This window comes from Triticum aestivum, chromosome 7A, assembly GCF_018294505.1.
Source record: "Triticum aestivum cultivar Chinese Spring chromosome 7A, IWGSC CS RefSeq v2.1, whole genome shotgun sequence".
NCBI lineage: Eukaryota > Viridiplantae > Streptophyta > Magnoliopsida > Poales > Poaceae > Triticum > Triticum aestivum.
Genome location: NC_057812.1, coordinates 350,713,593 through 350,857,771, shown reverse-complemented (window position 1 = coordinate 350,857,771; position 144,179 = coordinate 350,713,593).

The window sequence follows — 144,179 nt, the reverse complement described above, 5'->3', positions numbered from 1 at the left end:
TAGCTACTTTTGGAAGACCCTATCCGCCAAGCTCGAAATCAAGCTACTCTTCTCCATGGTGTACCATCCTCAAACCGATGGCCAAACGGAGGTGACAAACCGCACACTCTCCACTCTACTTCGAGTACTCATCAAGAAGAACATCAAGGAGTGGGAGGAGTGTCTACCCATCACCGAGTTCGCCTACAACCGAGCAAGACACTCAACAACCGGTAAGTCCCCTTTCGAGGTCGTCTACGGATTCAACCCTTTGTCACCATTGGATATTCTACCTCTACCACTCCAAGAGGGAATCAATTTGGACGCAAGTGCAAGAGCAACCCATATCAAGAAGGTGCATGAAGATACAAGAAACACCATCGAGCGCCAAGTACAACGCCTTGCGACCAAGCTCAACGTCAACAAGCACCCTATGATATTCAACATTGGAGACCTCGTGTGGCTACAGCTTCGCAAGGACCGTTTTCCCCAAGAACGCAAGTCCAAACTTCGACCACGCGCGGATGGACCATTCAAGGTTCTTGAACGCCACAACAACAATGCTTACAAGATCGACATTCCTCGTGACAAGTACTCCGTGAGCGACATCTTCAACATCAAAGATCTCTCGCCCTACCATGGTGATGAGGATTTCGATCGGAGGACGGATCTTCCCCAAGGGAGGGGAGATGATGCGGAGCATCCCAAGATCATCCCCATGGACGCACCCACACCTCCAACAGCACAACTCGGACCAATGACACGAGCCCGAGCCAAAGCTATGAAAGATAAGGTGAACTCACTCCTCTCCGAACATCCACTTTCTATGCATGAGACATGGCTACTACCTAAGTCTGAGATGTTGTGCATGATTAGGTACCAAGAGGGTCCTCACGAAGATACGCATGAAGACGAACAGGTCCCCAAGTCCATGGATGAGGAGAACCAATGGAAGGAGCCAAGAACATCTCCTAGGCCCCGGACATCCGGCCCTTGGAACGCCTTCCTCTACAGCTGCTCAACCACCAAGTACCTACAGGCCCCGGACATCCGGCCCTGCAAGCTCGGACATCCATCACTTCCCGAGGTCCCGGATATCCGGCCCCCTGCCCGGAAATCCGGACCCCCCGAGCCCGAGAGCAACATGGCCAGCTTCACCAGCCCGAACATCCGTCCTCCATAGCCCGGACATTCGGCCCTCCGCGAACGCCCGGACATCCGGCCCTCCGTGAACGCCCGGACATCCAGCCCGACGCCCGGATGTCCGACCTCCCTGTCTGTGAACAGTAAAGGGCCGAGGCCCGTGTACCCCTTCTACCCCCTAGACTATATATACTCTATCCCGTACAACTTTCTAGGGTTAGCGTTGGTTTAGCTCATACTTAGAGATAGAGCTTCGCTCATCCTTCCGGATCTACTCCACGAGAAGATGCACTTGGATTCAAGACCTCCTTGCGGAGAAGACCCCTCGTGGATACAAGACCTCCTCACGGAGAAGAACCGGCTACCTTTTGTATCGTCCCTAGTTGATTCTGGATCATGTATCTTACTTTATGTACTCGAGGATCTAGCGCATGTGTAACTTGTTCTTGTTAGTTGAGTAATTCTCTTGTGTTTCCCCTTGTGTTTCCCTCGTCTTCCCCTCGTGTTCCTCGTGTTCTTCGCGGGATCAGCTCCTTTCGTGAAAGATCGGGCGATTAGGGTTCTACCCTACATCAAGGTCCATCTTAAAATTCTTGATGTAATACTCCAGATCCTGGTGATACACCAGCTAAGGTTAAAACTTCATCTTTTGCTGATAGGTGCTCCATTAGCCCTTTTGTCATCCAATCCTTCCAAAGACATGCATGCTTAACTCAACACGGTGACAATAGCATAAGCGGGCGATAAGATCATGGATAGTCGTGTTTATGCCCATGTCATTGCCATGGGCTATCATTCCATAGTTGATATCTCTTGCCTTAGGGTTTTCTTGACAAAGCTTTGAGTTTTAACGCTCCATGTTCCGGTCTTTCTCCGACACACCTTGATCTCGGGTATTGACAACTTCAATAGTCTGACGAGTTCCATAAGGGTAGCCTTCCTAGGTCATATGAATTTGGAAATTCTTCAGAACCTTGAATTTCTCCTAGTCTTCGGAGTCTTCAAACGCTGTAGTTTCCATTATTATAATTCAAGGTAAAATCCTCTTCATTCTGAAGTGGTCTTAGCTATCTGATATCTTGTACTTCTTGGAGTGATCTCATTAGGCGAATCTCCGTGTGGTCAAATGGGGAAAGGGGTATAGTCTAACTAAAAGGGAATATTTGATAAAGCTCAGAAAAGAAGAGAGGTAAATGATCTTTTTGAAAATAAAGTTTTAGAGAAAAACTTTCCTATGGGCTTGCTAGTTTCTAGGGGTCACGTCCTACAGTCAACATGTGCTCTGATACCATCTTGTAGCGACCCAACCCGAATAGGTCGAAGTCTCTATGCTTAAGTGTCATCCCTTGATCCGTATGCTAACACACACAATACTCGAGGATTTATAACAGAGTGCAATCACATGTAAGAATAACATAAATACCATTACCTCAATCAATATAGCGGAAGTATCAACAAGGTTGTGGAGTTCCAAACAACACCAACAGCAAAGTTGAGTGTAGACATCATAACCCTAACGTATCACTTACTTGTTGTAAGAATCCTACAACATGAGACGTTGCAGCCATGTAGGTCGGTACATTCAATATACTCGAAATTTCACACCGTAGAATAATAATGAAAATGTCTATCTCTATATGCATATTTGGCTGGTGGAGGCTCTAAGTTTAATTTTGCATAAAGCCAATTTTTCCCTACAACAAAGGAATAAATCTTATTTACTACCAAGTTAAATTACCCATATTGAGAAGGTAACCCCAACTCAATCCCAAAATTCACCAAATCATTAATAACCCAACAATTTCATTAAATAGAGTGATGAGATCAACCAATAATTGAAATACCCGATACTCAAGATGTCCACAACCGGAGACACGACAAATCATGATTTGTTTGTACACTCTGTAGAGGTTTGCGCACTTTTAGCCCACAAAACTTGATCTCCTCCGTTGAATTTCTCGTGCTGCCTGATGTTTGAGAAAGGAATGATCGAGACACCGTCTTTCTGAAGAGGTCCCCTAAACCGATAGATAGGCCGGTACACCTACAATCCCCTACACCTGCTAGCCTATCATGGAAAGGTTTCCCACAACTTACTTAATTATGGCAGAGCCCATAATGGCTTGTGGCTGCACACGTAAGTTTCTAGGCATGAATAATCCTATGATCCCTTTGAGCTTGGATGGCATTCCATAGGATGATCACACAGATACCCCGGGACCTCCTAGGACAACACTGGATTCCCCAAGTGCCCGCAACCAATCCACCTAGATGTGTATTAAAGTAGCCACCTTAAGTTTCCCTTAGTTATTATCTCTCACAACTTGCATGATTCTCATAGACAAATCCCCGTCTACGAGCATGGCTAAGCAATATGAGCATAGCGTATATTCCCGGGGTGATCAAAGGTATTAGGTACCTACCTTATGAACTACATAGCAAATCCCAATTCCCAATCCTACTCATGCAAATTTGTAAGGGTGCACTAATGCATAGTAAAAACTGGGTATAGAAAAGTATGATCACGGTGTGAACTTTACTTGTGATGTTGATGAAGATTCTTCGCACTCATAATTTCTGATAGTTCTACACGTCAGACTCCGATCAATCTATCATGAGCAAGCAAGTATAACCAGACTTAAGAAATCACTCAAAGTTCCGAAAGAACGAAGAAAACACTTTGCAAAACTTCAAAAACCATCAAATAAAGCTTCTAGACAGAAACATATTTTTTACAGTAGCAAAATTATGTGATTTTGATCTTAACAGAAGGTACATGTCAAGAGCTTTGATTTGCAAAAAGAATCAATTATATCGGAGTTATAAAACTCAAGTTATAGCAGAAACAAGTTTAAATTCAAATCTGATCTAATTCAAAATTTAAAACTTTCAACAATATATTTAAGTTGGTTTACTGGATAGATCAGATCGCACTGAAGAATTTGGCGTTGGTTTAGATGAATTTGGACAAATGGTTTAAAAGTTGTGTTAGTTTGAAAAACAGGGACTGATTTATAAGAAACTTATTTGCAACTGGGGCCCTAGCTACGAGACAGAAAAGCTAACGAACGAACATTCGCTACAGAAGTAGAAGCGACGAATACGCTCACTACCAACGCTAAACTAATGAACGTTCACCAACTAAACAAAACGGTTCAGGAGAAAAAACGAGACGATCTGGATCGTCAGATCCAGATCGGACGGGCGAGAGGAGACGTCGTTACTGCGGCGGCGGCAGCGGTCGATGTCGAGGTGGGACGGCGGCGGCGGCTGCGAGCGGGGAGGAAGCTCCGGTCGTCAGGGAAGACAGCGAAAAGCACAGGGAGAGGCGACGCGGTGCGGCAGAGTCGATGGCGGGGTCAGCGGCGGCCGGCGGCAAGGCGAGCGACAGCTGCGGCGGTGGTGATGTGCGGCGACAGCGTTTGCGGCTTGGAGGAGAAGGAAGAGAGGGGCCGGGGCCGGCTTTTAAAGGTGAGAGGGGGCGGGGTGGCGTGGAGGAGGGGCAAGGCAAAGGCGGCAGCGGTGTCGGGCACGCTCGGGACTTCGTCCCAAGCTTGGAGACGAACGGGCGGGCTTGCCGGGCCAGCTAGGCTAGGCGCGGCCCAGTTCGGTCGGTCCAATCATTTTTTAAACACAACAACATTAAAATAAATAGCAAAATAATAAAAAATTATATATAGCAAGTTATATACCAAAATTTTCGGAAAATGATTTTCTAAAACATGAATTATTTTTCAAGGGCAAATAAATTCCACAAAAAATTAAATAAAGCAAATAGTACTACGTGTTCAATTAAAAACCAAATAAAAATATTTTAAAATATCAAAATAATTTCGAATTTATTTCTCTCCATTTTTCTATTGTAGGGAATCATTTTACCCTATTTTCCATATATTTTATTTTTGGAGAAAAAATTAACTTGACTAAGAACCAAATAACTCCAAATTGAAAGTGGGTTCCAAGATAACTTCAAAGGGACTTTCGATTTAATTCTTTGAAACTTCCAACTCATATTTCATAGCATTTGAAGAAGTCATTTTTATCTTCTCTCATAAAAATCATTGAGTTGCATAAAGTTTCCGAGTTTGAAATATTTTCAAATGGAATTCAAACCTTTTCCAAAAACCCCTTTCATTTATTTAAATGGAAGAAGTCATGTCATCTTCTCTCCAGTGTTTTGTATTTGAAATGAATTTAAATTCATGGAGAGCAGAATGCAAAGTGAAAGTTTGGGGAAGTCATTTCATTCCCTCTCATTCAACTTTCAAAAAGTTTGAAATTTCACTCAATTTCACACAACAAATCACAGAAGCAATCATTATAACTTAATTAATATAACATTCCAAAATTTAGAATTTTGGGATGTTAGAGTTTCAATGGTCTTTTCTTTAAGAAATATTGGCATATCATTTCCAAATACTTTTATGACTTAGCTTAGGCTTTTTATGATGGTACTGCTGCTCTGGAAAACATGATTGGTTCCTACATTACCCTAGTACCCAAAAAGCTTTCACCAAAGGAAGTGGGAGATTTCAGACCTATTTCTTTGACTAGGATGGGCCTGAAGTTTCTTTCAAAAATGGCAGCCAACATGTTCCAATATGTGATTATGCAATGTATCCACAAGAACCAGTATGGTTTTATCAAAAGCAGAACAATTCAGGATTGCATTGGTTGGACCTTTGAGTATTTTCATCAGTGTCACCAATCCAAGAGGCCCATTGTTATTCTCAAGCTTTATTTTGAGAAGGCCTTTTGATGTAGGGTGGAACCCTAATCGGCTGATCTTTCACGAAAGGAGCGGATCCCGCGATGAACACAAAGAACACGAGGAGGGAAACGGGGGAAAACACAAGGGGAAAGACAAGAGGAAACACTAAACCAAAATGAATAAGTCACACATGTGCTAGATCCTTGAGTACATAAGGAAAGATACACGATCCACGGACAACTAAGGACGATACAAGGGTAGCCGGTCTTCTCCGTGAGGAGGTCTTGAGTTCTTCCCAAAAAGGGATCTTGAATCCGCTTGGGGGTTCTTCTCCGGTGGAGGCTTGAATCTCCGAGGAGAAGGTGTCCAAGTGGATGAGCAAAGCTCTCACACAAAATATGAGCTAATCATTTGCTAACCCTAGAATATTGGGTGAGGTGGAGTATATATAGTCTAGGGGGGAGATGGGATACACGGGCGTCGACCCTTCACTGTGCGCTGACAAGCGAGGCCGGATGTCCGGGCTGGTCGGGCCGGATGTCCGGGCTTTTAGGGGACGTCGGATGTTCGGGCTGTGGAGGCCGGATGTCCCGGCTGGAGTGGTGGCATTTGTTGATCTCGGGTTCGGAGGGGCCGGATTTTAGGGCTGGTGGCCGGATGTCCGGGGGCTCAGGAGAGGCCGGATGTCCGGGATGTCGTGGCCGGCTGTCCGGGACTTGTAGCTTCTGGCGGCTGTGCTGCTGTAGTGGACGACGCTCCAAGGGCCGGATGTCCGGGGTCATGGTCGGATGTCCGGGGCCTGGGATATGTTCTTGGCTCCTTCCGTTGGTTCTCCTCATCCGTGGACTTGGGGACTTGTACATCTTCATGCGCATCTTCCGGAGGGCCCTCTTGGTGCCTAATCATGCACAACACCTCGGACTTAGGTAGTAGCCATGTTTCATGCATAGAAAGTGGAAGTTCGGAGAGGAGTGAGTTCACCTTATCTTCGATAGCCTTGGTTCGGGCTCATGTCATTGGTCCAAGTGGTGTTGTTGGAGGTGTAGGTGCGTCCATGGGGATGATCTTGGTATGCTCCGCATCATCTCCCCTCCCTTGGGGAAGATCCTTCCTCGGATCGAAATCCTCATCACCATGCTAGGGCGAGAGATCTTTGATGTTGAAGATGTCGCTCACGGAGTACTTGTCACGAGGGATATCGATCCTGTATGCTTTGTTGTTGTAGCGTGCAAGCACCTTGAATGGTCCATCCGCGCGTAGTCGAAGTTTGGACTTGCGTCCTTGGGGAAAGCGGTCCTTGCGAAGGTGTAGCCACACGAGGTCTCCAATGTTGAATATCATAGGGTGCTTGTTGACGTTGATCTTGGTCGCAAGGCGTTGTCCTTGGCACTCGATGGTGTTTCTTGTATCTTCATGCACCTTCTTGAGATGGGTCGCTCGTGCACTTACGTCCAAATTGATGCGCTCTTGGAGTGGTAGAGGGAGAATATCCAATGGTGACAAAGGGTTGAATCTGTAGACGACCTCGAATGGGGACTTGCTGGTTATTGAGTGTCTTGCGCAGTTGTAGGCGAACTTGGCGATAGGTAGGCACTCCTCCCACTCTTTAATGTTCTTCTTGATGAGTACTCGAAGTAGAGTGGAGAGTGTGCGGTTGGTAACTTCCATTTGGCCATCGGTTTGAGGATGGTAAGCCAGGGAGAAGAGTAGCTTGATTCCGAGCTTGGCGCATATGGTCTTCCAAAAGTAGCTAAGGAAGTTGACGTCGCGGTCCGAGACGATAGTCTTTGGCACTCCATGTAGACGCAATATTTCCCTACAAAAGAGATTAGCAACACGTGAAGCATTGTCTATCTTGTTGCAAGGAATAAAATGTGCCATTTTTGAGAAACGGTCCACAATGAAAAATATTGAATCTTTCCCATTTCGAGTCCTAGGCAAACCAAGTACAAAGTCCATGCTAATGTCTTCCCATGGTTGGTATGGAATTGGTAGAGGCATATAGAGGCCATGAGATTGAGCTTTGGACTTAGCTTTGCGACATGTAGAGCATCGGTTGGTGAAACGATTGACGTCCCAAAACATCTTGGGCCAAAAGTAGTTCTTCGAGAGTGTGGCCAACGTCTTGTCATGTCCGAAATGGCCCATTAAGCCTCCTCCATGAGATTCCTGCAAAAGAAACAAACGAAGAGAAGACTCGGGGATGCAAAGTTTGTTAGCTCGCATAAGATATCCATCCTTGATGTAATAGCGTTCCCAAGATGTATGTGACAAACACTTGGCATAAGGAGTAGCAAAAGTTGCATCATGATCATACAAGTCTTTGATATGCCCGAAGCCAATGACATCTAACTCAAGTTGTGCAACAAGCATGCATATGCGGGAAAGAGCATCTGCTACGATGTTTTCTTTACCCTTGATGTACTTGATGACATAAAGAAAAGACTCAATAAATTCACTCCATTTAGCATGACGCTTGTTCAACTTGGTTTGACCCTTAAGATACTTGAGAGTCTCATGATCGGTATGAATGATAAACTCATGGGGACGAAGGTAATGTTCCCATTTATACAAAACGCGGACTACATCATATAGCTATTTGTCATAGATGGGGTAATTGAGTTGCGCTCCGGAAAGTTTCTCACTTAAGAAAGCTATGGGGCGCTTCTCTTGCGTTAGCACACCTCCTATGCCATTACCACGAGCATCGCAACGAATCTCAAAAGGCTTGTCGAAGTTGGGTAAAGCAAGCACGGGAGCATGACTAAGCAAATTCTTAAGCTCATTGAATGTGGTATCTTGGGATGGTCCCCAAATAAAAGGCGCATTCTTCTTTCTCAAAGCATGAAAAGGCGAAGCAATGGTGCTAAAATCATTCACAAAGCGATGATAGAAACCTGCAAGGCCAAGAAAACTACGCACTTGATGCAAGTTGGTTGGTTGCTGCCAAGTCTTAATAGCATTGATCTTGGATTCATCAACATGAACACCCTTAGAAGAAACAACAAAACCCAAGAAAACGAGCTTCTCAACACCAAAAAGGCATTTCTCCATATTAGCATAGAGGCGCTCTTTTCTAAGAGTTTGCAAAACAATGCAGACATGGGTGACATGATCTCTAAGAGATTTGCTATAAACAAGGATATCATCAAAGTAGACCACAACAAGTATACCAATGTAAGGGCGAAAGACATGATTCATAAGGCGCATAAAAGTACACGGTGCCTTCGAGAGACCCATAGGCATGACTAACCATTCATACAAACCAAACTTGGTTTTGAAGGAGGTTTTTCATTCATCACCCTCTTGTATGCGGATTTGATAGTAACCACTCTTAAGATCAATTTTGGAAAAGAGTGGCACCACTAAGCTCATCAAGCATATCATCTAGGCGTGGAATGGGATTGATAGAGGCGAGGGGCCCGATCTTTCGATGAGATGGTGGCTATCATTTTGGTGGAAGTCGACTTTGACGATTCGACTACAAACGTGCGAAGGCGGCGCGCCTTAGCAATCGCTAAACCAACTCCGAGAGGTTATTGACCATGCCGAAGCACGATCAACCTGACCACGAGGGTCTATTTCCTGCAAGCAATGAAGAACAAGCAAGAAATTGAAATTGCAATCTGGATATTGCGAATATAAGAGGAAAGCTTTATTGTTCAAGGTGGGGTTCTATGACGTCTTGGTCTGGTCATTGGACACAAACGAAGTACGCGAAGTTGCAGCTATGGCGAACTTTTAGTCTAAACAAAACCCAAAGTCTAAATGACGCCCTAAGGGTTGTATATATGGAGGAAGAAGGGGGAATTTCGTGGCCCTTGGAGGAGGGGTCCGAAACCAACCCTAACTCTTGTTTCCCCACACATATGGACTCTAAAAACAGCCTATAATTAAGTATTCCGAAAATACATGGGCCTGGCCCAATAATAAGGTGATGCAACACCTAGAATAGCCTCCGGACGAAATTTATGAAGTGGCATCTTGTATATTTCGTCCAAGGCTTGATGCACTCCTTATGGTGGCTTAAAAGTCCTGAAACCATCACATGTAACTCCGTTCTGGATCCCCTTGCGCAAGCCATCATCTCCATGGTTGGTCTTGCTCTAGTGTTCATCCCTCTTATCCATGCCAGGCCCTACATTAGTAAGCAAAACAAATGTATCCAATTTAGGCAGCATCATATTCTCATGAACATTAGAATCATTACCAAGAAACAAAAGTACCTGATAATTTAATTGGTGTGCGCGAGCTCTAGTAATTGGTCCGGTATGTATAGCAGCAGGGGTTGTGGGTGTAACAATGGTATTGATGTCCTGATCATCCTCCCGTTCATGAAATGAAGTCGTCCTCGATGAAAGATCATCTTCCTCACCCAAATAAGGCTTCAAATCTGCAATGTTAAAAGTGAGACTAACCCCAAAATCTGCATGCATCTCAAGTTTATATGCATTATCATTTATTTTCTCTAACACCTTAAAAGGACCATCAACACGTGGAATTAGCTTTGATTTGCGCAAATTAGGAAATCTATCCTTACGCAAATGTAACCAAACAAGATCTCCAGGTGCAAACACAACATGTTTTCTACCCTTATCTCCAGCAAGTTTATATTTAGCATTCATACGCTCAATGTTTTACTTAGTTAACTCATGCGTTTTTAAAATCAATTCAGCACGTTCTTTAGCATCAAAATTAACCTTCTCTGAAGATGGAAGAGGAAACAAATCAATAGGTGCACGAGGTAGGAAACCATACACAATTCAATAGGGCACATCTTAGTAGTAGAATGCAATGAACGATTATAAGCAAATTCAATATGAGGCAAGCATTCTTCCCACATTTTCTTATTATTCGTCAAAACAGCCCTAAGCATAGTAGACAATGTCCTATTGACTACTTCAGTTTGTCCATCAGTTTGGGGGTGACAAGTAGTACTGAAAACCAGTTTAGTCCCCAATTTAGCCCATAAACATCTCCAAAGGTGGCTAAGAAATTTAGTATCACGATCTGAAACAATAGTATTTGGCACACCATGCAAGCAAATAATTTCATGAAAGAACAAATCAGCAACATTAACAACATCATCGCTTTTATGACATGGTATAAAGTGTGCCATTTTCGAGAATCTATCCATGACAACAAATATGCTATCCCTCCACTTCTTTGTTCGAGGTAAACCTAAAACAAAGTCCATAGATATATCCTCCCAAGGAACACTAGGTACAGGCGAAGGCATATATAAACCATGAGGATTGAGTCATGACTTAGCTTTTTGACAAGTAGTGCAACGAGCAACAAAACGCTCAACATCCCGTCTCATCTTTGGCCAAAATAAATGTGTAGCAAGTATATCCTTCGTCTTCTTGACGCCAAAGTGTCCTATTAATCCCCTTCCATGCGCCTCCTACAACAACAAAAGACGAGCAGAGCTAGCTGGAACGCATAGCTTGTTAGGATGAAACACAAATCCATCATTAAGGACGAACTTGTTCCAAGTTCTCCCTTCCTTACAACTCTGCAATACATCTTTAAATTCAGCATCATGCATATATTGATCTTTGATGGTCTCCAAACCAAAAATTTTAAAGTCAAGTTGTGAAAGCATAGTATAATGATGAGACAAAGCATCAACAATAACATTTTCTTTACCCTTCTTGTGTTCAATGACATAAGGGAAAGTCTCAATGAATTCAACCCATTTAGCATGTCTACGGTTCAGTTTTGCTTGACTTTTAATGTGTTTCAAAGATTCATGATCAGAATGTACAACAAATTCCTTGGGCCATAAATAATGTTGCCATGTTTCTAAGGTCCGAACAAGAGCATATAATTCTTTATCATAAGTAGAATAGTTCAGACTAGGCCCACTTAATTTTTCAGAAAAGTATGCAACAGGTTTGCCATCTTGTAATAACGCACCTCCTAATCCAATTCCACTAGCATCACATTCAATCTCAAAAGTCTTATTAAAATTAGGAAGTTGGAGTAAAGGAGAATGTGTCAACTTATCTTTCAATACCATGAAGGCTTCTTCCTGTGCGGTACCCCAAACAAAAGGCACATCCTTCTTTGTAAGCTCGTTGAGAGGTGCAACAATGGTGCTAAAATCTCTCACAAAATGCCTATAGAAACTAGCGAGGCCAAGGAAACTCCTCACTTGTGTGACCGTTTTGGGCTGCGGCCAACTCTCAATAACTTCAATCTTGGCTTTATCAACTTCAATTCCCTGTGGAGTAACAACATAGCCAAGAAAAGATAGTCGATCGGTGCAAAAGGTGCACTTTCCAAGGTTACCAAACAAATGTGCATCACGTACAGCAATAAAAACAACACGTAAATCAGTATATCATCAAAATAGACTACCACAAATCGTCCAATGAAAGCACGTAAAACTTCGTTCATTAACCTCATGAAAGTACTAGGTGCATTAGTTAACCCAAAAGGCATGACTAACCACTCATATAATCCAAACATAGTTTTAAATGTTGTTTTCCATTCATCTCCCAATTTCATACGAATTTGATGGTATCCACTACGCAAATCAACTTTGTATAATATTGTAGAGCCACTCAATTCATCAAGCATGTCGTCTAGTCTAGGAATAGGATGACGATAACGAATAGTAATATTCTTAATGCCTCTACAATCAACACACATACACGATGCACCATCATTTTTCGGCACTAAAATGATAGGAACAGCACAAGGACTAAGGGATTCGCGTATGTAACCTTTGTCGAGCAGCTCCTGTACTTGACGCACAATCTCCTTCGTCTCCTCTGGATTGGTACGGTATGGTGCACGGTTGGTTAATGATGCACCGGGAATTAAGTCAATTTGATGCGCAATCCCTCGAATAGGTGGTAATCCCGGTGGCAAGTCTTGTGGAAAGACGTCAGCGGACTCCTGCAAAAATTAGTGACAGCAAGAGGAAAAGAAGAAGGCACGTCCTCAAATGAAAATAATGCCTATTTGCACACAAAAGCGTAGCTAACAGATGTGCCAAAATCTAGATCTTCAATATCAGATTTGGTGGCAAGTAAACATGCACTATTCAATTTAATTTCAGAAGCAACACTAGATGGTCTATTATTAGGCTTCATGCTCAAATTATTTTGCCACAATCTCATTTTCACTCTTACTTTGCTCCTGTTTTGCTCTATTAGCTCTATTAATATCATCTTTCAAAATGGAATCAGGAGTCATAGGAAGCAAAGTAATATTTTTATCCTTATGAACAAGAGTGTACTGATTGTTTCTACCATGGTGTACATAATTTTTATCAAATTGCCATGGTCTACCAAGTAATAAGGAACATGCTTGCATAGGTACCACATCACAATCCACATAATCAGCATATGTAGAGATACTAAAATGCACACGAACAGTACGTGTTACCTTAACCTTGCCAATGTTGTTGAACCATTGGATGTAGTAAGGATGTGGATGTGGTCTTCTGGTGAGAGATAGCTTCTCCACCATCTCCATGCTAGCCAAGTTATTGCAGCTCCCTCCATCTATGATGATGCAAACAGAACGTTCCTTCACAACTCCCTTTGTATGGAACAAATTATGCCTCTGGTTTTGCTCAGCTTGTGTAACCTACACACTCAAAACACGTTGAGCAACTAAACATTCATACCTGTCAGCATCTTCAGGAGCCATGTATTGCGTCTCATGATCAGAATCATCTCCACCGTGTTCTTCACGTGTAATAAGAGCCAAAGTCTCCTCATCATAGTCACTAGCAGACTCATACCCACCATCCTCAGTAGCAATCATCACACGCTGAGATTTGCATTCTCTTGCAAAATGTCCTCTTCCCTTACAATGACGTCAAATAATATCACTTGTGTGCCCTGTTGATGCCATGGAAGAAGAGCTCTGCACAGGCCCGGTAGGTGTGCTCTTGGCAGATAGTGGTGGTTGTGCCTGCTTTCTTGTATCACGGCTAGAGGTGGCACCTGATGGAGATGCTGGTGCAGTGGTAGCATAGGATGCACGTGGTGTCCATGATGAAGATCGGCCTACAGAAAAGTTAGTTCGCGCCAATGCGTGTTGATCCTGCACTTCACGTTCAGCTTTACAAGCAAGATGGAATAAACGAGTGATATTAGTATACTCCTTATACTCTAGAATGGTCTGAATCTCTCTATTTAATCCACCCATAAAACATGCAAGCATAGCTTCATTCTCCTCAACAATACCACATCTAATCATGCCAGTTTGTAATTCCTGATAATATTCTTCTACAGATTTTTTTCCTAGTCTTAAATGCTGCAATTTTTGAAGTAATTCACATTGATAATATGGTGGAACCCAACGAGTACGCATAGCAGTTTTCAAAGCAGCCCAAGTAGCTAGAATAGGATATAATCTACAATGCTCAGACCACCAAACACATGGAAAACTAGTGAAAGCACAAACAGCAGCAGGAACACGTCTCTCCTCGGGATATTGTAAACATGTAAATCGTTGTTCAGTTTCTAACTCCCAAGTAAGATATACATCAGGAACATATCTACCCTCAAATGGTGGAATATTCAATTTCAGTTTAGGGAGATGGTCATGATCTCGTACCTGAGGGGGAGCCCTACCATTGCCATTATTTGCATGTGGACGAGCTGGTGGTTGCGGTGCTGGTGGTTGTACGTAGTTCTGATTTTGATCAACCTCATCCTCGTAATCGCCCGCAAAATCATCCTCCTCTGCATCAGCAGCAGGAGCCACAAAAGTATCAATAGCAGCACCAACATTTTGGCCTGGTACAAGAGGGAGACGGCTCGCTCGGCGGAGAGCTGTTTCGCGGCGTGGAGGTAGTCGTTGTTGTTGTTGTAGAGGTGCGTTAGGTGCAGCCGGTGGTGGTGGTGGAAGATGCGCGAGCAATTCATTAAACTTGTTATCGAGCTTTGTTTTGAACGTCTTCTCCATGCCATCTATCTTCTCCATGGCCTCTTCAAATCTGTTTAGCACATCTTGCAACTGTCCACTCATCATTTGCTGAAATCATCATGCAACTCCTTATTCGTCATGTTCTCCCAGTCAGTCTCGTCCGCTTGTGATCCTGCCATGGTTAGCAGCAATAGAAACACACAAGAATATGATCCTATAGACTACTAACAAGAGGTGGTGGTGGGTGTCACAAATCCGTCAAGCAAATCTCAAATTCTTACCAGTTCTTACCCAGCAGCAGGCGGTGATCGGCAACCGTCGTAGTCAAAATTCTCAAAGCTTGGATAGAGCGATTACCAGGGAGAGTCAAACACATGACGTAGATGTATGTGGAGCTAGGAAGGCTTATAATATGGTCGAAAAAAGGGTCAGCAATAGTCAATTTAGAGATGCAAAGTTGAATAAACGCTCAACGATGGTACTGTGCTGGTCCTAGGCTAGACCGTGCTAGAGACGCGAGCCTAGAACACTAACAAAATCATGACGCTGCACGTAAACAAGGGAGGAGCACGCTCTGATTTTTTTATCTTTTTTTTCACTTTTTTTTGCACTTTTTCCTCTTTTTTTTGCTCCGCAACAATTTTTTTTCGAAAAAGTCTACAAATGGTCCAAAAACTGCCTAGCCAGAATTTTCCAGACTTAGTTATTTTTATTTGGAACTATTTTTCTTTTGCGGGTAGCACGAAAGTTCGGGAGTCCTACTTTATCACGACTCAGAGTATCGCGTGATTTGGAAATCCAAAACAGAGTAACCAAATACTGGACTCAGACTAGGACAGGTGGCGGAGATGAACCTGGTGGAACTCGGACTGGCGGCGGCGATAATCGGGTGGAACTCGGACTGGTGGCGGATATATGTTGCAGGTGGACTCGGATTGGCGTGATGGCGGTGGATATGTGGTATATGGCAGCGGCGATGACGATGGTGGTATATGGCAGCGGTGATGAGGATGTTGGTATATGGCAGCGGTGACGATGATGGTGGTATATGGCAGCGGTGATGATGATGATGCGGCGGCGGCGTGACTACTTGTGAACATAACTCAAAACTCTAAAGGACTAGACACTAAGACCAGCAACTAGACACGATGATGCAACCGCAAACTCAACAATGCAAAACCATAAAAAGATAATGCAACGGCTCAGATTGGTTCGGATATGATGAACTAACCCTAATTTTTTGTGGCTTTTTCATGGACTGTAGGTATGAAGAACATACTCGATCTAAACTACGAAAAACTGGTAGAAATCTCACCGAGCAACCTGAAACTCTGACACTACAAGAAATATGTCAACTTATGACCTTCTGTCAGTGACCCTCGAAGAATTGGTCATAAATTTATGACCATTTTAGACCAATTGGTCAAAAGCTGTTCAGGGGGCTCCAAACCCTAAACCATTGCGACCATTTTGGTCAGAAAGGTCGTAATTTCCTTACACGAAATGGTCACAAAGCAAACAGTGCTATTCCGCTGCCTTATTTCTAGTTGTTATTGACCAATATAGATGGTCATAGCCTTGTAGATTGTGGTGGGTTGTGATGACTAGGCGCCATCTCATCAGTTTTGCCTATGTGTCATGTCCATGTGGCAGTTTTTGCCCTAGGTTGTGAAGCAACCTATATTTCTATCATTCCCAAAATTCCCAAAAAAATCTCATAAATTCTTTGGGGCATATCTTCATCAAATATGTAAAAATCCTTCCTTGCCTAGTTCAAAACTAATTCAACAATATTCATTTTCCTATTCTGTTCACAACAACACTTTATGAAGGAAGTGCTATTTATATATTCTTGATTGCCCTCGGAATTTTTGGGCACTCTTTCCTATCCAAATCATTACCGCATGACAAAATTCAGCTCCATTTGCCTAGCAAATCTTCCTCGGCAAATTTCCAAAGTTTTTGTCCACCTAGAAGCATTGTGAAGGAAGTACCTTTTTTATATCTCTAAATGACATGAAATTTATACAGTTCCTTCATATGGCCAAATTATCACCCTCCTCCAAATTGCAGCTCAGTCAAATCATCTATGTGAGCCCAGGTTCAATTTATATTTTATGGCCAAATTGGCACGTTGCAAAGCAAGTGTTATATAGACCCCTCCTATTACCCTCAAACTTTTCGGGCACTCTTCCATACCCAAATCATTGCCACATGATAATATTCAGCTCAATTTTCCTAGTAAATCTTTCTCGGGAAATTTCCAAAGTTTCTACCTCGAGAGAAGCTTTGTGAAGTAAGTACTAACTAGGCTTACCCAAATGATCTGAAAATTTACCAGCGCATGACCATACCTAAGAAACTTACCTACACCAATTTTGAGCTCATTTCATTCATCCAATCTCTCTCACTAGTTTTCCCAAGTTTCTGTCCATAGAAGAGCATTGTGGAGGAAGTACTACTTTGGCATGTCCAAATGGTATCAATTTTCTACAATGCTTTCCTATGCCCAAATAACCATCCTCCACAAAATTTCAGCTCACTCCATTCTATTTTGAGCCCAACTTCAACATTCATATTTTTGTCCAACGTGGTACTTTGCAAAGAAAATACCACCTAGGATCCTACTTTTGAGCTAAAAATTTGTGAAGACATTCTCCTTAGTAGATGATCATCCTCAGCCAAAACTCACGCCCATTGGCCATGTGCATTTCCCGTACCGCTAATCAAACACTTGGCTGCTAATTCATGTTTGAGCATCGATCGGTCTCCTCGTGAGAATCTTATGTTGTAATTTTCTTCCTAGCACCAACCTCGGGAGTGCCCAACCCACTAGACATGCCTAGGCCGCCCAGAACACATGGCAACATTACGGTCACGCGGTGACCACACGACGGGCATGCGAGTTTACGCGCTCTAGAGTTGGGGCCCTCGGCCACCGCCCAAACCTCGATGTATCGCCACCAAACCATATATTTATGATTAAATAGGTCCTTATGTAACTAGAAATGATTTTTGGAAAAAATAAATAGCAAACTATGAGGCAACTGCAGTTCAAATTTGACCCGCTTCCAACTGAATCGGCGGAAATTTGTCTTTTTCACGAGAGGTGGATCAAATTTTTTTACACCCAACCATTTTGTCAATTGTGAATTAAATATGGCCTAGTATTTTATAAAAATGATTTGGTCCAATTTTGCAACAATTATTTGGTAGTTCCTTCACAAAAAAACCTCCTTTCGGGCACTCGAAAAATGGAAAATGGTTTTTTCGTCCAACGAAAATGAAAACTTCCTTAGGCAACATTGTTTGCCACTCCAATATGCACGCTTGTGCACAATATGAGATCATTTGAACAAACTATGCCATGAATGTGGCCATAAGATTGATCATTTGGCTTCAAAGCCATTGATCTCCACACGTGATAGCTCATTTCTGAGAACACTTTTTTAAAATAATTGCCGTATTACAAGTTTGTTATTTTTCCTGGGAACTTGGCCACATATAATGACACAATGCGAAGGTTTCCCAATTTTTTGATTTTTTTTTGAATTTTTTATGCCCGTTTCAAAATGCGGTCAAAACGGCGGGAATGACTGTTCCTAGCTAGTGGTTGAATCTTGGATTTTTTTGGTGTTTCTCTGATTAAATAGGTACTTATGTACCTAGAAATGATTTTTGTAAAAAATAAATAGCAAACTATGATGGAGCTGCAGTTCAAATTTGACCCGCTTCCTGCTGAATCGGCGGAAATTTGTCTTTTTCACGAGAGGTGGATCAAAACTTTGTACACCCAACCATTTTGTCAATTGTGCATTAAATATGGCCTAGTATTTTAGAAAAATGATTTGGTCCAATTTTGCAACAATTATTTGGGAGGTCCTTCACAAAAAAACATCCTTTTGGGCACTCAAAAAATGGAAAATGGTTTTTTCATCCAAAGAAAATGAAAACTTCCTTAGGCAACATTGTTTGCCATTCCAATATGCACCCTTCTGCACAATATGAGATCATTTGAACAAACTATGCCATGAATGTGGCCATAAGATTGATCATTTGGCTTGAAAGCCATTGATCTTCACACGTGATAGCTCGTTTCTGAGAACACTTTTTTAAAATAATTGCCGTATTACAAGTTTGTTATTTTTCCTGGGAACTTGGCCACATATAATGACACAATGCGAAGGTTTCCCAATTTTTTGAATTCTTTTGAATTTTTTATGCCCGTTTCAAAATGCGGTCAAAATGGCGGGAATGACCGTTCCTAGCTAGTGGTTGAATCTTGGAATTTTATTGGTGTTTCTCTAATTAAATAGGTACTTATGTACCTAGAAATGATTTTTGTAAAAAATAAATAGCAAACTATGATGCAGATGCAGTTCAAATTTGACCCGCTTCCTACTGAATCGACGGAAATTTGTCTTTTTCACGAGAGGAGGATCAAAACTTTTTACACCCAACCATTTGGTCAATTGTGCATTAAATATGTCCTAATATTTTAGAAAAATGATTTGGTCCAATTTTGCAACAATTATTTGGGAGGTCATTCACAAAAAAAAACCCTTTTGGGCACTCGAAAAATTGAAAATGGTTTTTCCGTCCAAGGAAAATGAAAACTTCCTTAGGCAATATTGTTATTCATTCCAATATGCACCCTTGTGCACAATATGAGATCATTTGAACAAACTATGCCATGAATGTGGCCATAAGATTGATCATTTGGCTTGAAAGCCATTGATCTCCACACGTGATAGCTCGTTTCTGAGAACACTTTTTTAAAATAATTGCCGTATTACAAGTTTGTTATTTTTCCTAGGAACTTGGCCACATATAATGACACAATGCGAAGGTTTCCCAATTTTTTGATTTTTCGTTGAATTTTTTATGCCCGTTTCAAAATGCGGTCAAAACGGCGGGAATGACCGTTCCTAGCTAGTGGTTGAATCTTGGATTTTTTTGGTGTTTCTTTGATTAAATAGATACTTATGTACCTAGAAATGAGTTTTGGAAAAAATAAAGAGCAAACTATAAGGCAGCTACAGTTCAAATTTGACCCGCTTCCAGCTGAATCGGCGAAAATTTGTCTTTTTCACGAGAGGAGGATCAAAACTAATAAGATATTTGTCTTATTACTAGTTTGTTATTTCTTCTTCTTAATACCAGGTCACATTTGATGACATAACAAGAAGGATTTTCATTTTTTTCAATTTGTTCGAATTTCTCAGGTCAAGAAAATAGCTAGATTTAACAAATATCTACTATCTAAAAGAAACGTAGTGTTCCATTTCCCCTCTTACGTTCCTTGCAATCCATACAAATCATCTAGGTAGGCCGTAGTGTTCAATTTGTTTATCTACATGTTTGCTAAGAGTGAAAACATAAAATACAACCATTCAGTAGACTATCCTTGCAATCCATACAAATCATCTAGGTAGGCCGTAGGCACGACATGATTGTTTGTTTGCCATATTATGTTTACTTCAGTATAAGAAAATAAATGCTTATCAAATAAAATATTTATTTTACAGAGTCATATCATTTTTACCCATGATGAGTCATATAATTTTTTCTTAACCTACATGGCTAAGAGTGAAAACATAAAATATTTTATATCTCCGGTGCAACGCACGGGCAATTACCTAGTTATTTTTAAATCTACTGCGACCAATTTAAATGGTCATGATATTGTATGGTGTATTGTGTTCTGATTGGTCCAAAGACAAGACACGCGGATCATGCATGAACACCGTTGGATCCTTCCGGATCCAACGGCAGCCCTCGCCCCTCGCCCGCCCCATCAACCCCACGTCAGCCGAAACCCTAGAATTGTCCTTTGGACATCTTCCATCCACCCCCCGCCTCCTTTCTTTCTTTCTCGTGACCCCGATCACGATACCCTTGTTCTCTCCCTCTCCTCTCGCGACCCCGATCCCAACCCCGCCACCGGCGATCTCCTCCCCCTGCATCCCCCACCTTCTCTTCCTCTCGTTCAAGCCAAGATCATGCTAAGGAGGTCGTTCGAGCACCTATCCCTCGTTGTCGCCAGCGGCGACCCCCTCCTCCCCTCGCGCTGCACTTGTCGCCGCACCTCCCACGCCCGATCCTGGCGAGGACATAGCAGCCGGCGCCCTCGTGGAGCGGCACACGGTGCTGGCGGCGGGGTCTGGCCAGCGATGCTGAGATCTTCTGCGGCGCGACGCCGACGCGATCCGCCACGACTACCTGCAGCTTAAGCACGCCCATCGACAGCTACACGGTCACCGTGCCTAGGTCCACCCTCTACTCCCGATCCCAGTCCCCCTCCCCTGACCTCCGCCGGATCGCCTCTCCCGTGAGCATAACGTTGGTCATCTTCCCCGCAAGTCGGTGGTGCATCGGGATGGGGAAGCAGCAGCTGCCAATGTAAGCATCCCGCGCTCACAATTTCCCCTTTAATATTGTCTCTGGGTGCCAGGCCTTCATGTCTTAGCTAGTTCTTATGTATGGCTGTCTAACTAATGACTGAGATGGTTCTGTTTGCGGCGGCAGGTGAAGAAGGAGGAGGAGGAGTTCAGCACCGGGCCCCTATCCTTGCTCCTGATGAACATCAAGAATAATACTCAGGTTAGCCAAGTTCCTGGGTGTATCGTCACCCAGCTTTGCCAAGGGCTGGGATTTCATTTTCTCCTGTATATATGTCTGTCTGCACCTATTTGAAATTGAACACTCGCTTGTGTCCTAGTTGTGCGATACAGTGCCTGAAAATCCAATTGGCATAGTTGCTTGTGATGAATCCTGCTGTGGACGTTAACATTGGTTTCGTCAATTGTTTTTGCTAAATGCCCTGGTGCGTAATATGCGAGTAATTAATTTAGTTCCTGTGCAGCGCATAGTCCTAGTGTTATTGTGGCATATAATGGGTCCTCTTATTAACTGAAACTAATGCAACTTTGTAATCTGAAAGTTAATTCTATTCAGTTTGGGTTAATCATATTATCTGTAACCCAAAACTTGCCACAACTCTGTACAATGATGTGCTCTTTGCTCTTCAAAATTAAATGATGTGCCTTTGCTAACAATGATGTGCTCTTTGCCCTGCAAAATCAAATGCCCTGGTTCATAATGTGTGAGTAATCAACATTGTTTCCATTGCAACATGTTTCTCTGCAGCATTTGTCCTAGTACTATTGATGCATATAGGATACACTATTTTTATGAAGTGAAACAAATTCAACTAACCTGAAAGCTATCCCCCTTCCCCCTACTTTTATCTCTTGGTCTTGGGAGCCAGGCCTTCACATCTGAACTAGTGACTGACATGGTTCTATTTGTGGCGGCAGGTGAAGAAGGAGGAGGAGGAGGAGTTCGGCACTGGGCCCCTGTCCCTGCTCCCGATGAGAGTTAAGAACAATACTCAGTGGGTAGTCCTCTTGTTTCTGTCGAGATCCCAACTTCTTACATGTAGTGAAACTGGAATCAAAGATATACTATGGGCTGAATTTCCTTTTTACTGTCTGCCTGCCTGTTTTCCGTGTCACTATTTGAATTGAACAGCAGGTGGTGTTCTAGCTGTGCGACACACTTGCTGGAAATCCAATCGACTTAGTTGCTTGTGATCAATCCTTCTGTGCAGGAGAAAGCGGTTTTTGTCAATTGTTTTTGCTAATAGTGCTGCCCTCGTAGTGCTGTGAAGTTAAATTCGCCTCGTGCATAATATGCGAGTAATCGGCATAGTTGATGCACGGCATTTGTCCTAGTGTTAGTGGTGCATATAATAGGTCCTATTATTAATTGAAAGAAATGCAGCCCTGTAATCTGAAAGTTGATTCCATTTAGTTTGAGTGAATCGTATTTTTGTAACCTGACACTTAGCACAACTCTCTGCATTTTGTTGCAAATGAACTGTATCCTAAATTCAGGACTGCCTCGAGGTAATATGTTAACTAATATTGCCACCTAGGAAGAGATTAGAATTAAAACCCAACAGATATATTGGAGATGGAGACCAACTCTTACTGACCTTTCTTTGTTATAATTATTGAGAATCACCTACAGAGATAAGAATTTGCATGTGTCATCTTCTAAAATAACCTACACACTGCACCACAACTACTGTAACTTAGTGAGTATATATACAATAATATATAGGATTCATCTACAACAATAACAATTTCCACACAATATTCTGTAGATACAAATCTTCAAATAACATTTGCTATCATTACTTGAGAGTAAAGGATGGCATTGTATCCTAAATTCAGTTTGTTTATCACCTCTTCTAAGTATATGTTGTTACCTACTTAGCTCTATAATAGAATCATCCCCCGTTTCAACTATTTTATTATAGGAACCTCCCTTATGAATCATGCACAGTGCATGTTACTACGGCAATGAATTTTTATCTATGTGAGATTAGAATTTGAGTGCCATCATTCATCTCTTGGTATCTTGTTCTCTGTGATAACTGTTCATTGTTGAGTGCTATATATACTCTAGTTGTCATGCAGTGCTTGTTCCATATTTTGTTGATGCACCGATAGTTGTTTAGAACTGTAGTAGTGTAGTTAGTTTTTTGAATGATTTGGCGTGCATGGAACACTGATTTTTCTTCAAGTCATGATTTTTCTCAACTCGTGCATGTATATATATTTGGGTGCTAGTCAATTAGAGAATGTCTGTGATACCATGTCTGTACTATGTGCCAGTGTAGCTGTACTGATGCTTTGGGTTTAATCCGTGCAGCAGAGGACAAGGGCTTCATGGCCAATCAAGGCGCATGGTGCACGCAAGCGATGAAAGGAGGTTGTTCGACATAGGCATGGAGGACGAGGATGGGCACGAACGGAGGAGGACAGAGCACCTCTCTTCTTCCAGGTTCTTCTCCTTACCTTCACTTCTTGTATGTGCATGTGTTGCAGCTCACCCATGGTCTTGTTTGTCCTGCAGGTTAGTGAGCAGCATCAGGAGGAGGAGCTCAAGCACGACCACCAAGAGGCACCACCGCAGTAGCAGGTAGCACGTCCATCTCCACCTCCCTCTCCCTCTGCTCCCAAACCTTCTTATTAGAATATATTGAGTACATTCTGTCAACTTGTGTGTCAGTAAGAACAAAAACTAATTTTCTAAGGTCCTATTATTATTACCTATATATGACATTGCTACTGGATTGCCTAGTGCCCCTGTTCATGGTGGACTAAACTTGTATTTGCTCCTGCTGCTGCGTTTTGATGATCATGAGTGCGATGCATTTTGATGATCTCCTTGTACCAGATGAGTCCGTCGACGAAGCAGCATCGTCTCCTCTAGAGGGTGACGGTGGTGGCGGCGCCTGTGTGCGTCTTCGACTACAACCTCCTCTCCGGTGAGTCCTTCTCCTACCTCTGGCTCCATCTCTGAGCTGCTGTAATACCATGCTCTGTTTCATGGTCATGGTTTATTTAGTCTGTGCTTGTTATGCCTTGTGTATTGGATCCTAATTAGCTTCTATTAGGGGATAATCTACTGGTTATACCAAGATTTTACATGACATTTTGTTTTGCTTATTCTGCTAAGGTTGTTTGCAATGGTTATACATATGTTACACAATTTTTGCTGCTGGCTAATGATCTTTAGAGATGGTAACATGGTTCCGCACTCTCAGGATCATCTTATGACACACAATCAATTTTTGGTGTGCTCAAATTTTTAATTTTAGTGATAAGGAAATATCCACCTAGTTTGCTGGCTCTCTCACTTGAGTTGGTTTAATAGTAGTGGCCTCCTGACTTGTACTTAGTTGGGTAGGTGCTGGCTGGGAGCAAAAGTTTATATGCATGGATAATGGACTTGCACTAAATGGACACAAATAAAGGACTTCAATATTAAGTGAACTTGTTCTAACTGGAAACAATTTCTGTATGGTCTACATAAATATCGAGTTGATAGCTGATCTGTAGCAAATATAGCTGCGCGTAACTTCTTTACTTGGTTCCTCTTTTACAGGAGCTCCAGGCCTAAGAAAGTTGGAAGTGCGAAGACGTGAAGAAAAGCACGAAGCCGTGAAGTGCTACTCAGCAAAGAGTTGTCTATTCTATTTGACTGTAATATTGTAATATCTGGTATACCTAGGTTGTAATAGTCTACAGAAATTGTAGTACACTAATCTAGTGTCATTTGACGAGTTTCACATGTTCTCTTGTTTGGAATATTTGATTATGAATGTGATTTGATTGTGTGTGAGATGGGAACTTGACCATTGCAACCCACTTATGAAATAATATGACTAGTTCGTAACTTTCTTATGTGTGGGATCAATATATGAGATTAACGTGACTAGTGGGACCAGCTCAAAAATATATTTTCCAAAAATATAGTCAATAGACTGTAAAATGCCAAAGCCCAGAGATAAAAAGGCTGAAATATTGGGCTTGGCCCATGTAGCCCAACAGAATTCGTAAGAATAATAATAATAATAATAATAATAATAATAATAATAATAATAATAATAATAATAATAATAATAATAAAAAGGCCGAATTGTTGGGCTAGGCCCATGTAGAAAATCGAATTGGACCGGGCTGAATCTTGTGCCACGTCAGATTGCCACGCTGGATGCCTACGTGGCCTGGGGAGGTTGCTAGTGACCAAAACGCCACAGTAGACGTATTTTGGTCATAAACGTCTTCGACCATTCCAGAAGAAAGGTCGCTATAGTCAGTTTATGACGGCCAACTTTTGACCTTATGTTTTTGGTCACAAAAAGATTACAAATGGAAATTTGTGACCATTCAGTGACCAATAGTGGTGGTCACAAGTTGACATATTTCTTATAGTGTGATACCACTTGATAGAGGTGAGGGGCCCGATCTTTCGATGAGATGGTGGCTATCGTTTTGGTGGAAGTCGACTTTGATGATTCGACTACAAACGTGCGAGGACGTCGCGCCTTAGGAATCGCTAAACCAACTCCGACAGGTTATTAACCACGCCGGAGCACGATCAACCTGACCACGAGGGTGTATTTCCTGCAAGCAACGAAGAACAAGCAAGAAATTGAAATTGCAATCTGGATATTGCGAATATAAGAGTAAAGCTTTATTGATGAAGGTGGGGTTCTGTGATGTCTTGGTCTGGTCGTTGGACACAAACGAAGTACGCGAAGTTGCAGCTATGGTGAACTTTTAGTCTAAACAAAACCCAAAGTCTAAACGATGCCCTAAGGGCTGTATATATGGAGGAAGAGGGGGGAATTTCTTGGCCCTTGGAGGAGGGTTCCGAAACCAACCCTAACTCTTGTTTCCCCACACATACGGACTCTAAAAACAGCCTATACTTAAGTATTTCGAAATTAGATGGGCCTGGCCCAATAATAAGGTGACACAGCACCTAGAATAGCCTCTGGACGAAATTTATGAAGTGGCATCTTGTATATTTCGTCCAAGGCGTCATGCACTCCTTATGGTGGCTTCAAAGTCCTGAAACCATCACTTGTAACTCCGTTCTGGATCCCCTTGCACATGCCATCATCTTCATGCTTGGTCTTGCTCCAGGGTTCATCCCTCTTATCCATGCCAGGCCCTTCATTTGTAAGCAAAAACAAATGTATCCAGTTTAGGCAGCACCATATTCTCATGAACATTAGAATCATTACCAAGAAACAAAAGTACCTGATAATTTAATTGGCGTGCGCGAGCTCTAGTAAATGGTCCAGTATGTATAGCAGCAGGGGTTGTGGGTGTAACAATGATATTGATGTCCTCATCTGGGATACCTATAATGAATGGTGATAGCATTTATAGGTGTACAATCGGAGCACATGCGAAAGCTACCGTCACGTTTTGGCACAAGAATGACCGAGACGGCACAAGGGCTCAAACTTTCGCGCACATGTCCATGGTCTATCAGAAGATTTACTTGCCTTTGTATTTCTTTGGTTTCTTCGGGGTTGACGCGGTATGGAGCTTTGTTCAGAAGAGGTGCTCCGGGGATGAGGTCGATTCGGTGCTCAATGCCTCATAGAGGAGGTACACCCGGAGGTAGTTCATCGGGGAAAACATCTTGAAATTCCTGCAAAAGAGAAGACAACACTAGAGGAAGAGTGTGAGAAGTGTTAGTTTGTGGTGCGTTGTCTTTGCACACGAGGACGTAGTGTAGGACACTAGATGGGTTCTCACACACTCCTCTTATCTCACTTTTGGTGGCAAATAGGACTAGGTTCTTCTTTTCGCTCATCGTGGAGGTGTTCGATTTGTGCTTGTGGCGCCCACTCGCATTATGGTGGCTCGCTCTCTCACTATGATCTCCACGATGGGTGGCTGGCTTGTCGGCGATAACTTGACTTGGCGACATTGGACGTACTCCTTGCCCTTCATCTATCAAATTGCCATGGGCGTCCAAGGAGAAGATTGCAAACGGTCATTGGAACGACGTCACACTCCAAGGTGTCTTCGTAGGCGCCGATTTTGAAGGAGACTTGTACTCGGTGCTCGACTTGGATGGTGCCGTAGTCACTAATCCATTGCACTTTGTATGGATGTGGATGCTTCGTCTTGGGCAATTGGAGCTTGGAGCAAAGTTTTTCGCTTGCGAGATTATGACAACTCCCTCCATCGATGATGACCTTGATGGATCGTCCATTGATGCCGGCCTTGGTGTGGAATATGTGGCATCGTTGGTCTTCTTCTTAGTGATGTTGGAGAGTCAAAACCTTGGAGACAGCAAGGGCGGGACTTGAATCTTCATTGCATAAGACTTGTTCTTCTTCATTGTTCACTTGGCGGTGCATGGCGACTTGCTCAAGGGCTTCCATTTCGCCTTCACTGATGGAGTCATAAGTGCCATCATCATTGAATACCATGGTTCGCTTGTTGGTGCACTCATAGGACTTGTGGCCTCGGCCTCCGCAAGTGAAACACTTGAAGGAACTCGTCTTGACGGTCTCATTGGTTGGGGTTGATGATTATGAATCTCGTAGTAGGATGGCTTGTAGTTGACGAAGCTTTCTTGGAAGTCGACTTGTCGATGTTGGTAGTAGAAGGCTTTGTAGTCGGTGTTCGAGTCATTGAAGCTTGGTTGTTGGAGAAGCCGTAGGACTTGGATGAGAACTTGGCATACTTGAAATCACCTTGCACTTGGCGTTCCGCTTTGGTAGCTTGGTGCACTAGCTCGATGAGATTTGAGTTTGGTTCGAAGTCGGCGATCTTCTTGATGGGATGATTGAGTCCATTCAAGAAACGTGCCATTGTTTTCTCACCATGTTCCGTGGCATTGGCTTGTATCATTGCAATCTCCATCTCCTTGTAGTACTCTTCAACGCTCTTGGTTCCTTGCTTGAGTTGTTGGAGTTTCTTGAAGAGGTTGCGGTTGTAGTAGGTAGGTACGAAGCGTGCTCTCATGACATCCTTCATTTGCGCCCAAGTAGTGATGGGTGGTTCACCTCTTGCCTCTTGGCGCTCTATGATTTGTTCCCACCAAATGAGGACATAGTCTTGGAACTCAAGGGATTCCATCGCGATCTTCTTCTCTTCTTCATAATTGTGCAAACGGAAGATCTTTTCAACTTTCAATGCCCATGAAAGGTACTCTTCGGGATTGTTGCTTCCTTTGAACTTAGGCATGGTGAACTTGAGTTTGCCATAGCGTTGTTCTTCATTGTGTTGGGGTCGGGGATGATGATGCCCATGTTGTTGATGATTGTTCAACTCGTGGTGCTCTTGGCGCGGAGGGTTGTCATCCTCATGTTGCTCTTGTCGTGGAGTATCACCATTGTCTTCATGATCTTGAGGAACATGTTGTTCTTGACGTGCTTGTGGAGGATCCTGTCGAGCTCGAGGAGGGACTTGACGGTGCACGCGAGCTTGATAAATCCTTTCGCGAATTCTTCGCGAAGTGCTTCGGCATGTTCACGAGCTTGTCGGCCTCGGTCGGCTATGGCTCGACTTGAATCGCGTAGAGCTTGTTGTGCCTCAAGTGCTTGAGCGTCACGGAGTTGTTATACTTGATGTTGTGCCTCGGCATCTTGAGCATTTTGGTGTAGACGCGCTCGCTCTTCCTCTTCTGTTGTCATTATTGTTGCCGTTCTCGTGCTAGCGCAAAGGCCTCTTGAGTTTGACGTTGATGGCGCTCTTGCGAGTCGGTGTCGTGTAGGGGATTGAGGCTTGCTGGATGATTGTTGCGCGCGGCTCGGTGAAGAGTGTTTGATGTCGGTGTACTTGAGCCGGAGAGAGTGAAGTTGGAGTGTCGGCTTGAACGGCTCCTTCTTGAAGTGGAAGAAGAGCGGTTGAGCAACAAAGCACGAATTTCTTCCATCCTTGCGTCATTCTCTTGCTTGTGATCGTCGAGGTTGCGGAAACGCACACGCAAAAAGATAAGTGGGGTCCTGCAACCAAGGGTGAGCCGAAAATGTGGAATCCACAAAAATGCTCTTGTTGCACAACACTAGAGAGATGCTAGCACGATTGCACAATAGGCGGATATAAGAACTTGTGCACAACCTACTTAGAAAAAATGCAACGACTTCTATCCCAAGTATGCTCTATGCAAGGTGTTGCTATGATATGATCCGAGATGATCGAGTATGACAATCTTAATGTTGTATGATGCTATGGTTCTTGCTTAAAAGCTCTGTTCTTATCTTTCCTCTTTGCTTAAAAGCTTGTTTGGCTCTTTGATGTTTGAGCTCTTTTCTCATGCAATGCTTGACGAACCGATATAGCAAGTGAGTATGCGATGACAACTTTGTGACACAAGAGATGATACCAATATATGCAACAATGATATATGGATGATATGAGAAGTATGATCACTAATGTGCACAAGTCTCGTTGCCGGCAATACTCAATGGCTAGTCTCGATGGGTAAGCAACACAAAGGAATAAGGCTATAATGGCTATCAATGTAATGGCAAGAGTGATATGTCCAATACCAAGATGAGGTTACCAGTCTTGCTTCTGGTCTGGTGTCAAAATACTGGCACGAATACCAAGGTGTAGTCGAGGTGGTCGTTGTTGATGACGATGTAGGACGGCGGTGATGATGTAGGACGCGTCCGTCGGGAAGATGAGCGGCGGTGATGTCGATGTCGAACCATACCTAGATAGCCGAAACACAAAAGGATACGGTACCGCAACTCAAATTCTCAAACCTTGAAGTAGCAAATGTGTCGGAGAGCGAAACAGTCCAAAATGGTTGGGCTATGCGGAAGTGGTGGAGGTATGCGGAAGTATATGTGGTATATGGTGGGCACCGGAACAAATTTTGGTGAAAAATGGATGGAAAATGGGGCGGTGGATGGAGATGTTGCTGCGAGGGGTCGGATGTCCGGGTGGAAGGCCGGATGTCCGGGCTTGACAGGCCGGATGTCCGGGCTCTGGATCCGGGGACGAACAGTATGAACACCGCGTGGAGAGGTCAAATCCTTGCGAAATTTCAGGAATTTGTGGATGGAAATTGGGGGGAAATGGATGGGAAGCTAGATCCACTCAAAACAAAGCAAATCCACAGATCCAGACCAACAAAATCTCAACACACCAACAAATCACAAAAAATAGTTGGGGCTATTTCTGGTGGGGAATTTCAAATTAGGACGAAAAACAACAAAATAAGGCTAGAAACACAATGGGGAGGCTCCGAAATCGTGATCAACGTGGCTCTTGATACCAAGATGATGTAGGGTGGAACCCTAATCGGCCGATCTTTCACGAAAGGAGCGGATCCTGCGATGAAAACGAAGAACACAAGGAGGGAAACGAGGGAAAACTCAAGGGGAAACACAAGAGGAAACACTAAACCAACATGAATAAGTCACACATGTGCTAGATCCTCGAGTACATAAGGAAATACACGATCCACGGACAACTAAGGACGATACAAGGGTAGCCGGTCTTCTCCGTGAGGAGGTCTTGAGTTCTTCCCTAAAAGGGGTCTTGAATCCACTTGGGGGATCTTCTCTGGTGGAGGCTCGAATCTCCGAGGAGAAGGTGTCCAAGTGGATGAGCAAAGCTCTCACACAAAATATGAGCTAATCCTTTGCTAACCCTAGAAAGTTGGGTGAGGTGGAGTATATATAGTCTAGGGGGGAGAAGGGATACACGGGCCTCAGCCCTTCACTATGCGCAGACAAGGGAGGCCGGATGTCCAGGCTGGTCGGGCCGGATGTCCGGGCTTTTAGGGGACGCCGGATGTCCGGGCTGGAGTGGTGGCATTTGTTGCTCTCAGGTTCAGAGGGGACGGATTTCCGGGTTGGTGGCCGGATGTTCGGAGGCTTGGGGGAGGCCGGATGTCCGGGCTGTCGCGGCCGGATGTCTGGGGCCTGTAGATCCTGGCGGTTGTGCTGCTATAGTGGACGATGCTCCAGGGGCCGGATGTCCGGGGCCTGGGAGATGTTCTTGGCTCCTTCCGTTGGTTCTCCTTATCCGTGGACTTGGGGACTTGTACATCATCATGCACATCTTTGGGAGGGCCCTCTTGGTGCCTAATCATGCACAACACCTCGGACTTAGGTAGTAGCCATGTCTCATGCATAGAAAGTGGATGTTCAGAGAGGAGTGAGTTCACCTTATCTACGATAGCCTTGGCTCGGGCTCGTGTCATTGCTCCAAGTGGTGTCGTTGGAGGTGTAGGTGCGTCCATGGGGATGATCTTGGGATGCTCCGCATCACCTTTGACTCCCTGGAGCATGAGGCTATTGTTCAAATTTTGAGGCAAAAAGGTTTCAATGAGAAGTGGATACTATGGTGAAACAAATAGTATCTACTTGCACGTCTTCTGTTTTAGTTAAAGGTATTCCTGGGAGAAAGTTTATCTACAAAAAGGGAGTTAGGCAGGGGGTCCTATCTCTCCACTCTTGTTTGTTTTAGCCGCTGACCTTTTGCAGACAATAATAAATGGTATGTTTAGAAGGGGCATTCTTCAGCTACCTATTCCTTGCCATGACCAGGATTACCCAGTGATTCAGTATGCATATGACACTTTGATCATTCTACCTGCTGACAAGGCTCATCATATTGCTTTGAAAGACATGCTCAAGATTTTCTCTCAGTCCACTGGTCTTGATGTGAACTACCATTAGTCTTTCATCATCCCAATTAATGCTGATCCAGCTCATATGAATGAACTTGCTGGTGCTTTTGGTTGTCAAATTGGGAAAATGCCTTTCACCTATCTTGGGCTGCCAATAGGTACTACAAGGCCAAAGATGATTGACTTCATGCCCATGGTGGATTGTATGGAGAGAAGAATGACTGCTAGCTCTTCTTTTCTAAATCAAGGAGAAAGATTACAATTTCTGAACTCTACCCTGTCTTCCATGCCTATTTTCTTCCTATGCACTTTGGTAGTTCCTCCTGGAATTTTGAAACAACTTGAGAGAATTTAGAGATAGTGTCTATGGAGGAAACATAGGGATGAGCCAGCCCGATCTTTAGCTGCTTGGGAGCTTATTTGTAGGCCTAAAAATAGGGGAGGCCTTGGTATCCTCAACCTGGCGGTGCAAAACATTGCTCTCCTACTCAAGCATGCAAACAACTTTCTAAACAAGAAAGATCTCCCTTGGGTATCTTTAATTTGGGACTCATACGACAATGGTAGGGTGCCCCGGGGAACATCTGATTGTGGATCATTCTGGTGGAGGGATATTTGCAAAGTAATGCAAAGCTTCAGAGATTGTTTTTGGGTTCAGATCAACGAGGGGGACACTGCCCTTTTTTAGTCTGACCACTGGAAACTTGGTGAAGAGGTTACCACCCTGCAGTCCAGATATCCTAGTCTCTTTTCTGATGCCAAAGATCCTTGCATCTCCATCAAAGAGATATTTGAGACTCAAGATATTTTTAAAAACTCCACCTTCCATTGTCATCACAGGCCTATGAGGATCTTGGCAACTTGCAATCTCTGATGGAGGGTAATAATAGAGTGTCTAGATCCAAGGATGGTCGGTCATGGCAAGGGTCTGCCAAGGAGTACAAAAGAAAGATGTTTTACTCTTGCACCTTTGCATCTAAATCTTTTAATTCATTGACCACTTAGATATGGAAATCCTCTTGCACCATGAAAATTAAAGTGTTTGCTTGGATGCTCATTATGGACAGATCAAACACTAAAGATATGGTGGAGATGAGGCATTGGCATATGGAAGATGGAGCGAATTGTGTACTTTGCCCTCTGCTAGCAAGAGAAACCAGGGATCATCTGTTTTTCAACAATTTTAGTGTGAGGGTGTGGAATTATCTTCAGATTGATTGGTCTTCTAGGGATTCAATGTCTGAATTGGTTATTCAGGCCAGGAGAAGTTTTGGCAAGCCTTTCTTCACTGAACTGGTGTTCATTGCCTACTGGAATATCTAGATTATTAGAAACGCCAAAGTTTTCAGGAGTGAAAGGGCTAGTTTCAATAAATGGAGATGTTCTTTCATCCATGACATCAGCCTTATGCAATACAAAATTAAGGATGCCTACAAGGATGATCTCTTGAGATGGGTTTCATTTCTGCACCATTGAGGATTGATATTGTAATCTTATTTTTTTAATAGTTCATTAGTCTAGCCTTCTTGATTACCTCTTGTAATCCCTATCATGTACTTGTAACTTTTATTTCTTAAAGCTTTTGATATGTTGTGGGCGTTTGCCCCACAATTCTCAGTGAAAAAACATCATAGGATAGCCAAATATCATTGGGAAATAATATATGCAGTTGAGCACCAAGTTTAAGTATAGATTATAGTGGGGAGAAGGGAGGTGACACCGTTGCATAGAGTGGGAGAGATTTGGTGTTGACGGTAGCAAGATTGTTGATGTAGATCGCAGTCACAATCCTTGCCACAGCGGCACTCCGGCGCCACTAGGGAGAGGGGGAGAGAGCCCCCTCCTTCTTCTTCGTTAGCCTACCTTCTAGATGGGAGGATATTTCCCCCTCTGTTCCATGGCCTCCATGGAGGTAGAGGGGTGGGAGCCCCTCCGAGATTGGATCTCCCTCTCTATTCTCTTCTGTTTCGCGTTCTTCAGATCTAGCCGAAAACCGTTTCTCATATTCTGGGACATCCGTAACTCCGATTGTGCTGAAATTTTAACACGATTTTTTTCCGGATATAAGCTTCCTTGCACCCGAAGTAGAGACACAACTGACATCCGAGGAGGGCACAACCCACCAGGGCATGCCCTGGTGCCCTGGTGTCTTGTGGGGGCTGTGGGCCCCCGTTTGCGTTGATTCTAAGTCCCAGAAATCACATATATTCCAAAATAATTCTCCGTAATTTTTTATCGCGTTTGGACTTCGTTTGCTATGGATATTCTGCGAAACAAAAAACATGCAAAAAATAGGAATTGGCACTGGGCACTGGATCAATAGATTAGTCCGATAAATCATATAAAATATTGCTAAAAGTATGTAAAAGTTCTATAATATTGGCATGAAACAATCAAAAATTACAGATACGACGAAGACGTATCAATGAGGATTACGATCCAAGGTCGGATCTTTCCCAAGGTGGGGAGATGATGCGGAGCATCCTAATCATCCCCATGTATACTACAACGACTCCCCCAGCCCCAAGAGGACATACGATGAGACTTCGACCATGCACCATTGTACACAAGGTTATCTCGCTCCTCTCCGAACCTTCACTTTCCACATGTGAGGCATGACTACTACCTCAAACATACACTACAAAAAAGATACATCTGTGACATTTTGGGCCGAATGAATTTTTTCTGACATGCTTATGACTCTTCTATGATGATAACTGTGACAAAACCCAGTATCATCATAGATGTGGTGGGCTCCTACTTCTATGACAAAAAATCATGACAAAAAATGGGCTTTTCATCCTGGGCGGGCCGGAGACGCAGCTGCATGACATTCTTCGGACTGTCGATGACGGAAAAAACCGTGGTAGAAGCGAGGGCGAGGAAAATATCGGGGAGTTCCCGGTTATGGTGGGTGGTCAGGGCTGATCGATGCACGAAGGTTTGCATATTTCTCTCATACACATATGCGCGTATGTGCAAGGCATTGCTCTCTAACTGAATCCGAGCAAGGTGTTGGGCTCTAACTGAACCCGAGAGATTGCACTAGCTACGTTACTGAACCCCCATCGATCCCTTGTTGTTAACTGAACCCGAGTGATTCCTTCGCCACTGCTGCTAACTGAAGCCGATCGATACTGCATCTTGAGGCACAGTGAGCGTTGTTGGGGGGGTGGATGAACAGTTCCTGGTGGGGGGTTGGATGAACAGGACCCCGTGGTAGTAGAGGCCGTTGCCGCTGGATGAACATGACCCCGTGGAGGGCTGGATGAATAGGACGACCCCATGGGGGGCTAGTTGAACAGTAGCCGGTGGAGGGCTGGATGAACAGTTGCCCGGGAGGGGTGGTTGAATAGGACCCTGTGGAAAGGACTGGTTGAACAGTAGCCGGTGGAGGAGTGGTGGAGGCTGAATGAACAGGAGCACATGGATGAACAGTGGCTGGTGGAGGCAGGAGGGGAGATGTCGTGCATGAATAGTCGCAGGTGGAGGATGGAGGAGGTCGACGGTCGATGAACAGTAGTCCGTGGAGGCAGTCGATGGTGGAGATGGATAGTATCCCGTGGAGTCCCGTTTTGCGGTACGCCACACTCCTCCCGATGAACAGGACCCCCGTGTCGACCGTAGCGCTCCAACACAAGTCTGTTTCCTCTGTTTTGTAGTACGCCTCACCCCACCTGATCAACAGGACCCCGTTTCGACCGTAGGAGGTCCAAGAGAAGTCCATTTCCTCCGTTTTGCGGTTCGCCAGACCCCTCCTGATGAACAAGAACCCGTTTCGACCATTGCCGGTCGAACACAAGGCCGTTTCCTCCATTCTGCGGTACGCCAGGCCTCGTTTCGATTGGCTATTCCGTCCAAGCCGGTTGGCTCCCGATGAACACGACGCAATTTCTCCGTTCTGGCCCAGCCATGTACACAAGCGCTGGCCTTACGTATGCGCGAGTAGGTGTTCGCGACCCCGCGCATATGCTACGTGCGCGCCTCTACTACGACACGTGCACTTCCTTACTCGGCCACGGTTCATCGCTGCAGCCTGTAGACAGACCGATCGACCAGTATGTACATACAATTTCGCGACCAGAATGACAATGCTACGTACGCTTCGACTAGGTGGGTCCCGACTGTCAGGCAGGATAAGGAGGCCCTTCCTTGCATGCAAAGATGTAGCTGGTGGGTCCCAGCTGTCAGGGGGCGAATCATTTTTTTGCCTGAAATATGGACGCACTTCCTTGCGTGTGAAGATGTAGCTTGTCGGTCCCAGCAGTCAGGGGGGAAACGTTTTGCTGAAATACGGTGGCCTGTCTGATGGGTCCCTGCTGTCAGGTGGAGGAATCATTATTTTGGATGTAATAAGGTTGCACATCCTTGCTGCGGCCATGGACCCAGCTGTTAGCCTCTCCATGTACAGTACTTTTCCAATGGAAGTTGTTCATTGACCATGTCAACCCCGCTGCGCCAAAAGCACCAGGGCGGTGGATGATGGTGAGGCCTAGGAAGGGGGCATCGTGGAGCCGGGGAAGACACGATAGTGGATGCCCACGCGGAGAGGAGTACGAGGGTTCACTAGTTCGGCTAAGGTGTGAGGCTGCTGTCGCCACAGGATAATAGGGGGTGTGGGTGAGTAGAGGGATGGCCTGGCCAGCGGTGGGAGTAGTAGGGGGTCGTAAGGCCTCCGTGGCAGCACAACCGACCATGGGAAGCAGGAGCAGGCCGCACGACCGGCGCTAGTTTGGGCGGCTGGAGCAAGAAGACCAGAGGTTGAAGAAGCACTACGGCCGTTTGATGGACATCGTACTGTCACTAGAGCTAGAATCGTTCATATTGACTAACTTAACAAAGCCCTCCTTCCCCGTCAACTTAGTAGGCCCACAAGTCAGCCTCCCACTATGGTGGCTCCCAGCTAGCAGGGGGAGTATTCATTTTTTTGTGTTGACCATGACGCGTCGATCACATCCAAGGTGGTGGACGATGGCGAGGCCCCGGACAACAATGAGCCAAAGATGGGAAGATGCGGGAGTGGAGTCGCAGACGGAGAGGTGTATGAGGGTTAACTGGTTCTGGTGCGGTGTGGTTTGACAGTCGGTGGAGAAGAACAAGAGGTGTGGAGGGGTGGAGGGATGGCCTGGCCGGCAGCGGGGTAGTGCTTCACATCGAAGCGTGCTAAGCAGAGCTACTAGCAGGAGGAGGCGGGACCAGGTGGTCCCGGCGGCGTTGGAGGAAGAAGACGAGAGATTGAAGATGGATGTCGGTCGTTGGATGTAAATCCAATGGCCAACGATGTCAGAATCATTTTGTGACTAAGTTCACAACGACTTGCGTTGGCTTCGACCTATTGGCCCACATTTGAGCCTCAAAAATGTGGGACATATTCAACCCATTTTTTCAGAACTTACAGTCAATTTGATCTTTTTTTAGAATTACAGTCCATTTGCTGGGCTGGGTGAACAAATAATATAGCGTCCATGCGGCCCATTTATTTTTTCCTAAAAAAATATAGGCCATTTGCACTTCCTCGAAATACACGATTTTGCTGGGCTGATTCTAATTATAATGTTGGGTTGGGCGCAACAATGTTATGAAAAAAATAAACATGGACTGAGCATTTTCTATAAATATATTTAAATAATAAGTGATTTATTATTACATTGGTCCTTAAATCTTACCAAGCTTTTGTACACAATCACTAGGATTTTCATTGCCTTAATGTAAAAAATCCAAGATTTTATTGTTAAGAAATTATTTTTATAAGTTAATAATATGTGGGATATTATTTTATTACATATGTAAATATCTTTTAAATATATGATAACAATAACAATAATATATAATAACATATAAAATAATTTCAATATATATAATATAGTTAGAAGGGAAACATAAGTTGGACCAGGTGTTCTTATACTTATATGGAAAAATAGAACATACCTCTGTGTTTTCTTCAAAAAATACATAAGTTGGGTTGCAGATGTTTCAGGAAAAATAAATCCTCGGATGGGAGGTCCATAGGCCGATCGATACATGACGACCCTCAAGAAAATACAAACCGGCATGTCATGGGTTGCGCATGTTAAAAAAGAAAGCCTAGACGGGGCAGCCCACAACCCAGCTAATACTTGCTGCCCAAGTGATAATAAATGACACCTACCAGCTCCCCGGCTTTGTTGTAAATTTATCTCCTTTAGTAACTACGTTGAAGCACGTAAAAAATGTAACTATGTTGACAAACTCGTGGGCCCCAACGTCAGTATAGCATTAGGAGGAAGTATTTTTTCAATGAGGCACTTCCTTGTGTACGGCCATAGACTTGATGGGTCCCGACTGTCCGCCTCTCCACGTACAGTCCTCTCTAGATTCCTCTCGTTTGTTCAGCATGTTCACAACGGCAGGCAGCGGCGCCGCAGCGAGCGCACAAAGGTGTAGGACGAGATCGGACCACCTGAGGCAGTGCCTTATTTGTACCGAAACTACTGACCTAGCCCAGTGGCCAAGTGACACTACCCGACCGCTCTTCCGCCCGGGTTCGATTCCACCTGATGCAGGGAAAATATCTCCAATTTTTTGCCTCTACCATTATTGACATGTGGGTCCCCATTGTCATCTACGCACACCACGTCCAACACTTGCCAAAACTTCGTCCCTCATTTTCTCTATTTTTCGCACACTCGACATTGTGTGGGCATTTTGAAAATAGCACATCTTTTTGACTGTGCATCATATGGAGATGTGCTATGCATGAATGTTGATCAGCATGATGTTAACTCGCTGGTAGTTCCATTTTCGACCATGAACAAAACTTTCAACATGATGTTATCCCTGTTTGAAAACGCCGTGTTAATATAAATGCTCTACCTCTGAAAGTTGCAATTTCTTATCTGAAACTGAACTTGTAGTTTCTTATCTGAAACTGAAACTTACAGTTTATTTTCTGAGAATCACATTGCCTACACTTTTATACTCCTATGAAACTACATTTAAGTGCTAAAAATAGATCTCTAGAGTTCATAAAATACTTCATATTCTCAATACTGCAAATCTGAAATTCAAAAGACATTCATATCGGAAAGTACTCTCAAAATACATGACACAAAACACAATTCACAACCCACAAATACTGACAACCCTAAGCTCCTCCTAACAATTCACAATATGCCCGACTATTGGGCTGGAGGAAGTCCCCTCCTATTCCTCGGCGGCAGACAGCCACCCCGTGAGACGATGTGAATGGCGAGTGAGAGGATGGCAGGGAAGCATCGTCCGACCAACTGCTTTTCTCCTCTTGTAGTTGGGTTCGGTTGACAAAGACACCACCAGCTTGCTCTGGCACGACACCCTCACAAATGACACCCTATAGATGATCGATCCTTCGATCTTTGGTGGATGCTCCATCTGGGATCAATACTCCCACCACCGCCGCCTCACGATCAGATTCGGTGAATCTATTTGCTCCATGGCCCAGAGGAGCAGCTCTATTTACTCCGGCGCGACTCCCTTCGGGAGTATCGCCGCCTTTTCACTCTTGTAGATACTTGGCCATGGATGTTGCCGTCGTCGGTAGTTGGTCCTCGTTGTCAAACCAAGACTGTATCTCCAACATCCTAGCTAGCTTCACAAGGTCGCCGTTTGTGACCCTCATGTATCGGTTGTACTCCTCCGTCAATCTACTTCTCGAAGGCACCTTCACTCGCGAGCAGTGGTTTTTGAATGGAAGAGGAGAGGAGCGGCGCTGGTTTCAGATTAGAACGGGAGAGGAGCGGCGCTGGTTTTGGATGGAACAGGAGAGGAGCGGCGCTGGATTTAGATTGGAACAGGAGAGGAGTGGCAGTGGTTTAAGAGGAGAGGAGGAGTGCTGGTCTTGGAAGTATTTTTTGTTTTGCGTATTTTGGGTCAAAGTTTGACCACGTACTGTATTTGACAAGCAAAATGCGAATGCATGTCACCAAAAATTGTATTGTTTGCTTCGTATCTGAATGTACTTTCAAATTATATTATTTTTGCAACGTATAACATATATTTTATTTTTGAAAATCATGGTCAATTAGGACCCAGAATAAAAGGAAGACTAGTTAATGTGGGGTCGCTTTCTTAATTAAAGGGTAAATTGATTTTCATTTTGATCCAGTCATAGAGCGCTGCCCCTCTCGTCCAATCCTAAATCGCCGCCGCACGCTCCTCTCCCTCTTCTCCATTGCAAAACCACCTCCTCTCCTCTCCATCATCTCCATTCCAAAACCACCGTCTTGCCTCTCCCTCTTCTCCATTGCAAAACAACCCCCTCTCCTCTCCATCTTCTCCATTGCAAAACCGCTGTATCACCTCTCCCTCTTCTCTACTGCAAGACCACCGTCTCTCCTCCCATCTTCCAAAGCTAGCACCGGACCTCTCAGAAGGACATCTATGGAGAGGATGCATCAGCGAATCGGGCAGATCGCCGGCAGCGACCAAGCAAAGTTAGCCAAGTTGAAGGAGATCCTTACTTGGTTTGACAATGAGAGGGAGATTTTGAGGAATGTGAGGGCCATGTGGCAATGTATGTGAAAGAGCGCGATGGCGGTGATGAGGGCGGAGATGTACTCCTTGGTGGCAGTCACGCCGCAGTCCTTCGAGTTCATCGAGTACCTCCTTTGGGTGATGGAGCAGATAGATTCGCCAAAGGCGAAAGTCGGGTGGAGGTGGTGGGCATATAGGTCTAAGGTCGAGCATCCAGAGGATAACAAATTGACCGAGCACGATGTGCCGTTCGTGAGGGTGCAGAGCTAGCCGGAGCCACATGAGTATTCGTTCTCCCATCGCAAGAGGAGGCCGGATGGCGCGACGTCGCTTCCCTGCAGCTCTTCATGGTTCCCTCGACGCTCGCCTTGTTTCAATGGCGGCGGTAGGGTTTAAGGTAAGCTTCACACTAACCTAATATTCCATCTGCTCATGCTTACAATCAGTGTGACAGCTAATGAAATCATGCTTACAATCAGTCTCCGAGTACTATGCCAATCACCCTAAAATAGCTCTGGACCTTTGGGTGAAAGTTGTGATACTTTGTACAAATAAAGAAAAATAGATTGGTGCTTCTTTCAGAAAAGAGTACTCCCTAGAAAACTGCCAATATAAGCTACTAGTATTTGGTTAGAGGATTTGCTGCCGAGAAAGATCCGTCCACAGAGAGTGCCACACATCCCACTGGTGGTGGTGGATGCCAATGTGTGCATGGAGCATGGTTGGTGTCGGTAATTTTTACTTGGCACACCTCGCACTCTGCATATATGCCGGTTCCATCCGTACATTTGTTCAGTTCCACCAAAATGCAGCTGAATAACCCTGTTTGCACAGATAATGAAAAAGCGTGATTACATTATAGTGGCCTAGTTGATGAAACATACACTAATAAATAGAAGAAAATATTGTGATAGTATCATAGTATGCCATGCTACAAGGGTGAGATGGGCCCTGCGACGCCTCACACGGTAGGCCTCATACTGGAAATCGACCCAAGTCTCCCAATACACCTTCTGCCAGTGATGAACATCAGTGCACAACGGTAGTACAAGGAGGGGCCTTGAGACATTCCAATCTCTATTTTTGTGCAGATGAACTAAAATTAAGCACCCCAGTTTGCAGAAACGCTTAAACATTAACAATGGGACTAGTTGATGAAACATATACTAACAAAGAGAAGCACTTTCTTTATCTACATTGGAAATGAAATGGTAGAGAGGGCACTCACTCTATTTTAACTGTATTATTACTTCATTTTATCAGTGGCACTAGGGTCGAGCAGGTGGCAAACGAGTTGTACCGTGCGTCGCAAGGATGGAGGCCCGGGGTGCTTAGACTGGGATGCTGAAGCTGGCTCTTTCAGTCACTATCTTCCCCCCGATGTTTCTGTAGTAGTATTTGGGTTGTAATCCAAACTTGGTTGAGCTGGTGCTACGTCCCCCTACCTGCCTAGCTTATGTGGCGAACTTGTCACCTGCTAGTACTCAGTCCGTTCTAGTAGTAGTTGCATAACTGCCCATTTACACTGAGATGTTGTCAGATAATGGTTCGCTATGCTTGGGTTTCTTTAATGAAATCGGAAGAAACCCCCTCTTTCAATATATAAAAAAATCAGTGGCACTAGTGGTGCCAAAACATTGCCTCAAATTAATAGTCCCAGTAGATTAAGGTGCAAAATAATAACATTACTGCTTTATCATGGCAGTGCCAAAACAGTAGCACAAGAGTAGTCATAGCATGCAGGATCTTTGGCAAACGGTCAGACCAAAAAGGAACATACCTCGTGATGGGAACCATATCTGCAGTCAACGCCATCGTAGAAGGGATGAAACCAGTCACCAACATGGATGATTCAATTCATGGGACCTTTTGGTGCAGTTCACCTAAAATGAAGCAATGTCCCTTGAGCTAGCAGCTTCTTCTTCATTTTTTTAAGAAAAGAGCTCCAGCCCCAGTTCCATTTCCATCAGAAAACGAAAAACACAAAGCTTCTTCTTCATTAGTTGAAATAAAATTGAGCAACATCAAGGTTGGTTGTGAAGCTCATGGAATGTTCAACTATAATTTGGATATCATTTGTGCAGTTCAACTAAGACCAAGCATGAAATGTATATCTCTATTTGCGCAAAAAAGGTGGAAAGGAGGGTGACTAACAAGTGATGAAACATACATCAAATGAAAAGAAGCATGTTCCTTATCTCAATGGCAATCCTACAAGGACAATAGCAATTTCTAAAGCAGCAACATTGCTAGATATTAGTGTGGGCAATAGGATTAACTATGACAACCATTAAATACGACATTACTTTAATGGTGCCATTGCTTCATTTTACCAGCAACATTACATTAACAGCTACTACATAGTTGGTATTTGGCCACGGGAGAGTACGTGGACCAGGACAGTTGCATTTCTAACGAAAAGAAGCAACTTATCTTAATGGGAAATTTAGCAGGACATAAAAAAAAGTGCCACTGATTCATATTACTGGAGGCATTACATTGAAAACAACATTGGTTTAATGTTTCCTTACTTTTAGCAGTGCGGCCGCTACATTTTCCCAGTGGCATTACATAAGAGTGGCTCGGGGCAACAAACATCAGAACATGATATCCGGGTTGGTCCCATTTTTGTTCGGTATAGCCACCTTATACTATGTGAGGCTAGCAAATCTAGTGCTGGACATACTCTGTTGACTTGTCCCCCAGTCCCCACTTTCTTTCCTTTTTCATCCAATAATCGGGTTTATATTGAGTTTGTACCGCGTTTCCCTTTATTTCCCTATTAGACCAAGAGACCAGTTGGATAGCCAGTCTCTACTACTTTTCGCCCCCATTATTTCCTCTTTCGACCAAGTCCTAGATTCAGGTAACAAATCTTCCCCCACCCCACCCCCTTTCTTCCCTGTTTGAACCAAGTACTACTAGATTCGAGTGCATGAACTAGTTTTACCTCTTAACAGTAAATATTTAGGTGGCATTCGAACAACCCGATGAGGCCATGGCCACCACAGTTACACCCGTATCCCCTATTGTTTTACCTCTTGGAACAATTGCTAGAGCTTGCATACGCCAATTAAATTATCAGGTACTTTCGTTTCTTGGTAATGTTTCTAGTGTCCATGAGGATATGATGCTGCCTAACATAGATACATTTGTGTTGCTTGCAATTGAAGGGCCTAGCACGGACAAGAAGGATGAACATTGGAGCATCGTCAAGCACGGAGATGAAGGTGCATGCCAAGAGAACAAGAACAGAGGGTCAAGTGGAGATTTCCGGACTTTGGAGCCACCATGATGACATACAAGAAGATGGACGAAATATACAAGATGGCCTTTCATAAATTTCGTCCATATCTTATTATTTGTGTTGCGCCACCTTATTTTGGGGTAGGCCCATGTAATCTATTTTTAGAGTCCATATTGTAGGGGAAATGACTTATGAGGTGTTTTAGTCCCACCTTGCCTAGGGTGGAGGAAATTCCCTCTCTTTTCCCTATATATATAGCCCTTAAAGCATCGTTTAGACTTGGGTTTTATTTAGTTAAAAGTTAGCCATCGCTGCAACTTCGTGTACTTCGTTTGTGTCCAACGAACAGACCAAGACCGCTTATGAAACCCCACTTTTATCAATACTTCATCCATGTTCACAATATTCAGATTGCTTCATCATATTCTTGCTTGTTCTTCGATTGCTTGCAGGAATAGACCTTTGTGGTCAGGTTGATCGTGCTTCGGCATGGTCAATAACCTCTCGGAGTTGGTTTAGCGATTGCTAAGGCACAACGTCGTTGCACGTTTGTAGTCGAATCGTCAAAGTCATCTCCACCAAATCGATAGTTATCATCTCATCGAAAGATCAGGACACCTCGCCCCTAGCAAGTGGTATCAGTTTTCAGGTTGCTCGGTGAGATTTCTAGTTTTTCATAGTCTAGATTGCATATGTTCTTCGTACCTAGATTCCAAGAAAAAGCCACCAAAAAAGAGTTAGATTCGCCCAAGATTTGTTTATATTGGGATCAGTTACCATAAGAGACATCAAATAAATTTGTGGTACTCCCAGTAGGAAGGTTGACCGAAAAAAAGGTGCAAATCTGGTAGCCTTTGGGACGTGATTATAGCGTGATTGTTTCCTTTCCAAAGAGAGAGTTGGGCAGATAAGGCAAATTCATTTTTTTCTCTCTCATGGGAAGTGCTTTTTTTATGCGGAGCATCCCATGATCATCCCCATGGATGCACCGACACCGCCAATGACACCACTTGGACCAATGACACGAGCCCGAGCCAAAGCTATCGAAGATAAGGTGAACTCACTCCTCTCCGAACTTCCACTTTCTATGCATGAGACATGGCTACTACCTAAGTCCGAGGTGTTGGGCATGATTCGACACCAAGAGGGCCCTCCTGAAGATGCGCATGAAGATGTACAAGTCCCCAACTCAACGGATGAGGAGAACCAACGGAAGGAGCCAAGAGCATCTCCCAGGCCCCGGACATCCGGCCAAGGCCCCAGACATCCGGCACCTGGAGCATCTTCCTCTACAGCAGCCCAGCCGTAGAAGGCTACAGGGCCCGGACATCTGGCCCCGGCAGCTCGGACATCTGGCCCCTTCCGAGCCCCGGAACATCCGGCCATCGGCCAGGAAATCCGGCACCTCCGAACCCGCGAGCAAAAAATGCCACCGCTCCAGCCCGGACATCTGGCGTCGCCTGAAAGCCCGGACATCCGGCCTCCCCAGTCTGCGCACAGTGAAGGGCCGAGGCCCGTGTATCCCTTCTCCCCCCTAGACTATATATACTCCATCCCGTACAACTTTCTAGGGTTAGCAAAGGATTAGCTCATATTTTGTGTGAGAGCTTTGCTCATCCACTTGGTTACCTTCTCCTCGGAGATTCGAGCCTCCACCGGAGAAGATCCCCCAAGCGGATTCAAGACCCCTCTTTAGGGAAGAACATCAAGACCTCCTCACGGAGAAGAACGGGTTACCCTATTGTATCGTCCCTAGTTCACCGTGGATCGTGTATCTTACTTTATGTACTCGAGGATCTAGCCCATGTGTGACTTGTTCTTGTTAGTTTGAGTGTTCCTCTCGTGTTTCCCCTTGTGATTTCCCTCGTTCCCCTCTTTGTGTTCCTCGTGTTCTTTGCGGGATCCGCTCCTTTCGTGAAAGATCGGCCGATTAGGGTTCTACCCTACATCATCTTGGTATCAAGAGCCACGTTGATCACGATTTCGGAGCCTCCCCGTTGTGTTTCTAGCCTTGTCTTGTTGTTTTTCATCCTAATTTGAAAAATCCCCACAAAATAGCCCCAATTGTTTTTTGTGATTTGTTGGTGTGTTGAGATTTTGTTGGTTTGCATCCGTGTATTTGCTTTGTATTGAGTGGATCTAGCTTCCCATCCTTTCCCCCCCAATTTCCATCCAGAAATTCCTCCGAATTCCTCCCAGTTTTAACCTCTCCTCACAGTGTTCATCCCGTTCATCCCCGGATCCAGAGCCCGGACATCCGGCCTCCCACCCGGACATCCGACCCCTGGCAGCAGCATCTCCATCCATCGCCCCATTTTCCGCCCAATTTCCATCAAATTTTGTTCCGGTGCCCACCATATACAATATACATTTTCGCATACCTCCACCACTTCCGCATAAACCAACCATTTTTGGACCGTTTCGCTCTCCGACACATTTGCTACTTCGAGGTTTGAGAACTTGAGTTGCAGTACCATATCCTTTTGTGTTTCGGCTATCTAGGTACGGTTTGACATCGACATCACCGTCACTCATCTTCTCCACGGACGTGTCCTACATCATCACCGCCGTCCTACATCGTCATCAACAATGACCACCTCGACTACATCTTGGTATTCGTGCCACCATTTTGACACCATACCGGAAGCAAGACCGGTAACCTCATCTTGGTATTGGACATATCACTCTTGCCATTACATTGATAGCCATCATAGCATTACTCCTTTGCGTTGCTTACCCATCGAGACTAGCCATTGAGTATTGTCGGCAATGAGACATGTGCACATTAGTGATCATTCTTCCCATAGCATACATACATCATTGTTGCATATATTGGTATCATCTCTTGTGTCACAAAGTTGTCATCGCATACTCATTTGCTATCTTGGTTCGTCAAGCATTGGATGAGAAAAGGGCTCAAACATCAAAGAGCCAAACAAGATTTTAAGCAAAGAGAAAAGATAAGCAAAGAGCTTTTAAGCAAGAACCATAGCATCTTACAACATTAAGATTGTCATACTCGATCATCTTGGATCATATCATAGCAACACCTTGCATACAAAATATTTGGGATAGAAGTCGTTGCATTTTTGCTAAGTAGGTTGTGCACAAGTTCTTGTATCCGCCTATTGTGCCATCGTGCTAGCGTCTCTCTAGTGTTGTGCAACAAGAGCATTTTTGTGGATTCCACATTTTGGCTCACCCTTGGTTGCACAACCCCACTTATCTTTTTGCGTGTGTGTTTCCGTGTACCTTATATGCTTGGTCTACTTGTTACATTGCATCTTGCGAATCTTTTCCAACATTATTGAAGCTCACTTACAATTGCATCAAATTTTTGTGCCACCATCCTAACCAAGCTCCACCAAAAGCTTTTACTTGTGTAGGTTTGAGAAACCGACAAGAACTAGTACCAATTCTGCTATTTCCTTGTCCTACATTGGAGTGATCCTCGATCCACTTTGAACTTCGGTCAAGGTACATTTGGTACTCGTTCTTATCTTTATACCACTCACATTTGTCTTGGAATGATGGATAGGCCAAGTACTTCTACCAACCCACTCTTCATGGAGCAAGACGACGACATGAACTCCTTCGTCACCAAGAGTCACCTCTTTGGTGCACAACGTGCTTTGCATCAAGAGCAACAAGCTATGAGTGAATGCATCGACAACCTTGCCGCCGACTTGCGACTTTCCGAGCAACGTACAAGGGACTACTTCGACCACAAGCACGACAATCACAAGAAAGAGAATGACGCAAGGATGGATGAAATTCGTGCTTTGTTGCTCAACCACTTGTCTTCCACTTCGAGAAGGAGTCGTTCAAGCCGCCACTCCGACTTCACCCTCTCCGGCTCAAGTACACCGACATCTAACACTCTTTGCCGAGCCGCGCGCACCGACCGTCAAGCAAACCTCAATCCCCTATGAGACACCGACTCTCAAGAGTGTCGACAACATAAAACTCAAGAGGCCTTTGCGCTAGCACGAGAACGGCAATGACAATGCCAACATGAAGAGGAAGAGCGAGCGCGTCTACACCAAAATGCTCATGATGCTGAGGCACAATGTCAAGAACAACAACTCCGTGACGCTCAAGCACTTGCGGTGCAATAAGCTCTACGCGATTCGAGTCGAGCCGTAGCCGACCGAAGCCGACCAGCCCATGAACAAGAGGAAGAACTTCGCGAAGAAATTCAAGAACGAAGATTTCAAGCTCACGTGCATCGACGAGCTCCTCCACAAGCTCGCCAAGAACAACAAGTCAATCCAGATCATGAAGACAATGAAGATCCTCCACGGCAAGAACAACATGACGATAACAACCCTCCACGCCAAGAGCACCACGAGTTGATCAATCATCAACAACATTGGAGTCATCACCCCCGACCCCAACATAATGAAGAGCAACGTTATGGCAAACTCAAGTTCACCATGCCCAAGTTCAACGGAAGCAAGGATCCCGAAGAGTACCTTTCACTGGGCATTGAAGGTTGACAAGATCTTCCGTTTGCACAATTATGAAGAAGAGAAGAAGATCGCGATGGCATCCCTTGAGTTCCAAGACTATGTCCTCATTTGGTGGGAACAAATCATAGAGTGCCGCGAGGCAAGAGGTGAACCACCCATCACTACTTGGGCGAAAATGAAGGATGTCATGAGAGCACGCTTCGTGCCTACCTACTACAACCGCGACCTCTTCAAGAAACTCCAACAACTCAAGCAAGGAACAAAGAGCGTTGAAGAATATTACAAGGAGATGGATATTGCAATGATAAGAGCCAATGTCACGGAACATGATGAGCAAACAATGGCACGTTTCTTGAATGGACTCAATCATCCTATCAAGAAGATCGCTGACTTCCAACCATACTAAAATCTCATCGAGCTAGTGCACCAAGCTACCAAAGCAGAACGCCAAGTGCAAGATGATTTCAAGTATGCCAAGTTCTCATCCAAGTACTATGGCTTATCCAACAACCAAGCTTCAACGACTCCAACGCCGACTACAAGACCTTCTACTTCCAACATCGACAAGCCGACTTCTAAGAAAGCTTCATCAACTACAAGCCATCCTCCTACGAGAAACTTCAAGTCGAGAGCTTCATCATCATCAACCCCAACCGATGAGACCGTCAAGATGAGTTCCTTCAAGTGTTTCACTTGCGGAGGCCGAGGCCACAAGTCCTACGAGTGCACCAACAAGCGAACCATGGTCTTCAACGATGATGGCACTTATGACTCCATGAGTGAAGGCGAAATGGAAGCCCTTGAGCAAGTCGCCATGCACCGCCAAGTGAACAATGAAGAAGAACAAGTCTTTTGCGATGAAGACTCAAGCCCCGCACTTGTTGTCTCCAAAGTCTTGACTCTCCAACATCACCAAGAAGAAGACCAACGATGCCACATATTCCACACCAAGGCCGGCATCAATGGACGATCCGTCAAGGTCATCATCGATGGAGGAAGTTGTCATAATCTCGCAAGCGAAGAGCTTTGCTCCAAGCTCGAATTACCCAAGACGAAGCATCCACATCCATACAAAGTGCAATGGCTTAGTGACTCCGGCACCATCCAAGTCGAGCACCGAGTACAAGTCTCCTTCAAAATCAGTGCCTACGAAGACACCTTGGAGTGCGACGTCGTTCCAATGACCGTTTGTCATCTTCTCCTAGGACGGCCATGGCAATTCGATAGAGGAGTCGTCCACAACGGCCGAAAGAACCACTACATCTTCAAGATGAAGGGCAAGGAGTACGTCCTCCGTCCAATGTCGCCAAGTCAAGTGATCGGCGACAAGCAAGCCACCCATCGTGGAGATCATAGTGATAGAGCGAGCCACCAAAAAGAGAGTGAGCGCCACAAGCCAACATCGAGTGCCTCCACGATGAGCGAAAACTAAAACCTAGTTATATTTGCCACCAAACGTGATATAAGAGAAGTGTGTGAGAAACCATCTAGTGTCCTACACTACGTCCTCGTGTGCAATGACAATGCACCACAAACTAACACTTCTCACACTCTTCCTCTAGTGTTGTTTTCTCTTTTGCCGGAATTTCAAGATGTTTTCCCCGATGAGCTACCTCCGGGTCTACCTCCTCTACGAGGCATTGAGCACCGAATCAACCTCATCCCCGGAGCACCTCTTCCGAAAAAAGCTCCATACCGTGTCAGCCCCGACGAAACAAAAGAAATACAAAGGCAAGTAAAGCACCTCATAGACCATGGACATGTGCGTGAAAGTTTAAGCCCTTGTGCCATTCCGGTCATTCTTGTGCCAAAACATGATGGTAGTTTTCGCATGTGCTCCGATTGTAGACCTATCAATGCTATCAACGTTCGCTATAGGTATCCCATTCCATGCCTAGATGATATGCTTGATGAGCTTAGCGGTGCCACTATATTTTCCAAAATTGATCTTAAGAGTGGTTACTATCAAATCTGCATACAAGAGGGTGATGAATGGAAGACCGCCTTCAAAACCAAGTTTGGTTTGTATGAGTGGTTAGTCATGCCTATGGGTCTTTCGGAAGCACCGGGCACTTTTATGCGCCTCATGAATCATGTCTTTCGCCCTTACATTGGTATATTTGTTGTGGTCTACTTTGATGACATTCTTGTGTTTAGCAAATCTATCAAAGAGCATGTCACCCATGTTCGCACCATTTTGCAAACTCTTAGAAAAGAGCACCTCTATGCTAATATGGAGAAATGCCTTTTTGGTGTTGATAAGCTCGTTTTCTTGGGTTTTGTTGTTTCTTCTAAGGGTGTTCATGTTGATGAGTCCAAGATCAATGCTATTAAGACTTTGCCGCAACCAACCAACTTGCATCAAGTGCGTAGTTTTCTTGGCCTTGCGGGTTTCTATCGTCACTTTGTGAAGGATTTTAGCACCATTGCTTCGCCTTTGCATGCTTTGAGCAAGAAGAATGCGCCTTTTATTTGGGGACCATCCCAAGATACCGCATTCAATGAGCTTAAGAATTTGCTTACTCATATTCCCATGCTTGCTTTACCCAACTTCGACAAGCCTTTTGAAATTCATTGCGATGCTAGTGGTAATGGCATAGGAGGTGTGTTAACGCAAGAGAAGCGCCCGATAGCTTACTTTAGTGAGAAACTTTCTGGAGCGCAACTCAATTACCCCATCTATGACAAAGAGCTATAAGCTTTAGTCCATGTTTTGCATGAATGGGAACATTACCTTCGTCCCCATGAGTTTATCATTCATACCGATCATGAGACTCTCGAGTATCTTAAGGGACAAACAAAGTTGATTAAGCGTCATACAAATGTTGTGAATTTATTGAGTCTTTTCCCTATGTCATCAAGTACATCATGGGTAAAGAAAACATCGTAACGGATGCTCTTTCCCGCATATGCATGCTTGTCACGCAACTTGAGTTAGATGTCATTGGCTTCGAGCATATCAAAGACTTGTATGAGCATGATGCAACTTTTGCTACTCCTTATGCCAAGTGTTTGTCGAATACATCTTGTGAACGCTATTACATTAAAGACGGATATCTTATGAGAGCTAACAAACTTTGCATTCCCGAGTCCTCTCTTCGTTTGTTGCTTTTGCAGGAATCTCGTGGAGGCGGCTTAATGGGACACTTCGGACGTGACAAGACGTTCGCCACGCTCTCGAAGAACTACTTTTGGCCAAAGATGTTTAGGGACGTCAATCGTTTCACAAACCGATGTTCTACATGTCGCAAAGCTAAGTCCAAAGCTTAATCTCATGGCCTCTATATGCCTTTACCAATTCCATACCAACCATGGGAAGACATTACTATGGACTTTGTACTTGGTTTGCCCAGGACTCGAAATGGGAAAGATTCCATATTTGTCGTTGTGGACCGTTTCTCAAAAATGGCACATTTTGTTCCTTGCACCAAGATAGACGATGCTTCACATGTTGCTAATCTCTTTTGTAGGGAAATATTGTGTCTCCATGGTGTGCCAAAGACTATCGTCTCGGACCGCAACGTCAAGTTCCTTAGCTACTTTTGGAAGACCCTATGCGCCAAGCTCGGAATCAAGCTACTCTTCTCCATGGCGTACCATCCTCAAACCGACGACCAAACGGAGGTGACAAAGCGCACACTCTCCGCTCTCCTTCGAGTACTCATCAAGAAAAAACATCAAGGGAGGAGTGTCTACCCATCGCCGAGTTCGCCTACAACCGAGCAAGACACTCAACAACCGGCAAGTCCCCTTTCAAGGTCGTCTACGGATTCAACCCTTTGTCACCATTGGATATTTGTCCCTCTACCACTCCAAGAGCGCATCAATTTTGACGCAAGTGCACGAGCGACCCATCTCAAGAAGGTGCATGAAGATACAAGAAACACCATCGAGCGCCAAGTACAACGCCTTGCGACCAAGCTCAACGTCAACAAGCACCCTATGATATTCAACATTGGAGACCTCGTGTGGCTACACCTTCGCAAGGACCGCTTTCCCCCAGAACGCAAGTCCAAACTTCGACCACGCGTGGATGGACCATTCAAGGTGCTTGCACGCTACAACAACAACGCATACAAGATCGACATCCCTTGTGACAAGTACTCCGTGAGCGTCATCTTCAACATCAAAGATCTCTCGCCCTACCATGGTGATGAGGATTTCGATCCGAGGACGGATCTTCCCCAAGGGAGGGGAGATGATGCGGAGCATCCCATGATCATCCCCATGGACGCACCGACACCTCTTGTGACGCCCCCGATTTGACCGTACACTAATCATACACGCAAACGTGTATGATCAAGATTAGGGACTCGCGGGAAGATATCACAACACAACTCTACAAATAAAATAAGTCATACAAGCATCATATTACAAGCCAGGGGCCTCGAGGGCTCGAATACAAGAGCTCGATCATAGACGAGTCAATGGAAGCAACAATATCTAAGTACAGACATAAGTTAAACAAGTTTGCCTTAAGAAGGCTAGCACAAACTGGGATACAGATCGAAAGAGGCGCATGCCTCCTGCCTGGGATCCTCCTAAACTACTTCTGGTCGTCATCAGCGGGCTGCACGTAGTAGTAGGTACCTCCCGAGTAGTAGTAGTAGTCGTCGATGGTGGCGTCTGGCTCCTAGGATCCATCGTGTGGTCGCAACAATCGGGTATAGGAAGGGGGAACAAAGGGGGAGAAAAGCAACCGTGAGTACTCATCGAATGTACTCGCAAGCAAGGAGCTACACTACATATGTATGCATTGGTACAAGATAATGCAAAAAGTGTCACATCCCTAGTTCTGGTATGACCTAGACCAGCTAGTCATTTGTGCATCATGTTTAAATTCCATTTAAATTTGAAATGGGGATTTGTGAAACCCTCAGAATCATTTCTGGAAATGACCCAGATAAAAATTGCTCCAAAAAGGTCCAAGAAAATGTTCATGTTGCTCTCTGAAAATATTGGACAGAGATAAGAATCAAACCAATATTTTTAGGAGCTCATAAGTAGTTATTTTGGGCATTTGGAATTAATGCAGTAATTATTTGCTTTGGATATATATTGTTATATATATACAATATTGTCCAGAAATTGTGCTAGTTGATGAGGAGCTCTGGTATAATACCACTAGCTCCTGCAAAAATTGGCACAAGGAAATAAAATGATTTGGTATTTTTATTAAATCAAAACAAATGTCAGAAAATAGAAAACACAAACAAAATAGAAAAAAAGGAGGAACTACCTGGACTTACCTGGGCCACTTGCTGGCCTGGCACTATGCAGCCAACCGGCCTAGCTGTGCGGCCCAGCTGGCCCAGCTCGCCTCCTCCTCTGTCTTCTTCCTCGCGCCTACTGGCAGAGGCGTGTCACCCGCGCGCGCACCGGACGCCACCTCCTGCTTCCACCTCATGCTTCCTCCCCCCCCATCCTCGACCGAGCACCTGGAGATGACCCAAGTCCCCTGGTCCTTCTCCCTTACTCTCTACTCTCCCCCTCGCCCTCTACCGCCCTTCCCCGACCTCACCAGAGAGTGCTCCGCCGTCATCGTGTTTCACCCACGTGGCCACCGTCCTCCTTTCGCCGCGCTGCCGTGTCTGGCATCTCCGCTGTCGAGCACCACGTCTCCACGCCGAAGGAAACAAGCCGTAGGGCTCCGCTTCAAGGCCATCTTCGTCGCCTTCGCCATCGGCCGCCAGAGATCCGCCTCGCCGCCCGACTCGCTCCGACGCTCCCCCGGCCCCGCCGTCTGCACCGGCCAATTCACCGGGAGCCACTGACCCTCTTCCCTCCGACTTTTCCCTCGCGTGCGTCCCGTACCCTCCATCCCGCAACCTCCCAAGATCACCGTCGGCATCCTTGCCATCGTCGTGGCTTGAGCTCGAGACAGCCGCGCCCTTGCACTGCATCGAGGTCCTGATGACCCTAGGGTGCCTCGGAGCCCCTTGGGTGGCCTCCCCGTGCCCCGTAGCCCGCTTTCGCCCAGAGCCGAACTCCGGCCGCCGCCTCGAACCCCGCTCCGGTGAGCTCCGGCGCCCCCGCAGCCTCCCACCAGCTCCCCTGGGAGGGTGGACTTGGGACAGACTAGGCACACGTGGCTCGGTGTACCGAGTGGCACCCGGATGGTGGGCTCGAGAACCCTGTATACATCGTTTGGGGCCGTGAGCGAAACCCTGGCCGGATCTCCTTGCGGATGGAACCCGAAGAGGCGATAAACCTGGAGGTCTCCGCCGGTGGTCTTCGCGCGTCCGGACGCCGCTCGTAGCGCAATTCCGGCGAGTCTCCGCCGCGCTATTGGTCGTCGCCGGCCAGAACTCCGGCCGGCTAACGAGGCATCGTAGTTAGGCACTAACTACCCCCTAGAGACACTGACAGTGGGCCCCAGCGCCACTAATCTAAATTAGATTAGAAATAACCCCTCGGTTAAACTAACTATGACATTGACGTGTGGCCCCCACACGTCAGGTTTGACCTGGGTTGACTGCTGACTCGGGCATGACGCAGTGCTGACGAAATTAATCCTTTTCTGGTTTTAATTAAATCAGGAAATTCCATAAAATGATATAAACTTCAAAAATTCATAGAAATTCAACCGTAGCTCAGATTGAAATAATTTATATATGAAAAATTATCAGAAAAAATCAATCTATCCATCTTACCATTTTCATGCATGACAAGCCAACATACACATGCTGTATATATGAAAACACACTTATGGCATATTTAAGAGCTTAATTTGGAGTTGTATTTGAACCCTTGGTTCAAATGGACTTCAACCAAATAAATGCTAGATGCATTAACTCAAACAACATCACATACTCATGCCATGTTCATGCATCACAATGTTGCATATGCTTGTGTTTGATTTTCGACACCGTTCCGTCCTGATAGGTCCTGCTCTGGAGAGTGTTCGAGAGTACCTGTCTGTGGAGCAGTGCCCCCCCTTTTGATCTACCAGGCAAGCAACCCCCCTTGTTCATTCCGATACAATCCTACTCTCTCGTCCTGCTCTCATTTACTGCATTAGGACAACAACGATTCAACTGCTACTTTATGTTGCGGTAGTTGAACCCATTCCTCTGCATGACCTGTCATTGCCACAGTAAATAGTTAAAACCCACTAGCATGTGTAGGAGTTGCTTGAGCCATGTTGTGTTCTTGCCATGCCATGCCTGCTATTGCTTAGAGTATGTCAGGTCTGATTCATTGGGAATGAAATAGAGTACAGTGCTATGTTCTGATGTTGAGAGTTAAGCGTGTGAACACGATTTGGTAAAGGTAGCGGTGAGAGGCCATGTAGGAGTACATGGTGGGTTGTCTCACTGGAACCGTCCCTAAGAACTGAGTTCTATGTATGTTGTCCAAGGACTAGCTACTACCACACATTGGGTTCCAGTAACTCGACCCATCTCGACTTATTAGCCAACTTGATCTCTGTCCAGGAGTTGCAAATAGTTTCTGGTGTTTATAGGTAGTGCTATTTTTCTACCGAGTGGCACCCGGCAGGGTGGACTTGGGACAGACTAGGCACACGTGGCCCGGTGTACCGAGTGGCACCCGGATGGTGGGCTCGAGAACCCTGTATACATCGTTTGGGGCTGTGAGTGAAACCCTGGCCGGATCTCCTTGCGGATGGAACCCGAATAGGCGATAAACCTGGACTAGAGTCTTGTTTGGTTAGTCAGGTCGTGGCCGACACCCTCGCCAGGCTTCCGCTTGAAGGTTGCCGAGATACATGACGTGTATATGGTGATAAGTGGTGGGAGCGTGTGTGAAGAAGTACACCCCCGCAGGGTTATCATGATCTATTCGAATAGCCGTGTCCTGGGTTATGGACTTCTTGGATGCTTACGTGGTACATAGACAACTTTAAGTGGATACTCTAAAATGCTCAAGACAAGTGTGAGTGCTATGGATGGCCTTCTTGTAAGGAGACGAGGATGAATCCATAGTAGTGTATTGATGTGGTGATTAGTGGACTCGTGTGCGCTGCCTCATCTCAAAGAAGTTTCTCGTTGTCGTAGAACAGGATAGCCACTGAGTCAAAGCTGGATTGCTGCAACTAAACTCCACATTACCTTCTTGATACAAACGCATGTATGATAGGATCTGATGTAAGTCATGCTGAGTACCTTTGTACTCATGTTTGCTTTATTTATGTTTTGCAGGTGAGACATCTGTCTCACTAGTAGTACCGCTTGGACTTCGACGAGTAGCTTGTTACCTCAGCTACGATCTTGTACCCTTGGAGGGACTTGTAGATAGTCAGGTCTTCCGGCCTTTTTCTTTTGTAGTTGTCTGTACTCAGACATGTAATGCTTCCGTTGCTTGTATGCTCTGAATGATGGGTCATGTGACCCCTGTTTGTATTAATGCTATGTGGCTCTTCTGAGCCTTTATCTATATGAGTTTGTGTTATGTTGTGATGCCATGTTGTACAGCACATACTTGCATGTTATGCGTACGTGTGACGTGTATTGCTATGTGTGGGATCCGACAATCTAGTTGTTTATCCTTGGCAGCCTCTCTTATGGGGAAATGTAGTCTACTGCTTCCTCGAGCCATAGTAGTCCGCTACAGCCCAGTTCACCGGAGTCCTGCTAGCCCAACACTACTGCTCAGGACACTTGACTGGCCGACATGTGTTTCACTTCGTTCCTGTGTCTGTCCCTTCAGGGAAATGTCACACGGTGACATCCAGAGTCTTGCCTAGCCTGCTACAGCCCGGGCTCCCCAGAGTCCTGTTAGCCCAGTGCTACAGCCTGGATTCACACGCTGCTGACCGACATGCTCGATGTGAATCATGTATGCCTGTCCCCATAGGTTAGTACCGCTTTGGGTTCACGACTAGCCATGTCGGCCCGGGTTCTCTGCCATATGGATGCTAGCGAAACAATCATATACGTGAGCCAAAAGGCGCAAACGGTCCTGGGCCAGGGTAAGGCGACACTCGTGGGGATACCGTGCGCGAGGCCGCAAAGTGGTATGAGGTGTTACCGGCTAGATCGATGTGACTTGGAATCAGGGTCCCGACAGTTTTGGTATCAGAGCCTGACTGCCTGTAGGATTACCAAGCCAACCTGGTCGAAGTTGGGTCTAGAAATTCTTTAGCTATATAGGGGAATTGATTGTGGAAGGGAACGTAAGGCTCTTTTTACTCCTTATACCTCATGCCCTTCTGATCTGAGTCCTCCTATCCTTCGTACAGGGTTAAGGAACTAGGCTTTCTCTTCCGTCTATAAGGATCACATGTTACTACTCCATAGTCTCTAAGGTTTGGTTGATCTGAGTCATATCCCAGTTTGAGTACCTCCGGTGTAGCCTGTTTAGTAATATCTCGGAACCTTGGGTGATGATGTTGAGTTTGGTGCTACCCCATCAATTGCAGGATGTCTCATTTTGAGCATTTTGCTGTCGTTATGCTGCCGGAATTGTCCTAGGAGTTCAAGAGATAGTATTTTTCTCGTACTATAATCTACATCCTTATGATGATGCTGAATCCATCCTTGTTTCCTTGGTTGGTTCTTCAGGATGTCGTCAGTTAACCAAAGTTCTGTTGCTCATAGCCAGAACCACGGAGATGGTAGGGATGAGGATCCTCCGGACCAGCCTTCATTGGCAGAGTTCATGTTAGAGATGGAGAAGAACAAGCAAGAGTCTAACCGCTTGTTAGCACGTATTGAGGAGAACACCTCCCATCAGCACAAAGAGTCAGCGTCCATCTATGATTTCATTGGTCTGAAACCACCTACCTTTCATCATTCCATTGAACCACTCGATGCAGATGACTGGCTCCATAGTATCACACACAAGCTGTGTTCTGCGAACGTAGCTGAAAGTGACAAGGTCACCTACGCTGCTTATCATCTGGAAGGTCCTGCTAGTATTTGGTGGCAGAACTATGAGGCTATGCTTCCAGCTGGCCAGATAACCACCTGGAGAGATTTCACTGAGGCTTTTCGCGAGCATCACATTCCTCAGGCTCTCATTGACCGCAAGAGAGAAGAGTTCTGTAGTTTCACCCAGAGTAAGATGGCTATTGATGCTTACAGTAGAGAGTTTGAGAACCTTGCTCGCTATGCTACAGAAGAAGTGTCCACGGACGCCAAGAAGCAGGCTAGGTTCCGGAAGGGTCTCAACCCCAAGTTGCGTCGTGATCTCCACTTGCATCATTGCAATACATTACAGGCTCTTGTGAACAAGGCCATTAACACAGAAACAACTCAACTCACTTACGAGGAGTCTCGTAAGCACACCCGTGATTTGGGTTCTTCCTCCGGTTCTAGTTCGCAGAAGCGTCGGATTTGGGTTCCGAACTCCGCTCTTCCACCCGGTTATACACCAAGGCCTTCTTATGTGGCGCCTCACCCAGCTCAACCGTATGCTCCACCCAGGCCTATCGGTAGACCGCTTGTTAATGCGGGTCCACGTTCTACCTCAGGGACTTGCTTCACATGCGGAGAGCCAGGACACTATGCACGTGACTGCTCTTAAACCAATTATGCTCCACCCCAGCCTGAGAAGTCTGTTGGCCGTGGTAAGCCATCACGCAAGATGATTAGTGTCAAGTCAGCTCCCACTGAACGTGGATGTGTGCATCACATCTCAGCTAAAGACGCTCATGATGACCCGGATGTCGTTCTTGGTACACTCCTTGTCAACTGCCATCCAGCTTCGGTTCTGTTCGATACCGAAGCATCTCACTCCTTCATCTTTGAAGGCTATGCTCGTTTGCACGATATGCCATTTTGTGATATGCCAACTCCACTTGAAATCCAAACTCCAGGGTTTAGATGGAAAACTACCAAAATAAGCCATGGTAATGAAATCCTTCTTGACAGACTTGTATCCCTTGCGTCACTTATAGCCCTCAAGTCTACGGATATTAACATCATCTTGGGTATGGACTGGATGAAAGCTCATTATGCCAAGATTGATTGTTACACAAGGTCTGTTCAGCTTACACACCCATCTGGCAAGATAGTCACTGTCTCCACTAGAGTTGCAAAGCGTCAGCTCTATTCTCTTAATGCCAACCCTCTTCCTGACCTCGAAGATATCCCGGTAGTCCGTGACTTTCCGGATGTCTTTCCAGAGGAACTGCCAGGTATTCCACCTGACAGAGATGTAGAATTTGTCATAGATCTTATCCCAGGAACCTCTCCAATCTCTAGGAGACCTTACAAGATGGCACCCTTAGAACTAGCTGAGCTTAAGAAAAAACTCGATGAATCCTTGCAAAAGGGTTTCATCCGTCCTAGTTCTTCTCCCTAGGCTTGCCCCGTCCTCTTCGTCAAGAAGAAGGATGGTACGGACCGAATGGTTGTAGATTATCGTCCCGTTAATTTGGTCACGATAAAGAACAAGTATCCGCTCCCAGGATCAACGACCTGTATGATCAGCTCGCTGGATCCTCAGTCTTTTCCAAGATGGACTTGAGGTTAGGCTACCACCAAATTAAGATCAGAAATGGGGACATTCCTAAGACGGCTTTTGTCACTCGTTATGGTCAGTACGAGTACACCGTCATGTCCTTTGGTCTAACCAACACTCCAGCTACTTTCTCTCGCTTGATGAACTCGATCTTCATGGAGTACTTAAATAAGTTCGTCGTGCTTTACCTCGATGATATTCTTATTTACTCGAAGAACGAGGAAGATCATGTCGAACATCTTAGACTTGTGCTAGAAAAACTCAAAGAGCACCGCCTTTATACCAAGTTCTCCAAGTGTGAATTTTGGTTGCCAGAACTGACCTACCTAGGCCACGTGATATCTGGTAAGGGCATTACCATCAATCCTGAGAGAGTTCAGGCCGTTCTTGATTGGACTCCGCCTGAAACAGTTAAGCAAGTTAGGAGTTTCCTTGGTCTAGCCAGTTATTGTCGCCGCTTCATTGAGAACTTCTCCAAAGTGGCCAAACCTCTCACGGAACTTCTCAAGAAGGATAAAAAGTTTGAGTGGTCCCCACAGTGTGAGCACAGTTTTCAGGAACTGAGAAGACGCCTGACTTCTGCTCCCATACTTGTGCCACTGGATTTCACTAAAGACTTTGTTATCTACTGTGATGCCTCACGACAGGGACTAGGTTGCATTCTTATGCAAGATCGCCATGTGATTTCCTATGCATCTCGACAGTTGCATCCACATGAGGAAAATTATCCTACACATGATCTAGACCTTGCAGCCGTAGTCTATGCACTTAAGACTTGGCGACATTACCTTCTTGGTAAACGTTGCGAGATTTACACCGATCACCAGAGCCTCAAGTATATCTTCACCCAACCAGATTTGAACCTTAGGCAAAGACGTTGGTTGGAGTTGATCTCAGATTACGACCTAGGGATTACCTACACCCCAGGCAAGGGGAATGTCATGGTTGATGCGCTAAGTCGTAAGTCCTATTGCAACAATCTCATGTTGCAACAGGGCCAACCACTTCTCCATGAGGAATTATGTAAACTTAACCTTCACATTGCTCCTCACGGGTTCCTTTCTACCTTGGTGGCGAAACCTACTCTTGTGGATCATATCATAGAAGCCCAGAAGCATGATACGGGGATTACCCGGATCAAGAGAAACATTGCCAAGGGCATTGCTGGTAGTTTCTCCATAGATGATCGAGGTATTGTTTTCTTCGGGAATCGCCTGGTGGTCCCCAAGAAGCAGCATCTTCGGTAATTAATCCTTAAGGAGGCGCATGAATCTCCTCTCACGATTCATCCCGGTAGTATTAAGATGTATCAGGACCTACGCCAGAGGTTCTGGTGGACTAGGATGAAGAGAGAAATTGCTCAGTTTATTGCTAACTGCGACGTTTGTCGTCGCGTTAAAGCAGAACATCAAAGACCTGCTGGCACCCTTCAACCTTTAGCTATTCCTGAGTGGGAATGGGATAAAGTTGGTATGGACTTCATCACTGGCTTTCCCAGGACCAAGAGAGGGAATAATGCTATCTTCGTAGTCATTGATCGTCTTTCCAAAGTGGCTCACTTCCTACCTGTTTGAGAGAGTATCACTGCTATTCAGCTCGCTGACTTATATATTTCTCGAATAGTGTCACTTCATGGTGTTCCACTAGAGATCAATTCAGACCATGGTAGTCTTTTCACTTCTCATTTCTGGGAGAGTTTCCAAACTGCCATGGGCACCCATCTTTCCTTCAGTACCGCTTTCCACCCTCAATCAAGTGGTCAGGTGGAAAGGGTCAATCAAATTCTTGAAGACATGCTTAGAGCTTGTGTTATCTCATTTGGTATGGATTGGGATAAGTGTCTTCCCTTCGCTGAGTTTGCTTATAACAATAGCTACCAATCCAGCCTCAAGAAATCTCCTTTTGAGGTTCTGTATGGACGAAGATGTCGAACACCTTTGAACTGGTCAGAAACCGGTGAAAGACAATTCTTTGGACCGGATATGATCCAGGAGGTAGAAGAGCAAGTTCGCACCATTTGTGAGAATTTGAAAACAGCCCAATCTCGTCAAAAGAGCCAGTATGACCGTAGTCATAAGGAAGTGGCTTATGAAGTTGGCGACAAAGCTCACCTTCGGGTTATCCCTTTGAAGGGTACCCATCGATTCTTATCAAGGGCAAGTTGGCTCCTCGTTACATTGGTCCCTTTCACATTCTCGCTAAACGAGGAGAGGTTGCCTACCAGTTGGAACTACCCCCACATCTTTCTCGAGTGCATGATGTCTTCCACGTCTCTCAACTCAGGCGTTGCTTCTCGGATCCCATCCGCGGAGTGGACCACGAAACGCTTGATCTCCAAGATAACCTCACTTATCGAGAGTACCCCGTCCGCATTCTGGATCAAGCAGAGCATGTCACTCGTCATCATAACATCAAGTTTCTCAAGGTTCAGTGGTCTCATCATTCCGAGAGAGAAGCTACGCGGGAGCGTGAAGATCGTCTTCGACTTGAGTACCCTGCTTTCTTTCCACCAACTCCTGAATCTCGGGATGAGATTCTTCCGAGTGGGGGTGAGTTGTCACATCCCTAGTTATGGTATGACCTAGACCAGCTAGTCATTTGTGCATCATGTTTAAATTCCATTTAAATTTGAAATGGGGATTTGTGAAACCCTCAGAATCATTTCTGGAAATGACCCAGATAAAAATTGCTCCAAAAAGGTCCAAGAAAATGTTCATGTTGCTCTCTGAAAATATTGGAGAGAGATAAAAATCAAACCAATATTTTTAGGAGCTCATAAGTAGTTGTTTTGGGCATTTGGAATTAATGCAGTAATTATTTGCTTTGGATATATATTGTTATACATATATATAATATTGTCCAAAAATTGTGCTAATTGATGAGGAGCTCTGGTATAATACCACTAGCTCCTGCAAAAATTGGCACAAGGAAATAAAATGATTTGGTATTTTTATTAAATCAAAACAAATGTCAGAAAATAGAAAACAAAAACAAAATAGAAAAAAGGAGGAACTACCAGGACTTACCTGTGCCACTTGTTGGCCTCTGCACTATGCAGCCAACCGGCCCAGTTGTGCGGCCCAGCTGGCCCAGCTCGCCTCCTCCTCTGTCTTCTTCCTCGCGCCTACTGGCAGAGGCTTGTCGCCCGCGCGCGCACCAGACGCCACCTCCTGCTTCCACCTCCTGCTTCCTCCCCCCAATCCTCGACCGAGCGCCTGGAGATGACCCAAGTCCCCTGGTCCTTCTCCCTCACTCTCTTCTCTCCCCCTCGCCCTCTACCCCCCTCCCCGACCTCACCAGAGAGCGCTCTGCCGTCCTCCTTTTGCCATGCCACCGTGTTTCACCCACGTGGCCACCGTCCTCCTTTCGCCGCGCCGCCGTGTCCGGCATCTCCGCTGTTGAGAACCACTTCTCCATGCCGAAGGAAACAAGCCGGAGGGCTCCGCTTCATCGCCATCGTCGTTGCCTTTGCCATCGGCCGCCAGAGATCCGCCTCGCCGCCCCACTCGCTCCGACGCTCCACCGGCCCCGCCGTCTGCACCGGCCAACTCGCCGTGAGCCACTGACCCTCTTCCCTCCGCCTTTTCCCTCGTGCGTGTCCCGTACCCACCGTCCTGCAAGCTCTCGAGATCACCGTTGGCGTCCTTGCCGCCGTCGTGGCTTGAGCTCAAGACAGCCGTGCCCTTGCACTGCATCGAGGTCCTGATGACCCAGGGTGCCGCGGAGCCCCTTGGGTGGCCTCCCCATGCCTCATAGCCCGCTTTCACCCAGAGCCAAACTCTGGCCGCCACCTCGAGCCCCGCTCCGGCGAGCTCCGGCGCCCCCGCAGCCTCCCACCAGCTCCCCTGGGAGGGTGGACTTGGGACAGACTAGGCACACGTGGCTCGGTGTACCGAGTGGCACCCGGATGGTGGGCTCGAGAACCCTGTATACATCGTTTGGGGCCGTGAGCGAAACCCTGGCCGGATCTCCTTGCGGATGGAACCCGAAGAGGCGATAAACCTGGACTAGAGTCTTGTTTGGTTAGTCAGGTCGTGGCTGACACCCTCGCCAGGCTTCCGCTTGAAGGTTGTCGAGATACATGACGTGTATATGGTGATAAGTGGTGGGAGCGTGTGTGAAGAAGTACACCCCTGCAGGGTTATCATGATCTATTCGAATAGCGGTGTCCTGGGTTATGGACTTCTTGGATGCTTACGTGGTACATAGACAACTTTAAGTGGATACTCTAAAATGCTCAAGACAAGTGTGAGTGCTATGGATGGCCTTCTCGTAAGGAGACGAGGATGAATCCATAGTAGTGTATTGATGTGGTGATTAGTGGACTCGTGTGCGCTGCCTCATCTCAAAGAAGTTTCTCGTTGTCGTAGAACAGGATATCCACTGAGTCAAAGCTGGATTGCTGCAACTAAACTCCACATTATCTTCTTGATACAAATGCATGTATGATAGGACCTGATGTAAGTCTTGCTGAGTACCTTTGTACTCATGTTTGCTTTATTTATGTTTTGCAGGTGAGACATCTGTCTCACTAGTAGTACCGCTTGGACTTCGACGAGTAGCTTGTTGCCTCATCTACGAGCTTGTACCCTTGGGAAGGACTTGTAGATAGTCAGGCTTCTCGGCTTTTTTCTTTTGTACTTGTCTGTACTCAGACATGTAATGCTTCTGTTGCTTGTATGCTCTAAATGATGGGTCATGTGACCCCTATTTGTATTAATGCTTTGTGGCTCTTCTGAGCCTTTATCTATATGAGTTTGCGTTATGTTGTGATGCCATGTTGTACAGCACATACTTGCATGTTATGCGTACGTGTGATGTGTATTTCTATGTGTGGGATCTGACAATCTAGTTGTTTATCCTTGGCAGCCTCTCTTATGGGGAAATGTAGTCTAGTGCTTCCTCGAGCCATAGTAGTCCGCTACAGCCCGGTTCACCGAAGTCCTGCTAGCCCAGCACTACTGCTCAGGACACTTGACTGGTCGGCATGTTTTTCACTTCGTTCCTGTGTCTGTCCCTTCGGGGAAATGTCACGCGGTGACATCCGGAGTCCTTCCTAGCCTGCTATAGCCCAGGTTCCCCGGAGTCCTGTTAGCCCAGTGCTACAGCCCGGATTCACACGCTGCTGACCGACATGCTCGATATGAATCATGTATGCCTGTCCCCATAGGTTAGTACCGTTTTGGGTTCACGGCTAGCCATGTCGGCCCGGGTTCTCTGCCATATGGATGCTAGCAACACAATCATATACGTGAGCCAAAAGGCACAAATGGTCCCGGGCTAGGGTAAGGCGACACCTGTGGGGATACCGTGCGTGAGGCCGCAAAGTGATATGAGGTGTTACCGGCTAGAACGATGTGACTTGGAATCGGGGTCCCGAAAAAAAGCAACCGGCTATTTGACATGCCATACCCGAAGGTGGATTGCGCGTGGGTCCTGAAAATGGTTAGCTTCTAGGGCTTCCCATGTACGCCTGTGCTCCGTGTCAATCCGGTGTGTTTGTACTTTGACGGGGCCGTTGATCAGGCCGTCGAAGGAGACCCTCATAGGAGAAACCTGAAACAAGAAAAAATAGATAGTAAAGTTATATGTGTGTTCGAGATCGGTCTGGCCGAACCGTGGATCCGGGATAGCTTATGCCCCCGTCGATGCCCATGGAATTTTGAGTGCGTAGTATGGACGCGTGGTATGAATGCCACTACCTCATCAGGATTGGGGCGGAGGCCGAATTGCTAATCGAGCTCTTGACGAGCCACGCTGTCCTGTTGTAGTGTGGTCCAGACCCTCTTAATGATGTCCAGGGGCTCGGCAGGCAGATTATGCTGCCGCTTGAGAAGGCCGCTTTGTACCTCTGCTGCTAGGACGATGGTGTGCTCCTCTCTCCGGAGGGAGCGTTCTGTGTTTCCGTTGACTGTTATGACGCCGCACGGACCGGGCATCTTCAGCTTGAGATAGGCATAGTGTGGTACCACATTGAATCTAGCAAATGTGGTTCGTCCGAGTAATGCATGGTATCCACTAGAGAAGGGGATGATATCGAAGATTAACTCTTCGCTTCGGAAGTTGTCCGGGGAACCAAATACCACCTCCAGCGTGATTGAGCCCGTGCAGCGGGCCTCAACGCCTGGTATGACTCCTTTAAAGGTAGTCTTTGTGGGTTTGATTCATGAGGGATTAATGCCCATCTTCTGCACTGTATCCTGATAGAGCAGGTTGAGGCTGGCACCGCCGTCCATTAGGACTCGTGTTAGGTGAAATCCGTCGATGGTTGGGTCAAGGTCCAGTGCGGCTGAGCCGCCATGCCGGATACTAGTTGGATGATCTCGACGGTCGAAGGTGATCAGGAATGACGACCACAGATTGAATTTTGGGGCGACTAGCTCTACCGCGTAGACGTCCCTAAGTGCTCGCTTACGCTCCCTTTTGGGGATGTGTGTAGAGTATATCATGTTCACCGTTTTGACTTGAGGGGGGAATTTCTTCTGCCCTCTGGTGTTTGGCTGCCGGGGCTCTTCGTCCTCGTCCTCACTTTGTGATCCCTTTTCTTTGTTTTTGGCATTTAACTTGCGAGCCTGTTTGAAAACCCAACAGTATGTGTTGGTGTGATTGGCTTGTTTGTCTAGGGTACCATGTATTTGGCATGGACGATCGAGTATGCAATCCAGGATGGATGGACCCTCGCTGTTCCGTTTGTAGGGCTTCTTTTGCTATCCGGACTTGGAGCCACTGAATTCGGTGTTAACGGTGGTGTCATCGGTGTTGTCGCCATTGCTTCGGCATTTGTGTCTGTTGCACCGGATCTTTCCGGAGCTGTTCTTGGCCTCGGAGGGGCCTGTCTCGCTGGCTGTGTTTTTGCTACGAGCCAGCCAGCTGTCCTCTCCTGCGCAAACGCGGGTCATGAGTGCCATAAGGGCTTTTGAGGGAGTCCTGGATTAGGGGGTCTCCGGACAGGCGGACTATATGCTTTGGCCGGACTGTTGGACTATGAAGATACTAGATTGAAGACTTTGTCTCGTGTCTGGATGGGACTCTACTTGGCGTGGAAGGCAAGATAGGAGATACGGAGATGTATATCTCCTCCTTTGTAACCGGCCTTGTGTAACCCTAGCCCTTTCCGGTGTCTATATAAACCGGAGGGTTTTAGTCCGTAGGACAACATACAATCATACCATAGGCCAGCTTCTAGGGTTTAGCCTCTCCGATCTCGTGGTAGATTAACTCTTGTCATACTCATATCATCAAGAATAAATCAAGTAGGACGTAGGGTTTTACCTCCATCAAGAGGGCCCGAACTTGGGTAAAACATCGTGTCCCTTGCCTCCTGTTACCATCTGCCATAGATTCACAGTTCAGGACCCCCTACCCGAGATCCGCCGGTTTTGACACCGACATTGGTGCTTTCATTGATAGTTCCTCTGTGTCATCGCCGTTAGGCTTGATGGCTCCTGCAATCATCGATAGTGATGCAGTCTAGGGTGAGACTTTTCTCCCTGGACAGATCTTTGTGTTCCGCGGCTTCGCACTGCGGGCCAACTTGCTTGGCCATCTAGAGAAGATCGAAAGTTATGCCCCTGGCCACCAGGTCAGGTTTGGAGGCTTAAACTACATGGCCGGTATCTGCGGAGACTTGATCTTCGACGGATTCAAGCCCCTGCCTTGTGCGCCACGCGGCCACGATGAGTACGATTTAGCTCTACCATCGGACCGTATTCAGGAGATTGCACTGGCAGCCGCTCCGACCCTCAATTCGGAGCCAGTTTCATCCGAGGGCGGGTGGATAGACCCTATTACGGAGGCCATACCCTCTGCGGCGACCGAGCCAAATATCGACCTTACCCTTCACGAGAGCCGTGTTGCCAAACTGCCGAATCCTTCTCCGGCCACGGACTCCGAACCGCCTGCGCCCGTTCCTATCGAATCCGATTGGGTGCCGATCATGGAGTTCACCTCCGCGGATATTTTTCAGCACTCGCCCTTTGGCGACATACTGAACTTATTAAGGTCTCTTTCCTTGTCAGGAGGATCCTGGCCGAACTATGTTCGACAGGATTGGGATGTGGATGACAAAGAAATTCGCCGCCCACCCACCACCCACTCAGTAGCCACTGTCGATGACTTAACCGACATGCTCGACTTTGACTCCGAAGACATTGATGGTATGGACGACGATGCGGGAGTCGAAGAGGAACCACTGCCCACAGGGCACTGGACAGCCACCTCATCATATGATATATACATGGTGGACACACCCAAAGAAGGCAATGGCGACAAGACAATGAAGGATGACCCCTCCAAGAAGCAATCCAAGCGCCGGCGTTAGCGGCGCCGCTCTAAGTCCTGCCAAGGCAAAAGTGGTGATACCGACACCGGAGATAATAGCACTTAGGACAGTGCCGAAGACAACAACAATCCCCTCCAACAAGATTTAGAGAAGGAGGTTGGAGGAGCCAGCCCTCCTGAGAAAGCGGCAGATGGAGAGGCGGAAGATGATAATTACATGCCCCCCTCCGAAGACGAGGAAAGCCTTGGCGATGACGAATTCGCCGTGCCAGAGGATCCCGTCGAACAAGAGCGCTTCAAGCCCGGGCTTATAGCCACGGCAAATAGCCTTAAGAAAAAGCAGCAGCAGCTTCAAGCTGATCAAGATTTGCTAGCTGACAAATGGACTGAAGTCCTGGCGGCCGAAGAGTATAAACTCGAACGCCCCTCCAAGAGTTACACAAAATGCAGGTTGCTACCCCGACTAGAGGAGCAAGCACCAAAACCCATTTCCCCGGCGTACAACGCGGCTGATCGGCCACCTCGTGGCCGCGATAGAGAGACATTCCAGCCAAAAGCTCAGCCCGCACCCCGATGTTATTCAAATAAAAAGGCATGGGGAAATACGCCTGACCTGCGAGATGTATTGGAGGACAAAGAAAAACATGCAAGATCAATCTATAGACCATGAGGGCGCGCCACTATGCGAGACAATAATCGTCACGCCGGATACAGTAAAAGTAAGTCCGCTGGGCCGAACACAGCGGGCAAGACTCATTCGAGCTGCGTCGCGATATAGCCCAGTACAGAGGCGCCGCACACCCCTTATGCTTCACAGACGAAGTAATGGATCATCAAATCCCAGAGGGTTTCAAACCCGTAAATATAGAATCATACAAAGGCACAATAGATCCTGCGTTATGGATCGAGGATTTCCTCCTGCACATCCACATGGCCCGCGGTGATGACCTACATGCCATCAAATATCTCCCACTCAAACTCAAAGGACCAGCTCAGCATTGGCTCAACAACATGCCAGCAGAGTCCATTGGCTGTTGGGAAGATCTGAAAGCCGCATTCCTCGACAACTTTCAGGGCACTTATGTGCGACCACCAGATGCTGATGACTTGAGCCACATAATTCAGCAGCCAGAGGAATCGGGCAGGCAATTATGGACACGGTTCCTAACAAAGAAAAATCAAATCGTCGACTGTCCGGATGCTGAGGCCCTAGCAGCCTTCAAGCACAACATCCGTGACGAGTGGCTAGCCCGGCACCTTGGTCATGAAAAGCCGAAATCTATGGCAGCCCTCACGACACTCATGACCCGCTTTTGCGCAGGAGAAGACAGCTGGCTGGCTCGCAGTAATAACATATCAAAGAACGATGGTACTTTAGATACTAAGGACGACAATGGCAGGTCACATTGCAATAAACATAAGCACCGCATTAACAGCGACAATACCGAGGATACGACAGTCAATGCCGGATTCAAAGGCTCTAAACACGGTCAGCGGAAAAAGCCATTCAAGAGAAGCACTTCGGGCCCGTCCAGTTTGGACCGTATACTCGATCGCTCGTGTCAAATACACGGCACCCCCGACAACCTAGCAAATCACACCAAAAGGGATTGTTGGGTGTTCAAGCAGGCCAGCAAGCTAAATGCCAAAAAAAAGATAAGGGGTCACATAGCGATGACGAGGAGGAGCCCCGGCAGCCGAACACCGGAGGACAGAAGAGGTTCCCCCCACAAGTGCGGACGGTGAACATGATATACGCAACCCACATCCCCAAGAGGGAGCGGAAGCGTGCGCTCATGGACGTATATGCGTTGGAGCCAGTCGCCCCAAAGTTCAATCCATGGTCCTCCTGTCCGATCACCTTCGATCGCAGGGACCACCCCACTAGCATCCGTCATGGCGGATTCGCCGCACTGGTCCTAGACCAAATCATTGACGGATTTCACCTCACTCGAGTCCTAATGGACGGCGGCAGCAGCCTGAACCTGCTTTATCAAGACACAGTGCGCAAAATGGGTGTAGACCCCCCAAGGATCAAACCAACTAAAACGACCTTTAAAGGCATCATACCAGGTGTAGAGGCCCATTGCACAGGCTCAGTCATACTGGAAGTGGTCTTCAGATCTCCGGGTAACTTCCGAAGCGAAGAGTTAATCTTCGACATAGTCCCGTTCCACAATGGCTATCATGCACTGCTAGGGCGAACCACATTTGCAAGATTCAATGCGGTACCGCATTATGCATATCTCAAGCTCAATATGCCAGGACCTCGGGGGGTCATCATAGTCAATGGAAACACAGAGCGCTCTCTCCGCACGGAGGAGCACATTGCGGCCCTCGCAGCAGAAGCGCAAAGCAGCCTCTTAAGGCAATCCAGTAGTTCGGCGATTAAGGACCCGGACACCTTCAAGCGCGTTCGGAGTAATCGGCAACAGGACCGCCTGGCACGTTCCGAGCTCGCATAGCAATGCGGCCCCCACCCCGGTCCCAGCCAAACGGTGAAATACGTGCCACGCATACATAATTACGCATTAAAAATACCTGGGCACGGGCGGGGAGGGGGGCACGATGGCGGCACGCCCCAAGTCGCAGCTTAAACCGCACTAGGGGCTTCCAGCCTTGTTATTTTTCTCTTTCAGGACTTTAATCTCTGGAAACCCTGTCCGGCAGCGTGATTGTCGAACACATGATGAAGCAACCAAGGAGGCAGAAAGCTACGTCGCACCATGGAACTCCCAGGTGGATTACGATAACGAGTGAAATATTTGCTTTAATACTATTCCTCAGCTTGCCCTTGGAAGGGACATGTCAAACAGTCCTACTTTCTACTTTTCACACTACTTGTATTATTCTGCTTTAAACGCACCTTTTTGAATAAAAAATGCATAGCATTAAGACTATTATTGCATTCTTCCTTTTTATATATATGTTCATTCATGACATCCAGCACCCGTACACTCTGGTATGGCCAATACGCTAGGGGCTTAAGCATACCCCATAATACGGCGTGAGAAGTCTGAGCACTTTCGACAGTGCGGCACCCTGAACTTATAGCATTATATGCATCAGCTCCGAATCATGTCTTGGGTCAATAGTTGGGTTTGCCTGGCTCCCATGTTTTGGTACCTTACGTTCCGCTATATCGGCTAAGGTAGCACTGGGAGAACTACTGCGATTGTCCCCCGGTTCTGCTGGGCTAAGCACCTCAGTAGAGAAAGCTAAAATTGACGGTCATGATAAGGCGAGAGACTGGTCGCTGTTCGAGAGGTTTCGAGTCCCTAAAGGCTTATGCCGCTTAGAGCGAGGAGTTGGCCCTGTCCGGCTTAAGGCGTGTATCGCGCCCCAAATTCGGCCTTCCGAATATTCGGGGCTTCGACGAAATTTAAAATGATAGAATTCTATGGCTAAGTGAGAGTGATAACGCATTATAGTCCGATTGCCTTGTTCGTTGTGCTGAGCACCTCCCTTTAGGACACCCTCATAGTACATCTCAGGGTGGCGATGCTCCTTGCCCTCCGGCGGTCCTTCCTTAATCAGCTTGGCCCATTGCACCTTCACACGGGCGAAAGCTCGGCGTGCACCTTCGATGCAGATGGACCGCTTGATGAGTTCCAGCCATGCGTAGGCATCCACAAGCCGCCTCACCAGGCCAAAGTAGCTGTTTGCAAGGGCGTCGCCAGGTCAGATCCGGACTATAAAGCCCTTCATGGCCTGTTCGGCCGCCTTTTGCAGCTCGACCAGTTGCTTCAGCTGGTCACTCAGAGGCATCGGGTGTTCGGTCCTAGTATACAGAGAGCAGAACAACTTCTCCGTTGAGCTTCCCTCCTCGGCCTGGTAAAACTGTGCGGCATCCGACATGCTGCGGGGCAAATTTGCGAAAGCTCCTAGAGAGCTCCGGATTCGGGTAAGTAATAGTAATTTACTTTCACATGCTTGCTTTGCAGATAGAATGCCTTACCCGCCGCTATCTTCTTCATCTCATCAATCTCCTGGAGGGCCTTCTGTGCTTCGGCCTTGGCACTCTTTGCACTTTCACGGGCAGTGGCAAGCTCGGACTCTCGCATCTTCAAGTCAAGCTCCAACGCCTCATGCTTCGTCACGAGAGCGTGGAGCTCTTGCTGCACCTCACCCACCCGTGCCTCATGCCTTTCCCTCTCAGTGCGCTCCTTGTCCGCTTTGTTTTCGGCCTTGGATAGTGCTTGCTTCAGGGTCGCCACCTCGGTTGTGGCCCCTGGCAAATTGACGATGATCCTGTCATTTTGCAATCGCATTCTTTTTATATATATCCATAGACTAGGTACTACTTTCCTTTGTTCTCCTCGAGCTGCCTCTTGGCAAGGCTGAGTTCTTTCTTGGACCCTTCGAGGTCCTGCTTCAGTGTGGCGACCTCCACAGTCAGTGCGGCGGAGGTCAGACGCGAAGCCTGCATACGCATATAGACATACTTATATCAGACTCCTGCGATATTGTTTAATCCTCTGTTCGGCTTTTCTTTGTGAACATTGAACAGAGCATCAGGGGCTACTGTCTATGCGGTAATATTTTTCCTATAAACTTACCTCAAAGCCTGTTAGAAGGCTGGCACAGGCTTCAGTCAGTCCGCTCTTGGAGGATTGAACCTTCTGGACCACCGCACTCATAATAGCACAGTGCTCTTCGCCGATGAAAGCGCTGCGAAGCGCTCCCAGCAGACTGTCCGGTACCTCTGGATGGACAGAGGTCACCGGCATAGGCGTCTTGCCCCTTTTAGAAGGAGGCCGCCTGCCCGAGTCTGGAACCACTGGGGGTTCCGGCGCGGTGTTCGGCTGAGGGCCGAACTCGGAGCCCTCGGGAGCCTTGCTCCCTCTGCTCCCGGAGTCCAGAAGGTCCCCTTGAGGCACCTCCGGGACTGTCTCCCCTCGACCCGGTGCCTCTTGAGACAATACCTCAGCGTTGTCCGTAGGGTACGGGGAGTTGGCGGTCGGAAGTGGATCACTATCCATATCCGACGAGCCCAGAGAGCTGTCTGATGATACGTCGATACGGGCTCGTGGCGGTCTGCATAATCATAATTCGGCGTTAGAAGAAACAGTGTGACAAATGAATGCTATGAGTTACTCTGGCATCCGAATACTTACGACTTTGCCAGGGGCTTGGCCCTGAGCATCCACTCGTCTTCGCCTTCGGCGGCGGTGGTGGAGTAGTCCGGAAGGAGAGTCCTTCCCTTCTTGGACCCTTCGCCCCCCAGGTTGGGGCGGCCTTCCTTTTCTTGTCACCCCTGACTGGAGGGGGAGTATCTTCATCCTCCTCCTCGTCTTCGGGGGAGGAGTGTGTCACAGAGTTATCGGACGATGAGATCGATAACACCTGGGGTCGGGAACTCTTTCGGGTTCCCTTGGCCTTCTTGGTCTTCTCCGGCACGTTGTAAGGAGCCGGAGTCAGCATCTTCGTCAGGAGAGCGTCCGCAGTGTCTTCGGGCAGAGGGGCCAGACAGTTAATCTGCCCCGACGTCTCCACGCAGTCCTGTCAAAGGCATGGAGTTCAGACCCTGCACATGATTAAGTTAGGGAAGATAAATATCCTATCGGATGTATAGAACTCACTGAATGCGCTCGACGCTTCGCACTTAGCCCGCGGTCCTCGGTGAGAGAGGGAGGGACCTCGGCGCCCTTGAACAGCACCCTCTAGACGTCCTTGTGCATCGTGTCGAAGAGCTCGCTCAGAGTCTGGTGCTAGGCCGGGTTGAACTCCCACAGGTTGAAATCCCGTTGTTGGCACGGGAGGATCCGGCGGATGAGCATGACCTGGACTATGTTGACAAGCTTGAGCTTCTTGCCTGCCATATTTCGGATAGACTTCTGGAGTCCGTCCAGCTCCACCGATGGACCCCAGGACAGGCCCTTCTCTTTCCAGGAGGTGAGCCACGTGGGGATTCTAGATCGAAACTTGGGGGCAGCCACCCATTTGGCATCGCGCAGCTCGGTGATGTAGAACCATGCCGACTGCCACCCCTTTATGGTCTCCATGAAGGAGCCTTCAAGCCATATAACGTTGGGCATCTTGCCCACCATGGCTTCGCTGCATTCTGCTTGTTGGCCGCCCACCACCTTCGGCTTGATATTGAAGGTCTTTAACACAGGCCGAAGTGGGGCCGGATGCGGAGGAAAGCCTCACACATGCCGATGAACGCCGAAATGTTGAGGACGAAGTTCGGGGCCAGATCATGGAAGTCCAGCTCGTAGTAGAACATGAGACCACGGATGAATGGATGGAGGGGAAACCCCAGTCCGTGGAGGAAGTGGTGAAGGAAGACTACCCTCTCGTGAGGTTCAGGGGTAGGAACAATCTGCCCTGCAGCGGGCAGCTGATCCGCGATATTCGCGGCCAAGTATCCGGCACCGCGCAACTTCTTGATGTGACCCTCCGTAACGGAGGAAGCCATCCATTTTCCTCCCGCTCCGGACATTATTGGGGAAGGTTGAGGGGAGGATGTAGGCTTGGGCGTTGGAGCTCGAGAGCGCAAGAGTGGATGAGCAAGGAGGAAGAAGGCGTGGGTAGAAAAAGGTTAAACCTTGTCCCTTTATAAGGGCGGCCGAAACTATGCGCCCCCACTAGCCTGGTAAAACTTGCTTATCCCCCAAGCACCGTAATCGATGGCACGGTTGGGTTACCCACGCCCGTATTGATGAGAATCCCATAATAAGGGGGACACGATCTATGCTTTGACAAGACGTGTCAAAAAACTGCCCCGCGTTATGTGCGGGGCTAGTTAAAGGAAACAGTTCGAATAATCGCCGGGCCATGGCATAATGTCGTGTTGCCAAAACAAGTCAGTAGATTAGATTTGTGGAAATATTATTCTCTCTACGGTGGTATGTGGAACTTATTTTGCAGGGTCAGACACTATCCTTGTATTCAAATTCTTCTGTGGTGTATTCGGAGGAGGAACCCGCCTTGCAATGCCGAAGACAATACTGCGCACCGGACTCATCGTCATTGAAGCTGGTTCAGGGGCTACTGAGGGAGTCCTAGATTAGGGTATTCTCCGGACAGCCGGACTATATCCTTTGGCTGGACTATTGGACTATGAAGATACAAGATTGAAGACTTCGTCTCGTGTCCGGATGGGACTCTACTTGGCGTGGAAGGCAAGCTAGGCAATATGGATATGTATATCTCCTCCTTTGTAACCGACCTTGTGTAACCCTAGCCCTTTCCAGTGTCTATATAAACCAGTGGGTTTTAGTCTGTAGGACAACATACAATCATACCATAGGCTAGCTTCTAGGGTTTAGCCTCTCCAATCTCGTGGTAGATCAAGTCTTGTAATACTCATATCATCAAGAATAAATCAAGCAGGACGTAGGGTTTTACCTCCATCAAGAGGGCCCGAACCTGGGTAAAACATCATGTCCCCTGCCTCCTGTTACCATCTGCCTTAGACGCACAGTTCGGGACCCCCTACCCGAGATCCACCGGTTTTGACACCGACAGCTGCCATGGACTTCGTTTTCTCTTGGCCGAGGTGGCGTGCTAGCCATTCATCCCGGATGCTGTATTTGAAGGCCGCTAGGGCTTTAGCATCCGGACAGTCAATGATCTGGTTCTTTTTGGTTAGGAACCTAGTCCAGAATTTTCTGGTTGATTCTCTAGGTTGTTGAACTATGTGGCTTAAATCACCGGCATCGGGTGGCCGGACGTATGTACCTTGGAAGTTGTCAAGAAAGGCTTCTTCCAGATCCTCACATCTGCCAATGGAATTCTCGGGCAGACTATTCAGCCAGTGTCTAGCTGGCCCTTTGAGTTTTAGTGGGAGGTATTTGATGGCGTGGTGGTCGTCTCCCCGGGCCATGTGGATGCGGAGAATAAAGTCCTCAATCCATACTGCGGGGTCGGTTGTTCCGTCATATGATTCAATATTGACGGGTTTGAATCCCTTGGGGAATTCGTGATCCAGCACCTTGTGTGTGAAGCACAGAGGGTGTGCGGCGCCTCTATATCGGGCCGCATCATGGTGCATCTCCGATGGAGTGCGTCTGCGGTTATCGGCCCGGGTGTGACTAGGTTTGTCACGCCCGAATAGGTAGTCGTCATCCCGAGTTGGGAAGCATCCTCGCAATCCATAGATTGATCTGGTGTGTTCTGCTCTGCTATCCAGCTCTTGCCAAAGGTCGTATGTAAGGTCCTGAGCTGTTCTGCCCCTGTTTTTGCGAGGTGGTGGGCGGCTGTCGTTCGGCCTGAGTTGCCACTTTATCCCAACCGCAGGGTGGTCGGTCCGCCGCACTATATCGACCGCATGGTGGTCGGTCCGCATTGCGTGAGGGAGGTATGGGGTTTAGTGCCTCCACATTGAACCGAGGTAGCAGTCTACGCTTTGGGTAACTCTTGGCTGGGCGCTTGAGGCCGTATTCTTCGGCTGCCAGGAGATTAGTACACCTGTCGATGAGCAGGTCTTTATCGGCATGAAGCTGCTGCTTCTTCTTCTTCAGGCTTCTTGCGGTGGCTATTAGCTGACGCTTAAAGCGCTCCTGCTCGAGGGGTGCCTCAGTTACGATGAAGTCCTCATTGCCGAGTCTCTCATCATCCTCGGAGACTGCACGATAACTATCATCGTCTGGGTCACTGGGCATGGTCTGATTATCAGGGTTATCTTGCCTGTTGTCTTGTTGCTCCTGTTCGGATGCAGCCGTCTTTATTATTTTTGGCGTCGCCCAGAGTGCTATTCTCTCCTGTGCCAGTATTCCCGTCATTTGAGCAACGAGGCTTAGAGCGGTGTTTAGGGCGCTGGCGCTTGGAGTGTGTCTCAGGAGATTTGTTTGCAACTGGATCTCCTTTGTCATTGTCGCTAGCTTTTTTAGGTGTGTCGACCATGTACACATCGTATGAAGAGGTGGCCTTCCAACGTCCAGTAAATGGCGGGTTTTGGCCTTGCTCCTGGTCGGCATCGTCATCCATACCGTCGATGTCTTTGGAGCCGTAATCGAGCACGTCAGTTAAATCATCGACCATTGCTATGAAGTGGGTGGCTGGTGGGAAACAGAATTTCCCATCATCAACCTCTGGCTCGAACCAAACATAGTTTGGTTGTGAGTCCTTCTCTAAGTACACAATCTTTAAAGAGTTTAGCACATCACCCAAGGGCGAGTGCTGGAAGATGTCCGCGGCGCTAAATTCGAAAATCGATAATCGATCCTGCTTGGTGTCCGCAGGCGTACCCGATTTGGAACTCATGGCCGGAGATGAGTCCGAAGTGTTGGGGAACATAGTAATTTCAAAAAAATTCCTACGCACATGCAGGATCATGGTGATGCATAGCAACGAGAGGGGACAGTGTTGTCTACGTACCCTCGTAGACCGTAAGTGGAAGCATTTATCAACACGGTTGATGTAGTCGTACACCTTCACGATCCGTCCCGATCAAGTACCGAACGTACGACACCTCCGCGTTCGGCACACGTTCAGCTCAATGACGTCCTCGCCTTCTCGATCCAGCAAGAGGGGCGAAGTAGTAGATGAGTTCCGGCAGCACGACGACGTGGTGACGGTGTTTGTGAAGAATAATCTCCGCAGGGCTTCGCCTAAGCACTACGAAAACTATGACAGAGGATAAAGTAGAGGGGACAGGGTAGCCGGCACACGGCTTGGTGTTTCTTGATGTGTCTTGGGTGCTAGCCCTGCCCCTCTATTTATATGTTGAGCCTTGGGGTCGAAACTTGGAGTAAAAGCCTCCACAAAGTCGGTTTCACCCGAAAGGCAAGAGTCCTTCTCGGACTCCATGGCCAGACGGCAGGGTTCCCAGCGTCTCGACCCAGATGCCATGGACCCTGGCATCTGGCCCCTGGACTCTGCAATACATCCTTTTGTGCTTTCCAAAAACCTTGTGGGCTTTCCCCTTTGGCCAAAATAAAGTGTTCTCGTACCCAAACATTTCGGGAAACATCCGGAACCCCTTCTGGTGAATTCCGGAACCCTTCCGAAGACCAAACACTATTGTCCCATATATCAAACTTTATCTCCGGACCATTCCGGAGTTCCTCGTCATGTATGTGATCTTATCCGGAACTCTGAACAACATTCGGTTACCAACATACATAACTCATAAATACTGTATCGTCAACGAACGTTAAGCGTGCGGACCCTACGGGTTCGAGAACTGTGTAGACATGACCGAGACATTTCTCTGGTCAATAACAAATAGCGGAACCTGGATGCCCATATTGGCTCCTACATATTCTACGAAGATCTTTATCGGTCGAACCGCAAAACAACATACGTTGTTCCCTGTGTCATCGGTATATTACTTGCCCGAGATTCAATCGTCGGTATCTCAATACCTAGTTCAATCTCGTTACCGGCAAGTCTCTTTACTCGTTCCGTAACACAGCATCCCGCAACTAACTCATTGGTTGCAATGCTTGCAAGGCTTAAGTGATGTGTATTACCGAGTGGGCCCAGAGATACCTCTCCGACAATCAGAGTGACAAATCCTAATCTCAAAATACGCCAACCCAACAAGTACCTTCGGAGACACCTGTAGAGCACCTTTATAATCACCCAATTACATTGTGACGTTTGGTAGCACACAAAGTGTTCCTCCGGTAAACGGGAATTACATAATCTCATAGTCATAGGAACATGTATAAGTCATGAAGAAAGCAATAGCAACAAACTAAACGATCAAATGCTAAGCTAATGGAATGGGTCAAGTCAATCACATCATTCTCCTAATGATGTGATCCCATTAATAAAATGGAAACTCTTTGTCTATGGCTAGGAAACATAACCATCTTTGATTAACGAGCTAGTCAAGTAGAGGCATAATGGTGACACTCTATTTGTCTATGTATTCACACATGTATCATGTTTCCGTTTAATACAATTCTAGCATGAATAATAAACATTTATCATGATATAAGGAAATAAATAATAACTTTATTATTGCCTCTAGGGCATATTTCCTTTAGTCTCCCACTTGCACTAGAGTCAATAATCTAGATTACACATTAATGATTCTAACACCCATGGAGTCTTGGTGTTGATCATGTTTTGCTCGTGGAAGAGGCTTAGTGAACGGGTCTGCAACATTCAGATCCGTATGTACCTTGCAAATCTCTATGTCTCCCACCTGGACTTGATCCCGGATGGAGTTGAAGCATCTTTTGATGTGCTTGGTTCTCTTGTGAAATCTGGATTCCTTTGTCAAGGCAATTGCACCAGTATTGTCACAAAAGATTTTCATTGGACCCGATGCACAAGGTATGACACCTAGATCGGATATGAACTCCTTCATCCAGACTCCTTCATTTGCTGCTTCCGAAGCAGCTATGTACTCCGCTTCACATGTAGATCCCGCCACAACACTTTGTTTGGAACTGCACCAACTGACAGCTCCACCGTTCAATGTAAATACGTATCTGGTTTGCGATTTAGAATCGTCCGGATCAGTGTCAAAGCTTGCATCAACGTAACCATTTACGACTAGCTCTTTGCCACCTCCATAAACGAGAAACATATCCTTAGTCCTTCTCAGGTATTTCAGGATGTTCTTGACCGCTGTCCAGTTATCCACTCCTGGATTACTTTGGTACCTCCCTACTAAACTTATAGCAAGGCACACATCAGGTCTGGTACACAACATTGCATACATGATAGAGCCTATGGCTGAAGCATAGGGAACATCTTTCATCTTCTCTCTATCTTCTGCAGTGGTCGGGCATTGAGTCTTACTCAACTTCACACCTTGTAACACAGGCAAGAACCCTTTCTTTGCTTGATCCATTTCAAACTTCTTCAAAACTTTGTAAAGGTATGTGCTTTGTGAAAGTCCAATTAAGCGTCTTGATCTATCTCTATAGATCTTGATGCCCAATATATAAGCAGCTTCACCGAGGTCCTTCATTGAAAAACTCTTATTCAAATATCCTATTATGCTATCCAGAAATTCTATATCATTTCCAATCAACAATATGTCATCCACATATAATATTAGAAACGCTACAAAGCTCCCACTCACTTTCTTGTAAATACAGGCTTCTCCAAAAGTCTGTATAAAACCACAAGCTTTGATCACACTATCAAAACGTTTATTCCAACTCCGAGAGGCTTGCACCAGTCCATAAATGGATCGCTGGAGCTTGCACACTTTGTTAGCTCCCTTTGGATCGACAAAACCTTTCGGTTGCATCATATACAACTCTGCTTCCAGAAATCCATTCAGGAATGTAGTTTTGACATCCATTTGCCAAATTTCATAATCATAAAATGCAGCAATTGCTAACATGATTCGGACACACTTAAGCATCGCTAGGGGTGAGAAAGTCTCACCGTAGTCAATCCCTTGAACTTGTCAAAAACCTTTTGCAACAAGTCGAGATTTATAGACAGTAACATTACCGTCATTGTCAGTCTTCTTCTTGAAGATCCATTTATTTTCAATGGCTTGCCGATCATCGGGCAAGTCAACCAAAGTCCACACTTTGTTCTCATACATGGATCCCATCTCGGATTTCATGGCCTCAAGCCATTTTACGGAATCTGGGCTCATCATCGCTTCTTCATAGTTCGTAGGTTCGTCATGGTCTAGTAACATAACCTCCAGAATAGGATTACCGTACCACTCTGGTGCGAATCTTACTATGGTTGACCTACGAGGTTCAGAAACAACTTGATCTGAAGTTTCATGATCATCATCATTAACTTCCTCACTAATTGGTGTAGGTGTCACAGGAACCGGTTTCTGTGATGAACTACTCTCCAATAAGGGAGCAGGTACAGTTACCTCATCAAGTTCTACTTTCCTCCCACTCACTTCTTTCGAGAGAAATTCCTTCTCTAGAAACATTCCAAATTTAGCAACAAAAGTCTTGCCTTCGGATCTATGATAGAAGGTGTACCCAACAGCCTCTTTTGGGTATCCTATGAAGACACATTTCTCCGATTTGGGTTCGAGCTTATCAGGTTGAAGCTATTTCACATAAGCATCGCAACCCCAAACTTTAAGAAACAACGACTTTAGTTTCTTGCCAAACCACAGTTCATAAGGCGTCATCTCAACAGATTTCGATGGTGCCCTATTTAACATGAATGCAGTCGTCTCTAAAGCATAACCCCAAAACGATAGCGGTAAATCAGTAAGAGACATCATAGATCGCACCATATATAGTAAAGTACTATTATGACGTTCGGACACACCATTACACTGTGGTGTTCCAGGTGGCGTGAGTTGCGAAACTATTCCGCATTGTTTTAAATGAAGACCAAACTCGTAACTCAAATATTCTCCTCCACAATCAGATCGTAGAAACTTTATTTTCTTGTTACGATGATTTTCAACTTCACTCTGAAATTCTTTGAACTTTTCAAATGTTTCAGACTTATGTTTCATTAAGTAGATATATCCATATCTGCTTAAATCATCTGTGAAGGTGAGAAAATAATGATACCCGCCGCGAGCCTCAATATTCATCGGACCACACACATCTATATGTATGATTTCCAATAAATCTGTTGCTCGCTCCATAGTTCCGGAGAACGGCGTTTTAGTCATCTTGCCCATGAGGCACGGTTCACAAGTACCAAGTGATTCATAATCAAGTGGTTCCAAAAGTCCATCAGTATGGAGTTTCTTCATGTGCTTTATACCGATATCACCTAAACGGAAGTGCCACAAATAAGTTGCACTATCATTATCAACTCTGCATCTTTTCGCTTCAATATTATGAATATGTGTATCACTACTATTGAGATTCAACAAAAATAGACCACTCTTCAATGGTGCATGACCATAAAAGATATTACTCATATAAGTAGAACAACCATTATTCTCTGATTTAAATGAATAACCGTCTCGCATTAAACAAGATCCAGATATAATGTTCATGCTCAACGCTGGCACCAAATAACAATTATTCAGGTCTAAAACTAATCCCGAAGGTAGATGTAGAGGTAGCGTGCCGACAGCGATCACATCGACTTTGGAACCATTTCCCATGCGCATTGTCACCTCGTCCTTAGCCAATCTTCGCTTAATCCGTAGCCCCTATTTCAACTTGCAAATGTTAGCAACAGAACCAGTATCAAATACCCAGGTGCTAATGCGAGCATTAGTAACGTACACATAACATGTATATCACATATACCTTTGTTCACCTTGCCATCATTCTTATCTGCCAAATACTTGGGGCAGTTCCGCTTCTAGTGACCATTCTGCTTGCAGTAGAAGCACTCAGTCTCAGGCTTAGGTCCAGGCTTGGGTTTCTTCTCTTGAGAAGAAACTTGTTTGCTGTTCTTCTTGAAGTACCCCTTCTTCTTCCCTTTGCCCTTTTTCTTTAAAATGGTGGTCTTATTGACCATTAACACTTGATGCTCCTTCTTGATTTCTACCTCCGCAGCCTTTAGCATTGCCAAGAGCTCGGGAATCGTCTTATCCATCCCTTGTATGTTATAGTTCATCACGAAGCTCTTGTAGCTTGGTGGCAGTGATTGAAGAATTCTGTCAATGACGCTATCATCCGGAAGATTAACTCCCAGTTGAATCAAGTGATTGCAGTACCCAAACATTCTGATTATATGCTCACTGACAGAACTATTCTCCTTCATCTTGTAGCTCTAGAACTTATTGGAGACTTCATATCTCTCAATCCGGGTATTTGCTTGAAATATTAACTTCAACTCCTAGAACATCTCATATGCTCCATGACGTTCAAACTCGTTGAAGTCCCAGTTCTAAGCCGTAAAGCATGGCACACAGAACTATCGAGTAGTCATCAATACACGACTGCCAGGCATTCACAATCTCTGCAGTTGCTGGCGCAGGTGGTACACCCAGCAGTGCTTCCAGGACGTAATTCTTCTGTGCAGCAATGAGGATAATCCTCAAGTTACGGACCCAGTCCGTGTAATTGCTACCATCATCTTTCAACTTTGCTTTCTCAAGGAACGCATTAAAATTCAATGGAACAACAGCATGGGCCATCTATCTACAATCAACATAGACAAGCAAGATACTATCAGGTACTAAGTTCATGATAAATTTAAGTTCAATTAATCATATTACATAAGAACTCCCACTTAGATAGACATCCCTCTAATCCTCTAAGTGATCACGTGATCCATATCAACTAAACCATGTCCGATCATCACATGAGATGGAGTAGTTTCAATGGTGAACCTCACTGTGTTGATCATATCTACTATATGATTCACGCTCGACCTTTCGGTCTCCGTGTTCCAAGGCCATATCTGTTATATGCTAGGCTCATCAAGTTTACCTGAGTATTCCGCGTGTGCAACTGTTTTGCACCCGTTGTATTTGAACGTAGAGCCTATCACACCCGATCATCACGTGGTGTCTCAGCACGAAGAACTTTCGCAACGGTGCATACTCAGGGAGAACACTTATACCTTGATAATTTAGTGAGAGATCATCTTATAATGCTACCGTCAATCAAAGCAAAATAAGATGTAAAAAAGATAAACATCACATGCAATCAATATAAGTGATATGATATGGCCATCATCATCTTGTGCTTGTGATCTCCATCTCCGAAGCACCGTCATGATCACCATCGTCACCGGAGAGACACCTTGATCTCCATCGTAGCATCATTGTCGTCTAGCCAACTTATGCTTCTATGACTATCGCTACCGCTTAGTGATAAAGTAAAGCATTACAGGGCGATTGCATTGCATACAATAAAGCGACAACCATATGGCTCCTGCCAGTTGCCAATGACTCGGTTACAAAACATGATAGTCTCATACAATAAAATATAGCATCATGCCTTGACCATATCACATCACAACATGCCCTCCAAAAACAAGTTAGACGTCCTCTACTTTGTTGTTGCAAGTTTTACGTGGCTGCTACGGGATGAGCAAGAACCGTTCTTACCTACGCATCAAAACCACAATGATAGTTCGTCAAGTTAGTGTTGTTTTAACCTTCTCAAGGACCGGGCGTAGCCAAACTCGGTTCAACTAAAGTTGGAGAAACTGACACCGACCAGCCACCTGTGTGCAAAGCACGTCGGTAGAACCAGTCTCGCGTAAGCGTACGCGTAATGTCGGTCCGGGTCACTTCATCCAACAATACCGCTGAACCAAAGTATGACATGCTGGTAAGCAGTATGACTTGTATCGCCCACAACTCACTTGTGTTCTACTCGTGCATATGACATCTAGGCATAAAACCTGGCTCGAATGGCACTGTTGGGGAACATAGTAATTTCAAAAAAAAATCTTACGCACACGCAGGATCATGGTGATGCATAGCAACGAGAGGGGAGAGTGTTGTCTACGTACCCTCGTAGACTAGAAGCGGAAGCATTTATCAACACCATTGATGTAGTCATACACCTTCACGATCCGTCCCGATCAAGTACCGAACGTACGGCACCTCCGCGTTCAGCACACGTTCAGCTCGATGATGTCCTTGCCTTCTCAATCCAGCAAGAGGGGCGAAGTAGTAGATGAGTTCCGGCAGCACGATGGCGTGGTGACGGTGTTGGTGAAGAACAATCTCCGTAGGGCTTCGCCTAAGCACTACGAAAACTATGATAGAGGACAAACTAGAGGGGACGGGGTAGCCGGCACACGGCTTGGTGTTTCTTGATGTGTCTTGGGTGCTACCCCTGCCCCTCTATTTATATGTTGAGCCTTGGGGTCGAAACTTGGAGTAAAAGCCTCCACAAAGTCGGTTTCACCTGAAAGGCAAGAGTCCTTCTCGGACTCCAGGGTCAGACGCCAGGGTTCCTAGCTCTCGACCCAGACGCCATGGACCCTGGCGTCTGGCCCATGGACTCTGCAAAACATCCGTTTGCGCTTTCCAAAAACCTTGTGGGCTTTCCCCTTTGGCCAAAATAAAGTGTTCTCATACCCAATGTCAGGACCCCGATCCTAAGTCACACCGATCTAGCATGTAACACTTCATATCACTTTGCGGCCTCACGCACGGTATTCCACGGGTGCCACCTTACCTGGCCCGGGACCGTTTGCTCCTTTTGACTCACGTATATGATAATGTCGCTAGCATCCATATGACAGAGAACCCGGGCCGATATGGCTAGTCGTGAACCCAAAGCGGCACTAACCTATGGGGACAGGCATACGTGAATCACATCGAGCGTGTCGGTCAGCAGCGTGTGAATCCGGGTTGTAGCACTGGCTAACAGGACTCCGGATGTCACCGCGTGACATTTCCCCGAAGGGACAGACACAGGAACAAAGTGAAACACATGCTGGCCAGTCAAGTGTCCTGAGCAGTAGTGCTGGGCTAACAGGACTCCGGTAAACCGGGCTGTAGCGGACTACTATGGCTCATGGAAGCACTAGACTACATTTCCCCATAAGAGAGACTGCCAAGGATAAATAACTAGATTTTCGGATCCCACACATACCAAACATTTCAATCATACACACAATATGCTCGATATGTGTAAATACAACATGCCCTCACAACATAACTCTACAACTCAAGTATTTATTCATTAGGCTCCGAGGAGCGAGATATTACAAACATGGGTCTCATGACCCAACAATCATAGCATACAAGTCAAAGCACATGCGGAAGCTTAACATGTCTGAGAACAGACATCTACAAATGAAAAAGGCTAAGAAGCCTGACTATCTACCAGATCCTGCCGAGGGCACAAGATCGTAGCTGAGGTATCAAGCTAAATGTCGAAGTCCACGCGGAACTACTAGCGAGACTGAAGTCTCTCTGCAAAACATAAATTAAACAAACGTGAGTACAAAGGTACTCAGCAAGACTTACATCAGAACTAAACTACATATGCATCGGTATCAACAAGGGGGGTGGTGGAGTTTAACTACAGCAAGCCAACTTTGACTCAGTGGTTAACCTGAACTACGATTGCAAGCAACTCTTTTGAGGTGGCGCACATGAGTCCACATATTCACCATTCAACACACCACTATGGATCCGCTCCCGTCTCCCTACGAGAACGCCATCCATAGCACTCACACTTATCTTGCGAGTTTTAGAGTATCCACTTTCACTTGTCTATGAACTGTTATAGGAAACCCAGAAGTCCATTACCGCGGACACAGCTATTCGAATAGATGATGTTAACCCTGCAGGGGTGTACTTTTTCACACACGCTCTCACCACTTACCGCCGTTTACACGACATGTACTCGGCAACCTTCAAGCGGAAGCCCAATGAGGGTGTCGGCCACGGCCTACCTAAACACTCAAGTCTCTAGTCCAGGTTTATCGCCTATCCAGGTTCCATCCGCAGGGAGTCCGGCCGAGGTTTCCACATACGGCACCGAACGATGTGAACAGGGTTCCCGGGACACCAAACGGGCGCCCGGTACACCGTGCCACGGTGTATCTACCGCAACATAGCCCACCCCTAGGGTCAGCGCTACGCACGGCCACCAACACATATCCTATAAACACCAGAAACTAGTTGCAACTCCTGGACAGAGGACAAGGGTGATCAAGAAGCCGAGAGGGTCCATTGGTTTCGGGCCCAATGCGTGGTAGTAACTGTTTCATGGATCACAAACATAGAACTCAGTCCCTAAGAACGGTTTCAATGAGACAACCCACCATGTACTCCTACATGGCCTCTCACCGCTACCTTTACCAAATTGTGTTCACACACTTGGCTCACACATTGTAGGACATAGTGCCTGACGTTTTAGGAGTATGCTGTTGCCAAAATTCCTCCATGTCAAAGATCTGTCCGGATTACATTTGTTGTTCTGTTCTGCATAACATCAAAGGTACTTTGGGGACGATGGACAATGAGGTCCTCCAACAATATCTGGAGCGAACTTCTAGGTGTTAGGATTTTTCCTTTGAAGAATATAATAATCATCACCGGAATTCCTCCATCTGGAACATGGTGTTGTATTCTATCGCTTTATGTAGCAGCACTGCTGCAATGAAACTCCAGGACTTGCAGTATGCTGGTTATTTATGCTCTCTTTATAAGAATTTATAGTTTGTACATACTTGAATCATGTAATTTATTTTTTCCAGACCTGACACGACTCTATGCAATAGCAGGCATGACAAACAAGCATGAATGAGTAGGCACATCAGGGCTCAAATAACTCCTACTCATGCTAGTGGGTTTCATCTATTTACTGTGGCAATGACAAGTCATGCAAAGGAAGGGGTTCAACTACCGCAGCATGTAACAGTTGAATCGTTGTTGTCCTAATGCAGTAAAAGAGAGCAAGAGCGAGAGAGTGGGATTGTATCGGAATGAGCAAGGGGGTTTTGCTTGCCTGGCACTTCTGAAGATAATATAGTTCTTCATTGGTGTCACCGATCTCATCACCGGTACAACATCTACTGAAGGGGGACAATTACCGGCAAACAAAGAGGGACACAATCAATGCAATGCAACAAATATGATGCATGATAATGTCATGGCAATATGCTGTTGATTGAGCTAATGCAACTAGCAACCATATTAAATGAAGTTGGTTTGAACCCTAGGTTCAAATTCAAACTCCATATAAGGCATTTCAAATGCCATTTATTCAAATTGTCTTATATAGCAACTTTAAGTTGTTCAAACATGCATGAAAGTTGTACAGATGGATAGATTAGATTTTTCTGATCATTTTTCATATATAATTTATTTCATTCTAAGCTACGGTTGAATTTCTATGATTTTTAGAAGTTTAGGCAATTTCTGAAATTTCCTCATTTATTTTAAAACCAGAAAATGATTTATTGCATCAGCATTAGGTCATGCTGACCTCAGCAGGTCAACAGGCGTCGTCCAGGTCAAACCTGACCAGTGGGGTCCACTGGTTAGTGACACAAAGCTGTCTGGGTCACACACATGTGGGGTCAGGTCAACATCCACGTCAGCACGGTCAACTCTGACGTGTGGGTCCTGCTGGATTAGATAAAACTAAGCAGAAATTAAACTGGTGTTAGTTAAGGGCGTGGGGCCCAGTATTCAGTGAGAGGGGGGGTTAGTTGGTGGCATCATTAGCCACTAATGACGGTGCCACATTGGCACGGCCGGAGTTAACCCGCCGGCGACCAAAACAACGGCGGAGGCTCGCCGGACTTGAGCTACAGGCGGCGGCTGGACTCGCGGAGACCACCGGGGCGTAGCCCGTGCTCTCCCACATCCAGAGGAACAGGTGGGTGGCCGCGGGGGCACCGGAGCTCGCTGGAACGAAGCTCGCGGCAGCTACCGGAGTTCGGGGTTGGTGCGGGTTGGCGCTAGGGGGCATGGTAGGTCGAATGGGTGGGCGCGCCCGGCTCCTAGAAGCGTGCTGAGCACAGCGGTGTGCTCGGCTTCGAGCTACCGTGGCTCTAGCCACGACGGCGACCAGGCACAATGGCGGCAAGCTTCGGGTGCTCGCGGGGCAGCAGCTACGGGGCGAAAACGACGACGTGGTTAAGGGGGAAAGGACCGGGAGCTCACAGTGAGGCTAACGACAGGCTCAGCTGGCTCGTGGGCGACCGGAAGGCGACGAATCCGTCGATGGAGTCCGGCGGCCGTGCTCGGGGAAGATGACTCGTGGCGGCGATGTGGGGCTCCCGCAGTGGCGTGGCTCGGGGTGGAAGAGAGAGGGGGTTGAGGCGGAGCCTCTGGAAACACTGGGTGGACTAAGGAGGGCCGGTGGCCGTGGCTACGATGAGCGCCGGCGACGGTGGCGCTTGGGTGGTCATGTGCGAGAGAGACAGAGGAGGGGAGAGACGATGGGAGAGGTCGAGAGAGGGTCCAGGGGGCGCGTGGCGTTGCGAAGGAAGGCCAGGGCGATGAGGGGGCAGCCAGGCAGGCAGCTGCCGGCGTGGCACGCCGCGGCGCCGTGGCTGTCTTCTCCTCTGCCTTCTGGCAGGAGGAAGAGGACGACCGTGCCCTCGGTGGGCTGGCCAGCTGGCTGGGCCGCCAGCTGGGCCGGCCAGATAAGTGGCCTAGGTAAGCCAGGTGGGGTTCTCTCTCTCCATTTCTATTTTATTTCTCTTTTCTATTTTGTTATTTTGTTCTGGGCTTTATTAAAAATACTTAGGCACACTCAAAAATCTCCAAACTGCTCATGGCCACTGTTTGGAATATATCCAACATGGAACATTTCAGTTTAGGATTATTTGAACATTTTAATTATTTTATAGTATTTAAATGCCCAAATTCAAATACTATATGATTTAGTTCAGAGCCCAAATATGTCATGGAAAAATGTGCAACACCTCTGGTTATTGTTCTAGCATTTCCCAGAAATGATGAACATTTTTGAAAGCCATTTGGAAACACTAGAAATATTTTAGTTGAACCTAGTGAATTCCTTTTATGCTAGGGTTTAGGCAATCCCCATTTCAAGTTTAAGCAACATGTAAACGTGATGCAACAACCAAGACTAGGCACAAGCAGAGCTAAAGCTAGGGCTGTGACACCCAAACATTTCGGGAAACATCCGGAACCCCTTCTGGTGAATTTCGGAGAGCCTTTCGAAGACCAAACACTATTATCCCATATATCAAACTTTATCTCCAGACCATTTCGGAGTTCCTCGTCATGTCCGTGATCTTATCCGGAACTCCGAACAACATTCGGTTACCAACATACATAACTCATAAATACTATATCGTCAACGGACGTTAAGCGTGCGGACCCTACGGGTTCGAGAACTATGAAGACATGACCGAGACATTTCTCTACTCAATAACCAATAGCGGAACCTGGATGGCCATATTGGCTCCTACATATTCTACGAAGATCTTTATCGGTCGAACCGCATAACAACATATGTTGTTCCCTTTGTCATTGGTATGTTACTTGCGTGAGATTCGATCGTCGGTATCTCAATACCTAGTTCAATCTCGTTACCGGCAAGTCTCTTTACTCATTCCGTAACACATCATCCTGCAACTAACTCATTAGTTGCAATTCTTGCAAGGCTTAAGTAATGTTAATAACCGAGTGGGCCCAGAGATACCTCTCCGACAATCGGAGTGACAAATCCTAATCTCGAAATACGCCAACCCAACAAGTACCTTCGGAGACACCTGTAGAGGACCTTTATAATCACCCAGTTATGTTGTGACGTTTGGTAGCACACAAAGTGTTCCTCTGGTAAACAAGAGTTGCATAATCTCATAGTCATAGGAACATGTATAAGTCATGAAGAAAGCAATAGCAACAAACTAAACGATCAAATGCTAAGCAAACGGAATGGGTCAAGTTAGTCACATCATTCTCCTAGTGATGTGATCCCATTAATGAAATGACAACTCTTTGTCTATGGCTAGGAAACATAACCATCTTTGATTAACGAGCTAGTCAAGTAGAGGCATACTAGTGACACTTTGTTTGTTTATGTATTCACACATGCATCATGTTTCCGTTTAATACAATTCTAGCATGAATAATAAACATTTATCATGATATAAGGAAATAAATAATAAATTTATTATTGCCTCTAGGGCATATTTCTTTCATGGAGTTTCATTGGCGTAGACATTGCGGGGTACCGAGTACGTGTGCGGCTCCAACGTCGGGGACTCTGTGGCTTCGGATGGCATAGTTTGCTCCGGTTCTAAGGCCGTTGCAGCAGCAGGGACCATCCGCTGGATGTGATCTTGTGACAGATTTAGGTCATGTTCGTCAGAGCGAGGGGGAGAGATCGCTGCGGTCTCAAATCCATCGAAGATCATATCTCTACGGATGTCGGCGACGTAGTTCAGGCTTCCAAACCTGGCCTAGTGGCCACAGGCGTAGCTGTCGATCTGCTCCAGACGGCCGAGCGAGTTGGCCCGCAGTATGAAGCCACCGAACACGAAAATCTGTCCGGGGAGGAAGGTTTCTCCTTGGACAGCGTCGCTGTAGATGATTAGGGAGCCATCGAGCCTTTCGTGGACGGCAAAGTGGAACTCTCAATGAAAGCACCAATGTCGGTGTCAAAACCGGCGGATCCCGGGTAGGGAGTCCCGAACTGTGCGTCTAGGATCGATGGTAAAAGGAGACAGGGGACACAATGTTTACCCAGGTTCGGGCCCTCTCTATGGAGGTAATACCCTACGTCCTGCTTGATTGATATTGATGAATATGGGTGTTACAAGAGTTGATCTACCACGAGATCGTGATGGCTAAACCCTAAAAGACTATATGACTATGGTAATGAATGTATCCTTTCCGGACTATCCCCTCCAGTTTATATGGACACCGAGGGGATTTAGGGTTCACATAAAGTCGGTTACATAAGAAGGAATCTTCATAGTCGGTCGCCAATCTTGCCTTCCACGCCAAGGAGAGTCCAATCCGGACTCAGGTATAGTCTCCGGCTTTAATGTCTTCACAGCCCATCAGTCCTGCCCATGGATAACATGCCGGACGCCCGAGGACCCCTTAGTCCAGGACTCCCTTAGCAGCGACTTCCGAGGCACCTACGTCGACGTCCACAACGCGCTCCTCCAAGGTTGCACGCGACGAGCGGCGTTACCCCTGATAGAGGCGAAGGTGTCCCGATGTTTCGATGAGATAGATATCGTTTTCTATAGGAGTCGACTTTGATGATCCGACTAAGAACGTGTGAAGATGTCACGCCTTAGCAATCGCTAAACTAACTTCCGCGGGTTATTTACCACGCCGGAGCATGATCAACCTGACCATGAGGGTCTATTTCCTGGGAGCAAATGAAGAACAAGCCAAAAACTAAGATTGCCATCTGGATATTGCGAATAAAACAGGAAAGCTTTATTAATGAAGGTGGGGTTCTGTGACATCTTGGTCTGGTCGTTGGACACAAACGAAGTACGCGAAGTTGCAGCTATTGCGAACTTTTAATCTAAACAAAACCCAAAGTCTAAACGATGCCCTAAGGGCTGGATATATGGAGGAGAGAGGGGGGAATTTCGTGGCCCTTGGAGGAGGGGTCCGAAACCAACCCTAACTCTTGTTTCCCCACACATACGGACTCTAAAAACAGCCTATACTTAAGTATTTCGAAAATACATGGGCCTGGCCCAATAATAAGGTGACGCAGCACCTAGAATAGCCTCTAGATGAAATTCATGAAGTGGTATCTTGTATATATCGTCCAAGGCTTCATGCACTCCTTATGGTGGCTTCAAAGTCCTGAAATCATTACTTGTAACTCCGTTCTTGATCCCCTTGCGCATGCCATCATCTACATGCTTGAACTTGCTCCAACGTGCATCTTTCTTGTCCAAGCTAGGCCCTTCATTTGTAAACAAAACAAATGTATCCAATTTAGGCAGTATCATATTCTCATGAGCATTATAATCATTACCAAGAAACGAAAGTACCTGATAATTCAATTGGCATGCGCGAGCTCTAGTAATTGCTCCAGTATGTATAGCAGCAGGGGCTGTGGGTGTAACAATGGTATTGATGTCCTCATCAACCCCGCTGGTGACCCTAGGCACTGTCGTGGGAAGAGTCACGTGCATCATTCACGGGACGTAGAAGGCCAACATGCACGTCGAGACGCTGGCGAAAATGGCGCATGGCTGCCAGGCCGTGATAGATCTCTTTCGAACGTGGTTAGGAGTCGGAGCACGTCATGGTCCACGCAGCTTTCGCCGCCACCCACACCAGAAAAAGCTTTGGCGCGCGCACAGTTGCTCCTCGACTTTCCTCCTGCTGCGGAAAAGATCGACGAGTGGAGAGCCACCATCCGGAGCCTCGTTGGCGTTGCCAACAAAGATGAACCGCAACTAGCGGGGCCCTCAGGACGGTGCTCCGTCGAGCCACCGCGTGCCAGTGATGGAAGGATCAGAGGTGTTGCGGCTACGGTGCACTCTCCTCCCCCATGTCCATCGTCGCGGATGCCGGTCCGTTGTGATGACGCTTGTGATAACATATCCATAGCGTCATCCGACCCACGGACCCACCGCGATCAGCGCCAAGTTCTTCAAGAGCGAGCCCATGAAGACGCTCGAACCACCATCGAGCGCCGGCGCGACGCACGCCACCAATTAGATCGGCGGGCGGGGCCCACTATGAACCACCTAGCACTGGGAGGCTCTGGCGGCCTACCCTATGAGGTGGGTTGCCCAGCCTTTACCCGTGAGCTGCGGCAGTTCCAATGGCCCTTCCACCGCACATTCAAGCCCGACGTTGGCGAGAAGTACAATGGCAAGGCCCACCTGTTGGAGTTCCTCAGCATCTATACGATCGCGATGCAAGCTGCTGGAGCCCGCGACGACAAGGTGATTGCCAATTACTTCCTGTTGGCACTTGAACCCAATGTTATGTCGTCGTTGATGCACTTGCCAGCGGATTCCATTTCTTGTTGGTCGGACTTGTGCCATGAGTTCGTTGGCGCCTTCACCGGAGGCCACCAAGCTCATGGCCAGGCATGCGATTTCCATATCATCCCCCAGAAGGAAGGTGAAACCATGCACAAGTACATACAGAGGTTCAGCCGGGTGCAGTACAACATCCCAGATGTTCACCCCGCCGCCGTGATCAACGCATTTCATCAGAATGGGCGCAACCGCAACATGCGTGAAGAGCTGGCGATGAACATGGTCAAAGATGTAGCCGAACTTTATGTTTTGGCCGATAGGTGCGCTTGACCTGAAGAGGGGAGGAAGTACCCCGGCGAGGACGCCGGCATGGAAACCGACTCCACAGACGAAGGCATAGCCACTCCGATGAAGAAGGGCCGGCGCCACAACAGGAAGCGCAAGGGCAAGACCGTGCTTACCGTCGAGGGATCCGAGAGGACACCGGCGCTGCCAAGAAGGCCAAGACAGACGACCCCGACAAGGAAATTGCTGGGTGCGCCGCCTGCCGGGCCTTGGCGGCTGCCGACAAGCCAGGAGGCTCCGACAAGCAATACTGCAAGATCCACCGCACCAAGGGCCACGACCTCCAGAACTGCCGGCAAGTCAAGCTGCTTGCTGAGAAGCAAAAAAGCTGAGTATGAGAGGTGGGACAAGGAGAAGGGCCAGGATGGTGCCGAGGGATCTGGCAAGAAGTGTGGCGGCCAAGGAGGTTGCCGCAGAAAGGATAACCAACAAGAGAGGCCCTCTCGGGGCCGCGACAAGAAGCAAGGAGATGATGATCATGACGAAGATGACGTGTCCTGCGAGCATGTATTCTAGAAGGCTATGGAGGCCATGTGCATCGATGGTGGCGCCTTGCTGCACACCTCTCATCGCCAGCTCAAGCAGTGGGCACGTGAGATCACAGCAGCGGAACCATCGCTCGATGCTCAGAAGCCACTAAAGTGGTCCAGCACGCCTATCATTTTTACACTGAGGACCACCTTGATCGCACAACTGCGGTCGGGTGTTTTCCGTTGTTGGTCTCGCCAACAATACACAATCTCAAGGTGACCAAGATGCTAGTTGACGGCGGGGCCAGTCTGAATTTGATCTCGCCCGTTGTGATGAAAAGGTTGCAGATTCCTGATGGAGACCTCAAAGAGACGGGCACGTTTCAAGAGGTCAACCCGGGGAGGAGTCAGCTGAAGGGTAAGGTCACGCTGCCCGTGACGTTTGGAGGCGAGTTAAACTACAGGACGGAGAGGATTGTTTTTGATGTAGTCGAGATCACCTTGCCCTACAATGGGATTCTCAGCCACCTGGCACTAGCCAAGTTCATGGCGGTGTTGCATTACGCCTACAACACGCTGAAGATGCCGGGGCCGATGACCATCATCACCGTCCCCTCCGACAAGAAGGACGCACTGATCTGCGCTGACCAACTCTACTGGGAAGCAGTTGCAGCGACTGCTGCCAAGGCACTCGCTCCTGCCGCCAAGGCACTCGCTCCTGCCGCTGGAGCCCCGGCAAGAAAGAAGACCGACAAGACCTCTCGCACCCACTCCGTTAAGCGCAACTCTTCAGAGTGTTGTGCTCCCGTCGGGGACGTGCTAGAGAGCTCCACCGACAAGAGCAAGAAATCTAGAGCTGCGCCACCAGAGACCAAGAGGGTGTCCGTCGAGGAGGATGGCACAAGAGGGGCTTTAACCATAAGCTCCACCCTAGACAACAAATAGGAAAGCACGCTCGTCACCTTCCTGCGGGCGAATGTCGACGTGTTTGCATGCCAAGCATCCGACATCCCCGGTGTTCCTAGGGAGGTGATTGAGCACCATCTTGTTGTCTGTCCTCATGCGCGACCCGTCAAGCAGAAGGTCAGGAAGCAAGATTTGGAACAACAGGAGTTCATTACAGAGGATATTAGGAAGTTGCAAGTAGCAGACTTGGTGAGAGAAGTACTCCATCCGACGTGGTTAGCCAATCCGGTGGTGGTGCGCAAGGCAAATGGGAAGTGGAGGCTGTGTATTGACTACACAGATATCAATAAGGCTTGTCACAAGGACCATTTCCCGTTGCTGCACATTGACCAGATTGTTGACTCCACGGCCGGGTGTGATCTGTTATCATTCCTCGACACCTACTCGGGGTACCACCAGATCTTCATGGCAACAGAAGACGAAGAGAAGACAACCTTCATCACCCCATGTGGCACGTATTGCTTTTTACAGATGCCTTTCGGTTTCAAGAGTGCTGGCTCGACGTTTGCAAGGGCAGTCCAGATTGGCTTTGAGCCCCAGCTAAATACAAATATGGAAGCTTATATGGATGACATAGTCGTCAAAACCAAGGACAGGGCGACACTTGTAGAAGATTTGGAAGAGACGTTTACAAAGCTGCGCAAGATCGACCTCAAGTTGAACCCTGAGAATTCTGTCTTCGGCGTTCCGTCCTGCAATCTTCTCGGGTTCTTTGTGTCACAATGTGGGATCGAGGAGAATCCAGACAAGATCAAGGCTATTGAGAAGATTGAGGCGCCCAAGCGGATCAAGGATGTGCGTCGGCTCACTGGCTGCGTTGCCGCCATGAGTAGATTCATCTCCAAGTCTGCTGAGCGTGCCCTTCCCTTTTTCAAAATCTTGAAAAAGGCGGGCCCAATGGAATGAACCCTAGAGGCCGAAGCAGCGCTGCAGGATTTGAAGAAATACCTCTCCTCTACACCGATACTGGTTGCGCCCAAACCACAAGAGCCATTGTTGTTGTATCTAGTGGCAATGAATCAAGTGGTCAGTGCTGTGCTAGTGGCGCGGAGGGAAGTCGATGAAGAGGCAGTGGCAACGGCAGGACTGGCGGATGGCAAGCCAGAGCTCCCCCCGGCAGGTCTTGGTTCCGGCAAGGCAAGGCCCCGGCAGACTTTGACGTTGGCAGGACAGGGCCTACGCAACCAAACAAAGTGGTGCAGAAGAAGAAAATGATGCAGAACCAGGTTTATTTTGTCAGCTCCCTCTTGCAGGGGGCTAGGTCAAGGTACTCCAGTGTGCAGAAATTGCTCTTCGGCCTCCTTATGGCCTCGAGGAAGCTGTGTCATTACTTCCAAGCACACGAAATCACCATCGTCACCCGCCTCCCGTTACAACGGATATTGCACAACCCAGACGCAACCGGGAGGATTGTGGAGTGGGCTGTGGAACTATAGAGCTTTGGTTTGAAGTTTGAAAGTACTTCAACAATCCAGAGCAGAGTCTTAGCAGAGTTCATTGCTGAGTGGACCTCAACACCCGACGAAGAGATCCAGGAGACCACACTCCCCGGCAAGGAGGTAAGTCGCAACTGGATTAAGTACTTTGACGGGGCTTTCTCGCTGCAAGGCGCTGGGGCTGGTGTGCTGCTCGTTGCACCCACCGGAGAGCACCTCAAGTATGTAATCCAGATGCACTTTCCAAGGGAGATGTCCACGAACAACACTTCTGAATACGAGGGTTTGATTGCCGGTCGCAGGATCGTGGCAGACCACGGGATTAAGAAGCTCATCGTCAGGGGTGATTCACAGCTTGTCGTCAAGCAAGTCAACAAAGATTATCAAAGCCCGTTGATGGAGGCCTCTGTAGATGAGGTGAGGAAGCTGGATGAGCATTTTGACGGTATACAAGCAGAGCATGTTCCTCGAGTGGAGAACGACATCGCTGACTACCTGTCGAAGCACGCCGCCTTCAAACTACCTGTGGAACCAGGTACTTTTGTGCTTCGGTTGACTCAACCATCCGTTGAACCATCAATAGAGCAGAAAAGGCAAAGGAAATCAGGCCTCGTCAAGTACTTTCCCGCCGGGCACCCAGGAGCCGCCAGCAAAGATTGTTGCCGTGGACGTTGAGCCTGCCATGGGGCAACCGACTCCGGCGGGGCGTCAAGCCCTGGCTGTAGAGGCAGCTGCTCCCATGGCGGAGGGAATGCCTTTAGTCCTTGCTGTTGAGCCCCAGGCTCTGGCATGGGCACAGCATACCGTTCGATTCCTCCAAACAAGGGAACTCCCTGAGGAGCAGGAAGAAGCAGAGAAAGTAGCTCGTCGGTCTGCCATGTATCAGTTCGTCGACGACGTCCTGTACAGAAAGAGATCAAACAGTGTGAAATTGAAGTGCATTGCCTGGGAGGAAGGACTGGAGCTGTTGTCGAAGATACATGGAGGCATACGTGGCTCCAACATAGGGTCGAGGGCCCTTGCCGGCAAGGCATTCCGGCAAGGTTTCTTCTGGCCCACTGCCCTCCAGGATGCAACAGCACTAGTAACCAAGTGTGAAGCGTGTTAGTTCCATTCGAAGAAGCTTCATCAACCAGCTCAAGCCCTTCAAACAATTCCTCTCTCCTGGCCATTTTTGGTCTGGGGGCTCGACATACTGGGCCCCTTCCCCCGCGTTGTCGGGGCCTTTGAGTACTTGTACGTTGCAATCGACAATTTCACAAAGTGGGCAGAGGTGGAAGCAGTAAGGAAGGTGACGGTGCAATCAGCCGTCAAATTCTTCAAGGGGCTAGTATACCATTTTGGTGTGCCAAAACAGAGTCATCACTGACAACGGCACACAGTTTACAAGCCACACCTTCAGGCAATACATCCCTGAGCTAGGCAGCAAGGTCTGTTTTGCTTCCGTGGCACACCCACGGAGCAACAGCCAGGCGGAGTGATGCGGAGCATCCTATGGACATCACCATGTCAAGAGTCCGTTTGGCAAGTGACACGTGCGACATCTACTTCACATACATAGAGGTGAATCATCTCCTTTACACGTGCTGACTTGACCCCTTCGAGGATGGTATACTACTTGACACTCCACTGATGAGGACATCAATACCATTGTTACACCCACAGCCCCTACTGCTACATATACGGGACAAATTACTAGAGCTCGCGCACGCCAATTAAATTATCAGGTACTTTCGTTTCTTGTTAATGATTCTAATGTTCATGAGAATATGATGCTGCCTAAATTGGATACATTTCTTTTGCTTACAAATGAAGGGCCTAGCTTGGAGAAGGATGAACATTGGAGCAAGAACAAGCATGGAGATGATGCCATGCGCAAGGGGAACAAGAACGGAGTTACAAGTGATGATTTCAGGACTTTGAAGCCACCATAATGGGTGCATGAAGCCATGGACGAAATATACAAGATGCCACTTCATAAATTTCGTCCCGAGGCTATTTTAGGTGCTGCGTCACCTTATTATTGGGCCAGGCCCATGTAATTTCGAAATACATAAGTATAGGCTATTTTTAGAGTCCGTATGTGTGGGGAAACAAGAGATAGGGTTGATTTCGGACCCCTCCACCAAGGGCCACGAAATTCCCCCCATCTTCCTCCATATATACAGCCCTTAGGGCATCATTTAGACTTTGGGTTTTGTTTAGATTAAAAGTTCGCCATAGCTGCAACTTCGCGTACTTCGTTTGTGTTCAACGACCAGACAAAGGCATCACAGAACCCCACCTTGATCAATAAAGCTTTCATCTTATATTCGCAATATCCAGATTGCAATCTTAGTTTCTTGCTTGTTCTTCATTTGCTCGCAGGAAACAGACCCTCGTGGTCAGGTTGATCGTGCTCCGGCGTGGTCAATAACCTCTCGGAGTTGGTTTAGCGATTGCTAAGGCGCGACATCCTCGCACGTTCGTAGTCGGATCGTCAAAGTCGACTTCCACCAAAGCGATATCCATCATCTCATCGAAAGACGGGACACCTTTGCCTCTATCAAGTGGTATCAGATTTCCAGGTTGCTCGGTGAGATTTTACAGTTTTTTGTAGTTTAGATCGAGTCTGTTCTTCATACCTACAGTCCACGAAAAAGCCACAAAAAAAATTAGGGTTAGTTCATCATATCCGAACTAATCAGAGCCTTTGCATAATCTTTTTAGGGTTTTGCTTTGTTGAATTTGCGGTTGCATCGTCGGTCTAGTTGCTGGTCTTAGAGTCTAGTCTTTTAGAGTTTCGAGTTCTGGTCATAAGTTGTCACGCCGCCGCCGCACCATCATCATCGCCCCTGCCATCTACCACCACCGCACCGAATCCGTATCCATATACCACCACCAATCCGTGTCCATATACCACCACCGATCCATATCCATATACTACCACCGCTACCACCACCGCTGCCATATACCACCACCATATATCCACCACCAATCCGAGTTCTTTGCTTATTAGGTTTGTTTTCGAGATCCATCTAGTTTCCGATTCGTGATTCCTTAGCGGAGTAGGTTTCGGAAAAAAAAAGAGTCGGGTAGCCACGCTCCGTTTAGGCCCAAAATTTTTCGAAAACGCATTTTTCGAAAAATTTCTGGCTATCCTATTTTTAGGTGTTTCTGAGTGTTTTGAGACAGGTGCCATTATAGGAAGTTTTTTTTGACCCGTTTCCAGTTTTTGGGTCCGGGCAGTCGAAAAAAAAAATTTGGTCGAAAAAAAAACTCGTGCCCATCCTATCAGTTTGACCTAGGAAGAGTTTTGAGACACTCGCCATTATAGAGGCAAAGGTGTCCCGTCTTTTGATGAGATGATGGATATCGCTTTGGTGGAAGTCGACTTTGACGTTCCGACTACGAACGTGCGAGGACGTCGCGCCTTAGCAATCGCTAAACCAACTCCGAGAGGTTATTGACCACGCCGGAGCACGATCAACCTGACCACGAGGGTCTGTTTCCTGCGAGCAAACGAAGAACAAGCAAGAAACTAAGATTGCAATCTGGATATTGCGAATATAAGATGAAAGCTTTATTGATCAAGGTGGGGTTCTGTGATGCCTTTGTCTGGTCGTTGAACACAAACGAAGTACGCGAAGTTGCAGCTATGGCGAACTTTTAATCTAAACAAAACCCAAAGTCTAGTGATGCCCTAAGGGCTGTATATATGGAGGAAGAGGGGGGAATTTCGTGGCCCTTGGTGGAGGGGTCCGAAATCAACCCTATCTCTTGTTTCCCCACACATACGGACTCTAAAACTAGCCTATACATATGTATTTCGAAACTACATGGGCCTGGCCCAATAATAAGGTGACGCAGCACCTAAAATAGCCTCGGGACGAAATTTATGAAGTGGCATCTTGTATATTTCATCCATGGCTTCATGCACCCATTATGGTGGCTTCAAAATCCTGAAATCATCACTTGTAACTCCGTTCTTGTTCCCCTTGCGCATGGCATCATCTCCATGCTTGTTCTTGCTCCAATGTTCATCCTTCTCCAAGCTAGGCCCTTCATTTGTAAGCAAAACAAATGTATCCAATTTAGGCAGCATCATATTCTCATGCACATTAGAATCATTACCAAGAAACGAAAGTACCTGATAATTTAATTGGCGTGCGCGAGCTCTAGTAATTGGTCCCGTATATGTAGCAGTAGGGGCTGTGGGTGTAACAATGGTATTGATGTCCTCATCATCCACTCGTGTGCATGCATAGGTATTATCGGAACACTACGGACAACGAGGAGGAGAGCAAGCGCCAAGGAACAACTACACCATCCGTGAGGGAAGCCCGACAATGAAGACGCAAGAAGAAGAGTTGTTGAAGAAGCTCCAGCCACCGGACGACCGTTCGGGTCAGGACGTTCGGAGCCTGAAGATCCATCGGACGACCGGCCCGGACCGGACGACCGGCAACCCCGCACCCGAGCTGAGTGAGCGGACGTCTGACGCCAACGGACGACCGACGACCGGACAACCGGCCACCTCCGGAAATCTGGCACTCCAGCGTCCGAGCCAGATCGAGCGGACGTCCGACGTCTACCAGACGTCTGGCCGCCCGTGAGTCTCCGGACGTCTGTCCCCTGGCTGTGTCCAGTTGCGGGCTGAGGCCCATGTGTCCCTTCACTTCACCCCCCCATTTGCACTAAGAATATATATAGACCTCTCCCTCCTCCTTTCTAAGGTTAGCAAAGTAGTAGCTCATTTAGAGATAGAGCTTTGCTCATCCATTACGGATCTACTCCACGAGAGAGACCGCGACCCCTGTTTGGAGAAGATCCACCTTGGATTCAAGACCCCCTTGTGGGAATATCCTCCTAGGATTCAAGCCCCCATCTCCCTTGAATTTGGGATGAACTCTACCATCAAGACCTCCTCATGGAGATGAATCTTACCTTGTATCTTTCCCTTTGTTGTTCATGTACCTTGTGGATCTTGTGTGTTTGATTGTCTAGTGGATGTGTGATTGGACTTGTTCTTGAGTGTTTCCCCTTGTGTTTTCTCTCCGTTCTTCACCGTGTTCTTCGTGTTCTTCGTGGGATCCGCTCCTTTCGTGAAAGATCGGCCATATAAGGTTCCACCCTACATCATCTTGGATCAGAGCCAGCTTGTGTCATGATATCATCTTGGTATCATGAGCCACGTTGATCATGATTTCGGAGCCTCCCCATTGTGTTTTCTAGCTTGATTTTATTATGTTCTTCCCCAATTTTTAAAATCCCCACCAGAAATAGCCCCAATTTTTTTTGTGATTTGTTGGTTTGATGCTGTTTTGTTGATTTTGATCCATATATTTGCTTGGTTTCAAGTGGAGCTAGCATCTCCCCAATTCCTCATCTTTCATGCATGAAATCCCATCAATTTTGCCCCCGAAATCTTCAAATTCCGCCCAAAATCGCGTACAGAATCTCAGATCTCGAGTTGACCCCGATAAACCGAACGACCATCACTTTACCGGACGTCCGGAGCCCCAGGAACCACCGGACATCCGACCTTACCGGATGACCGGAACCTCTAATCCGAGCTGAAATTAAAGGATTTCCGACCCGATGGGACGTCTGGCGACCGGACATCCGTTATTTCCGGACGTCCGCTACCAGTAGATATCAACTTCAGCTGATTTTTCTTTCGGCCATAACTAATTCATCCGAACTCCGATTTTGACGTTATTTAGCTCTTTGAAAAGCTCTTGACATCCCACTTCCCACGAAAATACGACTAACATATTTTGACTCCATCAAATTTTGTGAATTTTGGCATCTTTGCCTAGGGCCTCCACCACATCATCCGCTACACCACCACCGACTTCCACAACCTAACCCAATTTTTGTTCCCCATCGCATTAGTGGTTGCTTCAGGAGTGATTTGAGTCTCCTAAGGTGTCTAGGCAACTTAGGGACGGTTACTTCTTCATCAACCACCACCACCACCATAACTTCCGCATAGTTTTGACCACTATACACCTCCACCACCCTAACTTAACCCAATTTTGTTTGTGTTGTGAGTTGTGTCTCCTAAGGTGTTTTGGCTACTTAGGAACCATGCTTCCAACCCCGACACCATGTATAGTCCACCACCTTAACCTCCACTTCCACATTCCCTACTCGCATAACCCATCATTGTATTTCCGCAATCCCACTGAGCTTCCACAAAACCACCAACGCTTTCCCGCTACCACCATTTGACATTTTAGATTTTGAGTTCGCGGTTTTTCCGTTTCCTAAGGTGTTTCGGCTACTTAGGGACGATTCTCCATAATCTTGGTATCTCCATCAAGATCATGGCCACTCATCATCGACGCGGACGATAACCTCCATATCATCTGTGTATCGTGGTATCCCTCCATTGTATATTCCCTTGCCATTGCATTGACAACCCCTAGCCCATTTTGGGTCACTTGCCTATCGAGACTAGTCATTTGAGTATTACGGGCAATGTTACTTGTGCACATTAGTGATCTACACCTTCCATTGCATACATACCATACCATATCGGTATCATATCGTCTCGTGTGCCTCAAGTTTGTTCCTGCATATACCCAATCACTATCTTGGTTTGTGCATTCCACATTGTGGCCATATACAAAAAAAGCTTTCAAGCAAAGAAAAAGAGTGAATAAAGAGCTTGCAAAAAATAGCCATAGCATCCTACCACACTGCATAAGATTGTCATATCCTATCATCTTGGATCATACCACCGGAACATCATACATAGCATACTTGGGATAGAAATTCGATACATTTTGCATCTCATAGGTTGTGCACAAGTGTCGTATCCCCCTATTGAGCAATTGTGCTAGCGTCTCTGTTGAGTTGTGCAACACGAGCGTTTTCCGTGGATTCCACATTTTGTGCTCACTCCTTGGTTGCACGACCCCATTTATCTATCCGTGTGTGTGTTTCCGTGTACCACATATTGCTATTGGTCTACTTGTTTCACTTGTGAATTTGTGAATCTCTTTCAACTTTATTGACTCTTGCTAACATTTTGCATTAAATTTTTGTGCCACTATCCTCACCGAGCTCCACCATAAGCTTTAGTTTGTAGGTGTGAGTGAACAAGTCCGGTACCAATTCCACTATTCTTTGATCTCACTTCGAGTGAAATGAGAGACATCCTCAACTTTGGGAAAAGGTAACTTGGTATTGTTTATCTCATTTCCTACTCACCTCTACTCGAGTCTTGTGATGGATAGGCAAGGGATTTCATCTTCGGTCTACAACAACAATGATGAGTTCGATGCCATGAATAACTCTACCAACACCAAGATGCAAGCTCAAATGGATGAGATCAAAGCCATCATCAAGTCCTACAAGCGATCTTCCTCATCTTCGAGAAGACGCTCAAGTACACATGCTTCCAAGATACCATCTCTGGCAAGGTCACATCGGCATTGACACCATCACCACCACGAACGTGAAGGTCAAGAGCTTAACACCAACAACCGCTCAACGACTTCACCATCTCCCTTGGCATCTTCGCCAAGCGACTTCAAGGCATCTTCGCCTTCGGATATATGGCATCTTCGCCTAGAAGCACCTCAAGAGAAGCTCCCCAAGCTCAAGTCTGTGACTTCCATGAGCTACTACGACCTCGACCTCGACCACGCGATTCCTTTCTATGGGACTCAAGAACCCGAGAAGTATCTCGAGTGGGAGAGTTTGATGGATGACTACCTCAAGCTACATCAAGTTCCTCCCGAAGATCAAGTGAAGTGTGCCACAAGGAACTTCCTCGACTACGCGTCCACATGGTGGCTTCACACACCTTCGAAGACCTACGACATGATTTGTCCCAAGACGAAGAGAGCTTTGCGGCGAGAGTTCGTCCCTCCAACCTACACGGAACAACTTCTACGCCAATTGGAGAACACCATCCAAGGATCCAAGTCCATCGACGAGTACTTCAAGGAGATGAAGAAAGCCTTGCGACGAGCCGGCATGGACGACCCCATTTCGATGAAGTTCCACTTCATGATGGGATTGCACAACGACATCTCCAAGATGACCTTCCTCGAGAACTACAAGTCCCTCGACGACAACTACATTGGTGCTCTCAAGGCGGAACAAGAACTCATGATGGCCAAAGCTCCTCCACCCCAAGTTCACTTCGTGTTGACCAAGCTCCATGAGAACGAGCATGAGGCTAGTACCACCATGATGTCCAAGCCCGACGAGCTCCAAGACGATGCTCCCAAGTTCGACTTCACCGCCATCCCTCTCTTGTGGGATAGATGATGTCGAGTCTTCCATGACTCTTTTTCAAGATGGTGCGCTGACGAGTACGACTACGGAGACCCTCAAGGACCAAGCTTTGGAGGGGAGCGACAATGTGGCGAGCAAGGATGATGCATCCATCTTAGGAGACAAGAGTGATGATGTGCCATCTTCGGCCGTCATCCACGGCGACAACAATGAGATGGTTGAGCATGGGATTTTCCCTCCGACCACGGCGACATATGATGACTTGAGTGACTTGTGCCACCATATTTAGAGTGAGAGTGACTTCACCACTAGCCCCATAAATGATTTGTTTCCACAATTCCCATGTGAGGAGAGCCACAACCCCCACCACTTGAGTGAGATGAGTGACTCCACCATATGTGAGTTTGAGCGCACCTATTTTGAGGGAGTGAGTGAACCACAACATAGAGAGAGTGTGATAGTTGATAGTGCATGTGAGGCCATTTGCATTACTAACAACTCGACCTCTACATCTATTGTGTCTTCTCATTTGGTGCTATGTCCCCTATATGATGACGCGCTGATTCGCGATGACTACATCCTCCCTTTGGACAAGACGATGGCCATGGTGGAATATGATGCACCCCCACATGGTTCTATCAAGATGAAGATGACCACCATTTGGTCTTTCCCACCTCACCTACACCACTTGAGTGGAATGAAAACGGTAACATAGGTGACGGTGATGCTCTAGTCCCACTAGTGGACATTCTTGACATTGATTGCTTGCATGATGTTGATCAACCTATTACCGTGCTTCATGCTAGTGATTTACCCATTTATGATGATTATGATGATTGCCATGTGGAGTATATTAGTTGTGATGCCATGTTACATAGGATTTCTTGTGATCATTCTCTAGGTCACATCATGTTTGACAATCCGCTTGACTTGTCATATGCTATGCATGAGATCCATCATATGCCTTATTTGCAATCTCATCGTAGTGACTATGCATATGCTATTAAAATAAACCCAATTTGCACATATGGCATATTGGCATTTCTTTTTCTTGTGATGATATTGATATGCTCCCTTTGCATCATTTATCTCATATGCCATGCCATGACCACCTAGCTTCGAATATGCATTGTTTTGGATGGTGTCCATTTTCTCCATATGATGTTTCTGATATTACTCATGAGGAGACCCCCATAGTTTCCTCATACATTTTAGGAGATTTTGATTCATCCCATTCATTGCATGATCCCAATACTTGTGTGCACAATATGCTCCCCGTGAATAAAAATGCTATTGATGTGCCATATACTTGTATGCTAAATTCGCATCCCCATCGTGTCATACACAATAACTATTCTTTCATGATGGATGACATGTTCTTATACCATGCATCAAATTTCTTTGAGCGATGCTTATCTTGTGTTAACTCTCATCTTCACCTACACATCAAGATGGATGATGTGTACATTTACCATGCGCACAATTTCTTTGGTTTGTGTCTCTTTTGTGTAGGTACCAATGAATACTTGTCAACCTCGCCATCCCACGAGTTGACAAAACAAGCTCTAGAGAGAAATGATGACTTGGAATCCCATGGAGTGTCTTTCCCACCGCTCTCTTCGTGCAAATACTTTGCGCATTTCTTCTATATGGCCCTCACTTGGCTATGGGTGATTGTCCATTATATATCATTCTATGCCCATCTTGCCATGCTCACTTTGCATGATATGCTTATTCCTATGCCTTTGCCATGCATTTGTGACCCATGCTTTGCATTACACACATGATGTTTGATTCTCATACTTGTATGTGTATTTGCAAGCTTGGTGGAGATATCACTTCTTATTGCCATGTTTGCTTTGTGCCCCATGCCTATGATGATACTATGATCTTGCTTTGTGTTCGTGCTTGCGATATGTCATGTGCATTGTCTATGCCTATTATTTGCTCTCATGACATGATTGCCATGATTTACACTAGTATGTTGCATCTTCGCACTACTAGCTTGCACGACTTCATTACTATGATTTCTTGCCTTGTTGCATCATCGATGATTCATACTTGGTCATTTCATGCAGTTGATGACAACCATTACCATGCTTTGCAGATGATTGTTATTGCTTGTCGTCATATATCTCCATATGCTAGATGATTTTCCATGTATTGAGCGCAACCATGATTCTAGTCTTGCTAATGAGATTGCCCCATAGCATTCTCACATATGTTTGGAGATTTTGACATATTCCTTGTGAAGCCTGCTTGTCTTGCCTCTTTGCACCATATAACTAGTGCCATGAATATAGCCATTATTGCATCATATTATTCATGCACTTGTGCTACTAATGGTTATGTGCAAGAGCAGAGAACCATCACGATGGATGATGTGCTTATCTACCATGCACATACGATTTTTGTTTTGTTGTGTGCATGTGTAGGATACTTGGACTTCGTCTTGACTTCCACTTCACGTGAGTTGACCGTTCGAGCTCTTGAGAGTGAACCACCGTCTAACACCACGATTCTACATCGCACTTTGATAGAGGCGAGGGGCCCGATCTTTCGATGAGATGGTGGCTATCGTTTTGGTGGAAGTCGACTTTGACGATTTTACTACGAACGTGCGAGGATGTCGCGCCTTAGCAATCGCTAAACCAACTCCGAGAGGTTATTGACCACGCCGGAGCACGATCAACCTGACCACGAGGGTCTATTTCCTGCAAACAACGAAGAACAAGCAAGAAATTGAAATTGCAATCTAGATATCGCGAATAAAAGAGGAAAGCTTTACTAATGAAGGTGGAGTTCTATGACGTCTTGGTCTGGTCGTTGGACACAAACGAAGTACGCGAAGTTGCAGCTATGGCGAACTTTTAGTCTAAACAAAACCCAAAGTCTAAATGACGCCGTAAGGGCTGTATATATGGAGGAAGAGGGGGGGGGGGATTTCATGGCCCTTGGAGGAGGGGTCCGAAACAAACCCTAACTATTGTTTCCCCACACATACGGACTCTAAAAACAGCATATACTTAAGTATTTCGAAAATACAAGTGCAAAAAACAACACTACAAATTAAGTGGAGCTCAATATGCAACAGAGTTGCATATTGAAGAAAACACCACATGACTTATTTAGTTCTCTCTCGTTTATGTACCCAACAAGATTAAATGTTGATTAACATGGCAAGGGGGTGAAACAAAGTAAAACTACCTATCTAGGTAAGGTTAAATGAGGGCAGAACAACAAACAACAAGTCCGGAAACTCCTCATGTGCATATTTTAAGGTTTGGTACTGTTCTGCCCTAAACACAATTTTAGAGTTGTTAAACATGCAAAGTAATGGCACCATGTTAAACTAGGCATTTTCTACCCCATTTACATATAAAGTTTGTTAGGTTTGGAGCTACGGTTATTAAGTTATGAATTAAAGCATTTTAACATGGCATAGGAGCAAATTTAACCAAACAGCATTTTAAACATTTCAAACATGCATGAAAGTTGGATATTGTGAAACTAGATGAAATTCTAGTCAAGTTACATATATAATATATTTAGATCCGATGCACGGTTGGTGAGTTATGATATGCATGATGTTTAGGGACCAAACTGTAAAACTGCAGCTCACTGGAAACAAGGAAAATCCGTAGGGTAGAAAAAAAGGTATTGGGCTGAAACAGGGGACGGCTGGGCTCTCACCAAGGGCCAAGGCCCAGTTCGAGCAGTCGGCTGGCTGAGGGGATGCGGGCAGGCCCTGGCGCGTCCTTGGACTAGCAGGCCCGATGAGGAGGTGGAGGCCTAGGTACGGTTCAACGTGAACAACCGGGTGCGTCGACCTCTGTTCGATGGAAGCAAAGCAACAATGGCGGCTGGCGGCTAACTCGGCATGACGGCGGCGACTGGGTCGACGGGAACCTGCTAGACGACAGGGATGGACGGATCCGAGGACGGAGGTTCCAGATCCGGTGACAGAAGTGATCGGCGGCGCTCGGGGATGCGGGATCTGGCGAGGTGGGACACGTCCATGACGGCTCTGCAGGGGGAAGGGAGAGAGAGAAGTGAGGTCAGAAAGGAGAAGGAGAGGGCGACGGGGAGGCAAGGCACCAGTGCTCATCTGACCGGAGTTGATCGCTGGCAGCGACTCCGGTGAGTCGGCGTGAAGGAGCGGAACGGCGAGGTCGGGGTCGAGGGGCTCCTCCCCTCGATCTAGATCGAGAGCGAGGGAGCGGGGAGCGCAGGCTAGCGATAGAGTGGCTCGGCCGTGCGGGCCTGGGTGGGCCTCCCGCGGGCTGCGGCGGGCCTTGCGGTGGAGGGGGCGGGGCTAGGACACGTGGAGGCTTGGGAGAGGTGGAGGCCGGTGGCTTCGGCGGCGGCAGCCAGTGGAGAAGCGCCAAGTGGCGGAGGGTTCTTCAACCGGCACAAAAATGGAGGTGGTCGGCGGCGCTGATGATTAGGGGCGCGGAATTGGAGGTGGAGGGGAAGGAATGACCAGATTTGGAAGGAGGGGTTTCCTTATATAGGCAGGGTTAGGGTTTGAGGGGTTAGGAGGGGTTTTCGGAGCCACCGATCACGATCCGACGGCTCCGGACGCGAGGAGGGGTAGGTTGGAGCTTGTGGGTTGTGCAGACGGCCTCGGACTGAGACGAGAGAAGAGAGAGGGAGGCCCGGTGTCTGTTTCCGGAGACCGAAAACGTCCGATGTTAGACCGACTATATTGCCGCTATAGTTATCCGCTGGGGCACCAAACGGACTCCGAACGCGATGAAATTTGACAGGCGGTCTACTGACAACAAAACAACACCGCACGCCAACTTTTATCCCATTCCGAGAACATTTTCTGGCCACTTATAAAATAATATTTCAGACGTGACGCGGGCGCGTGCAAGTGTGTCTGGGCTCAGAGCGGACAATGGAAGGACCTGGGAGACCGGGACATATGCATGTTTTGAAAACATGATGATGCAATGCACATGATGACATGATAATATGCAACATGCAAGCAAATGACAAGACAACAAGAACGAATAACTGGAAGACACCTGGCGCATCGGTCTCGGGGCATTACAAAAGTCTCAATGAATTCAACCATTTAACATGTCTACCGTTTGGTTTTGCTTGACTTTTAATGTGTTTCAAAGATTCATGATCAGAATGTATCACAAATTCCTTGGGCCATAAATAATGTTGCCATGTTTCTAAGGTCTGAACAAGAGCATATAATTCTTTATCATAAGTAGAATAGCTCAGACTAGGCCCACTCAATTTCTCAGAAAAGTATGCAACAGGTTTGCCATCTTGCAATAACACACCTCCTAATCCAATTCCACTAGCACCACATTTAAGCTCAAAAGTCTTATTAAAATCAGGAAGTTGGAGTAAAGGAGCATGTGTCAACTTACCTTTCAAACCGTGAAGGCTTCTTCCTGTGCGGTACCCAAAACAAAAGGCACATCCTTCTCTGTAAGTTCGTTGAGAGGTGCAGCAATGGTGCTGAAATCTCTCACAAAACGACTATAGAAACCAGCAAGGCCAAGGAAACTCCTCACTTGTGTGACCATTTTGCGCTGCGGCCAACTCTCAATAGCTTCAATCTTGGCTTTATCAACTTCAATTCCCTATGAAGTAACAACATAGCCAAGAAAAGATACTCGGTCGGTGCAAAAGGTGCACTTTCCAAGGTTACCAAACAAACGTGCATCACGTAGAGCAATACAAACAGCACGTGAATGTTCCAAATGTTCCTCCAAATATTTACTATAAATTAGTATATCATCAAAATAGACTACCACAAATCGTCCAATGAAAGCACATAAAACTTCGCTCATTAACCTCATGAAAGTAGTAGGTGCATTAGTTAACCCAAAAGGCATGACTAACCAGTCATATAATCCAAACTTAGTTTTAAATGCTGTTTTCCATTCATCTCCCAATTTCATACGAATTTGATGGTATCCACTACGCAAATAAACTTTGGAGAATAATGTAGAGCCACTCAATTCATCAAGCATGTCATCTAGCCTAGGAATAGGATGATGATAACGAATAGTAATATTATTGATGCCTCTACAATTTACACAAATACGTGACGTACCATCCTTTTTAGGCACTAAAATGATAGGAACAACACAAGGACTAAGGAATTCGCGTATGTAACCTTTGTCGAGCAGCTCCTGTACTTGACGCATAATCTCCTTCGTCTCCTCTGGATTGGTGCGGTATGGTGCACGGTTAGGTAATGATGCACCGGGAATTAAGTCAATTTGATGCTCAATCCCTCGAATAGGTGGTAATCCTGGTGGCACGTCTTGTGGAAAGACGTCATTGAACTCCTGCAAAATGTTAGTGACATCAGGAGGCAAAGAGGAAGGCACGTCCGTGAATGAAAATAACGCCTCTTTGCACACAAAAGCATAGCAAACAGATTTGCTAAAATCTAGATCTTATCAGATTTGGTGGCAAGTAAACATGCACTTTTCAATTTAATTTCAGAAGAAACACTAGATGGTTTTTTATTAGGCTTCATTTGTTGCTCAAATTCTTTTTCCACAATCTGATTTTCACTCTTATTTTTCTCCTCTTTTGCTTTATTAGCTCTATTAATATCATCTTTCAAAATGGAATCAGGAGTCATAGGAAGCAAAGTAATATTTTTATCCTTATGAACAAGAGTATGCTAATTGTTTCTACCATGGTGTACAGAATTTTTATCAAATTGCCATGGTCTACCAAGTAATAAGGAACATGCTTGCGTAGCTACCACATCACAATCCACATAATCAGCATATGTAGAGATACTAAAATGCACACAAACGGTACGTGTTACCTTAACCTTGCCACTGATGTTGAACCATTGGATGTAGTAAGAATGTGGATGTGGTCTTGTGGTGAGAGATAGCTTCTCCACCATCTCCATGCTAGCCAAGTTATTGTAGCTCCCTCCATCTATGATGACGCGAACAGAACGTTCCTTCACAACTCCGTTTGTATGGAACAAATTATGCCTCTGGTTTTGCTCAGCTTGTGTAACCTGCACACTCAAAACACGTTGAGCAACTAAACATTCATACCTGTCAGCATCTTCAGGAGCCATGTATTGCATCTCATGAATCATCTCCACCGTGTTCTTCACGTGTAATAAGAGCCAAAGTCTCCTCATCATAGTCACTAGTGGACCCATACCCACCATCCTCAGTAGAAATCATCACACACTGACATTTGCATTCTCTCGCAAAATGTCCTCTTCCCTTACAATGACGACAAATAATATCACTTGTGTGCCCTATTGATGCCATGGAAGAAGAAGAGCTCTGCGCAGGCCCGTCAGGTGTGGTCTTGGCAGATAGTGGTGGTTGTGCCTGCTTTCTTGTATCACGGCTGGAGCTGGCACCTAATGGAGATGCTGCTGCAGTGGAAGCAGAGGATGCACATGGTGTCCATGATGAAGATCCACCTGCAGAAAATTTAGTTCGCGCCAATGCATGTCGATCCTGCACTTCACGTTCAGCTTTACAAGCAAGATGGAATAAACGAGTGATATTAGTATACTCCTTATACTCTAGAATGGTCTGAATCTCTCTATTTAATCCACCCATAAAACTTGCAAGCATAGCTTCATTCTCCTCAACAATACCACATCTAATCATGTCGTTTGTAATTCCTGATAATATTCTTCTACATAATTTTTTTCCTTGTCTTAAACGCTGCAATTTTTGAAGTAATTCACATTGATAATGTGGTGGAACCCAACGAGTACCCATAGCAGTTTTCAAAGCAGCCCAATTAGCTGGAATAGGATATAATCTACAATGCTCAGACCACCAAACACATGGAAAACTAGTGAAAGCACAAACACCAGCAGGAACACGTCTCTCCTCTGGATATTGTAAACATGTAAATCGTTGTTCAGTTTCTAACTCCCAAGTAAGATATATATCAGGAACATATCTACCCTCAAATGGTCAAATATTCAATTTCAGTTTAGGGAGATGGTCATGATCTCGTACCTGAGGGGGAGCCCTACTATTGCCATTATTTGCATGTGGATGACCTGGTGGTTGCGGTGCTGGTGGTTGCACGTAGTTCTGATTTTGATCAACCTCATCCTTGTAATCTCCCGCAAAATCATCCTCCTCCGCATCAGCAGCAGGAGCCACAGAAGTATCAATAGCAGTACCAACAGTTTGGCCAGGTGCAAGAGGGAGACGACTCGCTCAGCGGAGGGCTGTTTCGCGACGTAGAGGTAGTCGTCATTGTTGTTGTTGTTGTAGAGGTGCGTTAGGAGCAGCCGGCAGTGGTGGTGGAAGACGCGCTAGCAATTCATTAAACTTGTTATCGAGCTTTGTTTCGAATGTCTTCTCCATGCCATCTATCTTCTCCATGGCCTCTTCAAATCTGTTTAGCACATCTTGCACCTGTCCACTCATCATTTGCTGAAATTTATCATGCAACTCCTTATTTGTCATGTTCTTCCAGTTAGTCTCGTTGGCTTGTGATCCTGCCATGGTTAGCAGCAATAGAAACACACAAGAATATGATCCTATAGACTACTAACAAGAGGTGGTGGTGGGTGTCACAAATCCGTCAAGCAAATCTCGAATTATTACCAATTCTTACCCAGCAGCAGGTGGTGATCGGCAATCGTCTTAGTCAAAACTCTCAAAGCATGGATAGAGCGATTTCCAGGGAGAGTCAAACGCACGACATACATGTATGTGGAGCTGGGAAGGCTTATAATATGGTAGCAAAAAGGGTCAGCAATAATCAATTCAGAGATGCAAAGTTGAATAAATGCTCAATGACGACACTGTGCTGGTCCTAGGCTAGACCGTGCTAGAGACGCGAGCCTAGAACACTAACAAAATCACGACGCTGCACGTAAACAAGGGAGGAGCACGCTCTGAATTTTTTTCTTTTTTCACTTTTTTTCACTTTTTTTCCTCTTTTGTTTGCTCCCCAACAATTTTTTTTCAAAAAAGTCTACAAATGGTCCAAAAACTGCGTAGCCAGAATTTTCCAGACTTAGTTTTTTTAGGGTTCGGAACTATTTTTCTTCTGCGGGTAGCACGAAAGTTCGGGAGTCCTACTCTATCACGACTCGGAGTATCGCGTGATATGGAAATACAAAACAGAGTAACAAAATACTGGACTTGGACTAGGACAGGTGGTGGAGATGAATCTGGTGGAACTCGGACTGGTGGCGGCGATGAATCTGGTGGAACTCGGACTGGTGGCGGATATATGGTGCATGTAGACTCGGATTGGCGTGATGGTGGTGGATATGTGGTATATGGCAGCAGCGATGACGATGGTGGTATATGGCAGCGGTGATGACGATGGTGGTATATGGCAGCGGTGACGATGATGGTGGTATATGGCAGCGGTGATGATGATGATGCGGCGGTGGCGTGACTACTTGTGAACAGAACTCGAAACTCTAAAGGACTAGACACTAAGACCAGCAACTAGACACGACGATGCAACCGCAAACTCAACAATGCAAAACCCTAAAAAGATTATGCAACAGCTCAGATTGGTTCGGATATGATGAACTAACCCTAATTTTTTTGTGGCTTTTTCATGGACTGTAGGTATGCAGAACAGACTCGATCTAAACTACGAAAAACTGTAAAAATCTCACCGAGTAACCTAAAAATCTGATACCACTTGATAGAGGCAAGGGGCCCGATCTTTCGATGAGATGGTGGCTATCGTTTTGGTGGAAGTCGACTTTGACGACTCGAGTACGAACGTGCGAGGACACCGTGCCTTAGCAATCGCTAAACCAACTTCGAGAGGTTATTGACCACGCCGGAGCACGATCAACCTGACCACGAGGGTCTATTTCCTGCAAGCAACAAAGAACAAGCAAGAAATTGAAATTGCAATCTAGATATCGCGAATAAAAGAGGAAAGCTTTATTAATGAAGGTGGGGTTCTGTGACGTCTTGGTCTGGTCGTTGGACACAAACGAAGTACGCGAAGTTGCAGCTATGGCGAACTTTTAGTCTAAACAAAACCCAAAGTCTAAATGACGCCCTAAGGGCTGTATATATGGAGGAAGATTGGGGGATTTCATGGCCCTTGTAGGAGGGATCCAAACCCAACCCTAACTCTTGTTTCCCCACACATACGGACTCGAAAAATAGCCTATACTTAAGTATTTCGAAAATACATGGGCATGGCCCAATACATGGGCCTTTGGAGGAAATTTATGAAGTGGCATCTTGTATATTTCGTCCAAGGCTTCATGCACTCCTTATGGTGGCTTCAAAGTCCTGAAACCATCACTTGTAACTCCTTTCTGGATCCCCTTGCGCATGCCATCATCTCCATGCTTGGTCTTGCTCCAGTGTTCATCCCTCTTATCCATGCCAGGCCCTACATTTGTAAGCAAAACAAATGTATCCAATTTAGGCAGCATCATATTCTCATGAACATTAGAATCATCGCCAAGAAACAAAAGTACCTGATAATTTAATTGGCGTGCGTGAGCTCTAGTAATTGGTCTTGTATGTATAGCAGCAGGGGCTATGGGTGTAACAATGGTATTGATGTCCTCATCACACTTGCTTGTGCTTCGGCATTGTGAAGAGTGCACAAGGACACGCCTTCAAGGTGACATCTTTCTTGAGCATGGATATTAAGGATCATACTACTTGTGTTGCTTGCACCATGAGACTTATTATTCACCTTGGACCACTTGATTGCACACATGTTAGAGACCTTGCTTCGACTTGTCATTTTCACCGCTCCATGCATCACGATATATATGCCTTGTGTGTTGCATCCAATTCTTGGATTACTTGCTCCTCTCATATATTTGGTTGCAACATTGTCATCACTTCACATATGCCGTGTCACATCGATTGCTACATGCTTTCCTTGATTGCCTCACACATGATGAACACTTGCTCTTTCTATTGTGTTGAGTGCCACACTATATTCACTACACCCCAAGCACATTATGCTTGGATTGTCTTGCACTTGACCCATGTGTTTAGACACTCCATTTTATTTGGTGTTGTGAATGATTCTTATGCCTACCATAGACCTTTCATTGAGCAATTTGTGAATGTTTGCTATGAGCTTGAGGTAGATGATTGTTCACTTGTCCAACATATTTGCATCAATACCTCACATTTACATGCTTGTGCCCATGATATCCTTTATTATGCTCAATTTATGTGCTTACATGCCATGTCACAATCCTTTGTCAAACCATATGCTTTGCATGATGACGACACTTGTTTGGTGAATCACCTCTTGAATGCTTGGTTTTGCACTAATGCTAACCACATTTTTTTCAAGTGTTTGTTGTCTTTGCTCCTTTTGAAGGAATCACTACACGGTGCGACATTGGAGAGTGCCCATTGCAAGCTTCAAGATGACAAGAACTTGGTGAACGTCCACTTTTACACGGCGAAGCCATCTCTTTCACATGGTGATTTGGATTTTGATCCGAGGTCGGATCTTTCCCAAGGGAGGGGAGATGATGTGGAGCATCCTATGGACATCACCATGTCAAGAGTCCGTTTGGCAAGTGACACGTGCGACATCTACTTCACATAGAATCATATCCTTTAGATGTGCTCACTTGACCCCTTCAAGGATGGTTACTACTTGACACTCCACTCGTGTGCATGCATAGGTGTTGCCGGAACACTACGGATGTCGAGGAGGAGAGCAAGCGCCAAGGAACAACTACAACATCCGCGAGGGAAGCCTGGAAACGAAGACGCAAGAAGAAGACTGTCGAAGAAGCTCCAGCCACCGTACAACCAGTCGGGTCCAGACGTCCGGCGCCTGAAGATCCACCAGACGACCGACCCGGACCGGACGACCGGCGACCCCGCACCCGAGCCAAATGAGCAGATGTCCGACGCCAGTGGACAACCGACGACCGGCCACCTCCGGAAATCCGGCACTCCAGCATCCAAGCTAGATCGAGCAGGCGTCCTACGTCTACCGGACGTCCCGGCCGCCCGTGAGTCTTCGGACGTCCGACGCCCACTGGACGTCCGACCCCTAGCTATGTCTAGTTACAGGCTGAGGCCCATGTACCCCTTCACTTCACCTCCCATTTGTACGAAGACTATAAATAGACCTCTCCCTGCTCCTTTCTAAGATTAGCAAAGTAGTAGCTCATTTAGAGATAGAGCTTTGCTCATCCATTATAGATCTACTCCACGAGAGAGACCATGACCCCTCTTCGGAGAAGATCCACCTGGGATTCAAGACCCCTTGTGGGAAGATCCTCCTAGGATTCAAGCCCACATCTCCTTTGGATTTGGAATGAACTCTACCATCAAGACCTCCTCATGGAGATAAACCCTAACTTGTATGTTTCCCTTTGTTGTTTATGTACCTTGTGGATCTTGTGTGTTTGATTGTCTAGTGGATGTGTGATTGGACTTGTTCTTGAGTGTTTCCCTTGTGTTTTATCTCCGTTCTTCCCTGTGTTATTCGTGTTCTTCGCGGGATCCTCTCCTTTCATGAAATATCGGCCGTATAGGGTTCCACCCTACATCACGGAGAGGGCAAATGCTGAAGTACTGCGAGGCCAGAGGACAAAGACTTTTGACAGGCTGCACTAGAGCGGAAGGCGCTGGATTGATGAGTTGCTGGCGGTTCTTTGGTCAACCAGAACGCGCCAAATCAAGCCACCGGCCAGACACCCTTCGCCCTGGTATACGGGGCGGAAGCAGTTCTCCCCATGGAACTCACATACGGGTCACCTCGAGTGCTCTCTTATGATGAGCTTGAGCAAGAGCTGTTGCGGCAGGATGACGCAACGCTCCTTGAGAAAGATCGTCTTCGGGCGACTGTGAGAGGAGTGCGCTACCAGCATGCCTTGTGCCGCTACCAGAGCCGCAAGGTTCATGCCTGAAGCTTTGAGGAAGGCGACCTTGTTCTTCGGCGCGTTCAATCGGCCAAGAATTCCAACAAGTTGATGCCGAAGTGGGAAGGCCCTTATCAGCTAATACGAGTCACCAGGCCGGGCGCAGTCTGCCTGGAGACTGAAGATGCTATTCCAGTGAGCAACTCCTAGAACATCAAACATATTTGCAAGTTTTACCCATAAGGCACGGTTGCCGCCCCCTCCCCCCTGGAATCCACCTTTTGTATGAGCCTTGCCGTCAAGGCATGCAACCCTCTGTACAAAGCCAGGTGCAGACCCTGAGCATAAATAAATGAAGTGCTGGCGCCCTAAGTTTTAGCATGCATGCTACTTTGAGTCTCTCCCTCGGTTAGGGTTAATAGTGCTTAGCGGCGGCTAACCCCTAGCATAGAGGTCGAGTGTGCGTCTCTCTGTTCCTTTCCATCCTCTTTGGTTCGCAGGGTACATGGACATTTGTGCTGAGCTATTTGGAAGAAAGAGAACATGCCGATGCCCCGACCCCGACAAGCCAAGGTTGCCGGGGGCTGTAGGTCTAAGGATCCAATCACGACAAGCCAAGGTTTTCGGGGGCTGCGACATCAAATAAGTCTTTCTCCCCCACTTTGTGCCCTCATATGAACCTTGAACGTATAAGGCTTCGCTCGCTCTCGTACCATCTTGCTCCCTCTGTCCCGTGTCTGAAAACCTTACTTTGGGCCGGAACTTGGTTGTAGCACGATGAGAAGAGGGCGAGCGAGGGGCCTAATACTACTCGGCCCCTACCTCCACCAAGGGCGTGAATGTAGCCAAGCCATAGAGCAGGAGGACAGCAAGGCCTGTTGCCGGGATACAATGTTTATCTTAAGATAACGAGCACGCGTTCCTCGGTGTGGCCCTCGCCCACGCGCAAGCAAAACCCGACAAACACCCTTCTTTTCATTCATATGTTGTAAACAAGTACAACTCATACGGAATGAGTACACGAGCGAGGGGATTACAAGATTTAAATTCTACCAAGGCCCGTAGGCTTACAAACTAAAAAAAAGATAAGTGCCCCATGATCCCCGTTCTTGCCCTTTTCCTCCCAGGTGTGGAAGGTGAAGGCAAAAAGAAGGAAACGGGGAACGCGCTGATGGAGAGCTTCACAAGGAAGGCCCTCGGCAGGGAGCATGGCCGAGGGAGGGGCGGCGTGGTCAGCCGGAGTCGGCATCAATGTTCCCCTGCTCGACACCCTCGTCGTCGCTGTCGCTGTCCTCCTCGTCACTCCCGCTTGAGGAAGAGCCTTCGTCACCGGAGGAGCTCTCCACGCAGCACTTCAGGCGAGTTCCAGAGTCTCCAAAGGCCTTGACGGAGAGCAGGCCGTTCTCCATTAGTTTGAAGTAGAGAATGAGCCCCGCCGCCCGGCTATGGATACGAGCAAAAGTCTTCCATCCGCGACGAAGGTACATGACATGAGGGGCGTGAAAGTCAACGTCAACCCGTGTGCCGCCGTTCCCGCAGCCCCTCATATGCAACCTGGTCTGGGGCGGATCGAGCTCCATCTCCCAAGCGAATGGAGCAGGGAGACGAGTACGACGACGCGGTGGGCGGCGCAGCCTGATGAAGAACTCACGAGGCTGGTCCCCGACGTGGCCCTCCATTGGAGGAGGCATCGATGGCGGAGGCAAAGCCGGTGCGCCGCCGTATCCCCCTCTTCCCCGAGCGCCACGCCGACCTCGACCTCGCCCTCCCCGTTCCTCTCATGGCCGGCTCCACCGCCGCGAGCTCTTGGGAAGGAGGGACGCACTGTCGAGCAGAGACCCTCGCCGCCACAGTCGGAGGGTCGGCGCCCCCTCTCACCATGGTAGATGGAAGAACAGAGCCGAGGTGGATGGAGAGGAATGGTGAAAGATTGTGGGGTGCCATCCCCCTCCCACTTCTTATAAAGGGGCGGCGTCGGGGCTCGACCGCCCCATTCAGCCAATCCGGCCATCGGGGGCATGGGGAATCGGGACCGACCCGCTGCTCCAATTAGCGACGGCCCGGTTTCCTACCTCGTTATTTAAGGTCCATACCCCCCCCCCCCCCGTGTCCGCCGCCTGCCACCTCGGGGTCACAGGGGACACGTGGTGAGCAAGCAGAAATCAAAGGGATGGGTGAGGCGACCGTTGTCCACCCTGTGATTGCGGGGCCTGGGCTCCTTGAAGACCACGACCCAAGTCCACTCAGTAAATAAGCCGCGCCTCTGCATTTTCCTCTTTTTATGGGGAAGGCGTGAGCCGCCTCTTTACCACGATGAGACGCATGCATGCGGAAACCGCCCCACGCATGATCCCCACGTCACGCATGACCCCCCCCCCCCACGTCGCACGTTCAATGTGGGCCGTGGGGAAGCGCAGCGGACGGAAAAGTTACTACAGTAAAAATTCACCTCGCCTGCCCACGCACCGTTTTGGGCCTAGCCCAACAACGCGTTGCACTTATGTGTGGCCTAGGCGCAGGGGCTCTTGTTGGTTTACAAAAGTAGGGGCTCTCCTTTGTACCCCTTTACTTATGGATGGGTAGTCAGAGCCGCACCCACGGCCGCACTGAGCAGGGCAGAGGAGGGATGTCGGAGCGCAAGACAGCCAGAGCAATGCCAAGAACAGTTGTGCAAAGAGAGAAATAGGGCGAGGTGGACTCCCTGGCAAGACTCTTGCCGGGGCAGCTTTAGCAGTCCCGGCAAGATCCTTGCCGGGGCAACTTGCCTGACGCCAGCAGAGCGCACCACCCTTGAGCCCAAGTGTTTCCGATGCCATCAACCACATCAAAACCAAGGCTTGAGAGGCACCTCAATGGTGGCATGCAGATCTTTGTGGAGCTCATAAATACACAAGATCAGATGAGAACCAGAAGACGACGATCCTTGGCGAGATCCTTGCCAAGGAAATCCACGAGACCCCGGGTAGGATCCTTGTTATGGACGACCGCGGTGCCACGGCAAGACCCTTGTCGGGCCCCCGACAAGACCCTTGCTGAGGACATCTGCGGGGCCGCAGCCAGGCCCACGTCTGCCAAGACTCCACTGCCGCTCCCATGCAGCTGCTAGCTCATCCAGTTGGGCAGGCGTCTGCATGGCAGCATGCGGCCTCCACACCGATTCAGCAAGCACCTGCGTGGTGGCATGCAGATCTTCATGAAGGCTCCGCCATCACGCCAGCCCAGCCGCCAGCCAATGTGGTGCTACAACGCCTCGTTGGCTCGGAGGCGCGTCGGAGCCAGGCGAGGCGACGACAGCTGGGATGAGCTTCCTTGCCGTCCCCGATAAAGCAAGAGGGGCACGTCGGTTGTGCATTTAGTGCGTTTTGTCCGACGGTGCCAGAGGATAGACTCAACCGCGATGCACCTTTCCACCTCATGTGTGCCACTGTGGCAACCCCTTTTGTCTATAAAAGGAGGCCCGAGGCGTACTGGAGGGGGATTCGGATCTTTGGAACTAGAGAGACACCGTAGCTAGTTCAAGAACTCAAGAACACTCAAATATACATCAAAGCATGACTAGGGTATTACGCGCCTCTGTGGTCCGAACCTGGGTAAACGATCCTTGTGCTGACCGCCAGACCCGCTCTTTGCACAACCCCGTGCCCGCCAACCATAGAAGGGATCCCAGTGATCCCGTAGGTGTCGTTTCCCACGGATAAATGGAAAATATAGTAAACAGATAGAAACAGAGGAATAAACAGAGCAATACTATGGTTGCTGTGAATACATAGCTACCCACGTCGAAACGACTCAACAAAATAAAACGCGTCCATGAGACCATGACCAGCAGCCCTTGCCTACGGTAGCTCTTGGCTCTGCCTAAACTCGTGCAGGCATTCGTCCAAGCGGTCGACACACTCGCGGTACATCTAGAGCGCGATATCGAGCTCCAAGTTAGCTATTGCATCAGAGATCACCAGCTCGAGTATGCGACGGCCATGTTCCTCTACTGCGCCCAGGTGGACACCTGGGCCAAGGAGGCGGCCGAGCCTACGGACCAGCGCATTGGCATCCAGCGGGCCACAAACAAGGCGAACAGCGCCACACATGCGAACGGCGCGGCGGGCGTCTAGTGCAAGTACGGCGCTGCCGGCCTCTGGTACAAGTATGGTGCTAAGGGCCTCTGCCCACTCCTGGCGAGGAATGGGGGTACTGACTGGACGGGTTCCTAGCTACGACGCCGTGTCGACACCAGGCAAGCGCTGACGGATCCGCTCTTGCTGTGCGGCGCGCCACGCCTCTCATTCTGTGGCACTCCAACAGTCTCACTGTGTGGCGAGCCGCAGCCTATCAGCGCAGACGCGCCTAGCTTGCTCTACTGCGCGCCATCGATCATGTTGTGCGGTGAGCTGTAGCATGTCGGATCTTGATCCGCGGCGCTCAAGTGCCATGCACGAAAGGTCTGCTCAACCCTGGAGATGACGCACATCACTACATCGTCCACCGCGTTGCCAGGGAGTGCCTCGGCCTCGACAGGCCGTGGCGCCTGCTCATTTTCCTGGTCGACGAGGTTGATGGTAGAGGCGATGCTTTGGTGGGTTGGCATGCTTGGAAAAGGCGGATGTGCTACAGGATGGGCTTGTCGCCTCCGTGTGTTGCGCACCGCCTAGGTTTATGCGCAATATCGCTGGGTGGCGGGAAACAGATGAGGAAATGGCGGGAAACCGTGGCGTGTTCATAAAATGCCATCAATTAATGGAAACTTAGCATAGAAGGAACATCGAGCTAGCACAAGAAGTCGATGATGATCAGATGAACACATACCACACTAGGGAACCTGTTGGTGATGAATTCATCAATCACAAACAGTTGAATACTATCAAGTGTTTGCCCACAACACACGCAGCTTATTCCATCACAAACAGGTCAGATGGATCAATTGTACGCCACGTATCGCACATTGTCAAAAAGTAATGCGGTAGACCTTCTTTAACATGTGTTAAAAAAACAAGGACCTCAAGGTTAAATTAACTCATGGCTGCTCCATCAACACAACTTCTCATCCAGTCATCCATCTGATGGCTACAACAGCCTGAGCACACTTAACTTGAGAGTTCTCTTACATGATCTACTAGTGGAAAAACTAGTCCTTGCTGATATAGGTTGCCTCTTCGCATCCTTATGGCATATCCGGATGACCGCCCATCCCCCAATGGCCAATAGATGTTGTGTAGACAGAGCATAGCACATATGTCTTATTAGAAGCAATCGTCTGTGTTATTATCAGTCTTCACACACATTTCTGATTATAGACCTGTTTGCCGCATATCACACACATCTTGATATGTTGAACCGTTTCTGTTCTCTTGTCTCAACTCAAACAGTTCATCCGAGTGAACCGCATGCCATATATCGCACACACCTTGATCTGGCTGGCCGTTTCTTTTGTGTTGCCTAATCACAGACAGTTCATCCGAGTGAACTATATGTTGTATATCGCACACACCTTCATCTGGCTGCCTGTTTCTTTTGTTCCTCCTCATCACAAATAGTTAATTCAACTGAACTGTGTGCCCTGCATCACACACACAACTAAACTTTGAACCGTGTTTGATGCATCCTCCATCACAAACATTTTGTACCTTTTTTGACGGGTCTTTTACACCACCTTTTGCGATTATTGCATCACACACAGTTTCGTCGAAGGGTCTCTGATCGTAGTGTCGCGTTAGTAGCATCATGTAGTAGTGTATTTAAAAGTCGAGGGCAGGGCTTTTCCCGCAAGGTAGGCAGGGCAGTTCCGCCTAGTCGGTTCGACAGAGACGCGAGAAGATGAGGGAGTAGGCTGCTGCAAACGTAGGGCTGTGTGATTTGACAGCAAGTTACTGCTAGACAGGTGGGGCCCCGTGATTTGACTTGCCATTATCATTTTAACTGCGGCGCTAGGAATGGCGTGAGTCTCTCGATTCCTGATGACCTCCATGGTCTACAGGTGCCTCTCCCAATGCTCCACCATGTAGAGGTTGGCTCTTGCATGAGAGCCCACTCCTCCACTTTTTCCATGCCTCTTTCCTCCACATATGCAAAAATGCCATGTAAGCGGGCTTATAGACCACTATTGTACTTCCTCGTACAGGTTCTAAGCCTACCATATAGGCATAAAGTCTGATGTGGCAAGCTAATTGAGAAGAGAGAGACTAGTTTGGTGACCCCAGGAAGAAACGGTGCTAAGCGCGTGTACCTAGGTGAAAAGACAATTTTGAGTCTATAGCTAATTAAATGAAGCAAACTTAGCAACAAAAACTACGCACCTATCCATTGGGGACTTGAGTTGCTAAGCCATTTAATGCCCTTAGCACCTCATCTAAGCACCATTTCATTGGAAGAGGTCACTCCTTGGCAAATGCAATAAATACTATGAAGAAACAGGTAGAGAGAAGTAAAAAAATACTCTTATAGCCAACCTTATAGCTAACCTTGTTGTATGAGTCACTAAGTGATGATTGTGTATGACATGCCAACATCAGATAGCCTAACGCACCATGTTAAATCTCTAAGGGCGCGACCGCGCGAGCGAGGCAACGGTAATGGTAGGCGCGACCATGATACGGGCTGCTGGAAGCCCTTGGATCTGAGATCGAACGGCTGCATGCTAAGTTGCTGAAAATTTACAGAATAACTCTCCAGGGTAGGATATTCACCCATTGGTCTAGAATCATGCCATGCAGCCGTTCGATCTCAGATCCAATGGCTCTCGAAAGCCCGTATCATGGGAGAATGGAAAGCTTCGTGTCACCTGTAATTTTCCCGACGCTTGACATGACATCAAAAGTTATTTAATTGGGCGTCCAGTAGGCATGGCATCTAATTGGCCCCCCATAGTACTGTGCATGAATCCATTTATCCACTAGGCAAGCCACTACCCTGCCGATCGCACGCCCCACTCAACATTTTTACAATCGAAAAACCGTTAGTAGTTCGCTCCTACTCGTCCGCGAATGTCCTTTAACATTACAGTAGTTTTCTCCTAGGCGTCCCGTCCTTTCACATTACGATAGTTCCACTAATCCTAACCCTCCGCCGAAATCCATGGCGTCTCAAATCTCCATGATCGGTAGTGAGTACAAGGTTAGAACCATCACCGGTGATGAGTTCGATGTCATCTACACCCGTTCTTCCGTGACGGTGAAAGGATGCCTTGCTCGCTTCAGACGCATGTTCGAAAACTCAAATGATGAGTGGGTCGCTGGGCTAGATGTTGAGTAGACCACAACCCTGGACAAAAGAGAAGAATCTAAAGGAGGAAGAGAAGATGAAGCCCTCCGTGATCTAGGTTTGCATGCATAACTTGTGCTTGGTCTACCATATATGCATGCCGGCGTTGAGTACGAGGGATTTAAGAAGTTCCTCGCGGGCGACCTAATCAAATTCGTTATTGTAGACTTTACGACCGACAGAAGAGTCCTGGGTCAGATATGCCTCGTTGTAGGCGAGCCCTTCGACCTCCAGAAGAATGGGCTGGTGCCCTCCCATGATCAGCCTTCAATGCTGACCCTGGCAGGAGCCATGGTTCATCCTTCATAAGGCAAACTGAAGAAACCTTCGCCCAAGTTTCATCATCAGGCATGGCAGTGGAATGTACTAGATATAGACCACATCCGGTATGCTGCAATGGATGCCTACTTTTGATTCAATATCTACAAGGGTTGGATGAAGAGCATGAGCCAAGTGAGTGGTTCAAGCAAAGAAGTATCGGCCAAGAGGAAGAGGGACAAGGACGAAGTAGAGCACGTGGATGAGCAGTCCGAGCAAGGCGGCAGTGTCGTTGCTCATGGTGGTTCTAATGCAGTGTCTACCGGATTAGTTGCTTAGTTTAATTTTAGGGGTGCTTAGTTTTATTTGCGGGGTGTGTTGCGCTGAGCCCCCAGCAGAACTATGTTATGTTCCTTCTCGTTACTTTAACTCTTCAATACGTACATACTAGTATTTCATACAATTCATCTTTTAGTTGGTAGTACTACCACTCGTTTCTTCACATTATATACATACAATATATATGGCCAACACTAGCCAGCAGTTTAGTTGTCAAAGAATTTCAGGGTGCTTAGTTTTATTTGAGGGGTGTGTTGTGCTGGACACCATTATTGTGACTCAAAACTCTTTTGCCATGTTATAATGACACAAATAACTATGGACCAACATGCCAACTCTCCCTCTATCTCACTACAGTACAATAAAGTGTGGGGCCTACTTGATCCCAACAGTGTTCTTATTTTCCTATAAAATTATTCGCTTGGTTACTCCAGACAAGCGGGGCCACACTTATCGTTGTGATATAGAGAGAATCGGCTTATTTTTGTAATATAACATGGTCAACGGGTTTGACGTGAAAATAACAATGTCTAATGGCATTTTTAAGCAAACATCTAACGGAACGATAGCATTTTTGAGATATCTAATTGCATTTTTGAGCAAGCATCTCACGAATTGATGGCATTTTTTAGTAGTTGTAACTTATAATGGCAAAACTGAGTAGTGATACATAACTAGTGGCATAAATAATAAGAACCCAAGAATTAAATAGGTATGCTAATTTCTTTAATAGAATTTAGCACCCCATTTAAGCACGTACTAGCTTTTTTAATAGTACTATATGCATAATTTGGCAACGAGCGCTCTCTATATGTACCACCTTTTTTCTTTAATTTCATCTTGTTAGTTTTGCTCCATGGCGGAATCCATCGATACTACTACTGTACAAAAGTATACATTTTTTAAAAGGCTAGAGGACAGGGTAGTCTTGCTTGGTCGGTTTCACGAGAGGCGAGGGCCTTTGTGATTTGACGACTCATTACTACTGGAAGGCGGGGCCTTGTGAGTTGACTGCTCGTATAAATGTTGCCAATGACCTAAGGAGGAGCAAAGAACCGTGCGGTATACTCAAGTTTTCCACTGGAGTACTAGTACAACGGAGGAGCAGGAAACACAGCAGCCCAGTGCCATATGGCAATAAAAATGATCTAATTTGCTGGTCATTGATCCCACGACGCCGCTCATCATTAGCATCGTTCTATTCATGCCTCGCAGAGAACGTGACACATGCGGCGAAACACCCGAAGAAAAAGAAGAAACACAAGAGGTAAAGAAGAAGGAAGATTATCAGCCCAAAAAAAGAAGGAAGACACACACACAAGTCTGGGGTGCTGCTCTCTACTACATGAAGGGTTGCTAGCCACGGAGTCATAACGGCTTCTTCATCGCCTCCACGCCCTCCATATCCTTGTACATATCCTCCACCATCTTCATCATTCTGTCAATGACGCAAGATTTCTCAACGCGAGCATTCATCATCTATTCCACGACCACATTACGTACCTTGATGGCAGTCGGGTGCTCGATGCGGAGCTTCACCAACTCCTCCTTCTGTTCCATGAAGAGGGCCTGTAGCATCTTCATCTAGGAACTACGCTTCTCATGCAGCTTCTTCCAGCTGGCGTTCTCCTCCTTCAGCAGGTCGAGCTCATGGCAGAGTTTCGCCTTGTCTTCCTGAAGTTGCAGGATTTCGCTGGTCGCCTTCTTATCCGAGGCAATGCTCTTCTTCAGCAGCATCACCAAGCCGGTGGTCAACTCCCCCTACTCATTAAGCTCAGCGGGCATGTCGTTGAGGCCCTCCTTCAGCAGCTCCACCAAGGCGTCGATGAACTCCTCCTGCTTATTGAGCTGATCGGGCATGTCGTTGAGGGATAACAACTCCAACGCCGCTAGCTCGGGATGTTCGCCTCTGCAGCTAGGGCGCTCCTGGGAGCCCTCGCCTCCATGGCTAGGGTACTCCTGGGAGCACTTGCCTCCGCGGCTAGGGCGCTCTTGGGAGCTCTCGCCTGCCCCGTGAGAGATCTTTTGAGGTCTCTACGAGGCGGTGAGCCCTCTTTTTTTTCGCGGCCTTGGTTGCCGCTCCCTTGTTACGAGTTGTTCTCCACCTAGAGCTCTGCACACCGGCCATGGCATGGACGGACGAACAAGAAAGACTTATGAGGAGGAAGAGGTAGAGTGATTTTTGGCTAGGTACTAGTTCCCCTTTTTATAACCTAGTACTAGCACTAGTACTAAAACCTGCATAGTGGGAAGTGGGAACACGTTCAGGTTTGATGCGTACTAGGTGTGAGCAGGTCTGCACTTAATTATACTGTACACTTTGGAATGTGATGGGAACAAGCTAAAGATTAATTGATGGTTCTGGTTTCGAGGCTCAAAATGGCTCCCGGTGAGTTTCCTAGGACACAACTTTCAAGTACTACTGGTAAAATATGGTCGCACAAGTCAGTGATGTATAATTGGTCGTACATGTCAGACCAAGCTGATGCGTGTCGCGGGTCTGACCGACCATCTATTGGTGCGACCGACCCTACATATTACACGATGGAGACTTCTGGTTGTGGCTTCGGGTGATTGTCATGACCAAGCATTCAAAAACTAGTGATAAATCAATTACCATCTTTTTCCAAATGACCAAGTATTTTCGTAGGAATACAATACATAGAGATGGAGTGATTGTCACGGTTGCAAACCTCCATGGCATCGCAAGTTCACTCCAGCAGCAACCGAGTAGGTCACTACATCGCCGGCGGGGAAGGAGGGCAGCTCACCTCGCCTATGATGCATGCCCAGAGGTGCCGCTGCAGCTTGTCCCGTGATTTGGCTTCTCCTACCGCCCATTTGAACAGTTGCACCGGCTGTTCATGCCATTCTGCAGGCATGCGTGTTCTTCCCTCCGCAGTTGACTCCTTGAATATGATCTCTGCCATTAGCCCTAGCTCGAAATCAACGCGACGCTGCCAGATGCTTACATCCCTCTACATCTCTCTGCTGAGATGAACTTGCGCCTCCGCCTTGTGCTATGAGAGGCACAACTCCTTGGAACTTCTCTCCAATCAATGCGACCCTTCCTCAATCCGATTTGCCCTTGCTGCCTAGCACCTGAAACTCAGCCCTGGCATGTCCTCCGGCGCCACTGATTTGTGATTCCAGAGCAATGGATCCCCTCGAAAACCAATATGGGTTTCGCTCAAAGGCGGCAGTGCTATGGGCCGTTCGAGAGGGCATCCCACGGGATCCTGGGATCTAAGGGATTATCCATGGTGGGATCCTCCATGGTGGGATCCGGTGGGCGAGGCGGGGAGGCGAGCCTAGGTGCTAGGAGAGCCCTACGAGGCTATGATAAAGATAGTACTACTCTAGTCCATCAATATTTAAATACAAAGGCCACCAATAATAGCCCTGGCAAATATTGATCATGCTACCCGCGTCCTGGTTTATTGGCCCCCTTTTTTGTGCCACTTTTTATGACATGCATAAATATTATGTTACTTAATAATATGGTCAAAAATGGCACAGAATATGAAGGAGACCAATGGAAGTAGCAACCCATGATTAAACTACTCGCATGCACGCTGTGCAGTAGTAATGTCTTTCTCAACTACTTCCTCTCTCACGTCCACTCAATTTGCATGTGTTGTATTAATTGACCATCAATGAAGTGAAGGACTTTACACGCGTCAAATTATCACATGGGGTCGATCTTTGTACAAAAATGCGTCCCCCAGTGTACCCGCGTGTGCGTGCGAGGGAATGAGTGCATGTGTGGCGTATGTGCACATCTTCATTTCGTGCATGTATTGCCAGTGTGCCTCAGAGAGGACGAGTACATTGTTTTAGAACCAGTAGCACGTCACTGTGATCAATCCACACAAGGAGGTCGCGACAACACCTCCACATGTGCCATGTGGCTTCATGAACTGAAAGAGAGAGACTGTGTAGCATGCCGTCGAAATTCTAATTTACGTGTTTTGCACATACTCGAAGTACTAGTAAGGTACACGTGCATTGCACACATCAGATTTGTCAACCAAATTATGAATAAATACCACACTATAGCATGTAAGCTTTGAGTCATGTATGCATGATGTAGACGTTCATTTAATTCTTATAGTTCATCTCATTCAAAATCAATTAGTTTTTATAAAAAAGCTAGGGCCTCTTTGATTCGTAGGATTTCCTAAACGCGGGAATAGGAAAAACATGGGATTAGAGTGGAATGTCGTCTTGAATCCTACAGGATTGTACGAGTGTTTGATTGTGCATAGAAAAAACGTAGGATTCTTTCAAAGAGGTTTGAGTGGATGGAATGTTTCCTATGAAATCTAGTGCAAATGAATCATATGGAAAAAAATCCTATGGTTTACAATCCTACAAATCAAATAACCAAGATAGGAAATATTCCTGATGAGGACATCAATACCATTGTTACACCCACAACCCCTGCTTCTATACATACTGGACCAATTACTAGAGCTCGCGCACACCAATTAAATTATCAGGTACTTTCGTTTCTTGGTAATGATTCTGATGTTCATGAAATATGATACTGCCTAAATTGGATACATTTGTTTTGCTTATAAATGAAGGGCCTGGCATGGATAAGAGGGATGAACACTGTCGCAAGACCAAGCATGGAGATGATGGCATGCGCAAGGGGATCCAGAACGGAGTTACAAGTGATGATTTCGGGACTTTGAAGCCACCATAAGGAGTGCATGAAGCCTTGGACGAAATATACAAGATACCAGTTCATAAATTTCGCCCAGAGGCAATTCTAGGTGCTGCGTCACCTTATTATTGGGCAGGCCCATGTACTTTCGAAATACTTAAGTATAGGCTGTTTTTAGAGTCCGTATGTGTGGGGAAACAAGAGTTAGGGTTGGTTTCGGACCCCTCCTCCAACGGCCACGAAATTCCCCCCTCTTCCTCCATATATACAACCCTTAGGGCGTCGTTTAGACTTCGGGTTTTGTTTAGATTAAAAGTTCGCCATAGTTGCAACTTCGTGTACTTCGTTTGTGTCCAACGACCAGATCAAGATGTCATAGAACCCCACATTCATCAGTAAAGCTTTCCTCTTATATTCGCAATATCCAGATTGCAATTTCAATTTCTTGCTTGTTCTTCGTTGCTTGCAGGAAATAGACCCTCATGGTCAGGTTGATCATGCTCCGGCGTGGTCAATAACCTCTCAGAGTTGGTTTAGCGATTGCTAAGGCGCGACGTCCTCGCACGTTCGTACTCAGATCGTCAAAGTCGACTTCCACCAAAACGATAGCCACCATCTCATCGAAAGATCGGGCCCCTCGCCTCTATCAAGTGGTATCAGATTTTTAGGTTGCTCGGTGAGATTTTACAGTTTTTCATAGTTTAGATCGAGTCTGTTCTTCATACCAACAGTCCACGAAAAAGCCACAAAACAATTAGGGTTTTGCATTGTTGAAGTTGCGGTTGCATCGTCGTGTCTAGTTGCTGGTCTTAGTGTCTAGTCCTTTAGAGTTTCGAGTTCTTTTCACAAGTAGTCATGCCGCCTCCGCATCATCATCATCACCGCTGCCATATACCACCATCATCGTCACTGCTGCCATATACCACCATCGTCATCATCGCTGCCATATACCACCATCGTCATCATCGCTGCCATATACCACATATCCACCGCCATCACGCCAATCCGACTCCACCTGTAACATATATCCGCCACCAGTCCGAGTTCCACCAGATTCATCGCCGCCACCAGTCCGAGTTCCACCAGATTCATCTCCGCCACCAGTCCTAGGCCGAGTCCAGTATTTTGTTACTCTGTTTTGGATTTCCAGATCACGAGATATGTGGCACCCCGGCTCAGAGAAAATAGGAACGCCCCGTATTCCAGCCCAGAGATCGAGGAGAAGTCTTCTGGAATACGACACTGCTTAGCATAGAACAAACCAACTTTCTCTTATTACACGAATATGATTACAAGGTCTCTGATATTACAATGAATAACATCGGCACGATGACACTACGCCATCCTCAGTTGCTCTATGCAAGCAGCAGAACAACTCGAAGCAGCGGAATAACTCTAGCAGCGGAAAAACTAATGGTAGCGGAACAACGATGACGGTGGAGGACTCCAATCCGCAGGGACTCTGGCTGGAACACTTATCCTAGCTCGCGAACACAGGAACAACACTAAACAAGCAAGCAATCCAGGCACGACCTGCAAGCTGGCATGACACGCTAGGTCAGTACATTGAATGTACTTGCAAGCTCGCAATTAACCAGAAGCATTCAAGAAAAACAACAGCATGGCAATTACAGGATAAACATGAATTAACATTAGATCCTCATAACAACATGACATCCAAAGTAATACTCCCAAAATAATACCAGATACCATCATGAAAATAATCATAATAGCCACTAAGAATCCAAAGGCAACATGAACATGATACAGCTAGAACAATATAAGCATGGCATGAACATATAAATCTGACGATACTAGCATGCAACATGATGACACTATATGCACCAATTATTTTGCTCGGGTTATCTCGTAACCATCACACGCAAAATTTACCAACCTCGTACATTACACGACCATCTCAGGATCAAATCAAGCTTGGTATAAACATTACTGTAGTAACCTCTAAATGACCACAAGGAGCTTGATCTATACCCATGATTCTCGCACAACATCACGAATATCCAAAAACTCGGTATCCTCGATACCACGGTGATCATTCCGGCGATTAAAACCAAAGTAACTCATGATCCTTACGGCGATTATCACCAAAGTAACTCGTGATCCTTACAGCGATCACCACCAAAGTAACTCGTGATCCTTATGGCGATCACCACCAACTTATTTTATCACCGAACCGGGGTTGTCATTAATCAAGTTATTATTACTACTGTTGACTCACGGTGGGACCGTCATGAACTGGGTTTCTATCGATAGACTTTATATACACTCTGCAGAGGTAGCACACTATACCCACACCACGGAACCCATGGCCTCGTACTCCCATTCGGGTGGACCAACGGCGTTCCGACAAAACCGATCTACTGCCATGACACTCTCCCGGCCACTCCGACCCACTCCCAACTAGGCTAGTCCTGGGTGGCCCCGTGTCTACCAAAGACACCCCGACCACCGTTGTGGTCAAAACTCCCTCACGGGGACCGGATCCATAAAACTAAAAACAACGGGCACACAAGGTTATGTACGCCTACCTGATCAGGGTAAGCACGCCCATAACCTTCCATCGTGGGAGGCACCGGCGAGATGCACGACAATAGACCCAGTTAGGACCTGACCCATAAGGTAAGCGTGGTTGCACTGGTCAGTTTCGATCTGGCGGCACCATGACTCGGCCAACAGTTGTTCAAGTTCAAATTAATCCGGTTAAACTTGAATGCAAAATGTTGAGCCATGATAAAAATAACATGATGCAATGACAATGCATGAGCATAATATCAACATAAGCACGGGATGCAACATAACTGTCCATCATATCAACTGTGAAATAATCTCCACTGAACATGGCATAATGACGAGCATAAATATTACAAGTGCAACACTACTCATAGTATAACATAACACGACCACTAGCATCAACCATAAATAACATGCAAGAACTCATCAATAACATTACCGAGTAAACACTTTACCAACTAGTAGTAAAGGAACAATGCATATTAACAATATTCGGTAACCGATGTTAGTCATGCACCGAACAACATGACCAACCCAACATGTACTACTATCAAACATGGCAATATGAAAGTAATGCTAGCAACTAGAAGGGCATGATAATCAGGTGCATAACAACATAGCAAACAAGTAAGCACAATCCCAGGAGCATTACTGAAACAACGGTAACCACATTTTAAACAAGCAATCATTTAATAAATATTCAAGTTGAAAACCATGGCTACTGCATGACTATCATGCAGTGGGTATTGTGGCTTGCCTGGGGGTGAAGAAGGCACTGGGAAGAAGTGCGGTGAAGCCGCGGAAAGATTTGCCAGAAACAGTTCTCTCTCGGAGGGGCTGTTTATGTGCAAGGGAAAAATGGTCATTTTCACAGTGTCAAACCATAGTGAAAGTGAAACCAGCAGAACGGGCTCGACGAAGCGAAGACGTGGGCTTTGGAATCACCTCAAACGGAGTTGTGGTTAAAAAGATATGAATGGTTGAAGTTTAAGGACTTTTCTGCAAAACTATCATCACCAACAAGTCCCTGAGTGGATAAGACAGAGGCGTAAAATTAGAAATACACTTTCTGATTAAGAAAACGCATTCTGGGCTGAAGCAGCGAGGAAATACGCTTTCAGAAAAGGAAAACATACTCTGGCCGAAACAGAGGGAAAATACGCTTTCCCGAGGTGAAAACGTACTCGACCGAGTACGCCTCCACTTAATCCAGTCAGCAGGGGCGGGGCCGGGGCTTGTTTCACTGACGTGCGGGTCCCACGGGGCCCATGGCCAGCTGGCAGGGAGGGGACGCCATCTCCTTCTTCTCCTCGCGCCTGCCCGAGAGAGCAGGGCAGGAGCTCGTTGCCGGCGCTCGTCCGGTCGATTCCGAGGACCGTATGCCGTGCTCCGACCACCGGCGTGCTCAGGGGAACGAGGCGCGCCCGCGGATGCGCAGAACGGCCGTCGAGGGGATCCGGGTGAGAGGGGATGGGACCGTGGTGGACGGCATCTTCGGGCGGCGATGGAGCTCATGGCCAGAGGCCATTGGAGGAGGAGGCGAATGGGTGGGGAGGCTCCCCGGGGTGTGGTGGTTTGCCTGGAGGTGGAGAAAGAGGGAGAGGAGGCTACGGCGGCGATGGTGGGCACAGAGAGCTTTAGAAGCTCGGGCGAGTGGATGGGGAGGGGGAGTGGGGTGCTTGGAGGCCAGTGGTGTGCTCGAACAGCTCGGGGAAGGCCTATTTATAGGCGGGGCGAGGGCTTGCCACGCTGGCGTCGCCGCAGACATGCGGCCGGCGCCGCGGATGCGTGTGCTTGCGCATGAGCTTGGGGAAGGCGAGGACAAAGGCAACGGACGAACCACAGAGGTTACGGAGACGATGCCGAGCTCGTGGACAAGAGGGGAAGAAGCCGAACGCCATAAATGCCCGGTCGGCACTGTGTGCTCGTGGACGCGCGACGTCTTTGTGTTGGTGAGGAAGAGGATGGAGGGGGAGAGGGGTCCAGGAGAACGGTGACGACGCGGGCTAGCTGTGGGACATGCTCACGAGCTCGAAAACGCCGAGAGGAGGAAGGGGTCCAGCACAAACAACCACTGGACGCGCGCACTGCACATAGAGCGCGTGCATAGAAACGCCATTGTCGTGGTCACCATGTGCAATGGCATGTAGTGGTAGAAATGGGTTGTAAATTGTTGTCTAGGGGTAAGTCTCTCCTGGTTAAGTTGTTACTGAGGTGGTAGATCGATGAAAACTGCCTTGGTTAGAAGGTAAATGAGGTCTGAAGTTTAATACAGTAAACTTGATCGTGTACTACTGATCCACAGGAGAGGGATTGGGTCAAATGGAGTTGTCTGGTAGGTCTAGGGTAAGAAGAACTTACACCCTGGTAATTTTGAGAAGAATTGGAGCACTAATTAATATAGTTGCTTTACAACTAAGTAATCTGGTCCAGAATGAAGATCATGATGATGCTCTCAAATGGAGAAGCCACTTGAGCTGAACTTTGGCAAGGCGGGCTTATTTGGCCATATGAAGATGCTTCAAAAGGTTTCATACCAATTGGATAAACCAAAATGGTACTTCCTTCACAAACATTTCCACTGACCAGAAACTTGCAAAAATTCTAGACGACAAATGGCTTGATGAAACATGCCCAAAATGGGTGGATGTAGGTTATATGGATAACAAAAGGCCTAGAAACATTTGTAGCCATAATGGAACAAGATAAAATATACTTGCTTCACAAACTGAAATTTTGGACAGAATCAAAGAATTAAAGGTGAGTTCACATGGAGGCATGACATGAGCTCTACTTTGGTGGAGAGCTATTATATGATGATATGAAGGGCCATGCAAAATTGCAACTCATTTGGATATGCCTAGCTTGTACTTCCTTCACAACCAGTTCCCTTAGACAGGAACTTTGGAAAATTATAATTAAATAATTACTAGGAAAATGAGGTTCCACTTTGGCATGTGGCAATGATATGGACAGGAAAAGGTGTCCAAGGAGTTTGAGGTCAATTGGGAAAATATAAATGGCACTTGCTTCACATTCTACCATTTAGGGCAGAATAGGAATTGAATTATTTGAGCATGATGATAAACATGACAAATGAAATATTGTGCCATATTTGAGAAAGATGTGAGCCAAACAATTTATGAGAATTATTTGGGAATTTTAGGAGTGATAGAAATATAGGTTGCTTCACAACCTAGGGCAAATTGGGTTATTCCTCTAATAGAAAAGGAATATTCCCAATAAAAAGAATATTGGGATTTGGGCTAGGATGAAAATGACAGGGCCTACGGAAGGATTTGGGAATGAAAAGCCACTCTGGAAAACAAAGAAGAGGGCATCTTCTTCAGTTTCCAGACCACAAAGCCACGGAAAGAGAAAACTCAAGCAAAAATCTCAGAAAAACAAAAGAAAAAGAAAGGGCCAAATATCAGGCTGCCACACGATACTGCGAGTCGTGATACAGTAGGACTCCCGAACTTTCGTGCTGCCCACAGAAGAAAATTAGTTCCAAACTCAAAAAAAACTAAATCTAGAAAATTCTGGCTAGGCAGTTTTTGGACCATTTGTAGACTTTCTCGAAAAAAAATTGTTGCGAAGCAAAAAAGAGAGGGAAAAAGTGCAATAAAAAAGTGAAAAAAATAAAAAAAATCAGAGCGTGCTCCTCCCTTGTTTACGTGCAGCGTCGTGATTTTGTTAGTGTTCTAGGCTCGCGTCTCTAGCACGGTCTAGCCTAGGACCAGCACAGTACTGTCGTTGAGCGTTTATTCAACTTTGCATCTCTGAATTGATTATTGCTAACCCTTTTTGCTACCATATTATAAGACTTCCTAGCTCCACATATATCTACGTCGTGCGTTTGACTCTCCCTGGAAATCTCTCTATCCAAGCTTTGAGAGTTTTGACTACAACGGTTGCCGATCACCGCCTGCTGCTGGGTAAGAACTGGTAAGAATTTGAGATTTGCTTGACAGATTTTTGACACCCACCACCACCTCTTGTTAGTAGTCTATAGGATCATATTATTGTGTGTTTCTATTGCTGCTAACCATGGCAGGATCACAAGCCGACGAGACTGACTGGGAGAACATGACGAATAAGGAGTTGCATGATAAATTTCAGCAAATGATGAGTGGACAGGTGCAAGATGTGCTAAACAGATTTGAAGAGGCCATGGAGAAGATAGATGGCATGGAGAATATGTTCGAAACAAAGCTCGATAACAAGTTTAGTGAATTGCTCGCGCGTCTTCCACCACCACCGCCGACTGCACCTAACGCACCTCTACAACAACAACAACGACGACTACCTCCACGTTGCGAAACAGCCCTCCGCCGAGTGAGCCGTCTCCCTCTTGCACCTGGCCAAACTGTTGGTGCTGTTGTTGATACTTCTGTACCTCCTCTTGCTGATGCGGAGGAGGATGATTTTGCGGGAGATTACGAGGATGAGGTTGATCAAAAAAAGAACTACGTGCAACCAGCAGCACCGCAACCACCAGGTCGTCCACATGCAAATAATGGCAATGGTAGGGCTCCCCCTCAGCTACGAGATCATGACCATCTCCCTAAACTAAAATTTTATATTCCACCATTTGAGGGTAGATATGTTCCTGATATATATCTTACTTGGGAGGTAGAAACTGAACAACAATTTACATGTTTACAATATCCCGAGGATTGACGTGTTCCTGCTGCTGTTTGTGCTTTCACTAGTTTTGCATGTGTTTGGTGGTCTGAGCATTGTAGATTATGTCCAATTCCAGCTACTTGGGCTGCTTTGAAAACTGCTATGCATACTCGTTGGGTTGCACCATATTATCAACGTGAATTACTTCAAAAATTGCAGTGTTTAAGACAAGGAAAAAAATCTGTAGAAGAATATTATCAGGAATTACAAACTGGCAGGATTAGATGTGGTATTGTTGAGGAGAATGAAGCTATGCTTGCACGTTTTATGGGTGGATTAAATAGAGAGATTAGGACCATTCTAGAGTATAAGGAGTATACTAATATCACTCGTTTATTCCATCTTGCTTGTAAAGCTGAATGTTAAGTGCAGGATCGACAGGCATTGGCGTGAACTAACTTTTCTGTAGGTCGATCTTCATCATGGACAACCACCACTATCTCCATCAGGTGCCACCTCCAGCCGTGATACAAGAAAGCAGGCACAACCACCACTATCTGCCAAGAGCACACCTGACGGTCCTGCGCAGAGCTCTTCTTCTTCCATGGCATCAACAGGGCACACAAGTGATATTATTTGTCGTCGTTGTAAGGGAAGAGGAAATTTTGCGAGAGAATACAAATCTCAACGTGTGATGATTGCTACTGAGGATGGTGGGTATGAGTCCGCTAGTGACTATGATGAGGAGACTTTGGCTCTTATTACACGTGAAGAACATGATGGAGATGATTCTGATCATGAGACGCAATACATGGCTCCTGAAGATGATGACAGGTATGAATGTTTAGTTTCTCAACGTGTTTTGAGTGTGCAGGTCACACAAGCTGAGAAAAATCAGAGGCATAATTTGTTCCATACAAAGGGAGTTGTGAAGGAACATTCTGTTCACGTCATCATAGATGGAGGGAGCTGCAACAACTTGGCTAGCATGGAGATGGTGGAGAAGTTATCTCTCACCACAAGACCACATCCACATCCTTACTACATCCAATGGTTCAACAACAGCGGCAAGGTTAAGGTAACACGTACTGTTCGTGTGCATTTTAGTATCTCTACATATGCTGATTATGTGGATTGTGATGTGGTACCTATGCAAGAATGTTCCTTATTACTCGGTAGACCATGGCAATTTGATAAAATTTCTGTACACTATGGTAGAAACAATCCGCATACTCTTGTTCATAAGGATAAAAATATTACTTTGCTTCCTATGACTCCTGATTCCATTTTGAAAGATGATATTAATAGAGCGAATAAAGCAAAACAGGAGAAAAATAAGAGTGAAAATCAGATTGTGGCAAAAGAATTTGAGCAACAAATGAAGCCTAATAATAAACCATCTAGTGTTGCTTCTGAAATTAAATTGAAAAGTGCATGTTTACTTGCCACCAAATCTGATATTGATGATCTAGATTTTAGCAAATCTGTTTGCTATGCTTTTGTGTGCAAAGAGACATTATTTTCATTCGAGAACGTGCCTTCCTCTTTGCCTCCTGCTGTCACTAACATTTTGTAGGAGTTCGCTGACGTCTTTCCACAAGACATGCCACCGAGATTACCACCTATTCGAGGGATTGAGCATCAAATTGACTTAATTCCCGGTGCATCATTACCCAACCGTGTGCCATACCATTCCAATCCAGAGGAGACGAAGGAGATTATGCGTCAAGTACAGGAGCTGCTCGACAAAGGTTATATACGTGAATCCCTTAGTCCTTGTGCTGTTCCTACCATTTTAGTGCCGAAAAAGGATGGTACGTCGCGTATGTGTGTTGATTGTAGAGGCATTAATAATATTACTATTTGTTATCGTCATCTTATTCCTAGGCTAGACGACATGCTTGATGAATTGAGTGGCTCTAAAATATTCTCCAAAGTTTATTTGCATGGTGGATACCATCAAATTCGTATGAAATTGGGAGATGAATGGAAAACAACATTTAAAACTAAGTTTGGATTATATGAGTGGTTAGTCATGCCTTTTGGGTTAACTAATGCACCTTGTACTTTCATGAGGTTAATGAATGAAGTTTTACGTGCTTTCATTGGATGATTTGTGGTAGTCTATTTTGATGATATACTGATTTATAGTAAATCTTTGGAGGAACATTTGGAACAATTACGTGTTGTTTTTATTGCTCTAGTGATACATGTTTGTTTGGTAACCTTGGAAAGTGCACCTTTTGCACCGACCGAGTATCTTTTCTTGGCTATGTTGTTACTCCACAGGGAATTGATGTTGATAAAGCCAAGATTGAAGCTATTGAGAGTTGGCCGCAGCCCAAAATGGCCACACAAGTGAGGAGTTTCCTTGGCCTCACTGGTTACTATAGGCGTTTTGTGAGAGATTTCAGCATCATTGCTGCACCTCTCAACGAGCTTACAAAGAATTATGTGCCTTTTGTTTGGGGTACCGCACAGGAAGAAGCCTTCATGGTATTGAAAGATAAGTTGACACATGCTCCTTTACTCCAACTTCCTGATTTTAATAAGACTTTTGAGCTTGAATGTGATGCTAGTGGAATTGGATCAGGAGGTGTGTTATTACAAGATGGCAAACCTGTTGCATAGTTTTCTAAAAAATTGAGTGGGCCTAGTATGAACTATTCTACTTATGATAAAGAATTATATGCTCTTGTTCGGACCTTGGAAACATGTCAACATTATTTATGGCCCAAGGAATTTGTTATACATTCTGATCATGAATCTTTGAAACACATTAAAAGTCAAGCAAAACTGAACCATGGACATGCTAAATGGGTTGAATTCATTGAGACTTTCCCTTATGTCATTAAACACAAGAAGGGTAAAGAAAATGTTATTACTGATGCTTTGTCTCGTCGTTATACTATGCTTTCACAGCTCGACTTTAAAATATTTGGTTTGGAGACCATCAAAGATCAATATATGCATGATGCTGAATTTAAAGATGTATTGCAGAATTGTAAGGAAGGGAGAACTTGGAACAAGTTCGTTCTTAATGATGGATTTGTGTTTCGTGCTAACAAGCTATGCATTCTAGCTAGCTCCGTTCATCTTTTGTTGTTGCAGGAGGCGCATGGAGGAGGATTAATGGGACACTTTGGCATCAAGAAGACGGAGGATATACTTGCTACATATTTCTTTTGGTCAAAGATGAGACGAGATGTTGAGCGTTTTGTTTCTCACTGCTCTACATGTCAAAAAGCTAAGTCATGACTCAATCCTCATGGTTTATATATGCCTTTGCCTGTACCTAGTGTTCCTTGGGAGGATATATCTATGGACTTTGTTTTAGGTTTACCTCGAACAAAGAAGGGGAGGGATAGCATATTTGTTATCGTGGATAGGTTCTCGAAAATGGCACACTTTATACCATGTCATAAAAGCGATGATGCTGTTAATGTTGCTGATTTGTTCTTTCGTGAAATTATTCACCTGCATGGTGTGCCAAATACTATTGTTTCAGATCATGATACTAAATTTCTTAGCCACTTTTGGAGATGTTTAGGGGCTAAATTGGGGACTAAACTGCTTTTTAGTACTACTTGTCACCCCCAAACTGATGGACAAACTGAAGTAGTCAATAGAACATTGTCTACTATGCTTAGGGCTGTTTTGAAGAATAATAAGAAAATGTGGGAAGAATGCTTGCCTAGTATTAAATTTTCTTATAATCGTTCATTGCATTCTGCTACTAAGATGTGCCCTTTTGAAATTGTGTATGGTTTCCTACCTCATGCACCTATTGATTTGTTGCCTCTTCCATCTTCGGAGAAGGTTAATTTTGATGCTAAAGAACGTGTTGAATAGATTTTAAAAATGCATGAGTTAACTAAGGAAAACATTGAGCGTATGAATGCTGAATATAAACTTGCTGGAGATAAGGGTAGAAAACATGTTGTGTTTGCACCTGGAGATCTTGTTTGGTAACATTTGCGTAAGGATAGATTTCCTAATTTGCGCAAATCAAAGCTAATGCCACGTGCTGATGGTCCTTTTAAAGTGTTAGAGAAAATAAATGATAATGCATATAAACTTGAGCTGCCTGCGGATTTTGGGGTTAGTCCAACTTTTGACATTGCAGATTTGAAGATTTATTTGGCTGAGGAAGATGAGCTTTCGTCGAGGACGACTTCATTTCAAGAAGGGGAGGATGAGGAGGACATCAATACCATTGTTACACCCACAGCCCCTGCTGCTATACATACTGGACCAATTACTAGAGCTCGCGCACGCCAATTAAATTATCAGGTACTTTCGTTTCTTGGTAATGATTCTGATGTTCATGAGAATATGATGCTGCCTAAATTGGATACATTTGTTTTTTCTTACAAATGAAGGGCCTGGCATGGATAAGAGGGATGGACATTGGAGCAAGACCAAGCATGGAGATGATGGCATGCGCAAGGGTATCCAGAACGGAGTTACAACTGATGATTTCAGGACTTTGAAGCCACCATAAGGAGTGCATGAAGCCTTGGATGAAATATACAAGATGCCACTTCATAAATTTCGTCCAGAGGCTATTGTAGGTGCTGCGTCACCTTATTATTGGGCCAGGCCCATGTATTTTCGAAATACTTAAGTATAGGCTGTTTTTACAGTCCGTATGTGTGGGGAAACAAGAGTTAGGGTTGGTTTCGGACCCCTCCTCCAAGGGCCACGAAATTCCCCCCTCTTCCTCCATATATACAGCCCTTAGGGCGTCGTTTAGACTTTGGGTTTTGTTTAGATTAAAAGTTTGCCATAGCTATAACTTCGCGTCACAGAACCCCACCTTCATCAATAAAGCTTTCCTCTTATATTCGCAATATCCAGATCGCAATTTCAATTTCTTGCTTGTTCTTCGTTGCTTGAAGGAAACAGACCCTCGTGGTTAGGTTGATCATGCTCCGGCATTGTCAATAACCTCTCGGAGTTGGTTTAGCGATTGCTAAGGCGCGACGTCCTCGCACGTTCGTAGTCGGATTGTCAAAGTCGACTTCCACCAAAACGATAGCCACCATCTCATCGAAAGATCGGGCCCCTAGCCTCTATCAATTCCTAAGGATTAGAATCCTCCAAAATTCCTTTGAGAATCCTTTGAATCATGGAATTGTACGTTGTAAAGCATAAAGTAAAAACAAATAATGGAAATTCATCTAGAAAAAAAAGTTTGGGTAGTTATGATACGGAAGATTCTAGAAACAAAGGAGAAGCACTTGTGTTTTGAGGTTTGTGCATTATGCTTAAGTTCAACCATGGAGTCTGCTAGATTGTACATGTGGCGAAGTCCAGTGGGGGCTAGAAGATGGTGCGAGGGGCCAAGTGGAGGGAGACTATGAAGGAGTGCACAAGTGCGAGATCGATATTTAAAGAGAGGGGGCGAGAACGTGCGTTGTTGCACGCAGCGGCGGAGCCATGGAAAATAAATGAGCTAGGGGGCTAAGCCTTGCTAATCCTTTACAAGGAGGACCAATTCATCAACATAAACCATTTTACTAGCAATTGATCTATTGATCACATTCATATTAGCCTCAATATATAGTGATGTTAGGGGGGCAGGGCCCTTGCTGCCCCTATCTTCGCCATAGTGCGTGCGTCTGAGAGATGAAGCAGAAGGCATGGATGATGAGAGGGGGACGTTGGATATATAATTAATGTGGGTGTATTAGCTATGTAATCCTATATAGAGAGGTATATATTGATCGATGTGTACGTGGGAAAGAGGGTGAGACCTCACCAGATATATAGATTGATCGGTTTGTGTGGAAAACTGGGAAAGACCTAGCTATATATACACACACATAGAGGAACATCGATCGTTGCGCATGCATACGTGAGATAAAGAATGCCCGATATGATGAAAATGGGGAGGTGTGTGTGTCTGCATGCATGGGAGACCAACCTGAAGAAAAAGATTGTATGTGTGCGATGGATAATGTCGAGTGGTAGTGTGTGTGCATGCATGCACGAGAGAAAGTTAGTGGTAAAATTATAAAGAGAAGATGACTGTGTGGGTGTAAAAGACAAGGTGAGGTCATAATCAATGTAAAGTTGAATTCAAATATTTGAATAAGAGATCATGATGTTTGAAACCCATGCATGCATGAATATAACTGAGATATGTGTCGTGTGGTTTGGAAACGAGCATGTTGTACTGTATACACATTGAACAAGGTCAGACTATTTTGAATTTGAGATACCGATGGCAGACATCGTTTGGCCACATTGCATCTGTACATGGACACACAATTCTAATTGGAGATGATAGGTGGCTTTCGCGTCACATATCTATATCTATACCCCTATATATTATATTTTATATTTTTATACAGTGTGCGGATAACTTTAACTTTGAAAGATGGTCATTGGATGAAGCCAATCCGATGGTGCAGAGATGGAAAATTCGAGCACTACTGTCCATTGGATATCACCTAGATTCCACCAGATTTTGCCACATGTACAATCTAGAAGACTCCATGGTTGAACTTAAGCATGATGCACAAACCTCAAAACACAAGCACTTCCTCTTTGTTCTAGAATCTTCCGTATCAGAATTGCCCCAATGTTTTTATACATGATTTGCCATTATTTGTTTTTTACTTTATGCTTTACAACGCACAATTCCATGAATCTTAAAATAGATTAGCTTTCTTACAAAAACTAGATGATTTTGAATGAAATGAACTATAAGGATTAAACAAACATCTACATCATGCATATATGACTCAAAGCTTACATGTTATAATGTGATATTTATTCATAATTTGGTTTCCAAATCTCATGCGTGCAATGCACGTGTACCTTACTTGTCTAAATGGTGTTTGTGTGTGTTGTGCGTGTTAAACACATTGTACGTAGTACCATACATGGTTTATATTCCAAAAATCTAGCTAGAGCTTACATGTACTATGATTTGAATTCAACATAAAATGGATACACATATTTGAATTTGAGATCGTATGGCCATGTAGTTCATATTTATATAGAAATTTATTTCTCCTATATTCATGTCATGTGTTGTGAAGATAATATCTAGATGGTTGTATAACTAACCCGAGTATAATCCCATTCAAACAGGCAAAATGTACTCAAATTTAGTCCATATGCTAGACAACACATTTTTTTATTGTTGAGGGAAGTGCAAATTGTTTTGGTACTATACACGTTATGTTTGTTATCTCGATTTTTTCAGTTTTTTGTTGTTGTATTTGAATGCATTTCTAGTAATATAGTAAAACGGGATATGGCCCTCCCTAGTGATGAGATGCGAATTATCTTTTTTTGGCACATGTTAAGCTTGTTCTCCTGAAATTTCAAGCCGCGCCTTGTTATGCCGAAATTTCAAGCTAGCATCTCTGTCTATTGTGTTGCG